A 144,179-nucleotide genomic window follows, 5' to 3' on the forward strand; every position below is an offset into this window, starting at 1 on the left:
CACTCCCTCCCTAAGGCAGAGGAGCATGTATGTAAGGGACTAGCTGAGAACAGAGCCCGGACCACTGACTGCTTTCTGCATGGTAAACAATATGCTGATATCAAAGGAAGGAGCCTGGTTTGTATTTTGTGTAATGCCCCAGAGAAACAGAGATCAAAGCAATGGATGGAATGGATTGATTTCAAGGTCAGAGGCCTGAAAGGAACACCTTGGTAAAACTATTCAAGCCCAGAGCCAGGATGCTTCTGTGTGCTTCCTCAGCACTGAAGCCATTGGCAGCATTTCCCTGTGGTACTGGGAGGACCAGAAGTGGAATTGAAATCAGCTTTCAAAATGCCCCTACAAGAACATGCACGCACTCTCAGAAGACCTTCCAATATGAATCACTTCTGTGCTCATAGGTCCATGTTTCTCCCTTATTATGTAAATTTTCATTGTGAAACATGTTCCAGCTTAAACAGCAGAATGATTTTTTAGGTGAAAACCCAAGGACATTATTTTTAACGTAAAATATAGTTACTTAAGGTGCTTTAGTAATGTATGTATGTATTGCTCTTTGTATGTAATGCTCTTTGTGATTTCTTTAATATGACCCATTTTTTCTTTCATTCTTATTAACATACATTTCCTATATATGAAATATTAATGATATTTAATAAATAATAGTGTTTTTCAATGGAAGGAGTTTAAAAGTTTGAGGAATGCGTGGCTGGGGAAGGTGGAATATATCTTCAGCATTTGGACAGCTGTGGTTCCAAAATTTGGAGCTAAGAGGCAAGCAAAGAATGTTTTATTGCGAGTATCTAAAACAAATTTTATTGGAAACTTTTATGTTTGTAGGTCTGAGTAGTTTTTATAGTGAAGAGTTCTGAAAACTGCCATAAAATTTTGCCTTGGGGGTTATGATTACATTTGTATCTTTCCCAAACTTAGATAAATAAAAAAGACAGTTTTTACTGTGAGAGCTTAAAAGGTTAGAGAGGTATTTGGTCTGTGATGAACCTTTTATAGGTTTGATGTTATAGGAATTTATTTTTAAAATATCAATAAAAATACAACTTTAGAGACCTTGATAAAGAAATTGCAGGAAACTTGACTTTGACGTTTCAATTCAAATAGACTCACCAAGATTATTTAATTAATTTATTATACTATGCAAACTATCTTTAATATTAGCTGATGTTACAATTTTATGTGGTTGTGATATGGAATTTATGTTTTCTGGTGGCTAGACAGAAACAGGAGGTAGAATTTTTCCTGCTAGAGCTATTTAAGCATAAGCTGGACAATCACATGGCTGTCCAAATCAGACATTTGATTTTTCAGCTAAGAGGGATAGTTTAATATGTGAAAATGTCCCCCTTCCTTCCTCTGTGTCACAGTCGAGGTTTTATCTTGCAAACAGGTTCCCTACCAAAGCGAAAAGAGGAGGAAGAAAGAAGAAAGGGTAAGAGGGAGGAAAGAAGGAAGGGAGGGTGTATTTACAGTATAAATCATATATCTAAATCATACACACGATCTGAAATAACTATGTAAAGAAGGAAATATTTCTTCATTTTCTAAATGAGGTAAATGAGTCAATGTGGAGCCAGAATTCAAACCTGATACCCAAGTCTCCCTGATACCCAAACCTGTGTTACATGCTGTGCTCTGTCGCTTCAGTCATGTCTGACTCTTTGAGACCCCATGGACTATAGCCCACCAGGCTCCTCTGTCCGTGGGATTCTCTAGGCAAAAATACTGGAGTGGGTTGCCCTACCTTCCTCCAGGGGATCTTCCTGACCCAGGGATCGAACCCAAGTCCCTTGAGTCTCTTGCATTGCAGACAGATTCTTTACTGCTGAGCCACTGGGGAAAGCCCCACCCAAACCTGTACGTTTCCTCACTATATTAGTTTTAAAATTTTACTACTTTGAGTGAAAGTTAAGATGAAAAGTAAGAAAGTGATTGTTAATCTAGTATATATAATGATATATAATAGAGAACATGGATTTGGGCTTCAGAGGCAATTGTCTCGAAACTTCTGGGTCAGTCAGTTAATCAATATATACCCACTGGGCACCTGTTATGTGTCAGACACTGTTGTAGGCATGACAGACTCTGCAGCCAGCAAAGTAAACAGCGTTCTGGACTTGAGAAAGCTCACCTTCTGAGGGAAACCAATAAACACGCACAGAAGACGATTCAGGCCATGATAAGTGCTTTGGAAAGAAAAAAATTTGAGCAAAAAAGTGTACATTTGGTTTGGCTAAGAGTGTTCAACCAGTCCATTCTAAAGGAGATCAAACCTGGGATTTCTTTGGAGGGAATGATGCTAAAGCTGAAACTCCAGTACTTTGGCCACCTCATGTGAAGAGTTGACTCATTGGAAAAGACTCTGATGCTGGGAGGGATTGGGGGCAGGAGGAGAAGGGGACGACAGAGGATGAGATGGCTGGATGGCATCACTGACTCGATGGACGTGATGTTGAGTGAACTCCGGGAGTTGGTGATGGACAGGGAGGCCTGGCGTGCTGCGATTCATGGGGTCGCAAAGAGTCGGACATGACTGAGTGACTGAACTGAACTCAACTGAAGAGTGTCAGGGGCTGAGGATGGTGAGAAAGGTTGAACGGAATTCACTGAGAGCACTGAAAGCCATGGAACGATTGTGGACTTGATCTTTCAGATAGTGTGGGATACTATACAAACATTTTTCTAGAAAACTACATGATTAAATTTAAATTTTAGACAGTTGCCTCTACTGACTGTGTACAGACTGGAATGGAAAGGGAAGATACAAAAGGGAAAAGCGGAGGCTCCTCTGGCACTTCAGGAAAGAATGATGAAATTACCAAGACCATGAGGATAGATTCATGAATTATTAATAAAGTACAAGGGCAGATCCTTCCCTGATGGCTCAGTAAAGAATCCTCCTGCAATGTAGGAGACCTGAGTTTGATCTCTGGTCCGAGAAGATCTCTTGGAGAAGGAAATGGCTACCCACTCCAGTATTCTTGCCTGGAATAATTCTATGGACAGAGAACCTGGCGGGCTACAGTTCATGAGGTTTCAAAGGGTTGTATGTGACTTAGTGACTGAGCAAGAACAAGGACAGGTACTAGTGATTGGATAGAGACGAGGGAGATGATGGGTTGCACAGGCTGAATTTGCCATTCTTGGGTAGAAAGAGAGCTCTCTTAGTCTTGGACAGATGAAGGATATAGGGAGAGGCAGGGAGAAAAACAGTAAGCTGTTTTTCCAGAGTTTATACATTTGGTTCTATACTTCAATATAAAATAAAAATTAAAAAAATAAATTATTGTAGTTCTGGACAGGTTGAATTTAAGGCACTTGCAGCATCCTCCAAGTTGATTTTTTTCTGTAAGCATCTGGAAATATGGTATTCTTTTGAGAACAGTTGGGTCTGGATATAAAACTTATGGAGTTAGCAACTTAGATGTGCTAACTGAAGCTTAGTTTTAGTTGCTCAGTCATGTCCAATTCTTTGCAGCTCTATGGACTGTAGCCAGGCTCCTCTGTCCATGAAATTCTCCAGGCAAGAATACTGGAGTGGGTTGCCATTCCCTTCTTCAGGGGATCCTCCTGACCCAAGGACTGAACCCTGGTCTCCTGCACTACGGGCAGATAACTGAAGCTCTGAGAATGGTTTGAAGAAGACATAAAATTTAGGGGAAATGGATATTGAGTATAAGTTAAGAAATGTCTGTAATCATCCTGCTTTTCTTTAGAAACTAATACAGTAAGAACAAAAGTTAGGTGAAAAACAACAACAACACAACAAAAGACGTTTCTCTGGAGTGTGCCTGCATCTCTTGCTGCCCTGTTACCACTTTCCTCTCTTCTCTTTCACTCTCTTACTATTACCCTGCAACTTCTTCATTCAAATTAGTTTTCCCTCTCCTCCTTTCTCTTCAGTCTCATGCACACCACTTCCCACTGGGTACTAGTGGCATCTTATAAGATACTCAGTCTTTTCATTTTCTGTGTGATAAAAAAAAGACCAATACAATATTGTAAAGTAATTAGCCTCCAATTAAAATAAATACATTTATATTAAAAAAGACTCTTAAAGAAAATTAAAATTACAGGAAGAAGAAGGCCCGTGTTTCAACCTTGTGCAGATGAATAGGAAGGTTAGCATGGTATACTGGAAAGATCAAGAAATAGATTGTCAAAAAACCCTGGGTTTCTACTCCAGCATTTCTACTATCACCTAGCTCATTTACAGTAACCCCTTTGAATTCTGTATTCCCCTTAAGAATACACACTTCATGGGACTGTAACAAATATTAGAGGAAATGATATATGTTGATGTGTTATACAGAGGGTGGTACATATATTAGGTTTTCATCTACTGTCTGGCTTACTCAATAAATGTTTGTTGAATGAATGATCACCTCTATTAAGGATTCTTGGATCTACCCCTATAGATCTGTCAGTCTCTATAAAATTGCTTCTTTAAGACTTTATAGCTGCCAGGATTTCTGGCTTTAAGTATGTTTTTACTACCCTCCTGTATTTTTGGTTGCATTGACTTTATCTTAAAGCGCAAGGGCATTAAAGTATCATATAAAATGAGTATCATATAATTATTATTCAATTATGCTAACCATAATACTAAATTTTTCTTTTTGATTATGCCTTTTCAATAATCTTGATTTCTCTTTTTTTCTAAATCTTGTTCATTCAGTTCTCAACTATACACAAAACACATAAAAATATTTAAAATACTCTATAAAACTAAACATAAAGGTATAGCAACCAGAGAAGGTATCATTAAGTTCTTGTTCAGCCATGATTTTTATATTGCCTACTAAATTGTATTTATCTAATAATATTTTGTACTGTAAAATATTCAAAGTTGACTTAGAGACTTGTCTTAAAAACTTGAGACCTGAAAACCTTGATTATTTCTTAGACCTCCACAGAACTCTCAGTATAATGATATGACCTCAGAGGGCACTGCACTTCAATCTGCACTGCGCTTACCTTTCTATCAGCTACCATAAAGCTCCATCCCACACTATGCTAATAGATTTTGTTAGATCTAAATTGCATACAAATAAACTGTATACGTTAATGATGCAGAAAACAGAAAACTAGACTATAGGCTTTATGAAGACAAAGCAATGCCAGATATTTTAAAAACATATTTCAAGATACAGTATAACAGTGAATTCATAAAAGCTTATGTTGAACTAATAAATGGTGTGTGCAGGCAAGTTTTAGATTATGATTTCACAAATATTATTTCATGAAATTTAGAGTTTCTTTCTCAATAATTCTAAATAGAAACTAAATTGTGTGAAACTCTAAATTGCATGAAGTCTTAATAATTAGAAAGCATGCACTTGCTCCCACAGATTTCTTGCTGTTCTGTTGGTATCCCCAGCTTATTCTTACTTTGGAAACCTTAAATTAAATATTGTTGCTGAATGGAATTCTCTTCTTTCACAGACCTTTATATAATTTGATCCCTCTCTTTGGATCTCTCATCAAATGTCCTTTAGAGACTCACATCTTGACCGCATTTAAATAGTCTTTCCCTTTCTTATCCGTAATACCAGTCTCTCTCACTTTTCTAAAATATTTTAGTTATAGCATTTATAATTACCAGAAAGGAAACATTTACTTGTACGCTTTTATACCGTCTGTCTCCCCCCGACCTCTACCCGATATCTACAAGGTTCAAGCAGGCAGGGATTCTGTCTGTAGATTATCACTGCAATATCCCCAAAGCTTAGGAGAGTGCCTGGCAAGTATTAGGTGCTCAATAAAAGTTTGTTGAATTGAAGAATGAATTCCTGATATTTATATTTGATATATCTCCCAGGAATCCTGGAAGATCTTTGTGAAGAGAAAATAAATTCTATATCCCACTAATTCATAGAACATCAAAGTTATTGAGTAAAAATTTAAATTTAACATTTATTGAAAACTTATTATAAACTAGGCACTTGCATTTTCCCATTTAGTCCTTGACACAAGTTTCTGAGGAGGTTATTATTTGTTGTTTAGTTGCTAAGTCTTGTTTGACTCTTTTGTGATCCCATGCACTGTAGCCCGCCAGGCTCATCTGTCCATGGGATCTCCCAGGCAAGAATGGGTTGCCATTTCCTTCTCCAAGGGAGCTTCCCAACCCAGGGACTGAACCCTCATCTCTTGCATTGGCAGGTGGATTCTTTACCACTGAGCCACCAGGGAAGCCCTAATTATTCTTATCCCATGTTAATGATAAGGAAACTAAGACACACACACAAAATTGCCTCAGAATCATTCTAAGTCACAAAGCTGGCATTCAAATTGCATTGAGTTTGACTTAAAACCCTATGCTATCTATTACTAAGTTGTGTTCCATTTCATATGGAAGCCTTTAGAACTCTCCTGAATGGAAACCCTGCATTTGTTTCTGTTCTAAAATCCCATGGCAAAATTGTCCAGGGACTACCTAAAACTAACCTTCAGTTCAATCCTGAAGTCAACAAGTCGGCCTGACACCAATGCTCTCAGATTGGTAACATATTTTCCATCCCCCAAAGCCATCAAAAAATAGCCTCTCTAGACATAAGGGCCCCCGCATTTCCTTCTATTATGATTCCATCATTCAGAACAGTTTACTACCACATTTTAGTACCTGGGTGGATCTTATTTGTTCAACATCTCCTCTTTGGGAATCATATAAATACAACTTAACTTTATTAGAATCTCATATGCTAGGTATAAAATGATTTGATGGACAGTAGAAGTTGTCAATTTATTACTGATAAAAATAAATATAAATATTTCAATACAGAATTGGACCCCAGAATATGAAACAAGGATAGAACTGTCAGAGGAAACGTATCAGGCAAGTTAAACAGGCAAAGAAGACTTTCCTTTTACTTATGTCTTTTAAAAAATATATTTATTTTTAAAATATGTATTTATTTTCAATTGATTGATGATTGGTTTATAATATTGGCTTGATTTCTGTCATACATCCACATGAATTAATCATGGGTATACCTATGTCCCCCTCCCTCTTGGATCTCCCTTCCACTTCCTGCCCATTCCCACCCCTTTAGGTTATTACAGAGCCCCAGTTTGAGTTCCTTGAGTTATACAGCAAACTCCCATTGGCTACCTATTTACATGTGTTAATGTATATGCATCCATACTACTCTTAAAAATAAATTTTAAAATTATTTATTTTTAATTGGAGGATAATTGCTTTGCAATGTTGTGTTGGTTTCTATCATATATCGACATGAATCAGCCATAGGAATATATATGTCCCCTCCCTAATGAGCCTCCATTCCACCTCCCACCCCATCCCATCACTCTAGGTTGTCACAGGACACTGGGCACAGTCCCTGTGTCATTCAGTAAATCCCAGCTGGCTATCTATTTTACATATGGTAATGCCTATGTATGTTTCAGTGCCATTCTCTCAATTTGTCCCCCCCTCCCCTTCCCCCACTGTGTCCACAAGTCTGTTCTTATGTCTGCATCTCTACTGGTTCATCAGTACCATCTTTCCAGATCCCAGATACATGCATTAATATGCAATATTTGGTTTTCTCTTTCAGACTTACTTCACTCTGTATAACAGGCTCTAGTTTCATCCACCTCACTAGAGCTGACTCAAATTTGTTCCTTTTTATAGCTGAGTGAAATTCCATTGTATATATGTATTAATACCACAACTTCTTTGTCTACTCATCTGTCGATGGACATCTAGGCTGCTTCCATGTCCTGGCTATTGCAAATAGGGCTGCAGTATACTTATGCCTTAAGCAATTTCAATAATATGCAATCTGTTGCATACAATTTCTAGATCTTTTCATTATGTATCCTCCTCTGAAGAGTTTGTTTCTCTAATTTATTCTGTATGCTTAGTTGCTTTGAATAAATAGGGAAAGGTATAACTCTTTTTTAATTTTAAGAGTGGCACCTTTTATAACACATGTAGTTCAGTCACTCAGTTGTGTCTGACTTGCTGCAACCCCATGGACTGTAGCACACCGGGCTTCCCTGGCCTTCAGCAGCTCCCGGAGCTTGCTCAAACTCATATCCACGGAGTCAGTGATGCCATCCAACCATCTGGGCCTCCGTTGTCCCCTTCTGCTACCACTTTCAATCTTTCCGAGCATCAGAGTCTTTTTCAATGAGTTGGCGCTTCGTATCAGGTGGCCAAAGTATTGGAGCTTCAGTTTCAGCATCAGTCCTCCCAATGAATATTCAGGATTGAATTCCTTTAGGATTGACTGGTTTGATCTCCTTGCTGTCCACAGGACTCTCAAGAATCTTCTCCAACACCATAATTCAAAAGCATCAATTCTTCAGCACTCAGCTTTCTTTATGGTCCAACTCTTACATCCATACATGACTACTGGAAAAACCGTAGCTTTGACTATATGGACCTTTGTTGGCAAAATAATGTTTCTGTTTTTTATAACAAATAATACTGTTAAAACTTGTATTTCCTAATCTATCACTCTCAGAAATGAGGTTGTGTCTTGTGAATACCCACTGTCAAATAGGAATAAGTTAACACTCTTAGAAACCCTTTTATCCCCTCCCTCTCTCTCCTGTTCTTCAAGTTTTGTGAATTTGCTCTGTTTACTTTTTTTCCCTCAAATCAATTGTAGAATACATATTATTATTATTCATTACATGGACACGAATGCCTCAATGATAGCTTTAGGTCTGTGTTTAAAGAGATTAAATGATTCCTTCCACTTCTTTCATACTTCACCCCATGGTTGGTTAATTTGCACCCCCTCCCGCAAGGTGCATTGAGAGCATAGTTTATTCTGGGCAACAAGTCAGAACCAGAGATTTAACAGTGGGTAGGGCATCCCTCATAGCTCAGTTGGTAAAGAATCTGCCTGCAGTGCAGGAGAGCTGGGTTCGACTCCCGGGTCGCGAAGATCCCCTGGAGAAGGAAATGGCAACCCACTCCAGTGTTTTTGCCTGGAGAATCTCATGGACAGAGGAGCCTGGCGGGCTACAGTTCATGCGGTCGCAAGAGTCGGACACAACTTAGTGACTAAAGAGAGAGAGAGGGGGCACTATTAATCAACTTCACAGTAGCTTCCTGTGTAGTAAACAGAGCTTCCAAATGGGGAAAGAAAAGTTGCCTCACTTTTCTTACACTTACTATAATGTTCATTAATTTTTTTTTTATTTCATTCTTCAACTTTTCATTGAGATCCCACTTCATAGTAGGATCCTCACAGACACTCTAGTCTCATCATTTCATTTGTGTTTCTAGGCATGCCTACTTGATATTTCAAATTTCTATTCTGTTGAATTCTCATGGCTTCATAAGCAGCTCTTCGATTTACCTCTGAGTAAGGAATGTTCCCTGTCTCATCTGCTTCATTCACTCTCACATATTTGTTTTCAGCATTTGGATTTGTGTTTGTTCAATGGTGTGTGAGTTTGAAATGTCAGGGGAAATAATTGGACAATGCAACCTACTCAAAGTTTAAAAGCTTAATTATGTTTCTAATGTTCTATTGCTTGTCAGAAGCCACTATGTTGAATCTCAGACGGTTATCAGAAAGTTCCTGTGTCTTGAAAAGTATCCTAAGAATGAATTTTTAAAGCATTGTCTCAACTCATTTCCTTATAAATCTCTTTCCATTCACAAATCATTACCACTGCCTGCGAAGTTTCTTGTGAGAAGGGAATTCCTGAGAGATTCCAAGAAAACGAAAAACCAAAGAGAGAATCTAGACTGTCAAATGCAAGGACATTTTAAAAGGTAGGAAACTTTGTTTTAATTCTACCTCAGAAGTTTCTTACCTGTCAGTGGTGGTCTATGAAACTATTTTGCTAATTTGTCTCTTTGTGAAATAAGAGAAGGAAAGCAGAAGCTCTTAAATCACTGTCTTGAAAAAGTAAGAGAGTATCATGGCCTGGATGAATCCACTTGAAAAGAGGTTTATGAAGAAGTATCACCTAACTTGCCTTCAACCGAAAATATTTTTCTTAAAAAACTCTGTGATATAAATTTCTTCATAAAAAATGTCATTTTTTTAATTTCTGAAAGCTTCACAATGCATATTAGTACATAAAATATTCCACTGTATCTTGTTTTTCTTATTGTTCAGTTGCTAAGTTGTGTCTGACTCTTTGCAACCCCATGGACTGCAGGATACCAGACTTCATTGTCCCCCACTGTCTCCTGGAGTTTGCTCAAATTCATTTCCATTGAGTCAGTGAAGCTATCTAACCATTTCATCCTCTGCTGTCCCCTTCTCCTTTTGCATTCAATCTTTCCCAGCATCAGGGTCTTTTCCAATGAGGCAGCTCTTTGCCTCAGGTGACCAAAGTATTGGAGCTTCAGCTTCAGCATCAGTCCTTCCAGTGAATATTAAGATTGACTGGTTTGATCTCCTTGAAGTCCATGGGACTCTCAAGGATCTTCTCCTGCACCACAATTTGAAAGCATCAGTTCTTTGGTGCTCAGCCTTCTTTATGGTCCAACTCTCACATCCATTACCTGATGAAGGAAAACCATAGCTTTGACTAAATAGACCTATGTTGGCAAAGTGATGTCTCTGCTTTTTAATATGCTGTCTAGGTTTGTCATAGCTTTCCTTCTAAGGAGCAAGAGTACTTGAATTTTATGGCTGCAGTCACTATCCACAGTGATTTTTGAAGACAACAAAATAAAATCCATCACTGTTTCCACTTTTTCCCATCTTATTTGTCCTGCAGTGATGGGACTGGATGCCATGATCTTAGCTTTTTTAATACTGAGTTTCAAGCCAGCTTTTTCACTCTCCTGTCTCACCTTCATTTTATGAAATATAATAAACATATTTCATTTTATTTGCTTATAATCAGCTCATTTCCCCCCTAAATTTAATTCAATTGTTTCCTCCATGAAACATTTAATATCAGTTTGTTGTTGTCCTAGGAAACACAATTTGGGGAATGTTGCCTTAGGGACATGCTTTTCACTAAGCTTATGGTTTTGAGATTTAAGTGAAATGGTTTACATTAACTTAAGGATTGTAGAGACTCATTTTGTTTTACACTTGACTCTTAACCAGCTGGAATGTGCAAATACACTTACATCCACACAGGAAGAATGCTGCATTGGAAAAATCTGTCTCTATATTTAGGTCCAACACTAGGAATAGGATGAATATGCAGCTCTTTATCCCCAAAATACTAATTTCTATCATTCAAATGCTAACACTTTCTATTTAATTTTAATGCATAAAAATGAAATCACATTTAAACTAATATTATTGAATGTATGTTTACTCTAAAGTATTAATTATTAAGAAACTTCTTATATCCAAAAGGATTCCTGAAATTGAGATCTAGAAGGGAAAACAAGACTAGTGAGATCACGAGGAAAGTGAAGTTTGTTAGTGCTTGAAAGAAGAAATTTCCTCAAGATAGAGGTAGAGACTCAACTACAAAGATAAATTTTCTTGAATTGAAAATTTGATCTAATATCTACTCTAGCTGTGCTACACAAAAGCACTCCCAAATGTACATTTCTAAAGTGATTTTCCAAAAAGAATGTACCAATAATCATCCAATTCCATCTGGTGATGTTCATGTGTAGAGTCTTCTCTTGTGTTGTTGGAAGAGGGTGTTTGCTATGACCAGTGCATCCTCTTGGCAAAAGTCTACTAGTCTTGGCTCTGGTTCATTCTGAGAAATAGATTTAAGGGACTAGATATGATAGACAGTACCTGATGAACTATGGACAGAGGTTCATGACATTGTACAGGAGACAGGGATCAAGACCATCCCAAGAAAAAGAAATGCAAAAAAGCAAAATGGCTGTCTGAAGAGGCCTTACAAATGGCTGTGAAAAGAAGAGAAGTGAAAAGCAAAGGAAAAAGGAAAGATATACCCATTTGAATGCAGAGTTCGAAAAAATAGAAAGGAGAGTTAAGAAAGCCTTCCTCAGTGATCAACGCAAAGAAATAGAGGAAAACAGTAGAATGGGAAAGACTAGAGATCTCTTCAAGAATAGAGATGTCATGGGAATATTTCATGCAAAGATGGGCTCAATAAAGGACAGAAATGGTTTGGACCTAACAGAAGCAGAAGATATTAAGAAGAGGTGGCAAGAATACACAGAAGAACTGTACAAAAAAGATCTTCACAACCCAGATAATCACGATGGTGTGATTGCTCACCTAGAGCCAGACATCCTGGAATGTGAGGTCAAGTGGGCCTTAGGAAGCATCAGTACGAAAAAAACTAGTGGAGGTGATGGAATTCCAGTTGAGCTATTTCAAATCCTGGAAGATGATGCTGTGAAAGTGCTGCACTAGGTATGCCAGCAAATTTGGAAAACCCAGCAGAGGCCACAGGACTGGAAAATGTCAGTTTTCAGTTGTTATTCCAATCCCAAAGAAATGCAATACCAAAGAATGCTCAAACTACCACACAAATGGACTCATCTCACACACTAGTAGAGTGATGCTCAAACTTCTCCAAGCCAGGCTTCAGCAGTATGTGAACCGTGAACTTCCAGATGTTTGAGCTGGTTTTAGAAAAGGCAGAGGAACCAGAGATCAAATTGCCAACATCCACTGGATCATCAAAAAAGCAAGAGAGTTCCAGAAAAACATCTATTTCTGCTTTATTGATTATGCCAAAGCCATCAACTGTGTGGATCACAATAAACTCTGGAAAATTCTGAAAGAGATGGGAATACCAGACCACCTGACCTGCCTCTTGAGGAATCTGTATGCAGGTGAAGAAGCAATAGTTAGAACTGGACATGGAACAACAGACTGGTTCCAAATAGAAAAAGGAATACGTCCAAGCTGTATATTGTCACCCTGCTTATTTAATGTATATGCAGAGTACATCATGAGAAATGCTGGGCTGGAAGAAACACAAGCTGGAATCAAGATTGCTAGGAGAAATATCAATAAACTCAGATATGCAGATGACACCACCCTTATGGGAGAAAATGAAGAAGAACTAAAGAGCCTCTTGATGAACGTGAAAGAGGAGAGTAAAAAGTTGGCTTAAAATTCAACATTCAGAAAACTAAGATCATGGCATCTGGTCCCATCACTTCATGGCAAATAGATGGGGAAACAGTGGAAACAGTAGCTGACTTTATTTTTCTGGGCTCCAAAATCACTGCAGATGGTGATTGCAGCCATGAAATTAAAAGATGCTTACTCCTTGGAAGGAAAGTTATGATCAACCTAGACAGCATATTAAAAAGCAGAGACATTACTTTGTCAACAAAGGTCTGTCTAGTCAAGGCTATGGTTTTCCCAGTAGTCATGCATGGATGTGAGTGTTGGACTATAAAGAAGGCTGAGCACGAAAATCGATGCTTTTGAACTGTGGTGTTGGAGAAGACTCTTGAGAGTCCCTTGGACTGCAAGGAGATCCAACCAGTCCATTCTGAAGGAGATCAGTCCTGGGTGTTCTTTGGAAGGACTGATGTTGAATCTGAAACTTCAATACTTCGACCACCTAATGTGAAGAGCTGACTCATTTGAAAAGACCCTGATACTGGGAAAGATTGAGGGCAAGAGGAGAAGAAGATGACAGAGGATGAGATGGTTGGATGGTATCACCGACTCAGTTGACATGAATTTGGGTAGACTCTGGGAGTTGGTGATGTACAGGGAAAGCCTGGCGTGTTGCAGTTCATGGTGTTGCAAAGAATCAGACATGACTGAGCAACTGAACTGAACTGAGCTGATTGTTTGATAGCTATATCTCAATGTACTCTTGCTAGAATTAAATGTTATTATTTCTTTTCTTTGCCAGTTTTATGTATAATTTTGAGAGATTTCTCATTTATTCTCCATTAGTATTTATTGGTGAGGATAAATATTTTTAATTTTTCTATGAATTATATTTCTATCATCTCATGCAAGGTATATTGGCTATGTAGGGACTAATGATTTAATCTGAATAATTCTGTCCCCTTAATTTACTTTCATTCCCTCATTTTTTTCTGCTTTATGAACATACTCAGTGAGTATGAGGTATAACCAAAACCAGTTTATTATTGACTGCACTTTTGGTATCCTATTTAGGAAATTGTTGCCAAATCCAATGTCATGAGATTTTGCTCTATGTTTCTTCTAGGATTTTATAGTTTCAGGTATTATTACATTTGGAGATTTAAACCATTTTAAGTTAATTTTTGTATACAACATGAGGTAAGGGTCCCACTTCATTCATTTGCAGGTGGTTATCCAGTTTTCCTAGCATCATCTATTAAACAAACTATCCTTTATGCATTGTGTAGCCTTGGAACCCTTGCCAAACATCTTTTGGCCAAATACATGAGGGTTCATTTCAGGGCCCTTATTCTGCTTCATTGGTCTATATTTGAGGCTTTATGTCAGTGCCATACTGTTTAAATTACTGTAGCTTCATAATATGTTTTGAAAGCAAGATGTATGAGGCCTCCAGATATACTTTTCTTTCTCAAGATTGTTTTGGTAATTTGGTATTCTTTGAGACATTGGAGTAGGAGTAGAGGAGTCTTACTTATACATAGACTTTCACATAAGTCTATATGTTCACAGTTGAAACCTCCACCCTCAGCTGAGCAGAGTGTTATTAAGTCCAGGGTCCCTTTGCTTCAGCAGAGAATAAATGCTCAGTCTTCTGCTGTGATGGGTATAAGAATGGGAATGGGTAATAGTCATTCTGTTTTTGGTGGAAGGATGGGGTCTAGGGTCATCAAGGATATTCTTTATTGCCTGAAGTAAACACTAATTAAATGCTCACTGGAGCAGATAATTCAGGCAAAACAAGTACAAGAAAAGTTCAAGGAAGAAAAATTGATACAGTTGAAAATAAAAGTTATTAAGATTGTTAGGTCCCTGAATTTCTAATAGCAACCCATTAGTGATTTCCTCACAAAGTAGTCTTTTTAAGGAACATTATAGAACTTACATCTATAATATTAAAACTCTGCTAACACAAGCAGACATTTTAGAACTTAAATGGATAATCACTGAAGTGAACCTGTCTAGATTTTGCATATAGAATTCTAAGCATCCCTGCCAATAAGATTAGAAATTTAAGAAGTTCTTTAGGAGAACAATTTTATTTCCCCAAATAACTCATCATTTTTCTTCTGGGGTTTTTCGTATAGGCTATTAAAGTGAATATTACAAATGTGAATGGAAATATTTTGTACCCATGATGTTACAGATTGGCATCTTCAAAAGCACAAGAGATATTGCCAAGTCTATCACTAATCAAGTTTTATAATTTACAACCTGTGCACACTGTGGGCTGAGAACCACAGCAGTTGTGCTGAGCATTTCTGGGAAGTTACCACCATCCCAGCACCAATTATTAAAACCTCTTACACACATTAAAGCTATAAAGATTAAAAATATAGCACATTTGTCATTAAATATGGATGACTTCATGTAATATGCATTATATACAAAAACAATGTCCTGCCACTTGAGCTTTATCTCTACCCTACGGAAAATCCACAAACCCAGAGTCCCACATCAAAGCTCATTTTGGCAAAGCCAAGGAACAACTTTGTCATGCAAAATAAACACAGATGTTCCACACTCAGGCAACTGGCTAAGAGGAGATAGTGCATAGGCGGATGCACAGCTCTGTAAAAGATAATGCCTTCTTACACGCCCTACAGCAGTCTTCTGTGGAGGCTGCAAATGCTGTTTCAAAGAGCTGATTCTTCCATTCGAAAAGAATATTTTCCCGACTGTTGCTGTGAACACACTACACTAGTTCTCTCTGCAGGCGTACAGAAGTGTATACAGACTGTCTGAGGTTGTAGGTTTAGATGTTTTGGAGCTAAAGAGAACTAAATTTCCCACGCATCTTAAACTGTACCCTTCTTTTTCAGTGTCCACAAAATTAATTATTATAATTAATATGATTATTAATATTATATCTGTAAACTATAATATTAATTTCTATCTGTAAAGTATAATATTAATAATCATATTAATTATAAAAAGGTCTGAGGAAAGAAAAGTTTCTAAACTCTTCCATTAACAGTTAATGCCAGATGATTTCAAATGACCAGACAGCTACAACTGACTTCCCTTTGTTTCTTCCATTCTCAGCTAATTGCAATATAATATCTCTGCTAAACAAACAGTTCTGGGACTCAAATATATTTCTCCCAGGAACAAAAATAGATTTGCAAAAGATGGAGAACACATGTTTGGGAATTTTGATATGTGGTTTAGAATTGCATTGATGTTCAGTTATGGCCTATTTATTTATTTATTATTATTTTTCCTTTTTTAAATTTAAATTTATTTATTTTAATTGGAGGCTAATTACTTTACAATATTGTATTCGTTTTGCCATACATCAACATGAATTCGCCACGGGTGTACACGTGTTCCCCATCCTGAACCCCCGCTCCCACCTCCCTGGCCTATTTAAAATATCTACTAAAAGAATTTTTCCACTTTCTCCATACTATCATGTGATTGGGGTGAAAGGTAAGACAGGAAAAAGAAAGATAAGGTTTGGGGTTATTGTGATTTTGAAAGTATACAATTTTGTGGACACCTCTGTCTTGAAATGCTCAAACTACCGCACAACTGCACTCATCTCACACGCTAGTAAAGTAATGATCAAAATTCTCCAAGCCAGGCTTTAGCAATATGTGAACCGTGAACTTCCTGATGTTCAAGCTGGTTTTAGAAAAGGCAGAGGAACCAGATATCAAATTGCCAACATCCGTTTGATCATGGAAAAAGCAAGAGAGTTCCAGAAAAACATCTATTTCTGCTTTATTGATTATGCCAAAGCCTTTGACTGTGTGGATCACAATAAACTGTGGAAAATTCTGAAAGAGATGGGAATACCAGACCACCTGACCTGTCTCTTGAGAAATCTGTATGCAGGTCAGGAAGCAACAGTTAGAACTTGACATGGAACAACAGACTGGTTCCAAATAGGAAAAGGAATACATCAAGGTTGAATATTGTCACCCTGCTTATTTAACTTATATGCAGAGTACATCATGAGAAATGCTGGACTGGAAGAAACACAAGCTGGAATCAAGATTGCCAGGAGAAATATCAATAACCTCAGATATGCAGATGACACCACCCTTATGGCAGAAAGTGAAGAGGAACTACAAAGCCTCCTGATGAAAGTGAAAGTGGAGAGTGAAAAAGTTGGCTTAAAGCTCAACATTCAGAAAACTAAGATCATGGCATCTGGTCCCATCAGTTCATGGGAAATAGATGGGGAAACAGTGGAAACAGTGTCAGACTTTATGTTTTTGGACTCCAAAATCACTGCAGATGGTGACTGCAGCCATGAAATTAAAAGACGCTTACTCTTTGGAAGGAAAGTTATGACCAACCTAGATAGCTTATTCAAAAGCAGAGACATTACTTTGCCAACAAAGGTCCGTCTAGTCAAGGCTATGGTTTTTCCAGTGGTCATGTATGGATGTGAGAGTTGGACTGTGAAGAAGGCTGAGCGTCGAAGAATTGATGCTTTTGAACTGTGGTGTTGGAGAAGACTCTTGAGAGAACCTTGGACTGCAAGGAGATCCAACCAGTCCATTCTGAAGGACATCAGCCCTGGGATTTCTTTGGAGGGAATGATACTAAAGCTGAAACTCCAGTACTTTGGTCACCTCATGCGAAGAGTTGACTTATTGGAAAAGACTCTGAGGCTGGGAGGGATTGGAGGCAGGATGAGAAGGGGATGACAGAGGATGAGATGGCTGGATGGCATCATTGACTCAATGGACGTGAATCTGGGTGAACTCCAGGAGTTGGTGCTGGACAGAGAGGCCTGGCATGCTGCGATTCATGGGGTCGCAAAGAGTCGGACATGACTGAGCGACTGAACTGAACTGAACTGAACTGTCTTGAAATAGTTTTAATCTGAGATAGACCTAAAGCCAAGGAGGAGGGAAATGTTAGATGGTCAACAAAATCTCCCTCTGTTCTGCCAGCAATATTGTCTTGGTTATAATGGGAAATCGATCCTTGTAGTCATATTCTAATTAATAGGAATTATAAATATAAAGCATTTTAGGAAACAAGTAACCTCTTGTGAAGACCCAGAGTCTTGCCCATCATCTTCCACCGTCCTGTATTTTAAGTATCAAGTAGGTGTGACAGGCAGAACATTTCAGACTCTGCTCCATTTGCTCTCCTGTTGCAAGTATTTCTATTCTCTTCTGCTCTATTATTTTTTGCAATGTCTTTTCCACTTTTCTAACCATGTACCCTTATTAATAGGGCTTCCCAGGTGGCGCTAGTGGTAAAGAATCTGCAATGCAGGAGATTCAAGAGACAGGATTTCAATCCCTCCAAACATCCCCTGGAGGAGGAAATGGCAACCCACTTCAGTATTCTTGCCTAAAAGTCCCATGGACAGAGGAGCCTGGCAGGCTACAGTTCATGGGGTTGCACAGAGTCAGACACAACTGAGCACACAATTTACTTTAATACAGGGTTATAATATCTGCCATAGTGAAAAGATACTTTGTGCAAATATTATGAGACAAATGAGACATTTTTGGCTGTGATTAATAAATCATAATATTCAGTTAAAAATCCCAATCCCCCCAATTAAGGAAAACTATTTTTCTTAAAATTTGACTCATACTTTTCCATCTTCCCTGATGTCAATCAGTTTTCTTTGCAAATTAATAAGTGGTGTTCCTCTAATTTTAGCAAATTGCTTCACTCCAGTGAAAATTTTATTTTTGAGTATTTGTGTGTGTGTTTACGTGTGCTCAGTCTCTCAGGCGTGTATGACTCTTTGTGACCTCGTGAACTGTAGCCCTCCAGGCTCCTCTGTCTATGGATTTCCCAGACAAGAATACTGGAGTGGGTTACCATTTCCTACTCCAGGGAATCTTGCTGACCCAGGGATTAAACCTGAATCTCCTGTGTCCTGTGCATTGGCAAGCGGATCCTTTACCACTAGTGCCATTTGGGAAGCCGTTTGGACTATTTAGCATGCTCCAATTTGAAAATCTTATATAAGTTTATTTATTTGGGGCTAAAAATATTCCTTAATAATGGGAATATTTCTAAATATCAGTTTTCTAGATGCCTTCTCCATAGCCAAGAATTCCTTTACCACAAGGTAATCAGCGAATCTCTGTGAGCTAAAAAAGTTCATGATGTCTCCCTGTTTTATTACAAGAGGATATGTATTCTATTATTTTTTTAAACACCTTATACTTATACAATAACTGTATTAGAAATACTCTAGTAGATTTTGTATTTCTCATTTCAACTTATTTCTTGCAACAGTTTTCTAAAAATGATACAATGAATAGAGTTCATAAATGATGATTGTTATGTTGATTAACATAATCCCAGAATTCCTTTTTAAATTATATTTGGGACAACTGCTCAGAGCTTAGACTTCCAAAGTTGGGCTTTTATCAAATGTTGTGGTTAGAAATATATTATTTTTATTTATAAAGTCATTACTGTTAAAATATGTCTCCTCTGACATAGCTGTTCTTAAATGACCCATAACAATAGTTATTTCAGATTGCACCCCCAGCTACCTTAAACATTTTATTCTATTGTGAATGCTTTCTTTCTCATTACATTTTCTCTTTGTTAGTGGTGTATTTGTCAGTCACATTAATAACTCCTCTTCTTTCCAAAAATTTGTGTTTAGATTCTTTGGATATTTCTATATAACAATATCCTCTGAAAATAAAACATAAATGTCTTTACATCTAATCCTATGTCTTAATTTTATTTTTTCACCTTACTTTGTTAAATAAAGCCTCAAGAGAATATTGAATACAAGTAGTAATAGCGGTCCTTATCATTTCCTTATTTTGAAGGTAATGCAGCTAATGTTTTTGCAATATCAAGTAACATTCACTCTAGATTTATTGTATATGTAGATAGTGGGATATAGGACATAACTTTGGAGATTAAATTGTGGCAATATTATTACTTAAAATAAGAAATACAGGGAAATGAGCAAATGTGAGGAGCAGAGGGCAGAAGTTCAACCAGTAAATGTTAAGTTCAACAAATTTAGTTCTCTTCATCTCTACCCAGCACATAACTGTGTTCATCCTTCAAGTCCCTTGTATAATAACATTCTTGACTCTTTCAGGAATCCTTAGGTACATCTTTCCCTATACAGTCATTAAACTATGTATACATCAACTTAGGAGCAATTATGGCACTGCATTGAAATAGTGTGTTTACATATTTAGTGACCAAAATCATATCAGCTATCCTTTTCCATTTTTTCAACCCACAACCAATCTCTCAGCTGAAAATGTCTGTCAATTTGTCAGCTTACTAATGAATGAACTACACTTTGAATCCATATGATTTCATCCTTACCCTTACTTTAGTCTAAGCCACGAAAAATTCTTCAAGAGATGGGAATACCAGACCACTTTACCTGCCTCCTGAGAAATCTGTATGCAGGTCAAGAAGAAACAGGCAGAACCAGACATGGAACAACGGACTGGTTCCAAATTGGGAAAGGAGTACATCAAGGCTATATATTGTCACCCTGCTTATTTAACTTATATGCAGAGTACATCATGCGAAATGCCAGACTGAATGAAGCACAAGCTGGAATCAAGATTGTCAGGAGAAACATCAATAAACTCAGATATGCAGAGGACACCATGCTTATGTCACAAAGCCAAGAGGAACTAGAGTCTCTTGATAAAGATTAAAGAGAGTAAAAAGGCTGACTTAAAACTCAACATTCAAAAAACTAAGATCATGGCATCTGGTCCCATCGCTTCATGGCAAATAGATGGGGAAACAGTGGAAACAGTGGCTGACTTTCTTTTTTGGGCACCAAAATCACTGCAGATGCTGACTGCAGCCATAAAATTAAAAGACACTTGCTCCTTGGAAGAAAAGCTATGACCAACCTAGATGGCATATTAGAAAGAAGAGACATTACTTTGCCAACAAAGGTCCGTCTAGGCAAGGCTATGGTTTTTCCAGTAGTTATGTATAGATGTGAGAGTTGGACCATAAAGAAAGTTGAGTGCTGAAGAACTGATGCTTTTGAACTGTGGTGTTGGACAAGACTCTTGAGAGTCCCTTGGACTACAAGGAGATCAGTCCATCCTAAAGGAAATCAGTCCTGAATATTCACTGGAAGGACTGGTGTTGAAGCTGAAACTCCAATCCTTTGGCCACCTGATGGGAAGAACTGACTTACTGGAAAAGACCCTGATGCTGGGAAAGATTGAAGGCAGGAGGAGAAGGGGACAACAGAGTATGAGATGGTTGGATGGCATCACTGACTCGATGGACATGAGTTTGAGCAAGCTCCAGGAGCTGGTGATGGACAGGAAGTCTGGCCTGCTGCAGTCCATGGGGTCACAAAGAGTCAGACATGACTGTGTGACTGAACTCAATTGAACCATCACCACTTACCTAGATTTGTCTCATAGCCTCCTCACAGTTGTCCCTGCACTACTTTTGTTCTGTCCCAGTCTGCACTGCATAGAGAAGCTATATTAATAAATTAGAATTGCAAATGAAATCATGCCACTCTTTTGCCAGTGGCTCCCCATAGGGCTTCCCTGATAGCTCAGTTGGTAAAGAATCGCCCTGCAATGCAGGAGACCCCAGTTCGAATCCTGGGTTGGGAAGTTCTGATGGAGAAAAGATAGGCTACCCACTCCAGTATTCTTGGGTTTTCCTTGTGGCTCGGCTGGTGAAAAATCTGCCTGCAGTGTGGGATACCTGGGTTCAATCCCTGGGTTGGGAAGATCCTCTGGAGAAGGGAAAGGCTACCCATTCCACTCTTCTGGCCTGGAGAATTCCATGGACTATGTAGTCCATTGTGTTGCAAAGAGTCAGACACGACTGAGCAACTTTCACTTAGCCACGTTAGCCCCATATGTTAGGAATAAAATTCAGACTTCTTTCAGTTCAGTTCAGTTGCTCAGTCGTATCCAACTATTTGTGACCCCAGGGACTGCAGCACGCCAGGCCTCACTGTCCATCACCAACTCCCAGAGTTTACTCAAACTCATGTCCGATGAGTCAGTGATGCCATCCAACCATCTCATCCTCTGCTGTCCCCTTCTCCTCCTTCCCTCAGTCTTTCCTAGCATCAGGGTCTTTTCAAATGAGTCAGTTCTTCCTGTCAGGTGGCCAAAATATTAGAGTTTCAGCTTCAACATCAGTCTTTCCAATGAATATTCAGGACTGATTTCCTTTAGGATTGACAGGTTGGATCTCCTTGGAGTCCAAGGGTCTCTCAGTACTCTTCTCCAACACCACAGTTCAAAAGCATCAATTCTTCAGTGCTCAGCTTTCTTTATAGTCCAACTCTCACATCCATACATGACTACTGAAAAAACCATAGCCTTGACTAGACAGACCTTTGTTGGCAAAGCAATGTCTCTGCTTTTAAAAATGCTGTCTAGGTTGGTCATAACTTTCCTTCCAAGTTAGTTTCATGGCTGCAGTCACCATCTGCAGTGATTTTGAAGCCCCAAAATATAGTCTGTCACTGTTTACACTGTTTCCCCATCTATTTCCCATGAACTGATGGGACCAGATGCCATGATCTTAGTTTTCTGAATGTTGAGCTTTAAGCCAACTTTTTCACTCTCCACTTTCACTTTCATCAAGAGGCTCTTAAGTTCCTCCTCTTTCTGCCATAAGGGTGGTGTCATCTGCATATCTGAGGTTATTGATATTTCTCCTGGCAATCTTGATTCCATCTTGTGCTTCTTCCAGCCCAGCATTTCTCATGATGTACTCTGCATATAAGTTAAATAAGCAGGGTGACAATATACAGCCTTGACATACTCCTTTTTCTATTTGGAACCGGTCTGCTGTTCCATGTCCAGTTCTAACTGTTGCTTCCTGACCTGCATACAGATTTCTCAAAGGCAGGTTAGGTGGTTTGGTATTCCCATCTCTTTCAGAATTTTCCACAGTTTGTGGTGATCCACACAGTCAAAGGCTTTGGCATAGTCAATAAAGCAGAAATAGATGTTTTTCTGGAACTCTCTTGCTTTTTCTATGATCCAGCAGATGTTGGCAATTTGATCTCTGGTTCCTCTTCCTTTTCTAAATCCACCTTGAACATCTGGAAGTTCATAATTCACGTCCTGTTGAAGCCTGGCGTGTAGAAGTTTGAGCATTACTTTACTAGCGTGTGAGATGAGTGCAATTGTGCAGTAGTTTGAGCATTCTTTGGCCTTGCCTTTCTTTGGGACTGGAATGAAAACTGACCTTTTCCAGTCCTGTGGCCACTGCTGAATTTTCCAAATTTCTGGGCATACTGAGTGCAGCACTTTCACAGCATCATCTTTTAAGATTTGAAATAGCTCAACTGGAGTTCTATCACCTCCACTAGCTTTGTTCGTGGTGATGCTTCCTAAAGCCCACTTGACTTCACATTCCAGGATGTCTGGCTCTATGTGAGTGATCATACCATCATGATTATCTGGGTAGTAAAGATCTTTTTTGTGTAGTTCTTCTGTGTATTCTTGCCACCTCTTCTTAATATATTCTGCTTCTGTTAGGTCCATAACATATCTGTCCTTTATTGTGCCCATATTTGCATGAAATTTTTCCTTGGTATTTCTAATTTTCTTTTTTTTTTAATTTTATTTTATTTTTAAACTTTACATAATTGTATTAGTTTTGCCAAATATCAAAATGAATCTGCCACAGGTATACATGTGTTCATAGATCTCTAGTCTTTCCCATTCTATTGCTTTCCTCTATTTCTTTGCATTGATCACTGAGGAAGTCTTTCTTATCTCTCCTTGCCTCTCAGAGATACCTGGACACTAATGGGCAAGTCTAATTCAGTCTCTTGTGGGTCACTGCTCCTTTCTCCTGGGTCCTGGTGCACACAAGGTTCTGTTTGAGCCCTCCAAGGGTCTATTTCCCAGCACTGTGTAAGTTCTGGCAGCTCTCTGGTGGGGTTAACGGTGACCTCGTCCAAGAGGGCTTATGCCATACCCAAATCTGCTGCACCCAGAGCCCCTGCCCCTGTGGCAGTCCATTGCTGACCCGTACCTCCACAGAAGACACTCAAACACAGTTTTGTCTCAGTCTCTGTGGGGTCTCTGGGGCCTGGTGTGCACAAGGTTTGTTTGAGCCCTCTGAGTGTCTGTGGCAGGTATGGGGTTTGATTCTAAATGTGATTTTGCCCCTCCTACCATCTTGCTGGGCCTTATCCTTTGCCCTTGGACATGGGGTATCTCCCCAAAGTCGCTCCAGAGCTGCGCAGCTGCTGCTTCAGTGCCTACCATCTTGCTGGGCCTTATCCTTTGCACTTGGACATGGGGTATCTCCTCAAAGTCGCTCCAGAGCTGCGCAGCTGCTGCTTCAGTGCCTAATATCTTGCTGGGGCTTCTCTGCCCTCGGACATGGGGTATCTCCTCATAGTCGCTCCAGCACCACGAAGTGGGCTTAAAAAGCCCTATGTGATTTGTCCTCTCTTTACTGCATTCCAGAATGATTGGCCTTCTTTTAGTTGCCTGAGCAAACTCATCCAGACCCATCACTACTTCAGAGAGGCCTTCACTAGTAGAATAATAAGATAAATAATAGATAAATATATATGTGTATATAAACAGATAAATCATGACACAACTCAAATAAATAATAATCTTGTAGAAGAAATAACACAAAAAATACATGCTGGGAATAGAGGAATCGCATAAAAAATGCAAGAAATAACAATATAAGAAAATTATTCAGAAAGAATTAATTAAATATGGTTAGTATTTAATTGAATCAATTAATTATATAATTAATAATTATAATAGATATATATAATTGAAGCATATAATTAAAGCATAGGCCAAATAAATAAAGTACATTCAATGGTTATTGAATTTTGACTCAGTGGTTCTGGAGGATGGTCTGGGTTTTAAAATTTTAATGAGTCAATTTAAACTTGCTTTAATTTTAATACTGGTGATTCTGATGCAGACCATCCATGGACAGTGCTTTCACAAATATCACTTTAGGAGTTCAAAGGATGAAAACGACCTGGAACTAAGAGAATAGGAAATGTTTCATGATAGAGAATGGTTATAATGTGGGCTTCATAGGGGTGTTTGAGCTGACTTAGTAAGTATGAAGAAAAAAGGAATATCATTCAAAATAGAAAGCATAGGAGTAAAGATTTTCATAGTATAATGGTTTCTAGATCAATAAGAAAAATTATTAAGGCTATAAATAAAAGATTGAATTCAGTATTAACCATAAAACTATTTAACTAAAAAATTCTTCACTTGTGATTAGGAAGAAGAAAAACTATTCAAATATTTTTTTTTTTGATTGAAGGTTTAAGATTTCAGGAATACTCACATATTGTCAATTATCCTCAAGCTATTGCATCAAATGTTCACCTGCATTCCAGAATATATTACAATTATGTTACTAGCTATGAGATAAGTATATCAGCCCAGCGCCATGAATTCATTTCCATCAGGTCAGAGAACAACTAAGGTTTTAAAAATTATGTTACTTTCTCTGTATTGAGGTCATAAAACTGCCCTGAGTCCCAGCACAGGTGGCCACTCTCTGTGTGAAATGCCCAGGCCTGTAAAACAAGAAGGTATGTCACGGATCCTCGGTGATCACCGGCAAACTGAGTGCCTCTCTCAGGGCATTTGCCTGAGAATTGGCATAAGTCAGACTTCATTCCAGGCAGAAAACACAAAGCAGCCTAATTAATAAAATCCTTTCCTTTGAACTTGCACATTTGTTTGGGAGCTGGAGCACCAATAAGTAGAAATGTATAATCTACTCTCTTTAAAATATGGTTTTGAATGATTTGTTTGTTTTCTACAGATTGTATCACCTACTAATAACTCACTAGTTTAACAGAAAGAGGCTTCTTCTCTAACTTCCCCAGATGATCATTTTATTTCATTGGATTTTGTGGCTACTGATGTCCTTTCTTACTAATTGCAAATGAAGAATTCTGTAATTAAATAATTTTATGATTAATACAAACACTGTCTTTACATTGTCATATTTCTGAGATTTATGGCAATTTATTTAGGGAATTGGGAGGGGGAACAAGTAGTAAACCTGTTCAAATAAGACCACAGTGCCGTTGTTATATCATATTATAATTACCATATATGGAAATACAGTGACTTCTAACTTGGAATAACAAAAAATAAAACAGGATGTTTATATTGATGAATGGATATTTGCATTCATCATCACCTCTGGTCATAATTCATCTAATGACACTAGATACTGACTTTCTCATGGTATATATTCTATTTCCTTTCAAATATTCCCTATCCAGGTTTATATAAATTCTGGGAGGTATTAACCTACATACCTCATTCACATAAGTAGAGAACAGAAATATAATTGAGTTATTTATTTTGTCCTGGGGAATATGATGAATGGAACAATTAGGAGCTTAAAGACTGCAACATTAATAGACTAGTTCATAGGACTGAAGATGAGTATATGCTACAGCTACCAGTGAAAATGGAAAAGCATTTTTTTAAAGAGAGAAATAAAAGTAATGGCTTTTGAATATTGTCACTTGACTTTCCAGAACAGCTGAATCTGGAAACTAAAGTGTTAACACCTATAAGCTGTTCAACAAGGGAATATATACTGTTAAATATTGGGAGTTATTTAAAATGCCAGTGAGTATAATAGCAGTGCTCTGAAATAACCATTTCATCTGCCTACATTACTCTAAAATTAATGAATAATGAAGCGATGCCCTTCACATTCTCTTCCCTTTCCATTCCAAGATATATTGATCAGATGACATTTATTTAAGTTTGGGATAATGTATTAATTTCAAGATAATTATTCAATATACTTTTGTCACTGTTGATATGCTTCAATGTCATCCAGGGGCCGGGGGATGAATAAACTGTTATCTGACATTGCTGGACAGGGTGCTAGAAATAAATGAAATTTTTCTCCTTGAGATTCACTGACGGGTTTTTACTTGGGGAGGGGCATGGAAAAGAAAGCTGAAGGTGGAGAGAGTATAATGATATAACCTGCAGGTTAAGAGGATACGGGTATTTTAAAAGATGGTACTTCAGGATGAAGTGCTTTTCCATTGTTGCTGGGGTCAGGCTGATCTTCAGCAAAGCCGACAGAGCCCATCCTTAGTGGATGCCACTGCAATATTAACACTCATTTAGAGCAGATGTGGCTAAAAGCATGAAACATTGAACAAACAGCTGCCACAGATCCAGTGCCATTGCATAAGCACTTATGTTCTATTAATGCAGTGGATTGCTGAGGCCAGTAGGGCAGACTTATTCCCCACAGTTCTTTAGCAGATGTGCCAAATGATGACTCCTCTGAGAAGTGCTGCCCCGTTGAACCAACCCCTCCATCTTATGCAAAGATTCTAATACAAAGTCATCTACCCATAAAAAGATGTAGCTAAGGTCAGACCAGATGCAGTCCATGGGGTCGCAAAGAGTCAGACACGCCTGAGCGACTGAACTGAACTGAAGAAGTCAGATTATGCTCTCTCAAGATATTTTGCACAGTTGTACTTTGGAATGGGTTTATTTTATTTTTATTCTAATTCTACTTTTATTTTGACCATGTGCCAATGCTGCAATGTTATTTCTTTCTGTTTCCTCTCATTTTGATTACATGTATGTTCATGTGTAATATCTAAAAGACTGTTTATGCCCATTAGTTGTTGCTTTTTAGCTGCTAAGTCATGTCCAACTCTTTTGCAACACCAGGGACTGTAACATGCCAGGCTCTTCTGTCCATGGGATTTTCCAGGCAAGAATAATGGAGTAGGTTGCCCTTTCCTTCTCCAGGGAAATCTTCCTGACCAAGGGATCCAACCCACATCTCCTGCATTGCAGGTGGATTCTTTACCACTGAGCCACCTTGGAAGCCCATAGGATAAGTTAAGATTCTGCACTTCAAACTTGCATCTTAGCTCACCTGATTCGGCAGGTTCAGGCATGATGTTTCCAAGTTGATAGCTGTCAGTTTGAAACCTGTTTGGGCTTCCAAGTTTTTCCTCTGTTCAGTGGAATGAATCAAAACTCAGAGCTCCAGAGAAAAATATCAAACATTATGGGTCAAAACTATAATTTGTTTGTAATAAAAATCAACAAGTCTCCCACTCATTGGCAGTGCAGAAACTAGCCAGTAGTATTTGCAAGTTTCAGGAGAAAAAGAGCAGGCAGTAATTCCAGCTTGTTCTCTCTCAGGCTGATTTGTAGTCTGCTGCCATCTCACTTCCCCATGCAGACGAGAGTCACTTGGGTAATTAATCCTTAACAAGCCAACATGCTGATCTCCAGCAAGTGAGCAATTCCTTCAAGTTGAGTGGAAATGGAAGAGGTGCTGGATGGGATTATTAAGATTTTTAAGGATTCTCAAAGAACAAAGTTGCCTAGCCCTAACTGTTCTTCAGTGTATTATGCCATCAAAATTCTCTACTCCAATGTCAGGAGGAAGAAAAAGACAGAGAAGGAGTGGATGAAAGAGATAGTAACTACAGCCGTAACTGGAAAATATGAAAGCAAAAAGCACTTCGTCTATTCATTCTTTGGGTGGAATTGGGGCGGGGGGCAGGGGGGGACTTACTATGTACCAAGCACTGTTGCAAGCAAGGGTATGGTTAGGGATACATTCATTACGTCAGTGATCACATGAAGCTTAGATTTTAATACAGAGCAATTGATGAAAGAAACAATAAAGCAATACATTAAACCAATAACTTAGATTTTGATAAGTGGTATAAAGAAAATAGGGGCTTCCCAGGCAGTACTAATGGTTAAAATATCTGTCTGCCAATGCAGGAGACACAGGAGATCCAGGTTCAGTCCCTGGGTTAGGCAGATCCCCTGGAGGAGGGCATGGCAACCCACTCCAATATTCTTACCTGGAGAATCCCATGGACAGAGGAGCCTGGTGGGCTACAGTCCATAAAGATAATAATATAGAAAATGTATTGAAAGTACCAAGGGTTAGCATACTGCCTTAGATGGATGGTTAGGGAAGACTCATCTGAGGAGGAGCTATTTGAGTCCTGAGTTCTAGAGGGTGAACTTGGGCAGCACGAGAGTCCCAGGTAGGGGCCCAGTTAGGGCAAGGGTCCTGTGGCAGAATCAAGCTTGGTTGGTTCAAGGACTGGAAAGAAGACACTGTAGTTGGCTGTGGTTAAAGCCTCCACATTATGATGTATGTTAATTCACCTTTCAAATCATCTCAAAATGAAAGGAAGAAAGGATACAGAAGGTACTCAGCCCTGTAATGCCGACCCTGTTTAGCCAGTGAGTCCCCTACAGATTCCTGAACAGCAGTGTCTCTGTTCTGTGATCAAGAGCACCCTCCAAACCCTAGGCTGCTTTCTCAGGGCCGTGACACCCAGAAGGTAAGGAGGCAGGGCACTGTGACTGTCTCCGTTTAGCCAGTCTGCTTTCCAGTTTTCTGACAGCAGTGTCCATATTCTCCAATATGAAGAACCGTGTGGAACTTTATCACAGGTGCTCCAAATGTCAGGAGAGAGCTGAGTAATGCCTTTGAATTTGCCCAGATGCTTCAGAACTGAACGGTATGAAATGAGCTGCGAATGAGACCAGATAGGAAGTCAGCTCAAAATGTTCTCTCTCTTTTTTTAAAAACTAACATGAAATACATCCAAAGTCAGGAAAAGGCAGTTCTAAACAAGTTGTGCTAAATGCTGCTTTGAAACAGCCAGGAGATGAGGAGACGTGTGAAATGACTTTGTCATGTTGAAATGTTCACTGCTTTGTGAGAGAGAAATGGCTGAAGCCTACCTTTCTTGCAACTCTGGAATAAAAACACGAGCAAGCCCTGTGTTTGTTTGCAAGTTGACACTGGTAACAGCAAAAGAAAGGGAGGATATGTTAGCATTGTAATAAAACCCCATTCTGACCTGGGAAAGATGCGGCAAGGGAGGGGCCCTGTACCCGGGTCCAGACCCTTGAGTATCAGCTCAGTGTTTCAGAGTCAATGCATCTTTAGACTTTCCTTGAACTTAAAATTGCCACCTGGTATTCTTGGCTTTCTTTTCTGGCTCATAGAATCAAGATGTTCTTGAAGAATTAGCCCATCCAGGGATTTTCCAAATGTATTTTCCTGAGTTCTAGAGCTTTCACTAAGGTACCTCAGTTGTTTATCCCCTGGGAGACTAAGGGAGTTAAGATGGTAACAAATCATTTTCAGCTCCCCACTCCATTTCTACCTGGTTCTGCTTTTCAAAGAGGCATAAAAATATTGGCTTTGTAAAGGTGGGAGGTGGAAGGAAGTTTTAACTCTGGCAATACGGTCTGCTTTTTCTTTTGGGTAAGTTTGATTTCTTGGATTTTTGTGATGGTTGCAAAGCATGGATAGCAATCTAAATGGAATTTGAGAGGACCTGGCAGCATTTCACGGCAAACAGAATGGTAGAAAGTAGAAGCAGTGACAGATTTTATTTTCTTGGGCTCCAAAATCACTGTGGATGTTGACATGTGTGTGTGCATCCGTACTAAGTCGCTTTAGTCATGTCTGACTTTGTGACCCTACAGACTGTAGCCCACCAGGTTTCTCTGTCCATAGGACCCTCCAGGCAGGAATACTGGAGTGGCCTGCGGTGTCCTCCTCCAAGGGATCTTCCTGATCCAGGGATCAAACCTGCATCTTTTATGTCTCCAGCATTCTTTACTAGAGCCACATGAGAAGCTGGTGACTGCAGTCATGAAACTCAAAGACACTTGCTTCTTGAAAGGAAAGCTATGAAAAATTTTAAAAGTAGAGACACCACTTTGCCAACAAAGGTCCATATAGTTAAAACTTTGGTTTTTCCAGTAGTCCTTTACAGATATGAGAGTTAGACCATAAAGAAGGCTGAGGGCCAAATAATTTATGCTTTCAAACTGTGGTGCTGGAGAAGACTCTTGAGAGTCCCTTGGACTGCAATGAGATCAAACTTGTCAATCCTAAAGGAAATCAGTCCTGACTATTCATTGGAAGGAATGATGCTGAAGCTGAAGCTCCAATATTTTGGCCACCTGATGCAAAAAGCAGACTCTTTGGAAAAGACCCTGATACTGGGAAAGATTGAAGGCAGGAGGAGAAGGGGGACAGAGAATGAAATGATTAGATAGCATCACAGATTCAAAGGATATGAGTTTGACTAAACTCTGGGAGACAGTGAAGGACAGGGAAGTCTGGTGTGCTGCAGTCCATGGGGTTGCAAAGTGTCGGACATAACTTAGGGACTGAACAACAGCAACAACAAATCAGTATGTATAGGCTTGTTACAATACTCCTTTCTCTGTTTCTGTATCACAGCTCATCTTGTTCATCAGTATCCAACATCGTTCCTGGCATATGACTGATTTTCAGTGATGGAAACTCATTAGAGTGATCATCATTATGTTGTGGCAGATGAAATTCTGACTCCTAGTTTAGGGCTCTGTATGATATGGTTTGGGGGGCCCAGTCTTATGCATGCTAAGGCCTGGCCAAGTGTATTCCTTCTGCTCCATGCAGCCTCCCTGGACCATGCCAGGCCTCGACAGTTCTCTCCTTTCCTTCTGGTCTAACTGCAGGTCTAGACACAGCCTCCTTTAATGCTGGCCACTAATGCTTTCACTAGTTTGGCTCTGTCAACAGCATTGTAATCCCCTTAAAAGCACAGACTTGGTCTTAGATTTTTTAAAATGTATTTCTTGAGTATGTAAGCCCTTAAACAGTGCTGAACTCATTACAGGCAAGCAATAAATACTTGTTGATTGTTAGGCCTTGCTCTTTTCAGAAACCTTACAGCTTATTGAAACTTCTTCCAGTTTGGAAGACATCTTTTCTAACATCTGTTTTCTATATTATCTCTGCTCTCGAAAGAATTTAGAACAAATTTTATAATAAACCTTTTCCATTTCTCTGTGTGTGTGTGCTCAGTTGCTCAGTCATGTCCCACTCTTGGCGACCCTATGGACTGTAGCCCGCCAGGCTCCTCTGTTCATGGGAATTTTCAGGCAAGAATACTGGACTGGGTTGCCATTTCCTCCTCCAGGGGATCTTCCCGACCCAGAGATCGAATCCAAGTCTCCTGCATCTCCTGCATGGACAGGGGGATTCTTTATCACTGAGCCACTGGGGAAGCCCTCTTTTGCTTCTCTAGTATATATGTAATCCCATTTCAGATCAAAATGAAAAGATGTCTGTATTCTACTGTCTTTCAGTCTTGTCATTCGAAGTGAATAGATCATGGACACAAATGTATTGGCATCATTCAGAGTTTTATATACTCCTTCAACTGACATGTTGCCTTGTGTATGAAAATGCCATTCAGAACTCGTAGATGTCCATCATGACTATAACTCAAATCGTGCATGACCTTAACTCCAAAATACCGTATCTACATTTTCAGCTTTCTAATTTGTAAAGTGATTGGATCGCGCTTCCTCCTCTACTCATGAGCAATGTTCTAAGTCTGATTTAGAGGCCGTCTGTCAGGTGCATTAACCGCTTTGGAGAACAGTACTGTATAAATACCAGAGATCATTGTTATTGTGTCTCCAAGACACTCTTCCAAGAAATGTAATTCCCTGGCCTCCCATGTAAGTTAAATGATATAGCATACGCTTTGCTTGGAGCACTGATGACTTTGGTAAAACTGCCACCTGGCTAACAAGCCCAATGAGAAATGTACAGGAGTGCTCCGATGTCATTTATAACAATGCCTATACGTTGGATAACAAGGGCAGCATTGGCTCCCACCTCTGTTGGCTGTCTTAACTGCTGGAAAGACTAATCTGCCTTCTGAGCTGCTGTTGGCCATTGCCACCTGCTGGTTCTGGCAAAAGGCTCCCCCTGGCTCCCCTCCTGGTGCTGTCCTGGCAGCCTCCCCAAACGGCCAAGTTTGAGCCAGAGTGCAGGGGCGGTTGGAGCTTCCACATTGCTGAGGTTGCATCATGCAAACTGGCTGACGGTGTGGCGCCTCGGTGCTCTCCAGGGTCAGTGTGCTGACTGCTGCGGTGACCAGCTGGCTGGCAGCAGCAGTGATTGGAAACTGCCCCTGAGAACACCACATGTTGGCAAGGAAAGGGTAGCAAGGGAGCAAGGCTTCATCAGAGAAAATAAACAATGCTTTATGAGGTAGCTGTGAGCATTTTCTATCCAGCCTGAATTTGTTTTAGGCATGCAAAACTTTTCTCAGCGTTACATTTAAACATTTATATCTTAATCTCGCAACTCTTCATTCCATTGATTTTAAGTTTCTACCTAGAACTGAGACCTTCCCATTTAGCATGTGGTGGGTCTCAGTCTGTCTGAGGTCACCATGGTTTCTGGTGGCAGCTCTGTAATGAAACATCAAGGGTGCTTACCTTGTCTAATGCTGAAACACAGACACAATTTGTTTATGTATTACATAATCTGCATGGCAAACAAAAGGGTTATATATGCAGTCAGTTCACTGAAGTACACATCTCCTTTTATACGGGTGGAGTCATTTATGAGCTATTGCTCAAACTGGGCTGTAAAAGCCCCATTCGGAGTCCGAGCTGACTCTGCACGGTTAAGGCCCAGCACAAACAGACTCCTAATAGTAAAGCTAGCATTCCAGGGAGTGTAAATCATGCTGTGAGTTTGAGGCTTTCTGGATGGTTCTAAAATACAGATTTCACTTTTCTTCAGATACGGTGAAGCTAAACATTTAGGAGACAATTGCTCCTAAAAAGATATACTAGTGTATTCGTAGATGCCAAGAGAAGGGGTTGTGCCATGCCATGGTGGGCCTCAAGGGGAGGCACCAGTGTCAGTCAGGAAGCAGACAGACCAGGAGGAAAGCATGGGCGAAAGTCTTGACTGTGGTTTCCATAGGGGAAGAACAGGCCAAGCAGGCTGAGCAGGCTTACGATTGGCAAGTTCGAATCTTTTCATCAGGCTCTGGGCCCTAGGGGCTGTCCCTGGTGATGTGGTGCCCAGCCCAGTGGTGATCAGGACAGAAGTACAGTTGCTCTGAGTGTCAGAGCCCAACAAAGGGAGTGGTTGGGCGATGGGCTATGGATAGGTTAGTCTAACTTGAAAAGCATGCTCCCAAGTAAGTTGTTTGCTATCTCTAGGAATGAGCTAGTCCTGGGCAGGGCAGCAAGGCCTTGGATGAGAAAGCATCAAGAATACACAGTAAGAAGACCTGTTTAACACACACGGAGCTGGCCAGCACACACTGTATCACGCTGGAGTGGATTTACTACAGCAGAGTTGTAGCTTATTTACCCTTTATATTGTCTTCACTGAAGGAATCTCAAATCAAATCATCCTTCAGATTTTCTAACTGCTTGTCATACAGAAAAGAAAGGTACAGTAACCTGTGACACTTAAAATTGCCAGCCGCAGTCATCACATGGGTGTGTGCAGAGGTGAAAAAAAGGAAGAGAAGGCAAGAAAAGAAGCCTCATCAGAAATACAACTGTTTTCATTGGTTCATGGTGACTGATCCGTTTGATATGCAACAGATCTGATGAGGGAAGAGACACATTAGAAAAACATTTTCTCATTCTGTTTTTGTCGTGTGTCAGGAAGCTTTTATTTTGACTTGAGATTATTTGGCTTGTAAGCAATAGGCAGTAGTGACAGTTTTGGAGGGATCATGACCTGAGTGGGGACCCTGCCTCTGGCACTTGGGATCTCTGTGGTATTAGGTTGATTTTGCTAGATCTAAGTGTCTCTATCACTAAACTTGGAGGTAATATATGGAGATAATAATAAAAATAACTTAAGTGGTCAAAAAACGTTAGCTTTAAGTAAGTCAGATCCCGTTAGAAAGAGCCAGAATACCAAGATTTGATCAATCTTGTAACCAGTATATGATTCTCCCTTTTATTTTACATCCTTATTAACAAATGAAGAGGACTTCCCTGGTGGCTCAGACGGTAAAGCGTCTGTCTACAATGTGGGAGACCTGGGTTCAGTCCCTGGGTTGGGAAGATATCCTGGAGAAGAAAATGGCAATCCACTCCAGGACTATTGCCTGGAAAATCCCATGGACAGAGGAGCCCAGTAGGCTACAGTCCATGGGGTGGCAAAGAGTCAGACACGACTGAGCAACTTCACTAACAAATAAAGAATTTTCATTTTCCATTTCCATTCCCTTCATCTTGATGTTACATTTCTAGTTTTTCTACCAGAATTGATTCTGAAAACAGGATAATTTGAGCATGTATTAGCATTTAAAGAATATAAGAAGATTGAAAAGTGCAGACATGCTACAAGGGAAGGTTAACATATCAAGAATTGCTCTAGTCTCAATGAAATCTTGCATTCTGATTTTCTTTTTATTTTACTTAAATATAATAGTTAAGATATATTTATAATCTTTTTCTAAAAAATGTATATATTTATAATCTTTTTCTTTCTTGAAGCTCATAGAATAGAATTTTTAAAAATTTTCTATATGAGAAAAAAGAAAAAAATTTAATTTGTCCATAGTATTTCATTCCATTTTCATGTTTTCTCATTGCCTTTGTTTTCCTAAATTGATATTTAAAAAATAGAGTTGTTGCTCATATGACACATGTAATTCTCATCTTTTTATTTAAGACTGTATCATAGATGTTGCATACCCTATTGTATCCTTCTTAGTGTCTTAGTATTCTTATCTTTAATACTTCTCACGTGATTTTAAAAATTATTGAGAAAACAGAAAGTATGGCTATGGAACAAAGGTCCCAAAATGATAGCTGTTGACTAGAACATCCTGAGAATATACTAGGGAGGACCAACTTAAAAAAAAATACCTTTAAAAAGACTCAAAGAAGTTTATCTAAAAATATGGATTTCTACTTTTCTTGAAAACTTAGACCTGTGATACTGTATTTGCATTTTTTTCTTTTTAAATTATTTATTTTAATTGGAGGCTAATTACTTTACAATATTGTAGTGGTTTTTGTCATACATTGACATGGATCAGCCATGGGTGAACATGTGTTGCATTTGCATTTTTCTGTGTAAGGATCTTTGGAAGTAAGAGTAAGATACCTTTCTAGTCGGAGTGAACTTTTCAGCTATGCAATCTCCCAAACCCTGTTGTGACTACTCACTTAATTTAACTACATTTGAGACTAAGGAGATCTAGGAAAGATTCAAGCTAGGTGCATGGTTGAGCTAGATGCTATTAAGTTCACAGCAAACTATAAGAATCGAAGGCATTAATTTAGCCATCAGGTCCAGGGACAAGAATGGTAATAGCAGTGAAACAACACAACTCATTGAATATTGCAAAGATGAAGGAGGTTAAAGGGTACTTAGGATGTGGGAGCCTGGCAGGCTGCAGTCCATGGGGTCACTAAGAGTCGGACATGACTGAGCTACTTCACTTTCCCTTTTCACTTTCATGCATTGGAGAAGGAAATGGCAACCCACTCCAGTGTTCTTGCCTGGAGAATCCCAGGGACGGGGGAGCCTGGTGGGCTGCCATCTATGGGGTCGCACAGAGTCAGACACGACTGAAGTGACTTAGCAGCAGCAGATAACATTTGAGCATTGCTAAGTGGAAGAGTACAAAGATTGGTACAGGAAGATGACATGTTTGGCTTTTTATCTGTCAATTTTTTCCCTGAAATTCTTTTTTTCTGGAGGTATTTAAATGTATAAATTATTACTATGTGTCTGCATTAACTGTGTTGCTTCCTAAGATGAAAATGATTCCTAAAAATGGCCACGAAAAATGGCCAGTCACATCTTTCCTTTCTCTTTCTGATGTTGAGCTGAGACCAGAGAACTGAACTATGGTTGCAAAGTCCAGCCATCGGGTCACCAAGGTAACAACTTCAATTGGCGATTCCATGAACTGATCACACTTTGGGTATTGAGCCAAGTCACTCAGTCCAAAGAAGAAAAGATTCGAGATCCCATCAGAAGAGGAATCATTAGAATAATTAGAATATCAGCCTAATGGACATGATGCCTACTTTCAAGAATTTAAGGATATATTTGTACAAAAAAAAAAAAAGAATTCATTTCCTATGAATTTGAAATACAAAATTAGGAATAATGAGTGAAACTCTACTTTAGCAGATTTAGGAACAAGTACAATCAAGAACCACCTAAAAATTGTTGCTGTTGTTTAGTCACTAAGTCGTGTCTGACACTTTGTGACCCTAGGAACTGTAGCCCATCAAACTCCTCTGTCCATGGGATTTTTCAGGCAAGAATACTGGAGTGGGTTGCCATTTCCTCCTCCAGGAAATCTTTCTGACCCAGGGATCAAACCCAATTCTCCTGTGTCTCCTGCATTGACAGGTGGGTTCTTTACCACTGAGCTATGAGGGCAACCCATCTAAAAATTCAGTTCAGTTCAGTTCAGTTCAGTCACTTAGTTGTGTCTGACTCTTTGCAACCCCATGAACCACAGCACACCAGGCCTTCCTGTCCATCATTAACTCCCGGAGTCCACCCAAACTCATGTCCATTGAGTTGGTGATGCCGTCCAAACATCTCATCCTCTGTCATCCCCTTCTCCTTCTGCCCTCAATCTTTCCCAGCATCAGGGTCTTCTCAAATGAGTCAGCTCTTTGCATCAGGTGGCCAAAGTATTGGAGTTTCAGCTTCAACATCTGTCCTACCAATGAACACCCATGACTGATCTCCTTTAGGATGGACTGGTTGGATTTCCTTGCAGCCCAAGGGACTCTCAAGAGTCTTCTCCAACACCACAGTTCAAAAGCATTAATTCTTTGGTGCTCAGCTTTCTTTATAGTCCAACTCTCACATCCATACATGATCACTGGAAAAACCATAGCCTTGACTAGACGGACCTTTGTTAACAAGTAATGTCTCTGCTTTTTAATATGCTGTCTAGGTTGGTCATAACTTTCCTTCCAAGGAGTATGTGTCTTTTAATTTCATGGCTGCAATCACCATCTGCAGTGATTTGGGAGCCCAGAAAAATAAAGTCTGACACTGTTTCCACTGTTTCCCCATCTATTTGCCATGAAGTGATGGGACCAGATGCCATGATCTTAGTTTTCTGAATGTTGAGCTTTAAGCCAACTTTTTCAGTCTCCTCTTTCACTTTCATCAAGAAGCTCTTTAGTTCTTCTTCACTTTCTGCCATAAGGGTGGTGTCATCTGCATATCTGAGGTTATTGATATTTCTCCTGGCAATCTTGATTCCAGCTTGTCACCGAAAACAGAAATGTGTCCCTGAAAAGTAGTGAGTTTCCTTGCACCAGAGGCATACATACACATGCTGGAAAATTACTTGTCAGGGAGCTGGGAAAGGGATGCAACTATTGACCAAATGGCCTCTATAATCTTACCCAGTCTTACCAGAGTCTGCAAGCCAGAGTATATCACAAACTACTCCAGAGACTCTTAAATTGATACATAATGGTTGCAACTCTGAAACACAACTTGCACTTCCAGTGGAGCCAAGAAGTTGAGAGTAATCTTCTATATCCTACTCAGATCCGTACTGGTTGCCAAACTGCAGGGGAGTAAAAGACTCTGCGTTATCTTGATAGACGAGCTGGCGAATCCCACACAGCTGTGTTGTGGAAATGTTCTCCATTTCCCTCATGATAACATTGAGTCATAAAAGAGAGAAATGAACATTTATTTGCCAACTCCACCTGTCTGTTGGGCCCACCAGATCTATATTAGCATCAAGGGAACTTGCCTATAGTGCTGAAATTTTTATCAGTTGGAGAGAAGCAACTGTTTTTTCCCTTAAATTGTGGTTAAAGCCAGTTCCTTTTTTTTTTCATCAGAAAACAGAATGATAAAAAACTGAGACCTGGATGACTCATTTGTCAATGTCTACATTTAGTTAAGTGTTTGGAACATAACATCTTGAAACTTCTGAGCTTCACATTCTAAAAGCTCAGAACTAGGGTGAAGAGTGTTTTAATTCTGAATCCAATCTGAATGGAAGAAACGACCCTTTACTTAGAAAAGGGGAAAAATAATATAATTCATTTGTGTCTTCTAGATAAAATCAAGATCAATGGAGAAAGCAAAGGAGGTGAATGAAAATTCAAGAGGAACAATAGTTTCTTTAAATCCAAAGTTCTTGGATTTATCCACATCTTAAATTTCTTGGTAAATTCATTATTTCTGAAATCATTGCAATAACATCTCCTCCATGATAATAGAGGATTAATTTTAGAGTTGAGTGGGAAGTAAGTTTTCAATCCATCCAGATTAACTGATGCACTAATTGAAGTGTCTGCTTTCTTTTTATTTATATTTGCAATTAAATCATCTGCTTCTGTTACACTTTTAGGACCAGATATTTGTTAGGCAGATTCCTTGGAAAATTAAACTTACTATGTGACCTCCAAGTCACACTTTCAAGTTGAAGTTTAAGTATGACCTAGTGCAACAACGTCAACATCGGAGAAGGCAATGGCACCCCACTCCAGTACTCTTGCCTGGAAAATCCCATGGACAGAGGAGACTGGTGGGCTGCAGTCCATGGGGTCGCTAAGAGTCGGACACGACTGAGTGACTTCACTTTCACTTTTCACTTTCATGCATTGGAGAAGGAAATGGCAACCCACTCCAGTGTTCTTGCCTGGAGAATCCCAGGGACGGGGAGCCTGGTGGGCTGCCGTCTATGGGGTCACACAGAGTCAGACACGACTGAAGCGATGCAGCAGCAGCAGCAGCAGTGCAACAATGTATGTTGTTCTCTTTTAAAGAATAATGTGAAAACACAAAACAGGAATTAATCAATAACAAAAACAAGGCAGGTTCTCTGGACCAGAAAAACAAATCAGACCTGGCATCTGTACCCACCTCCTTCACCATTTGATTGATAACTGTGATTTGCTGACTCTCTCAATTACTCTGGTTTCATTACTGTCTGAGAAATATGCCAAGGACTCATTCAACTTTTATTGTCTTTCTAGCTTTCTGCTTGCATGAAATGCCCAAAACTGGCATTTCAGGAAAAGGATAAGCAAATTAACTACAGCCAAAAGAAAAAAAATCAGTTTCTTCAATGTGACCCTACAATCAGTGTCATATTGCACTATTACCAAAACCGTATAGAAATGCACACTCATTAAGGGCACTGCAAGGCAGCACACAACTTGCTCTAAGTTCTGCCAGTGTGCAGCTCCTATGTATATTTATTTGACTTTTATTGTGCTAATAAAATCCCCTTTCTGGTCTCAGGTGAACAGAGCCATTTTCCAGTTCATTGTAACAATCTCCTTCCTTTGCATCTACTTGGTCACTGATCCACACAGGATATGGTTTTGTAATGACCTTGAATTAAAGGGGCCACACAGAACCTTATGACTCTAGTAGATTTTGAGTGTTTAAATTCTGTAAAATTTGAAAACAGTAAAAATCCCAAATTATGTACTTTTTGTCTGGATGGTAAATATGAGAACATGTGGACTGTTTCCCATAGCATCTTTTAAGACTGGAAACACCCAAGCTTTGAACTAGCATCTCAGGAAATGCCCAAGCCTTTATCAGTTTAAATTTGTTGTTGTTGTTGTTCAGTCTTGTCTGACTCTTTTGTGACCCAACAGAGTGTAGCCTCATGGGCTCCCCTGTCCATGGGATTTCCCAGGCAAGAATACTGGAGTGGGTTGCCATTTCCTTCTCCAAGGGGTCCTCCCGAACCAGGGATAGAATCTGCATCTTCTGCATTGGCAGGCAAATTCTTTACCACTGAGCCATCAGGGAAGCCCATACGTTTAACTACAACTTCCTAACTCTGGTCACTAACTGCTAGGGGCACTCTTAAGAAAGACATTAATACTAGGTGTTAACTAACTTTGTTCCTATTTTCTTTGGTAACTTTAGTCAGAAATCCAGCTTTTGCCTTTTTCTTTGATGTCTACATTCTACAGTCACCAGCAGGATGGTGCTAGATTTGTTTCCAAGTGTCATCCAAATGTATGCCAGCAAATCAACATTTTAAATGGGTGCCACCTGCAGATAATAACATTTTGCATTTGATTTTTATTATAATGCAGATTTTTAAAACACCAGGAAAATACATGTATATACATGGCTGAGTCCCATTGCTGTTCACTAGAGACTACCCCAACATTGTTAATCAGCTATATCGCAATACAAAATAAAATATTTAAAGGTTGAAGGAAAAAAAAAACAAACACCAGGAAGGAAAAGATGACCCCTCTTGAATTCTATTTCTAATCCGGGTATTGGTATTTTTGTTGATACTCTCCTTTTACAGTTTTTTTTTCCAGTCACCCTGCTCTTCTGGCCAGTGCCCCACTGGGGCTTTTTGCCATTGACCATGTGTTAAGACGGAATTTGAAATGGGATCTCTCTACAATAACAACGTCTCAACCTGAAACTTGGAGCTGGGCCTCTTTACACTTATCCCACCTGCAGCCCCTTTGAGCAGAGTTGCCTCTTTCTGACCTCATCTACTCTTACTAACATTCTTCCCTGGTTCTCTCATCTACGATCTATTTCCTGGACTACATGGGACTACTTGGTAAGTTATTTCAGGGCTACAGTCCCTTCAAATGCATCTCTGTGGTCTTCCCAGGTCCAAGCGCAGAACTCTGGGGACTTCCCTGGTGGCCCAGTGATTAAGACTTCGCCTCCCAGTGCATGAGGTACAGGTTCCATCCCTGGTCGGGAAGCTAAGATCCCGCATGACTCTCGGCCAAAAAACCAAAACATAAAACAGAAGCAATATTGTAAGAAACTCAATAAAGACTTAAAAAAATGGTCCACATTAACAAAAAATGCTAACATAGAACTTTGATGTAATAAAGCATGTACTAACTTTTGGATATGTAAGTAAGTACTAGATTTTATTGGGTCTTCCCTTGTGGCTCAGTGGTCAAGAATTTGCCCTCAATGCTAGAGACCCGGGAGTCTTTGCGACCCCATGGACTATACAGTCCATGGAATTCTCCAGACCAGAATACTGGAGTGGGTAGCTGTTCCCTTCTCCAGGGGATCTTCCCAACCAGGGATGGAACCCAGGTCTCCAGAATTGCAGGCAGATTCTTTACCAGCTGAGCCACGAGAGAAGACCCCTAGATTTTATTACATCTAGTCTAAGTAAATACAACTGAAAAACCACCTCTATAATACTGTTCTTGGGTGAGGCTAACATAGAATTTAAATTTTTATTTAATTTTTTGGTCATGTTGCTCGAATGTGGCACCTTAGTCCCTGACCAGGGATCGAACCTGCACCCCTTGCATTGGAAGGTGAACTTTTAAGCACTGGACTCCCAGAGAAGTCTCAGAACTTAAATTTTGCTTGCTTAACATTTATCTCAATTTTCACATAAAAATTTTATTGTTTTCTTAAAATGACAAACTTCTAAGTATGTATTTTCTAAACATTCTGAAATTAAAATATATTTGTGTAGATTTATATGTAATTTAAAAAATATTCTCTGAAAGGCAGAAAAATTGCACATTAGACTCTTCTTTTCCATGGTTTAAGACACATTCTTATGGACAACAGAGGATGAGGTGGTTGGATGGCATCACCAACTCAATGGACATGAGTTTGAGCAAACTCCAGGAGATGGTGAAGGAAAGGGAAGCCTGGTGTGCTGCAGTCCATGGGGTCACAAAGAGTGAGGCACAACTTAGAAAATGAACAACAACATTCTTGTAAAAACCTTTCACAGATAATAGTATAGGAGGCTTCATGCTTTTCCCTACAGATTAACAGACCCACAGAAGGCGGAATTGTCAGTGAATGATATCTCTATTTGGTGACAGCATTAGCCTTTGGATTCAGTCCAGTTTTCAGATATAATCTCTCCTGCATATGTTTAAAAACTTCAGAAATACCACACCTCCAGAATAAAGCATTTATGAGAAAGATTGCAAAAAATGAAAAGGCAGAAAACATTCAGGAAAAGAAGAAATGCTACACGATTTATGTCATCTGTCCATTATAATTTTATATTAAATAAGCAACATGCTTGCATGCAAATTTCACAAGTCCAAATGGTACCATTGCCTGTAATACTGCTCTGATGGGACCAGCTACCACAGAGCTGCTTCATAATCCCTTTGTTTCTAATACATCACAATTGATGCAGGAGATAGTAGGCCCCTGGGGCAGACAGTTGGAGTTTGTTCTCTATGGATGGATGCTCCAAGAGGAAAACAGCAGGACAAGAGAGGGAGAAGGCTGGGCCCTGCCCAGATGAGACCACATATTCCTCATTCTTGAAATTACGGAGACCTCTCTGACTACACATGTGCAGAAAGCTTCCTTGGAGATCAAAAGACAGGGGGTATCACCTCATAGTAAGTGATGCAACTACCTGTAAGCCTCTTTACCAGAATCTGTCTTGGTTAAGAGATATGTGGCACAGATGCAAGGACCTTAAGATACATCGAATATGATCTCAGCACTAGGCAAAGTAAGATAATTGGTCAAAGGAAACCAGGAAGAAAGGCCCCACAAAAGTGATTCAAGTCACACCACAAGGGTGCGACTCTGTCTCTGAGCCCACTCGTGTCTATCCACACGTACTGTACTCTTTTTTTCCCTCCTAATAAATACTTTACTTGTTTAACTATTTTTCATCTTTGTGGGAATTCTTTTCTGAAAAGCCAAAGAGCCAGGGCCTTGTCACTGACCACCGGCCTAGAAGTGAGGATTTGGTGCTCTCACAGCCTTGGCTTGTCCTCAATCTCTGGTGAGAAACCCAAGCCCTACTTCAAACTGCTGCAGGCCAAGGCCTCTCAAGATCACAGTGATATGTGATGTTTATTTCCAGGGTCCTTAATGCTTTTTCATGAGTTTGGGTCGATATAACATAATATCCAGATTATGTGCATTTCCTTTTTAATCATTGTAGCATTACCTCTCTTTCTGTCAAGAGAAAAAGAGGTAAGACTCCAAACCAGTTGTCAAGAGAAAAATAGGTAAGAGAAAAAACAGGTAAGACTCCAAACTAGCTGTCAGTTGTGTAAAAACAAGCGTGGAAAGAACAGGTATGGAGTATGAAGTCTTACAGTTTATGTCTTATAGAATTTTTAGAATGAAATGATACCTACCTATCTCATTTTTCATTCAGTTATTAAGTTCCAGGTACTGCTCTGTGAGTTTTGAAGCTAATATTCCCTGAAAAAGACTTTGGTTAAACTCTTGGAGAGTCAGTCAATGCTAAATATAAACAGAAGAAGCTCTTGTTCTCATGGAGTTTAGAGTCTAGTGAGCTTTACCATGAAAGATCTTCTAAGTGCTTAAACCCATACTATGTTTCACTAGGTCAGGAACTGGCATAACTATGGCCTAAGGGCCAAATCTGGCCTGCCACCTGTTTTTGTAAAATTTTACTGGAACCCAGCCATGCCCATTCATTTACATATTGTCTGTGGCAGCTTCTGCACTGTAGCAGCAGAACTGAGTAGTTGTGATAGAGGCCATATGGCTTGCAAAACCTAAAATATTTACTATCTGGTCCTTTACAGAAAAAACTCACCGACCCCTGCACTAGGTGAGACGACAACTTACAGACAACAGCTTTATCTGTTTAAAGCTGAATTTAACTCCTACGTCTTACTGTGTTTTATCAGTGAGGAGACAGACCCACAGAGGGTAAGTATCTCAATGAAAATCATGTGATGACCAAGAGACAAAGTCAATATTAAATGCTAGCCTTCTAACCATGGGTGACAGTCCAATGTGTTTATTTATTCCACAACATTCCTTGGGCTTCCCTAGTGGCCCCTGAAATGCAGGAGACCAGGGTTTGATCCCTGGGTGGAGAAGATCCCTTGGAGAAGGAAATGGCAACACACACCAGTATTCTTGCCTGGAAAATCCCATGGACAGAGGAGCCTGGCGGGTTACCGTCCATGGGGTCACATAAGAGTTGGACATGGCTGAAGCTACTAACACCTTCACTTTCACTTTCATTCCTTGTGCTAAACCTGGCTCTTGAATACAGCAGAAGGGAAGATCTGTCTCTAAGGAGTTTATGAGTTTGAGCAAACTCCAGGATATAGTGAAGGACAGGATAACTGGCGTACTGCAGTCCAGGGGGTTGCAAAGAGTTGGACATGACTTAGTGACTGAACAATAAAAGGGGTTTATTGTCAAAAAAGAAAACATAGCTCAAAGCACTTTCTAGACTTTAAGACCTTGAGAGAGTCTTTGTCATGTGAAAGAGAGTTGGTGAATTGTTCCCATCTTAGAAAGTAGGAAAAAGACTAAGGTGGACACTTGTTTGCTAACCACATTGCTAGAGAAGCTGATAGAAAAGAAAACTACTTTTAAACTTTATCCTCTAGAGTTCTGTTTATGAAACAATAACACTGGACTCAAAGTATATTTTTAAAAATTAAGAAAAAGTACTTTCTCTGCATCACTATATCCTTAGCACTTGGTTGTACAGGATGTTAAGAATTGGCCTTGCCAAAAATACTTTGTTCTAAACTTCTGAGCCTAAAAATATTTTTTCACTTTGGATTTGTAATAGCCTTTGGCTTTCAACTGTTTCTAAATGACTAACCAAGTAGATATTTTTGTGAGCAATCTTGGACCTTAAGAATTTTTACCCCCTCAGTTTTTTTTTGTCTTCTCAGATTTTAACTCTAGAATTCGAGTCCCTTACATAAAAAAGAGTTTGAAAAATACTTTTTAAAAACATATTAATTTTAGTCAACAAATCAGTGACATGCCAAGCCATATTGAAGCCTGAGGCAAAAGGAAAAAGCAGTGATACAGCTTCTGTATTTCCTTAACATTTTGATATTTTATTCCTCATGGATTTTTTTTGCACTAATTGTGATTTTTGAAAATACTGCATAAGAATATTATTTACGTTGATGACTAGAGTTTTTCTTTTGGCAGTCTCTTAAATTTCACTTCAAAAGCAAATGCCTTACTCACTTTATTCTAGTCCCAACCCTGCACAAATCCAAATATTTTAAAGATATCTTTCTTTCACTGAAAATATTGTATAAAATAAAGCTTCAGAGAAAAATCTATTTTGGCATTCTTTTCCTTCATGAGTCCATTCCTAGCTTAACAATAAAAATAAAACTTTGTGGAATACTTGTGTTCATCTGATGGTCCCCAGTGACTGAAGTGTACCAGGAGGAAAGAGTGACCTGTGTTTGGGTAATAACTGATGGTCACTGCTTCACAGTGGATGGGGAAGACCCAGGAAACAGGCTTCAAGTCCTGGGAATTTCTTCTTTTTGCCCTTCAGTGTCCATTTTCAAATAGATGTAAACTATAGTCCTGGTAAGAGCATCTGCTGACTCTCCCTTCAGTCATCTAGCTCAGCATTTCTATACCAATGAATCTACAGTGCTTGGAAGAAGAGGCAGCAAGCCTTTCTAACTAAAATCTAAAGCTACACCCTCCAGTCAATTTCTCAGTAACTAAACCGATAATTTTATCTGCATTCTATCAATGTCTTTATTCTCAACTGGTTCTAAACATGAGATGAAAAGAAAGGGTGCTTTTTGTTGACCTTAATCCCAAAATTTCCTCCTTAACATTTGTTATTTAAGTCTAGTCCTTTTAAAAGATCTTTTGGTTCTAAGGACTTCTAACTCTAATAATAAATTTTGAAGTCCTGTCTGCTTTCCCATACCTTACTCAGAATTTTGATGACTTTCCAAATGGAGAATTTTAACATGAAGGAAACATTTTATTTTAAATTAAAATGAAGTATGAACAAAAATGAATATTTTAAACCCAAACTGACTCGATTATCTTTTCATTTTGCATATTAACTGACAAAATGCATGTCTGTTTCATAGTTGCTCTTTTTGCAAAACATATACATTCTGCTTTGCTGTTTCACATTACTCAAATCCATTTTTCTGCTTTTATAAAATCATTATAATTACACAGGCATCATTCTGTTATGTGCATGATTTACCAAATCATATCCCATCTTAAACATTTAGATATTTTTCTAACTTCTTCTTCTAGGGAAGACAATCAAAGGAAGCTCATAATAAATAGAAAATATATTTCTATTTACTTTTTTTCTTCATCTATATTACTTGAAGTAGAGTTGTTGACATGACTGAAGCGACTTAGCATGCACACAACACACCGGGTTGTTAGGTTAAAGATATAAATATATTTATGGTTGTAGTTAACTATTCAAGCATCTTTTTTCATATTTTTCTTTTTAAAAATAAAAATCACATTTCCAAAGATGATAATAGAGTGGCATGGTAATTTATATTTGACCTTTCTTCCTGAAATTTCAAAATAGTCTAAATATTTTAACTGGAGCCCCTTTGATTGAATTAGGGTCCTATAAGAAGAAGAAACCAGAACTCTCTCTTTCCATCATGTAACGATAGAGCAAGAAGGCAGCTATCTGAAAGCCAGGAAGAAAGTTTTCACCAAGTCAACCATGAGCCACCTAATCTATGATATGTTGTTATAGCAGCCTGAGCTAGCTATCAAAACGTGATTTGAGCTTTTCCTTTCTTCCAGTTGCAGACACCTACGACAGCTAGTGTTTTATAACAGTCACCTGGAAATGTTTTATTTGCTTAAAATAACTCAATTACTTGTATGTGGTCAGGGCTTTATGCTTTTTATTTTAAATTTATCCTCAAAGATGTCCAGTAAAAAATCCCATGGAAATATTCAGATTTCACTGGCACCATTTTAGACTCATCTGCAAAAAGAATGGAAAACATAAAAGCTAAATAATTACCTGTATAATTAAAGTCCCATATCATTTTTCCATTAGTATATCATTGTTTGAATAATTGAATTTTAGCCTTTTTATTTTAAGGTCTACTTAGCTCTTATGGTAGAGATTGGAACTTTAACATTTTAAGAAGATAAAATAAGCCTATACCCATTGTCACTAAGCCTGATTATGATAGTTATTAACTTTGACAACAGTATGTTTACATTACCAACTTTGATCTAAAATTAGAAAAATGATTTGCAAATTATATGAGAGCAGAATAAATTGGGAATAAAATTCAAGCACAGTCAGCTTTTGTTTTGTTTTCTGAAACCAATTCCATTCTATGTTTGGGATGGGGGAGCTCCCCCATACCAGCAAACAAATCTCAGACAGAATGTCCAAGAATTCAACTCAGTTCTGGCACTATTTACCCAGAAATAGCATCAGATTCTACAGGTTAAGGGCTCAGTCCTATAAGACTATCCCCTGTCCCCTTACATACTTCAAAGGCCAGTTTCAAGCCCAGACTGCTGTCTTTCTGATCAGCCAGCTACAGACTGGTGGTTCCAACTACCCCACCTTGGATTTCAGATGCCAATGGAAAGTCCAGGTTGATACCTGTATTTTAACTGTGTGCATGGGTGTGAAGTTGCTTCAGTCATGTCTGACTCTTTGAGACTCTGTGGACTGTAGCCCCCTAGGCTCCTCTGTCCATGGGATTCTCCAGGCAAGACTACAGGAGTGAGTTGTCATGCCCTCCTCCAGACAATCTTCCTGACGCAGAGATCGAACCCAGGTCTGCTACGTTGCAGGCAAATTCTTTTACCATTTAAGCTGCCAACTGACTGTCTCTAAAACAGAGGTTCGCTTGATCCCTTTTCCTGATTTGATTAACTTGCTAGAGCAGCTCACAGAACTCAGAGAAACAATTTACTTTCTAGATTACCAGTTTATTATAAAAAGATAATACTTAGGAGCAGCCAGGGATTCTCAAGTGACGCAGTGGTACAGAATCCATCTGCCAAAGCAGGAGACACAATAGACGAGGGTGCTATTCCTGGGTTGGGAAGATTCCCTGGAGTAGAAAATGGCAACCCACTCTCCAGTATTCTTGCTTGGAAAATTCCATGGTCAGAGAAGCCTGGTGGGCTACAGTCCATGGGGTTGCAAAGAGTCAGAATTGACTGAGCACACACACACAGCCAGGTGGAAGAGATGCATATGGAAGGTAAGTGGGGAGGAGCGATGCAGAACGTCTATGCCCTCAAGAGGCAGATCACTCCCCAAATCTCCCTCGTGTTCACCTACCCAGAAGTTCTCTGAATCCAGTCCTTTTGGGTTTCATGGAGGTTTTGTTATATAGGCATAACTGATTAAATGGTTTTTGGCAACTGATTCAACCTCCAGTTCCTTTTCTCTTTTCAGGAGTGTGGCTGCTGCTACTGCTAAGTCGCTTCAGTTGTGTCCGACTCTTTGCGACCCCGTAGATGGTAGCTCACCAGGCTCCCCCGTCCCTGGGATTCTCCAGGCAAGAACACTGGAGTGGGTTGCCATTTCCTTCTCCAACACATGAAAGTGAAAAGTGAAAAGTGAAAGTGAAGTCACTCAGTTGTGTCCGACTCTTAGCGACCCCATGGACTGCAGCCTACCAGGCTCCTCCGTCCATGGGATTTTCCAGGCAAGAGTACTGGAGTGGGGTGCCACTGCCTTCTCCGTAGAAGTGTGGGGTGAGACTGAAAATTTCAATCCTCTAATCTGTGGCAACCAGCTCCCATCCCTAGGTAGAGTCTGAAGTTGCCTTATTAACATAACAAAAGACATCTTGATCACTCTCAACCCTTAGGAAATTCCAAAGATTTTGGGAGCTTAGGGTCAGGAATCATGATGAAGTCCAAATATATAGGAGAAATATATTTTGGTTATCCGAATTAAAAATATATATTTCTTCTACATCACAGTATCACGAGCTTTTAAAAGAAAAAAAAAAAGCAGTACATAAAATATTATATGAAAGTGAAAGTTGGAATTCTCCAGGCAAGAATACTGGAGTGGGTTTTCATTCCCTTCTCCAGGGAATCAAACCCTGGTCTCCTGCAGTGCAGGCAGATTCTTTACTGTCTGAGCCACCAGGGAAGCCCAAAATATTACATAGCAGATAAAGTACTTAATGGGTACTTGGATCAGAAATAGATATATCAATTTCAGAAGAGTTCACTTTTTTTATTGCTATAATGAAGGTTTTTTATTTACATAAAATATTTTTTGATGTATAAAAATTCCACTTGACAATTTTTTTCAGGAATATATTACTTACCCTCTGTATTAGTCTGTGTCTTTTAAAGAAAATAGTGATATTTCAAACAAGCAATCAGACACAAAAGAAATACAAGCAATTAGACACAAAAATGACAGAATGGCTGAAGCAGCAAAAGGAAGTACGTGAAGTAACCCAGATATTAGTAACTGTATAAAGCTGCTATCACTTTTAGAATGGAGGAAGGAAAATCACCCCGATTCATGATCACTGTGTAGTTGGGGGCTGTAACTAAAGCCACTGGAACCAGCTGAAGGAAACCAGGTGCTTAGACTGCAATTGACATTGCAAGATCCCAAAGCTTGCAGCTATAGCTGCTGGATCCAGGGTCGAATGGCACTGTGCTCTAGGGGCATCTTAAACGCTTCCTGCCTTGATTACCTCCACAACAGAAACCTAGAGTCCATACTCCGGGGAGTGCCCAAGGCATAGCCTACAAGAGAAAAGCAAAAGAAATATATCTTGTGTCCTTTGACTTTATAACTTTCCAAGACCTCCCATTGCAGGAACAGGAAGCCAGCTAGAAAGATGGTGGGGGTGGCTGGGAAATGTAGTTTCCAGGCTTCAAGCCCCCATGACATGGAACAGAGCACAGAACAATGGAAATGGACAAGGGAAAAACAGATAAATGATGTCACGCCCTACATAGTGTACAACTGGTAAAGATATTTTCTTCTCCAAGATATAAGAGTTAAAATAATAATTATACCTGTAATAGGGCTTCCTAGGTAGCGCTAATGGTAAAGAACTTGCTTGCCAGTACAGGCGACATCATGAGAAGTGGGTTCAATCCCTGGGTTGGGAAGATCCCCTGGAGTGGGAAATGGCAACCCACTCCAGTATTCCTGCCTGGGGAATCCCATGGACAGAGGGTCCTGGTGGGCTACGGTCCATGGGGTTGCAAAAGAGTCGGATATGAATAAAGTGATATAGCATATACCTGCAATATTATTTATTTATTATCAGCATAACTTTTTAATTCTTGTGCTTTGAACATGATTTAATAGAAGGTCTAGACTACATACATACAAATAATATGTGATTAGAACTAGGGTAAAAGTCCTGTTACCTCAGGAAGCTGTTGATTATTGGCCTTCAAGGAACACAGATCCCAGTACGTGTTGGCTGCCTTATCCCATTCTCATTACAGGGGCAGCTACTACAGTTTCAGGGTCTGCTTTGACCACTGCTCATCCACCATCTGCAATACGAATCCTATTTTCTGGAGTAAGACCACTTATCTGTGGTTTCAAGGGCTACCCTCACTTCTGATCAAGTAATCACAAATTTGGGGTTCCCAGTACACCTCTGTTTTGACAACTGTCCAGAAAAACTCATAGAACTCAGGAAAATATTATACTTATGAGAAGAATTTTATTAGAGCAAAAAAAAAAAAAAAAAAGGATGTAAATGAGAACCAGACAAAAGAAGAGGTACACAGGGGTGAGGTCTGAGGGAGTTCCAAACAAGAAGCTTCCAGTGTCATCTCCAAGTGCAGTCAGAAAGCATCACTGTCCCAGAACATCAGTGTATAGCAACATGCACAAAATATTGCTAACAAGATAGTTCCTAAAGCTTTGATGTCCACAGTTCTCCTGGGATGTCATCACATGAGCAAGACTGATTGAGTCAGAGGCTATGTGATTGAACTACACACTCTCTCTTCCCTCTGGAAGTCCAATTGATATTACATGGCTCAAAACCCCAACTCTGTAATGACATGGTTGATATTTCTGGTATGGTCTGTCTCATTACTACAAACTATTTAGGCACTGTAAATAGCAAAATACTCTTATCACTCTGGAAATTCCAGGATACCTCTCAGGAACCGGGGGGAAAGGCCAGCCAATTGTTTATTATACAGGACTCAGTTCAGTTCAGTTGCTTAGTCGTGTTAGACTCTGTGACCCCATGGATGCAGCACGCCAGGCTTCCCTGTCCATCACCAACTCCCAGAACATGCTCAGACTATGTCCATTGAGTTGGTAATGCCATCCAACCATCTCATCCTCTGTTGTCCCCTTCTCCTCCCACTTTCAGTCTTTCCCAGCATCAGGGTCTTTTCCAATGAGTCAGTTTTTTGCATCAGGTGGCCAAAGTATTAGAGTTTCAGCTTCAGCATCAGCCCTTCCAATTAATATTCAAGACTGATTTCCCTTAGAATGGACTGGTTGGATCTCTTTGCAGTTCAAGGGACTCTCAAGAGTCTTCTCCAACACCACAGTGCAAAAGCATCATTCTTTGGTGCTCATCCTTCTTTATGGTCCAACTCTCACATCCATACATGACTACTGGAAAAGCCATACCTTTGATTAGATGGACCTTTGTTGGCAAAGTAGTGTCTCTGTTTTTGGATATGCTGTCTAGGTTGGTCATAACTTTTTTTCCAAGGAGCAAGCATCTTTTAATTTCATGGCTGCAGTCACCATCTGCAGTGATTTTGGAACCCAAGAAAATAAAGTCTGACACTATTTCCACATCTATTTGCCATGAAGTGATGGGACCAGATGCCATGGTTTTCAGTTTTGGAATGTTGAGTTTTTTTTTTTTTTAATTTTATTTTATTTTTAAACTTTACATAATTGTATTAGTTTTGCCAAATATCAAAATGAATCCACCACAGGTATACATGTGTTAGTTTTAAGCCATCTTTTTCACTCTCCTCTTTCACCTTCATCAGAGGCTCTTCAGTTCCTCTTCACTTTCTGCCATGAGGGTGGTGTCATCTTCATACCTGAGATTATTGATATCAGCTTGTGCTTCATCCCGCCCAGCATTTGGCATGTTGTATTCTGAATATAGACTTCCCTGGTGGCTCAGACGTTAAAGTGTCTGTCTACAATGCGGGAGACCTGGGTTCGATTCCTGGGTTGGGAAGATCCCCTGGAGAAGGAAATGGCAATCCACTCCAGGACTATTGCCTGGAAAATCCCATGGACAGAGGAGCCTGGTAGGCTACAGCCTATGGGGTCGCAAAGAGTCAGACACGACTGAGCGACTTCACTTCCTTTTCTTTATTCTGCGTATAAGTTAAATATGCAGGGTGGCAATATATAGCCTTGACGTACTCCTTACCCAGTTTGGAACCAGTACATTGTTCCATGTCTGGTTCTAACTGTTGCTTCTTGAACTGCATACAGACTTCTCAGAAGGCAGGTACGGTGGTCTGGCATTCGCATTTCTTTAAGAATTTTCCAGTTTGTTGTGATCCACAAAGTCAAAGGCTTTAGTGTAGTCAATGTGTTTCTGGATGTGTTTCTGGAATTCTCTTGCTTTTTCTGTGATCCAATAGATGTTGGCAATTTGATCTCTGGTTCCTCTGCCTTTTCTAAATCCAGCTTGAATATCTGGAAGTTCTTGGTTCACATACTGTTGAAACCTAGCTTGGAGAATTTTCAGCATTATTTGCTAGTGTATTATACAGGACTAGTTTTATATAGCATTATACGTATATATATTATCTATATAAATATGTATATAATATTTATATAGGTAATATATATACCATTATATAGCTATACAATACCAATATAGCATTATAAAGTATAACATTACTTTGCTAGCATATTATACAGGACTAGATTAAGCCAATCCTTAACAAAATGGCAGACTCTTAGAATCTTCTTTTATGTCAGCAGATGAGATCTGAAATATTCCTGCCACAGAGCCAAACGGGCTTCCTGTCTCAGGATTATTGGAGAAAGACTCTGCACCTCTGTGACTGGCAGTTTCAATCTGGACACACTCCATCTGCCCCTAGGAACAAAACTGCCTTTAACCCCGATAATTAAACTCTACTCAAAGCATCTTATTGTCTTGCCTTTGCCCCTCCAGTTAGATCTCGTGGAAAATGGTTGCAGCATATTTAGACGGAGTATCTTAACCTCTTTTAAACAATATGATTTGGAGCTGTGGTTACTTTCTGCTCTGTCAGTTCACCATTTAAGACCCAACAGAATGTATGTGGGAATAAAGAATTAGATTTCACACAAAAATTTACCATTAATATAGGCTTGCCAGGTGTTTTTGAGAGAAGGAATTAACCACAAAAATATTCCCTAGTGGTACTGAATAGAAAAGAATCTTTCAAAATAAATTACAAAGTAAAGTCAGATCTGAAGATTTTCTTTGGTTGTTACTTTTTTAATTCCTAAGAAAATTGTTAAGCTGTATAAAATGTAAAAATGATTGCTTCATTTCTTTTCAACTTTATGATTAGGTGGATTATAAAATTGTTAACCTGGCTTAATATTACCTACTATTGGCATAACATTTTAGAAATATAATAATGCCAAATGTAGAACTGAAAAATAGATGATCACTTCCTATCACCTTTGATAGAATAATGATAACTTGAATTATTTCAGTGAAATTTCAACAGGGGGGCCTATAACCAAATTATTGATCAAAATTGTTTAGTTCCCTCTAGTAATAACATGCATCTGTACTTTGCCACAGCCTTGGGGTAGACAGTATGTACTTTCCTAACCCTCAGCTTTGTGGCTTGCTTTGGTCAAAGATGCGAGCTGATGGAAAATAAGTAGGAGGACTGAAATGTGCTTGTACCTGGACATGCCTTGTCTGCACGGCCTGTTACCATGAGAAGAACTGACTCTGGAGAGTTAGAGCAGTAGCAGCTTGGACCCCAGAATCATCACATATGGAGCAGATCTGAGTCTAACCTGCAGCAAAGACTGAAAAACACCTGGACTCAATCCCCAGCATGGAAACAAGACCAGCTGAGCCCAGTCTAGTTAGCCAAGCCCTAGTAGACCTACAAACACACAAAAGAGAAGACATCATATTTTAAGCCACTGAATTTTGTGGAGTGACTTACTAAGTGGTATTATTATGGCAGTACTGGCTAATGCAGAAATTTGTATCTGGAAGTGGGATGCTGCCATAATAGATAATTGAAATATATATATATATATATATATATATATATATATATATTTCAGTTCAGTCGCTCAGCCGTGTCCGACTCTTTGGAACCCCATGAATCACAGCATGCCAGGCCTCCCTGTCCGTCACAACTCCCGGAGTTCACTCAAACTCACGTCCATCGAGTCAGTGATGCCATCCAGCCATCTCATCCTCTGTCGTCCCCTTCTCCTTCTGCCCCCAGTCCCTCCCAGCATCAGAGTCTTTTCCAATGAGTCAACTCTTCACATGAGGTGGCCAAAGTACTGGAATTTCAGCTTTAGCATCAGTCCTTCCAAAGAACACCCAGGACTGACCTCCTTCAGAATGGACTGGTTGGATCTTCTTGCAGTCCAAGGGACTCTCAAGAGTCTTCTCCAACACCACAGTTCAAAAGCATCAATTCTTCGGCGCTCAGCCTTCTTCACAGTCCAACTCTCACATCCATACATGACCATTGGAAAAACCATAGCCTTGACTAGATGGGCCTTTGTTGGCAAAGTAATGTCTCTGCTTTTGAATATGCTATCCAGGTTGGTCATAACTTTTCTTCCAAGGAGTAAGCGTCTTTTAATTTCATGGCTGCAGTCACCATCTGCAGTGATTTTAGAGCCCCCCAAAATAAAATCTGACACTGTTTCCACTGTTTCCCCATCTATTTCCCATGAACTGATGGGACCAGATGCCATGATCTTAGTTTTCTGAATGTTGAGCTTTAAGCCAACTTTTTCACTCTCCTCTTTCACCTTCATCAAGAGGCTTTTTAGTTCCTCTTCACTTTCTGCCATAAGGGTGGTGTCATCTGCATATCTGAGGTTATTAATATTTCTCCTGGCAATCTTGATTTCAGCTTGTGTTTCTTCCAGCCCAGCCTTTCTCATGATGTACTCTGCATATAAGTTAAATAAGCAGGGTGACAGTATACAACCTTGATGTACTCCTTTTCCTATTTGGAACCAGTCTGTTGTTCCATGTCCAGTTCTAACTGTTGCCTCCTGACCTGCATATAGGTTTCTCAAAAGGCAGGTCATATATATAAATATATATTTGTTATATTATTAAAATATTTTATTTTTATTTATTAATAAATTTAAAATATTTTATTAATATATTTTAATAATATCAATATGTTTTACTACTATAATCTTATCTATATTATTAATATATTTGTTTATATTATATTAATGTATTTATAAATATATAAAATATATATATTTATGACATTTACTTGGGGAATAAAGTGGCAGAGAGCAAAGAAACTTTGACAAGAGTCTGGAAAACATCCAAACATTTGATGTCAAACATTTGATAGAACTGTCACCCATAAGAACTCCAAATAAAGAAAAGAGATATCTATTGAGCTCATAGCATTGGAAAAGATTTTCAGTCAGAAAGTTGAAAATGTGCTGATTGTAACCAGATGTATTCGATAAGGTCCTATAATACTGAGGAGATCTCAGAACAGAACTCACTGATGAGAAGGCATAAGTGATAGTTGCTTTAAGCCACTGAGTTTGGGGTGCTTTGTTACACAGTATTATTGTGGCAATAGTTACAGATAGAGAATCTAAAACCTACATTAGTTTTAATCCAACATCCCTATGGTCTTCTTTCCATATATAAATACTGGCCAATCTCTGTGCTGAATGTTACAAGGAATATAAAAAAGAATTATTTATCTACAGAAATATTGACATTTGTGGAAAAGCTTTATTTTTAGATGAAGTAATTTAAAATATTATATTTAATGAAAAGCTGGTTAATAATTTTAAAATATCAGCCATCTCATTTACAAATGTATATTTCATATATATTTTTAACACGCTCTAGCATCCTTACTACAAGACATTTTAAATATTGAAAAGTTGATGAAAACTGAATAATTCAGTGATTAAATTATGTTATACTTACTAGTTTTGCCTGTCAGTGAGAGACTAATAAATATTCTTCTGTTTATTTTAATTGCTGGAGAATGTATCTCTGACCAAATTAAGACATCCCAGAGCTGAACTGAACCAATATGGCCAGTGTGATTAATTTGGTTTAAATCACTCCTGGAGTCTTAATTCTAGGAAGAGACCTCATAAATTCTAGCATGGTACCAGCCAGCAAGGTTGCAGTGCCAGGGTTAATGTTTATGCCTGTGTCCTGGCTCGGTCTACTTATCCCCAAATGAAGACCAACTAAAACCAGTCCAAACATGAGAGGGGCTGCCAGAGTAGATTTCCAGCATTATAGTAACTTGTACATATTTATTCACCTCCGTTGTCTGATTAAGAAAGAGTATCTATATCCATAAAGGGCAAATCCCTGGCACACAATGATACCACAGAGCTGTAATATAATGAGAATATGAACATGAACATTGTGTGGCCAAGAAGTGCATCATCTCGCAGAAACAAATGTTTACTTAGGGAAAATGTGTGCACCATCTTGGTCTGTTTTTCTACCCTCCCTTCCTTTGGTATCCTATCCATCTAGAAAGAAAGATGAAGGTGCAACACAGACATAAACCAGAACAGGAGGGAAAAACCCTCACCGATGAGTTGCCAGTGCAGGTTCGGCGACCGACACTGGTTGCTTGGGGCTGGTGCACTGGGACAACTCAGAGGGATGGTACGGGGAGGGAGGAGGGAGGAGGGTTCAGGATGGGGAACACGTGTATACCTGTGGTGGATTCATGTTGATGTATGGCAAAACCAATACAATATTGTAGAGTTAAAAAATAAAATAAACAAAACAAAATAAACAAACAATAAAAAAAAACCCTAAAATTCAAATCTCCATTGGGTCAAACATTCCAAGTGTAGTATAAACATTTCAAAATATTTGCTCAGTGTATACATTCAACCCTGGAGAAGGGCATGGCAACCCACTCCAGTATTCTTGCCTGGAGAACTCCTTAGGCAGAGGAGCCTGTGGGGCTACAGTCTATGGAGTCACAAAGAGTTGGACACAACTGAGCAACTTACACACACATACATTTAAACATATCCAAAAAATTCATCCAATAAAAATAGTTCCTTTCCATGATGCAGGGCACACAAAGCTGGTGCTCTGTGTCAACCTGGGGGGTGGGGTGGGGAGGGAGGTGGGAGGGGGATTCAGGGGGGAGAGAACACATGTATGCCTATGGCTGATTCATACTGATGTATGGCAAAAGCCATCACAACATTGTAAAGTAATTATCCTCCAATTAAAATAAATAAATTAATTAAAAAATGATTTCTTACTCTTCAGTGAGCTTTCCAGCCTGAGTCATGAACCTAAAAGGGACATCTTAGCACATGCCAGAGATTTCTTTCTTTCTTTTGTAACTGGGGGGAAAAAGTCAGTTTCCACTGCTTAACTGGCCGATTGTTCCTTATGCCAAACCAGACATTGGTCTGTCCTTTCCTTGAAAATGCAAGCTTTCTTAGTAATAAGGACTTTAAAAAATTCTCCACTAAAAAAGCCTTATTATTTTTCTTAGCTTTTGTTTTGTTTGCTAAAAAATGAACTATAAAGAAACATACTATTTTTGTAATTTATTTATTTTTGGCTGTGCTGGGTCTTCGGTTGCTGAGTGGACTTTTCTCTAGCTGTGGCGAGTGGGGACTACTTTCTAGTTTCAGTGTCTATTTTGGGCGCCTCATTGTGGTGGCTTCTCTTGTTGCGAAACACAGGCTCTAGGCGCTCAGGCTTCAGTAGTTGTGGCTCACAGGCTTAGTTTTTCCGTGGCGTGTGGGATCCTGGGAGACCAGGGATAAAACCTATGTCTCCTGCACTGGCAGGCAAATTCTCTACCACTGAGCCACTAGGGAAGTCCAAGAAACATACTATGTTTAAAGCTTCAGTTTAATTTGTTGGATGATGGGAGCTAAAATATGTGCTGTCAATATGAAGTCAGGAGGCATTTCCATATCAAAGAGACTAGGTGCTTGTAAGATAGTAAACTGAATGGAATTTTGGAGTAAGATTTGATTCTGTAGGATTCTCTTTGTGATTAAAAAAAAAAAAGAAAACCCTTGTTATTACCCTCCAGATCAATGGAAATATTAAAACCAATGTTATTGGCATTTATCAAATACAATGAGACCCACTGGCATCAGGGCTGAGGAATTATGGGCTTCACTTGCCCCGGGAGTTCAAAGGGTATAGCAATAAGCTTTTAGCATATTTCCCACAAACAGGGCAGTGAAATGGTTGAATATTTAACCAGCACCAAAGCATCACATTGCACCTCCTGTACTTGAGAACTGAACCTGTCAGCTCCTAACCTGTGTGCATTTTCAAACAGTTAGCGCAGTTTACCATCTGAAAACCATCACATCACCCCCACTGTTAAAGCAAATTCCTTCATAAATGTTAAAGGATAATGTTATACTTCCAACCATATTTGGCACACAGGAATCGTGCATTTCGTGTATATTTTATCTTTGACCCAAGAGGGAAGAGTGGAAACCACTGCTCGCTTTTGTAGACATACAAGAGTGGCTTTTTTTTTTTGATCCAGAGAGTTTGTACTGCATTATTAGGAGAATCCAATGTCATCCCAAGAGAAACTGGTCAAGGTTTCTATGGTATTTCATATCTGCAAGACACAGAAGTATCTCCATCTCCAGCTATTGATACTACCTCTAAAATTAGGACCAGGAACTCCACAGCTTAAGCAACTTAAGTGGGTTTGGAAATAACATTTGTTCACGTTCTTTATGTAACATAATAGTTTTGGTAAGTATAATATGTGGAAGGAGCTCATTGTGGGATATGTTTCTACATAGCAGTAGCCAAGGTCAAGGGTTTGATGCCTGTTTGAGATTTCTCAAATTCCACTTCATTGGGTTGGAGTGCTCTGCCCCAGTTTGGCTTAGAGATGATATTTTCTCTGGACTGGAATTATAAAGAAAGCTATTTAAAATGCATAAACAGCGCCTGAGCCATGTCGTGGATTTACCATCCAGCAGGACATTCACACAAGGCACGACCTCACTTCCTAACTGCTTGACTGAAGGCCTCATTCCCTTCCCAGCTATTAATATTCATGGGAATTTGTACCAAAGGGTTCAGGCAGAATGAAAAATAACATACTGGAATATCACAGAATAACTTGAAATTTTTAAGCCCCAACTTTCCCTGGAATGTCCTTTAGAAAATGAAGAATCAGTTGTGTTCGGTTCAGTTCATTCACTCAGTTGTGTCCAACTCTTTGCAACCCCATGAACCGCATCACGCCAGGCTTCCCTGTCCATCACCAACTCCCGGAGTTCACCCAAACCCATGTTCATTGAGTTGGTGGTGCCGTCCAACCACCTCATCCTCCGTCATCCCCTTCTCCCCCTGCCCTCAATCTTTCCCAGCATCAAGGTCTTTTCAAATGAGTCAGCTCTTCGCATGAGGTGGCCAAAGTATTGGAGTTTCAGCTTCAAAATCAGTCTTACCAGTGAATACCCAGGACTGATCTCCTTTAGGATGGACCAGTTGGATCTCCTTGCAGTCCAAGGGACTCTCAAGAGTCTTCTCCAACACCACAGTTGGAATCGATTCTTATGCGCTCAGCTTTCTTTATAGTCCAACTCTAACATCCATACATGACCACTGGAAAAACCACTGACTAGACGTTTATCAGTTGTGTTAATTTTATCTTAATTTTTGGTACAGTAAAAAATAAATAAATAGAATTGTATGTCAGGAAGTCTGATACCAAAGGGCTTCCCAGGTGGCTCAGTGGTAAAGAATCTGCCTGCCAATGCAGGAGACATGGGTTCGATTCCTGGGTCAGGAAGATCCCCTGGAGAATGGCAACCCACTCTAGAATTCTTGCCTGGGAAATCCCATGGACAGAGGAGCCTAGCAGACTGCACTCCATAGGGTTGCAAAAGAGTCAGACATGACTGAGTGACTAAACAACAACAGATACCAGATCATTTGATAATTCAACCAATTTTTATATTTATGAATGTTCACTATATGCTTGTCATAGTGGTAATCACCAGAATATAGAAGAAATTAAGCTTTTGTTCTTACAAAGTCTACAGTCTAGTAGTAGAACTAAATGGATACTTCATTTGGCAAGTAAGAACTTTCCCAGTCTACAAATGCTATCAGTAAAGTGGGAGGATTAAGGTAACTGATTTTTGTGGCTGTGCATTTATGATTTGGTGTTAAAAATATATCTCAGAAGTCAAATATTTTCAAGATATACAATGTACAGAGCACTGCACTTTGCTCTTTGCATGTATGTGGCCCTTTAATTCCCACAAGAACACAGTGAAGGACACTGTTACATGCTACTGCAGAGAGCAGTAGGCACCAGAACAAGGTCACACAGCTGGTTAGAGGCAGACCCAGAACTGGGACTCCAGTCTGTCTACAACTGATATACAAACCACCTCAGAGTAAGAGTAAACTAAAATGGTCCATCAGAGATGTGGTTAAAGTGGAATCATAGCCTACTTTGATAACCTACTTCAACTCTTTGTGACCCTGTAGACTCTGACCTGCTGGGCTCTTCGGTCCATGGCATTCTCCTGGTAGGAATGCTGGAATGTATTGCCATGGCCTCCTCTAGGGGATCTTCCCGACCCAGGGATCAAACCCACATCTCTTACATCTGTTGCATCGGCAGGCGGGTACTTTACCACTTGGAGAAGGAAACGGCAACCCACTCCAGTATTCTTGCCTGGATAATTCCATGGATAGAGGAGCCTGGCAAGCTACAGTCCATGGGGTCGCAAAGAGTCAGACATGACTGAGTGACTGTCACTCACATAGCCTACAAGATGAAAAGTCATGACACCTTTTCATGGTGAAACTGATATGCTGAAGGGAAGATCGAGCAGAGTCATTTCTAGATCACATCTGCTTAGAGATTAAGTACAGATATGCACTATCATATTTCATAATTTATATTTTTCTTATTAAATAGTAATCAAGAGAAGAACGTGAGCTGGAATGTGGTGGCTGGAATGGGACTCGTAAAACATGCTATTTGTCTGTATGCACTTGCTGTTGGCTGGCTGGAGTAGAAACCATTTAACAATCCACAGAGATCGCAGCATGGTGTCCTGGAAAGAGCTTGGCCCTGGGAACCCGACTCTTGCCAATGACTCTGCATGGCACTGGGAACTCATTTCCTTTAACTAGGATTCAGTGCTTCTATCTGTAAGATGAGTCCAATGGATCTGGTTCAGTTTTTAGCTTTTGTGACAGTTTCCAAAGGAATTAAGCTCCATGATGTTGATAGCCTGACTTTAGAAATAGAAAGCCCAATGTCTGCTAAATACATATACTGACTGATCTCTGGCCTTTGTTGGAAACTCTTCTCCTTTATCTAGCCCTCACCTAAACACATGCATATATACACCTTCTCCTTCTTCTCATCTTACTTCTCCTCCTCCTTCTTCCTCTTCTTTATCTCGATCCTTCCACCCCTTTCTCTGACTGTTGTCTACCTGACTAATCCCTAGTAATTTTTTTCAGACCTTAACTTGGAAATTACTGTTTGGGGAAGCTTTTACTGTCTCTGAAAGTCTTAGTTATGTGTCCACCTTTTGTTGCTGTTCAGTCGCTTAGTTGTGTCCTACTTTTTGTGACCCCATGGACTGCAGCATGCCAGGCTTCCCTGTTCTTCACCATCTCTTGGAGTTTGCTCAAACTCATGTCCATTGAGTCAGTGAAACCAGCCAACCATCTCATCCTCTGTCATCCCCTCCCCCTCCTTCCTTCAATCTATCCCAGCATCAGGGTCTTTTCCAATGAACTGGCTCTTTTCATTAGTTAGCCAAAATATTGGAGCTTCATCTTCAACATCTGTCCTTCCAAGGAATATCATGGTTGATTTCCTTTAGGATGGACTGGTTTGATCTCCTTGCTGTCCAAGGAACTCTCAAGAGTCTTCTCTAGCACCATAGTTCAAAAGCATCAGTTCTTGGCACTTAACCTTCTTTATGGTCCAACTCTCACATCTGTACATAACTACTGGAAAAAAACAGCTTTGACTATACAGACCTTTGTCAGCAAAGTTATGTGTCCAACTACCAATATCTATAAAATTACTGTGTACTTCCTTTGTCACTGAGTTGTTTTCAGGGTTACAGTATATAATATGTACAGTGCTTGGATCTATGCTTAGCACATTAAAGTACTCAATAGCTAACATCATCATCACCACCATCATAATCCTTACTGAACTTATGGTACTCTTTTTTATTAGTCTCTTTGATCCTCTGTGTCATCTACTAAGTGTTAGCTTTGAGAGGGCTGGGACCATAAAGTTTGGCTTACTGTATCACCAGCAGCTTAGCACTGTGAGTGACAAGAGTAGGTAAATGTATCATAATTACTTGATGTTAAATAACACATAGCAATTTACATAAGGATCATTCATGCAACAAAGCAAGTTGAGCCCTTAAGCATATTCTAGTGGAACAGACAATGCTATTTAAAATAACGTGATCTTACGAGGGCAGTAAAAAAGCTTTGAATTAAATTTTATGGAGGACATAGAAAAAGAAGTAACTAATCTTGCCTGGGGGATGAAGTACACTTGAGCTGAGCTTTGAAGAACCAGAGTGATCTAATACAGCAGAGATACGAGGGAGGAATTATGTCATATATGAAAAAAAATGGTATAAATAAAAAGATAAGGTGGGAAACTGCATAGTGGATTTGTACCATTGACTTATTAGATCCTTGGGACAGTGCAGCTCAGGTAGGGAAGAAGTCTATTAGAAAGTAAAGAGAGATGAGAATGGGAAGAAGGTTAAGACTTTAAATGTCTTAAATTTTATGCTGTTATATGGTGATATGATGCTTTCAAAAAGCTTTTCCTCAACTCTTAGTCACTGCTGAACCCCCTGCAATCTGTAATCTTGCATCTTATTGAAAATCTAGGTACTGCTGCTGCTGCTAAGTTGCTTCAGTCGTGTCCGACTCTGTGCGACCCCATAGACGGTAGCCCACCAGGCTCCCCTGTCCCTGGGATTCTCAAGGCAAGAACACTGGAGTGGGTTGCCATGTCCTTCTCCAATGCGTTAAAGTGAAGAGTGAAAGTTAAGTCGCTCAGTCGTGTCCGACTCTTAGCGACCCCATGGACTGCAGCCTACCAGGCTCCTGCATCCATGGGATTTTCCAGGCAAGAGTACTGGAGTGGGGTGCCATTGCCTTCTCCGAGGTACACATTCACCTAAATATTAAATTGGATCCTGTTTTGACTTTCCCTCTAACATTTCCTCTTTTCCATCTTCCACCCTTGTCCAATCGATGAGAGATCCTGTTAATTTTACTTCCAGAATTGCTCTCAAATTCAAAGCATCATATCCATTCTTTCTGCCACTAACTAAATTCAGAGTATTAAAATATTTTCTACCTGCTTTCCTACTCACATTGTGGCCAGTCACTTCTGAAACACTGAACCTTGATCTACTCCATTAAGCTTCTATTTTAAATTTATTTAATCTGCCAGAACCACTATTAATTCTAACTTTAATATTTCGCATGTTCATTTTGGCAGCACATATACTAAAGTTGGAATGATACATAGGAGATTATCATGGCCCCTGTGCAAGGATGATGCAAACTTGTGAAGCACTAAAATAATAATAATAACATTCCATGAGAAGAAACGACTTTAGCAATGTTCTACATGTTAAAAGACTCTGTATTTTCCTTTTATATGATTCTAATTATTAAGAGGTTAATTAGTGAGGTCATAAGCAGTGGCTAAATTTTCTTAGATCTGGTGAATAAAATTAACCTTCTATGAAAAACATTTTAAAGGTTTGCATGAACAGTATAGAACAACTATCCTCACAAATATAGTTTTCTGTAAAAAAAGTTAAAAGTCTCCAGGTTACAAACCAGTATTCCTTTAATCTATACAATCTATTTATTATTACAGAAAGCTCTTTTCTTAAGAGACACAACTTGGAAATTGACTTTCTGATAAGATCCAAAATAAGTATCAATTATTTTATTAGAGGTTGCAAAATCATGCTTTTCTCATTTATCATTTCATTAACATCTTTCAGTGAGAATTCTTCATAGAGAACTTTTATTCATTAGCTAGGACTATTTGGTCATCTTCAATTTAGCTCATAAAGGGGAAGCAAGACAAGTTTTTTATTCTTAGCCTTTTGCTTTTAAATAAAATGGTTAATGAATTAAATTTTGTTTTGTTGGTTCTCATACATTATGAACTTTTGGATTTTTACATAATGAAAGTTTCAGTAGCATTCATTATTCTTATTGATGCTCCAATGTCACGGTCTTTAGCTGTTCATATCGTCTTCATTTTAGTGTCTATTTATGGCCTTTCAACATAACTCACATTCTTTGATGGCCTGTATTTTGGCTACTTGTGCAGACACAGAACAACAAAAAACAGATTCTGGACCCAGACTGACCGAGTTCAGTATACCTGATCTCCACCTATCAAACTGTGTTCCTGAGTATCAGTTTACCCTTCTGTGCCTTGGTTACCTTGTCATTCAATGGCATTATTAATAATATAATATGAATAACATAACAATATAATATAAAATACATTACTATAATTATATAGCTACAATTATAACAACCCTAATCTTATGCAGTAGGACTTAAAAGAATATGAATATATATAAATAATATATACATATATATTGTATACATTTATATATATATAAAACAGTGTCTGGCTTATGAATTGGAAATTCTGGTTAAATGTTTTCATTATATTGTTTTTATAATATTAATAACATTCCATGGTAGCAAGAAAACAGGTAGTACTACTTCAAATATATGATTGAAATATTTTTAAAAGATATGTATATAGACACATATATGTTAATGTGAATATTTGCTAATAATAATGTAATATAATAATGGGGCTTTGAGCAAAATCAAACAATCAAAAATACTTTGTAAATAGAGACAATGAAATGCAAAGTTAAAGAGATATTCTTTGATCTGTGATAGTTTAAATGCAGATGTACTTAAAAGTAGGAAGTTAAGCTCTAGAGGGCCTTTGCAAGGCTATAATTCCATAATACAAAAAAAAAGTTTTCTCAGGTTTGAGATCTACGCATGCACATTTTCTATTAAGATATATATATAAAAAGAAAGTTAGGTAGACATATACTGAAATTCAGATTTGCCTACTTACAGATGGTAACATTCTGTGCAATAATAATGCTCTCAAAACCATTTGCAAATTTGTCCAGCAACAACTCTGCCTTTAATGATGAAGTTTCCACAGTGGCAGATGGCAGAGTGAGCAGTGAAGGATGCTGCCGACCCACCAGGGTTATGTCTGTCACTAAAGCGATCTGGCTCCAAAAGCCAGAGTCTGTTAAGGTCACACTGGTTATTGCTCCATTGGAATGACTTGATTGATCACATTTGTGGTTATTCCATAAATGTTGACCTTTTTGAAGGGGTCCTGGCAGTCTCATCCTGCCTTTGAAAAGTGATATAGAGAAACATAGTGTCTGTAGTCTATTGACATATTAGAGAAACAAAGGGGCAATCTATGAAACTTAAAAAAAAAGATACATTCACTAACATTGCTGTTCCCTCTTTGTGTCTGAATGGTTAGATAGTTCACAGAAACAGCATAATACTATTTTTAATATCCATATTACATTTAGGAAGATAAGAGTAAAATGGAACAAGACAAGAAAATACATTATTTAATGAATTTTAAAAGCCCAGCAAGGATTACTGTTATAGTAAAAGCTTATAAACATAAATTGAGATCCAGTTATTCTTTAACACCTAAAGTTGGCAGGTAGTACAGATAAAAGAAAATACATAAACAAACTTGGGTATCCATGTGCACCCTTAGAACACGTTGAAGAAAATTATATACTATTCTATGGGAAATATATCATAGTATGATAAATACTGCTTTTGAAGTATAATGTATTGAAATTGCCAAGTTCCATTTATACTGACATATTGCTGGATTAACTTATCAGTAGTAAGTGTACCTTTCAAAATTGAATTTACTATCCGATTATGCCTTAGGCACTGGAAGGAACAAAGGTCATCCCTCTTCCCTTATTTATTGAACAGTAACAGAAAAATTACATAAAAATATTAATTCTCTTAGGACACTGATGAAAAGGAGAAGCATAAAATTGCTCATTAAATTAATAAAAATAACCATTTATAATTACTTGTTCTATTCCAAGCATTCTTAGTACTTTACATGTATCACCACTTTTCTTTTTTTTTTTTACAACCATGAGACTTATTTACAGATTCCATGAGGCAAGCTACTGACATGCTGAACCAGTGAGAGCTGTTTGCTAAATTTTCAGGGAATTTCACAGAACTAGATAAAATACTCCTGAAGTTTATACAGAATCACAAAAGAGCCAGAATTTTCAAAGTTGTACTAAGGAAAAAAGAACAAAGCTGGCAGCATAACACTCCTAGGCTTCAGACAATACCACAAAGCTACCATGATCAAAACAGCAATGTATTAGCACAACAGACATATGGGTCAATGCAACACAATAGTGAGCTCAGAAATAAACACACACCTACACTCAGTTAATCTTTGACAAAGGAAGCAAGAATAGAAAATGGAGAAAAAGTCTCTTCAGCAAGTGGTGTTGGAAAGCTGGACAACTACATGTAAATCAATGAAGTTAGAACACTCTTTCACACCATGCACAAAAATAAACTCAAAAAGGCTTAAAGACAGGACACCTATCTAATAAAAACTCCTAGAAGAGAATATATGCAAAACGTTCTCTGACATAAATTGTAGAAATGTTTTCTTAAATAAGTTTCCCAAGGCAATAGAAATAAAAGCAAAAACAAACAAATGGAACTTAATCCAATTTATAAGCTTTTGGACGACAAAGGAGATCATAAACAAAACAAAAAGACAACCTATGGACTGGGAGAAAATATTTGTAAATGATGTGACTGACAGGGTTTAATTTTCAAAATATGCAAACAGCTCATACAACTCAATGACAAAATTAAAAAAGAAAAACAACTCAATCATAAACTGGGAAGAAAGCCTAAACAGACATACAATAGGCACGTGAAAGGATGCTCAACATTGCTAACGATCAGAGAAATACAAACCAAATCTACAATGAGGTATTACCCGACATCAGTCAGAATGGCCATCATTAAAAAGTCCACAAACAATAAATGCTGGTGAGGGTGTGGAGAGAAAGGAAGCCTCCTACACTGTTGGTAGAATGTAAATTAATACAGCCACTATGAAGAACAGTATGGAAGTTCCTTTAAAAAAATTTAAAAAGTTGTCATACGATCCAGCAATTCTGCTGCTAAGTCGCTACAGTCGTGTCCAACTCTGTGTGACCCCATAGACGGCAGCCCACCAGGCTCCCCCATCCCTGGGATTCTCCAGGCAAGAACACTGGAGTGGGTTGCCATTTCCTCCCCCAATGCATGAAAGTGAAAATCAAAGTGAAGTTGCTCAGTTGTGTCCGACTCTTATCGACCTCATGGACTGCAGCCTACTGGGCTCCTCTGTCCATGGGATTTTCCAGGCAAGAGTACTGGAGTGGGGTGCCATTGCCTTCTACTCTTGGGCATATAGCCAGAGAAAACTCTAATTAGAAAAGCTACATGTACCTCTATTCTGACTATTTACAACTGTCAAGACATGGACAAATTTCCACGGACAGATAAATGGATAAAGAAAATGGAATATGTACATATTACATATAGAATATTGCTCAGCCATAAAAAGATGAAATAATGCCAGTTGCAGCAACATGGACGGACCTACAGGTTATCACACCAAGTGAAGTAAGTCAGAAAGAGGAAAACAAATATCACGTGATATCACTTATACGTCAAATCTAAAATATGACACAAATGAACTTATTTATGGAACGGAAACAGACTCATACACATTAGAAAACAAACTTATGATACCAAAGGAGAAAGAGGAGGAGGCATAAAATAGGAGTTTGGGATTAGCACATACAAACTACTCTATACAAAACAGAAAAACAACAAGGTCCTAATGTAAATAGCCCAGAGAACAACAACAAAAAAAATGTAGTAAAATTAATTTTCAGGAAATTTGCAAGCTACTTTTAAACATGGCCATTATTAAAAATTAAACTTTATAAACTTACAAAGACATAAATCACATTAATACAAAGGTAATAAGTCCTCAAAACTCATCCTATTTTCATTATTTTGTTAATTTCATTATTATCTTGGTTCTTGAGGTTTTTTTGCATGTGTTGTTCGTGCATTCATATGTATGGATTTCTATACAATGGTGTGCTAGTGTGCATTTTTTTCCTCACTCTGTGTTCAGCGATGCTATGCTGTACAAGTAAGCTTGAAATCAGCCACAGTGGGAGTAATCATACCAGGGAAATTGCAAATGCTATAAATCATGGCTCTCCCACTCCAAGAGCCTACTCTTAAACAATTACTAGCCCACTACCATGGTGCATACATGCAAAGTCACTTCAGTCGTGTCTGACTCTTTGTGAACCACTGGACTACAGCCCATCAGGCTCCTCTGTCCATGGGATTCTCCAGGCAAGAATACTGGAGTGGGTTGCCATTTACACTTCCAGGGGATCTTCCCGACTCAGGGATTGAGCCCATGGCTCTTACATCTCCTGCACTGGCAGGCAGGGTCTTTACCACTAGTGCCACCTGGGAAGCCCACTACTACGTGAGATGTGTCTTTCTGACTTCAAGATACACAGTTCAGTAAGCCATGCTATCCAGTTTTGAATGGTTGGAAGTATTATAGCATTATATTTTAACATATGTATATATCACTAAATGATCACCATCCTACACCGTACAGTTGACTCCCTTTACCACTTCCACTCATTCCCCTAGTTCCCCTCCTCTTTGATAACCACTGATCTGTTCTCTGTATCTATGAGTTTGTTTTTGTTTCCTTTACTGTTCACTTAAAAAAAAATAGATTTCACGTATGAGTGAAATGATACAGCATTTGTCTCTCTGTTTGCTTATTTCACTTAGCATAATGCCCTCAAGTTTCATCCACATTGTTGCTTCCACATCTTGGCCATTGTAACAGTGCTACAATGAACATAGCGGTCATATATTTTTTCAAATAGCATTGTTGTTTTTGTCAGATAAATTCCCGGAAGAAAAATCGTTGGCTCATGTCATAGTTTCATTTTTAGTTTTTGAGGAATCTCTATACTATTGACTGCACCAATTTCAGTTCAGTCACTCAGTCATGTCCGACTCTTTGCGACCCCATGAATCGCAGCACTCCAGGCCTCCCTGTCCATCACCAACCCCTGGAGTTCACTCAAACTCACGTCCATCGAGTCAGTGATGCCATCCAGCCATCTCATCCTCTGTCGTCCTCTTCTCCTCCTGCCCCCAATCCCTCCCAGCATCAGAGTCTTTTCCAATGAGTCAACTCTTCGCATGAGATGGCCAAAGTACTGGAATTTCAGCTTTAGCATCATTCCTTCCAAAGAAATCCCAGGACCGATCTCCTTCAGAATGGACTGGTTGGATCTCCTTGCAGTCCAAGGGACTCTCAAGAGTCTTCTCCAGCACCACAGTTCAAAAGCATCAATTCTTCAGCACTCAGCCTTCTTCACAGTCCAACTCTCACATCCATACATGACCAACGGAAAAACCATAGCGCTGACTAGATGGACCTTTGTTGGCAAAGTAATATCTCTGCTTTTCAATATGCTATCTAGGTTGGTCATAACTTTCCTTCCAAGGAGTAAGCGTCTTTTAATTTCATGGCTGCAGTCACCATCTGCAGTGACCCTGGATCCCAGAAAAATAAAGTCTGACACTGTTTCCACTGTTTCCCCATCTATTTCCCATGAAGTGATGGGACTAGATGCAATTTAGAGTCCCTCTAACAATGTAAGAGGGTTCCTTTTTTTCACATCCCCTCCAACATTTGTTATTTCTTGTCTTTTGATAATAACCATTCTAACAGGTGTGAAGTCATAATTTGTGAGTTTGATTTGCATTTCTCTGATAATTAGTAATGTCAAACATCTTTTCATGTGGATTTTAGCATCTATATGTCTTCTTTGGAAAATGTCTATGCAGATCCTCTGCCCATTTTAAAATCAGATTGTTTGTTATTTTGTTTTTGAGTCATATGGGTTCTTTATATACTTTAAATACTAACCGCTTGTTGGATATCTGATTTGCAAATATCATCACCATCCAGTAAGTTGCCTTTTCATTTTGCTGATGGTTTCTTTTGATACGCAGAACCATTTTGTTTCAAGTCGTCCCATTTATTTTTGCTTTTGTTTCCCTTGTGTTTGAGTCAGAACCACAAAAACATTGCTAATATCTGTGTCAGTGAGATTACTGACTATGTTTTCTCTAGGAATTTTATTGCTTCAGGTCTTATATTCAAGTCTTTAATCCATTTTCAGTTTATGTTTGTGTATGGTGTAAGATAGTGGTCTAGTTTCGTTATTTTTCATGTGACTGTCCAGTTTTCCCAATACTATTTGTTGAAGAGACTATCCTTTCTCCATTGTAAGTTCTTTGTTTCTTTGTTGTAGATGAATTGCCTCATACGTGTGGGTTTATTTCTGGACTCTCAATTCTAACTCACTGATGTATGTGTCTATCATGCCAGCACCACTCGGTTTAGATTAGAATTACTTGATACATAATAACAGAAGCAGAAGGTATTAAGAAGAGGTGGCAAGAATACACAGAAGAACTGTACGAAAAAGATCTTCATGACCCAGATAATCACCACGGTGTGATCACTCACCTAGAGCCAGACATCCTGGAATGTGAAGTCAAATGGGCCTTTAGAAAGCATCACTACAAACAAAGCTAGTGGAGGTGATGGAATTCCAGTTGAGCTCTTTCAAATCCTGAAAGATGATGCTGTGAAAGTGCTGCACTCAATATGCCAGCACATTTGGAAGACTCAGCAGTGGCCACAGGACTGGAAAAGGTCAGTTTTCATCCCAATCCCAAAGAAAGGCAATGCCAAAGAATGCTCAAACTACCACACAATTGCACTCATCTCACAGGCTAGTAATGCTTAAAATTCTCCAAGCCAAGCTTCAGCAATACGTGAACTATGAACTTCCAGATGTTCAAGCTGGTTTTAGAAAATGCAGAGGAACCAGAGATCAAATTGCCAACATCTGCTGGATCATGGAAAAAGCAAGAGAGTTCCAGAAAACATCTGTTTCCGCTTTATTGACTATGCCAAAGCCTTTGACTCTGTGGATCACAATAAACTGTGGAAAATTCTGAAAGAGATGGGAATACCAGACCACCTGACCTGCCTTTTAAGAAACCTGTATGCAGGTCAGGAAGCAACAGTTAGAACTGGACATGGAACAACAGACTGGTTCCAAATAGGAAAAGGAGTACGTCAAGGCTGTATATTGTCACCCTGCTTATTTAACTTATATGCAGAGTACATCATGAGAAACGTTGGGCTGGATGAAGCACAAGCTGGAATCAAGATTTCCAGGAGAAATATCAATAACCTCAGATATGCAGATGACACCACCCTTATGGCAGAAAGTGAAGAGGAACTAAAAAGCCTCTTGATGAAAGTGAAAGAAGAGAGTGAAAAAGTTGGATTAAAGCTCAACATTCAGAAAACTAAGATCATGGCATCCGGTCCCATCACCTCATGGCAGATAGATGGGGAAACAGTGGAAACAGTGGCTGACTTTATTTTTCTGGGCTCCAAAATCACTGCAGATGGTAATTGCAGCCATGAAATTAAAAGACGCTTACTCCTTGGAAGGAAAGCTATGATCGACCTAGACAGCATATTGAAAAGCAGAGACATTACTTTGCCAACAAAGGTCCATCTAGTCAAGGCTATGGTTTTTCCAGTGGTCATGTATGGGTGTGAGAGTTGGATTATAAAGAAAGCTGAGTACCGAAGAATTGATGCTTTTGAACTGTGGTGTTGGAGAAGACTCTTGAGAGTCCCTTGGACTGCAAGGAAATCCAGCCAGTCCAACCTAAAGGAGATCAGTCCTGGGTGTTCATTGGAAGGACTGATGTTGAAGCTGAAACTCCAATTCTTTGGCCACCTGATGCGAAGAGCTGACTCATTGGAAAAGACCCTGATGCTGGGAAAGATTGAGGGCAGAAGAAAAAGGGGATGACAGAGGATGAGATGGTTGTATGGCATCATCGACTCAATGGACATGGGTTTGGGTGGATTCCGAGAGTTGGTGATGGACAGGGTGGCTGGCATGCTGCAATTCACGGGGTTGCAAACAGTCAGACATGACTGAGTAACTGAACTGAACTGAACTGGATTGCATATTTGTTGCCTTCATGGACGGAGGTTAGTTCAGGATTTTCCCACATGGCCATCTTGAACCCCTGAAGCATGGATTTTAAATATGGTCAGCACTTGTTTTTTAGGAGAGTAGTACAGGCTTATGTATAAGCCTTTTCTGGAGAAATAGTCCATAACTTCTACTAGATTTTCAAACTTTTCACAGTCTAAAACAAATTTCAAAAAATTGATTAAAAACCTATTTCTATAGAAAAATTCTGTATCTTCTATAAATATTATTTGCTGTGTAATAAAAAAAACCAAGTGGTCTGTATAAGACATGATTAAGAATTTTGCCAATATTAATGTTCCTTAAGTAAATGTTTTACCAAGTAAGTACTTTCTTTACTCTTTTTTTGCTGTTTCCCCTTAAAAAGTGTTCCCACATTAGTTAAAAAAAAAAGTCTCCTATGGCATTAAAAAGAGTAAAATACTTACTAGTTAATTTAACGAAGGAAATGAAAGCTCTATGCACCAAATACTGTAAGATATTGATGAAAGAAAATGAGAAGATACAAATAAATGTAAAGATATTCAGTGTTCATAAATCAGAAGAATTAATACTATTAAAGAGACACTGATGTATAGAACAGTCTTTTGGACTCTGTGGGAGAGGGAGAGGGTGGGATGATTTGGGAGAATGGCATTGAAATATGTATAATATCATATATGAAATGAGTTGCCAGTCCAGGTTCGATGCACGATACTGGATGCTTGGGGCTGGTGCACTGGGACGACCCAGAGGGATGGTATGGGGAGGGAGGAGGGAGGAGGGTTCAGGATGGGGAACACATGTATACCTGTGGTGGATTCATTTCAATATTTGGCAAAACCAATACAATATTGTAAAGTTTAAAAATAAAATAAAATTAAAAAATAATAATAAAATAAAAGTTAAAAAAAAGATTGCCTATCCAAAGCCAAATATAGATTCAATTCTATCCTTATCAAAATTCCAATATTATTGTACACAGAAACAGAAAAAAGATATTCCCATCTTAATGCAGAGTTCCAAAGAATAGCAAGGAGAGATAAGAAAGACTTCCTCAGTGATCAATGCAAAGAAATAGAGGAAAACAACAGAATGGGAAAGACTAGAGATCTCTTCAAAAAAATTAGAGATACCAAGGGAACATTTCATGCAAAGATGGGCTCGATAAAGGACAGAAGTGGTATGGACCGAACAGAAGCAGAAGATATTAAGAAGAGGTGGCAAGAATACACAGAACTGTACAAAAAAGATCTTCACGACCCAGATAATCATGATGGTGTGATCACTCTCCTAGAGCCAGACATCCTGCAATGTGAAGTCAAATGGGCCTTGGAAAGCATCACTACGAACAAAGCTAGTGGAGGTGATGGAATTCCAGTTGAGCTCTTTCAAATCCTGAAAGATGATGCCATGAAAGTGCTGCACTCAATATGCCAGCAAATTTGGAAAACTCAGCAGTGGCCAGAGCACTGGAAAAGGTCAGTTTTCATTCCAATCCCAAAGAAAGGCAATGCCAAAGAATGCTCAAACTACCACACAATTGTACTCATCTCACAGGCTAGTAAAGTAATGCTTAAAATTCTCCACGCCAGGCTTCAGCAATACATGAACCATGAAACTCCAGATGTTCAAGCTGGTATTAGAAAAGGCAGAGGAACCAGAGACTAAACTGCCAACATCCACTGGATCACTGAAAAAGCAACAGAGTTTCAGAAAAACATCTATTTCTGCTTTATTGACTATGCCAAAGCCTTTGACCGTGTGGATCACAATAAACTGTGGAAAATTCTGAAAGAGATGGGAATACCAGACCACCTGACCTGCCTCTTGAGAAACCTGTATGCAGGTCAGGAAGCAACAGTTAGAACTGGACATGGAACAACAGACTGATTCGAAATAGGAAAAGGAGTACATCTAGGCTGTATATTGTCACCCTGATTATTTAACTTAGATGCAGAGTACATCATGAAAAACACTGGGTTGGAAGAAGCACAAGCTGGAATCAAGATTGCCAGGAGAAATATCAATAACCTCAGATATGCAGATGACACCACCCTTATGGCAGAAAGTGAAGAGGAACTAAAAAGCCTCTTGATGAAAGTGAAAGTGGAGAGTGAAAAAGCTGGCTTAAAGCTCAACATTCAGAAAACAAAGATCATGGCATCTGGTCCCATCACCTCATGGCAGATAGATGGGGAAACAGTGGAAACAGTGGCTGACTTTATTTTTCTGGGCTCCAAAATCACTGCAGATGGTAATTGCAGCCATGAAATTAAAAGACGCTTACTCCTTGGAAGGAAAGCTATGATCGACCTAGACAGCATATTAAAAAGCAGAGACATTACTTTGCCAACAAAGGTCCATCTAGTCAAGGCTATGGTTTTTCCATTGGTCGTGTATGGATGTGAGAATTGGACTGTGAAGAAAGCTGAGCACTTAAGAATTGATGGTTTTGAACTGTGATGTTGGAGAAGACTCTTGAGAGTCCCTTGGACTGCAAGGAGATCCAACCAGTCCATCCTAAAGGAGATAAGTCCTGGGTGTTCATTGTAAGGACTGATGTTAAAACTGAAACTCCAGTACTTTGGCCACCTCATGCAAAGATTTGACTCATTGGAAAAGACCCTGATGCTGGGAGGTATTTGGGGCAGGAGGAGAAGGGGTCAACAGAGGATGAGATGGCTAGATGGCATCACTGACTCGATGGACATGAGGTTGAGTAAACTCCGGGAGTTGGTGATGGACAGGGAGGTCTGGCATGTTTCGATTCATGGGGTTGTGAAAACTCAGACACATGAGCGACTGAACTGAGCTGAACTGATGGAATCAAAAATGACTCCAAGCAACCAGAGAAATCTTGAGAAAGAATCAAGTTGGAAGCATCACACTTCCTGACTTCAAACTATGCAACAAAGCTACAGTAATCAAAACAGTATGATATTCGGATAAAATGAATATATAGAGCAGTGGAGCAGATTCAGCAGGTCAGAAATAAACTCATGCAAGTAGAGTCAACTAATATTTGAAAAAGGAACCAAAAATATAAAATGTGATGGGGAAACTGAATACCCACTCACTAATGATTGAAATTGGACCCCTATCTTACACCACTCATGAAAAAATAACTCAATTGGATTAAGGACTTAAACATAAGATATGCAACCATAAAACTTGTAGGAGAAATCATAGGGGCAAAACACCTTAACATTAGTCTTAGCAATGATTTTTTGTACATGATGCTAAAAGGATAAGCACCGTAAGCAAAAATCAACAATTGGGACTATATCAAACAAAAACCTTCTGCACAGCAAGGAAAACAATCAAAAAAATGAAAAGGTAACATTTGGAGTGGGAGGAAATATTCACAAATCAGATATCTGAAAAGGAGTTGATATCCACAATATATAAGGAACTCACACAACTCAATAAGAACAAAAACAAAAATCTGATTAAAAAATGGGCATGGGGACTTAGACACTTTTCTAAAGAAGACTTCCACATGATCAACAAGTATGTTAAAAGATGCTAATCAACATCACTAATTATCAGGGAAATGCAAATCAAAACTACAATGAGATATGACCTCACGCCTGTTAGAATGGTGTTATCCAAAAGACAAGAAATAACAAACTGGTGAGGATGTTGGAGAAGGCAATGGCACCCCACTCCAGTACTATTGCCTGGAAAATCCCATGGATGGAGGAGCCTGGTAGGCTGCAGTCCAGGGGTCGCACAGAGTCGGATACGACTGAAGCGACGCAGCAGCAGCAGCAGCAGGTGAGGATGTGGAGAAAAGAGATCCTGGTGCACTGCCAATAGAAATATAAGTTGGTGCAACAACTATAGAAAACAGTATAGAGGTTTCTCAACAAATTAAAAACAGTATTATCATATAATCCAGCAACCCCACTTCTGGGTATATATCTGAATGAGATAAAAATCACTGTCTCAGAGGGATATCTTCAACTCCTATATTTGCTGTTGCATTATTTACAGTAGTCAACACATAGAAACAACCTAAGTGTCTGGGGATGGATGAATGGATAATGAAAATGTGATGATACACACACACACACACACACACACACACACACACACACAATGAACTATTATTCAGTCACAAAGAAGGAAATCCTATCTTTTGCAACAGTATGGATGGACCCCCTTGGGGTCCATTATGGTACAGGTAATAAGTCAGATAGGGAAAGACAAATACTGCATGCTCTTAACTGTCATTGTTGTTCAATCACTCAGTCATGTCTGAATCTTTGTGACCCCATGGACTACAGCATGCCAGGCTTCCCTGTCCTTCACAATCTCCCAGAGTTTGTGTGCTTAGTCACTCAGTCATGTCCGACTCTGAGACCCCATGGACTGTAGCCCATCAGGCTCTTCTGTCCCTGCGGGATTCTCCAGGCAAGAATACCGGAGTGGGTTGCCATGCCCTGCTCCGAGGGATCTTCCCAACCCACGAACTGAACCAGGGTGTCCTGCATTGCAGGCAGATTCTTCACCAGCTGAGCTACCAGGGAAGCCCAAATTTGCTCAGTCTCAGTTAAAATATAGAATATAAAAACATCAAACCCATAGCAACAGAAGGTAGTTTTCAGAGGGTCAGGAGTGGAGGAAATGGGAAGGTATTGGTCAAAGGATATAAATGTTCAGGTATAAGATGAATAAGTTCCAAGGATCTAATACACGATGGTGATTATAGCTAACAGTAATGCAACATATTCTTGAAAGTTGCTATGAGAGAGCTTTACTGTTGTCACCTCACTGCCAACAACAAAATGACAATTATGTGAAGTAAAGGATATGTTAACTAACATTATTATTTCAAGCATTTCACGATATATACATGTATCAAAGTTAAAAAGATGATACTTGAAAAAAAAAGATGATATTTGGCACACATTTATACTATAATATTATCTATTTTAGCTGAATTTCAAACCTAAATGAGCATTCTATATTTTATGTTGCAACTCTACTCCAAAAGGTCTTCTGGCCTCATTCTTCCACTTTGTTTTTCTCTCACTAAGAAATTTACTGGATTATTGAACCTCAGCTTGGTTTTTATATTAATTATGTGACTAAGAATTAGTTATGTCTGATTTCAATTTCAGTTCTATCCTTTCCAAGTCTTGGCTTTGGGAAAACTATTTAACTTTCCCAGGTCTCAATTTTTATGTCTGTAATTGATTGCTAACAGGCTAAGTAAGATAATATATGTAATAATTGCATGAATTTTATATTATGTATTACATATATAGTGTCTGCCGGTTAGTAAGCCTACAGTATATACTAGCTCTGGTGATGATGATGTCATCAACATGGAACTGGAGCCCTTTGGATTACCACTGACCTCCTCTCACCTGCATTTCTCAGCACACACACATCCCATTTCTCATCTCATTTGCTTTTTCTGGAGTGAATCATCAAACTAATATAATAAGTCCCATCCATCACCATCAGAACATCACCAGATTTTATTTTCTGGTTTGTTACTACCCCCCCCATAGTATATAATAAAGCTATATACTATAGCTTTATTAGTATACATTGACATAAAACATTGCATAATTTTAAGGTATAGAGTATGATAATTTGATAAACCTATATAGCATGAAATGACTACCACAGAAGGATTAGTTAACACCTCCACCACTTCACATATTTACCATTTCTTTTTTGTGGTGAGAACATTTAAGATCTACTCTCTTAGCAACTGTATATATAATAATATACTATATAATACAGTATTGTACTAAAAGGGCTTCCCTGGTGGCTCAGTGATAAAGAATACACCTGCCAATGCAAGAGACGTAGATTTGATCCCTGGGTCAGGTGGAACCCCTGGAGAAAGAAATGGCAACCCACTCCAGTATTCTTGCCTGGGAAATCCATGGGCAGAGAAGCCTGGCAGGCTACAGCCCATGGGGTTGCAAAAGAGTCAGACACAACTTAGTGACTAAACAACAACAGTGTATTAATAGAATATTGTTAACAAGTGTATAATACAGTAAGTATATAAGACAGTATATACAATTGTATAGTACAGTACAAATATATAATACAGGATATACAAGTATATAGTACAGTATTGTTAACTATAGTCAGGGGCTTCCCTGGTGGCTCAGTGGTAAAGAATCTGCCTGCAGTGCAGGAGATATGGGTTTGATCCCAGATCAGGAAGATTCCCTAGAGAAGAGCATGGCAATTCACTCCAGTATTCTTGCCTGGAGAATCCTATGGACAGAGGAGCCTTGTGGGCTACAGTCCATGGGGTCTCAAAGAGTCATACAAGACTGAAGGGACTGAGCAACCATAGTTATAATGCATTAGATCCTTCTGGTTTCTCTATTGATATGACCTAAACAGGCTTATTTATGCTAAGGGCTCAGGGCCAACTCAGCTATAACTTTGCTAGCACTGGCCAGAGAGCTAGTGAGTGAGGAGGATAATAATGACATTAGTGAGTTTGAATTCTGCCAAAAGCTATACTAGGGCTTTTTGCATACATTTATGTTTAATCCTCATAATCAGTTCAGTTCAGTTGCTCAGTCATGTCCGACTCTTTGCGACCCCATGAACTGCAGAACGCCAGGCCTCCCTGTCCATCACCAACTCCCGGAGATCACTCAGACCCACGGCCATAGAGTCAGTAATGCCATCCAGCCATCTCATCCTCTGACGTCACTTTCTCCTCCTGCCCCCCAACCCCTCCCAGCATCAGAGTCTTTTCCAATGAGTCAACTCTTCGCAGGAGGTGGCCAAAGTACTGGAGTTTCAGCTTTAGCATCATTCCTTCCAAAGAAATCCCAGGGCTGATCTCCTTCAGAATGGACTGGTTGGATCTCCTTGCAGTCCAAGGGACTCTCAAGAGTCTTCTCCAACATCACAGTTCAAAAGCATCAATTCTTCAGCACTCAGCCATCTTCACAGTCCAACTCTCACATCCATACAAGACCACTGGAAAAACCATAGCCTTGACTAGATGAACCTTTGTTGGCAAACTTATGTCTCTGCTTCTCAATATGCTCTCTAGGTTGGTCATAACTTTCCTTCCAAGGAGGTAGCGTCTTTTAATTTCATGGCTGCAGTCACCATCTGCAGTGACCCTGGATCCCAGAAAAATAAAGTCTGACACTGTTTCGACTGTTTCCCCATCTATTTCCCATGAAGTGCTGGGACCGGATGCCATGATCTTAGTTTTCTGAATGTTGAGTTTTAAGCCAACTTTTTCACTCTCCTCTTTCACCTTCATCAAGAGACTTTTTAGTTCCTCTTCACTTTCTGCCATAAGGGTAGTGTCATCTGCATATCTAAGGTTATTGATATTTCTCCTGGAAATCTTGATTCCAGCTTGTGCTTCTTCCAACCCAGCGTTTTTCATGATGTACTCTGCATAGAAGTTAAATAATCAGGGTGACAATATACAGCCTTGACATATTCCTTTTCCCATTTGGAACCAGTCTGTTGTTCCATGTCCAGTTCTAACTGTTGCTTCCTGACCTGCATACAGGTTTCTCAAGAGGCAGGTCAGGTGGTCTGATATTCCCATCTCTTTCAGAATTTCCCACAGTTTATTGTGATCCACACAGTCAAAGTCTTTGGCATAGTCAATAAAGCAGAAATAGATGTTTTTCTGGAACTCTCTTGCTTTTTCCATGATCCAGCAGATGTTGACAATTTGGTCTCTGGTTCCTCTGCCTTTTTAAAACCAGCTTGAACAACTGGAAGTTCACGGTTCACATACTGCTGAAGCCTGGCTTGGAGAATTTTGAACATTACTTTACTAGCGTGTGAGATGAGTGCCATTGTGTGGTAGTTTGAGCATTCTTTGGCATTGCCTTTCTTTGAGATTGGAATGAAAACTGACCTTTTCCAGCCCTGTGGCCACTGCTGAGTTTTCCAAATGTGCTGGCATATTGAGTGCAGCACTTTCACAGCATCATCTTTCAGGATTTGAAAGAGCTCCACTGGAATTCCATCACCTCCACTAGCTTTGTTCATAGTGATGCTTTCTAAGGCCCACTTGACTTCACATTCCAGGATGTCTGGCTCTAGGAGAGTGATCACACCATCGCGATTATCTTGGTCATGAAGATCTTTTTTGTATAGTTCTTCTGTGTATTCTTGCCACCTCTTCTTAATATCTTCTGCTTCTGTTAGGTCCACACCATTTTTGTCCTTTATCAAGCCCATCTTTGCATGAAATATTCCCTTGGTATCTCTAATTTTCTTGAAGAGATCTCTAGCCTTTCCCATTCTGTTGTTTTCCTCTATTTCTTTGCATTGATCGCTGAGGAAGGCTTTCTTATCTCTTCTTGCTATTCTTTGGAACTCTGCATTCAGATACTTATATCTTTCCTTTTCTCCTTTGCTTTTTGCTTCTCTTCTTTTCACAGCTATTTGTAAGGCCTCCCCAGACAGCCATTTTGCTTTTTTGCATTTCTTTTCTATGGGGATGGTCTTGATCCCTGTCTCCTGTACAATGTCACGAACCTCATTCCATAGTTCATCAGGCACTCTATCTATCAGATCTAGGCCCTTAAATCTATTTCTCACTTCCATTGTATAATCATAAGGGATTTGATTTAGGTCATACCTGAATGGTCTAGTGGTTTTTCCTACTTTCTTCAATTTCAGCCTGAATTTGGCAATAAGGAGTTCATGGTCTGAGCCACAGTCAGCTCCTGGTCTTGTTTTTGCTGACTGTATAGAGCTTCTCCATCTTTGGTTGCAAAGAATATAATCAATCTGATTTCGGTGTTGACCATCTGGTGATGTCCATGTGTAGAGTCTTCTCGTGTTGTTGGAAGAAGGTGTTTGCTATGACCAGTACATTTTCTTGGCAAAACTCTATTAGTCTTTGCCCTGCTGCATTCCGTATTCCAAGGCCAAATTTGCCTGTTACTCCAGGTGTTTCTTGACTTCCTACTTTTGCATTCCAGTCCCCTATAATGAAAAGGACATCTTTTTTGGGTGTTAGTTCTAAAAGGTCTTGTAGGTTTTCATAGAACCGTTCAACTTCAGCTTCTTCAGCGTTACTGGTTGGGGCATAGACTTGGATTACTGTGATACTGAATGGTTTGCCTTGGAAACGAACAGAGATCACTCTGTGGTTTTTGAGATTGCATCCAAGTACTGCATTTCAGACTCTTGTTGACCATGATGGCTACTCCATTTCTTCTGAGGGATTCCTGCCTGCAGTAGTAGATATAATGGTCATCTGAGTTATGGCTGAGTGATGGCTACTCCATTTCTTCCAAGGGATTTCTGCCCGCAGTAGTAGATATAATGGTCATCTGAGTTAAATTCACCCATTCCAGTCCTTTTTAATTTGCTGATTTCTAGAATGTCGACGTTCACTCTTCCCATCTCTCGTTTGACCACTTCCAATTTGCCTTGATTCATGGACCTGACATTCCAGGTTCCTATGCAATATTGCTCTTTACTGCATCAGACCTTGCTTCTATCACCAGTCACATCCACAACTGGGTATTGTTTTTGCTTTGGCTCCATCCCTTCATTCTTTCTGGAGTTATTTCTCCACTGATCTCCAGTAGCATATTGGGCACCTACTGACCTGGGGAGTTCCTCTTTCAGTATCCTATCATTTTGCCTTTTCATACTGTTCATGGGGTTCTCAAGGCAAGAATACTGAAGTGGTTTGCCATTCCCTTCTCCAGTGGACCACATTCTGTCAGACCTCTCCACCATGACCTGCCTGTCTTGGGTGGCCCCATGGGCATGGCTTAGTTTCATTGAGTTAGACAAAGCTGTGGTCCTAGTGTGATTAGATTGACTAGTTTTCTGTGAGTATGGTTTCAGTGTGTCTGCCCTCTGATGTCCTCTTGCAACACCTACCATCTTACTGTGGGGTATCTCTTCATGGCTGCTCCAGCAGCGTGCAGCCACTGCTCCTTACCTTGGACGAGGGGTATCTCCTCACCACCACCCCTTCTGACCTTGAACATGGAATAGCTCCTCTAGGCCCTCCTGCAATCCTCATAATATCTCTACATATAATACTACTGACAGATTATAGGTAAGAAAAAGAAGGCCATAGAAGTAAAAGAAGCAAAAATGGGGAAAAGTTTGCTTTTGAATATTATTAGGGACTTCTTCATACTTGTTGTTGCTAAGTTGCTAAGTCACTTCAGTCGTGTCCGACTCTGTGTGACCCCATAGACGGCAGCCCACCAGGCTCCCCCGTCCCTGGGATTCTCCAGGCAAGGACACTGGAGTGGGTTGCCCTTTCCTTTTCCAATGCGTGAAAGTGAAGTCGCTCAGTTGTGTCTGACTCTTAGCAACCCCATGGACTGCAGCCCACCAGGCTCCTCTGTCCATGGGATTTTCCAGGCAAGAGTACTGGAGTGGGGTGCCATCGCCTTCTCCGATACTTAGGTATCTTCTTCATACTTAGGTAATTACAATAACTTACCTTGCTGTAGGTATTCTTGAGGTTTATTTCTATCCAAGGATGTTCACATATATAATATCCTTATAACCATCCTATAACTTTGAAAAAGTAATTATTATACAAGTAATTATTGTCTCCATATATAAGCATGAAACAGACATTGGGAGGTTAAATGTCATGTCCATAAATATGCAGTAATTACTGGGGTTGTACCCTCTAGTACAATACCCTCAGTTTTTCCCTTGTTCCTGCAAGGGCAAATAGCTTTCATCACACGTAAAAAGACTAATCAACTGGTATTGGTTACTTAGAATATCGTATTAATAAGAATTCTGAGACCGTTTTTAGGTTCAACAGCAAAGAAGGCCATAGTAAATTAGTGATATCTGTTTGCCATGAACATGAGAAGTGGGGCCACTTCTTGAATAGGCCAGTTGAGGAATGAGTGTGATCTGCAACATAAACAATAAATGACTACTAAAACTCAGAGTAACCAATCCCAGGTAGTCCTAAGTGTTCTTTATTAAAAACCCCAAAGTTATGATTCTGTGTCATTTAATTGCCCATAGGAACAAAGACTCTGATGCTGGGAAAGATTTGAGGGCAGGAGGAGAAGGGAGTGACAGAGGATGAGATGGTTGGATGGCAACACTGACTCAGTGGACATGAATTTGAGCAAACTCTGAGAGATAGTGAAGGACAGGGAGGCCAGGCATGCTGCAGTCCATGGAGTTACAAAGTAGGACAAGACTGAGCAAGTGAACAAAAACAAGAACAAAGAGGTGGGGAGTTTCCTAGTATCTCATGGTTAGGACTCTGCTTTCACTGACACGGTGGCCCTAGTTCCATCCCTGGCGGGGGAACTGAGATTCCACAAAGCAGCATGGCATAGCCAAAAAAAAAAAATTAAATAAATAACAAAAGGATGGAGAAATTCATTGCAGGTCACTAATTTCTTTCTCTACTGCAATCTGTTTCTCTTACAAAAACAAACTTAAATTGATGAGATTGAGTTTAAATGTTCTTTTCCCTCATGGCCTATTCTAGTGAAATGGTGGTTTTGTGAATGGTAATTCTTGTACATGGACTTAGAAGAAATGGGGCTCACAAGTCCCCCTTTCTCAGGTGAGTCACTTTAAGCTCGTGGAAGGTAGACTGAATTATATACACACATGTTTTAGTGCTTGCCATCTACCAATAAATGTTTATGTATGTCACCATCACAAATGCTAGTGAGCTAAGGTTTAACTTAATATGTGAAATGTGCCCTTGTTCCTTCATGACTTCAGTGCTCTTTTTATCTGTTAATTGATTTGTTTATAAAAGACCCACCACATCAAGTGCAAGAAACCAGCATAGGTCGTGAACTTTCATTTTAGCTCTAACATTCTAGGACTCTGTGCCTATATATGGAGATAATTATCATTAAAAATATTATTTTGTCCCTAATATTCCTTCAACATTTATTCCCCCATAGTGTATTTGATGTGCTTATTACATATTGTCTTCTGCTTTATAAAGAATAGCATTTTTGGTGGCATTGCTAGTTTGACTTCTAGGAATAATTTTCCATTAAAAATTTTGCATATTAAAACATTTTTAAACCTCAGTTCAGTGATTCATTCTGACATTTATAGGCACATAAAGAATATATTCAGGGACTTCCCTGGCAGTCCAGTGGTTAAGAATTTGCCTTCCAGTGCAGGGGTCATGGGTTCAATGCCTGGTTAGGGAGATAAGATCCCACATACCTGGCAGCCAAAAAGTACAAAACACAAAACAGAAGCAATACTGCAACAAATTCAATAAAAACTTAAAAAATGATTCATATTAAAAATATCTAAAGAAAAGAGAATATATTCACACACACAGAGCTCCTTGAAGTCAAGGGTTATACTATATTCATAGTAACATATATGACAGACTCTAACAAAGTCACACATTAAGTAACCAATGAATTTTCTTTTTAATTAAATGAAATGAAATACATATAGTATACATATAATGCAATATATGTTGTATATCCATATACAATATTTATATATTGGGCTAATCAACAAGTTCGATTGGGTTTTTCCATATGCTGTTATGGAAAAACTGAAACCAGTTTTTGGCCAATCCAATATCTTTATGCCTTCAAACACTATACTGTCAAAGATAGTAAAATAGGTAGCTTAGCAGCAGTTAAAAGGATGTGATTTAATATCAGATAGAGCTAAACTCAGATCACTGCTTTGTTATTTTGGACCTCTGTGACCTTGAGTAAGTTCTTTGACCTTTACAAATTTTAGTGTTCTCAACCTGAAATGAGGAATATAAAATAATACTTATATCATGATGTAGCTATGAAGTTTAAAGGAGATAAATTATATATTTTACTTAGCATAGCACTTTGCATACAATAAGTAGCCAGTAAATATCTGCCAATAATATAACATAATAAAAATATTAATATTGATATTGGCATTATTATCAAAAAAGAGTGGATTTTTGAAGGTTCTCCAAATAATTTTCATTCAAAGGAAAGTAAAACAAATTAAATATGTTCAAAGACTGCTCATGTGAAATTTGCTTATCATGATGAATTAAAAAATATTCTTGCTAAATTCTCACAGTAAACTTGTAACTGCTATATCCATTTTACAGAAAAAATAATGGAATTTACTTAAATTCACACAGCTGATAACTGACAATTGCAATATTCAAACACAAATCCATACTGAACTATGATACATTCAGTTCTGTAGTAAATATATAATGTGGTATTTATTACATGACCAAGGAATCTAGCATTGCTGATGAATGTACTGCTTGAAGTATAAAAAGTACATGCAATGTTCTTAACTATTTTCCCATTAACTTTCATGAATGTGAAGCGAAAAAGAGGAAGTAAGGGGAAGTCACGCTAAGATATGCCCTGATCACACCATCAGCAGAATACTAATGCAGATTCTTCAAACATTTTAATTGTAAAAACAGCCTTCTTCCAAACTCCTACACATTAAAGTCTTTAGAAACTGCCTAATTCCCTCAAATTGAATAGGGACATATCTAACATATATAAGAGAACTCTGAAAATTTTGACAATCCTGTCATGGTTTTTCTTTATAGCTCTTGTAGGTTTAGGACTTGTATCTAGAAATTTAAAAAAAATGAGAAAATATCAAATCTTTTGATTTTTTTAAATAATGGGGTCCAATTAACCAAAGATAACAGATGGGGCACTGATAATGGGATTATCATCCCAATCACCCAGGGTCATATGAACAGTCTCACGGGAATTATGAGGTCATAGTTTGAAGAACAAATCTCTCTATTTAGTGCGAAGAGCAGCTCACCTTACAAGTAAAACAGAAGTCCTCAAAGTCAACCACTAGAATTAAAAATTAAAATATTCAAACACATACATCCTTTAAAAATATATCATTGAAAAAAATTTAAAGATATATGCTTCTGTCACAAGATTCATATAGAAGAGTCATAATAGCTTCTCTGAGGCTGATTTTATTCATTCATTAAACAAATGCTTATTGAGCATCAATATATGCCAAGTGTAATAACAGCTGCTGGTTACACTAATGAACAAAATTAAGCCAAGTTCCTGCTCTTGTGGAACTTCAGTTTCAGTGGGAGAAACAGTGAACCAATAAGACAATAAAGGTATAATATACAACATGGTATTAAAGGCCCAGAGGAAAAATTAAGCTGTATAAAGGGTGAGAAAGTGATGAATTTTGGAAGAGGAGTATTTTGTATATTAAAATGTGTGGGCAAGGAAGGCTTCTCTCATGAAGAGACATTTGAATGGGAACACGAAAGAAGTGAGGAAGGTCTGTCCATATCTTTACAAATGACCCAATTTTGTTCCTTTTTATGACTGAGTAATATTCCATTGCATATATGTACCATGTATTCTTTATCCATTCATCTGCCACTGGACATTTAGGTGGTTTATTTTTCCTGGCTATTGTAAATAGTGCTGTAATGAACATTGGGTACATTTGTTCTTTTGAATTATGATTTTCTTAGGGTGTATGCCCAGTAGAGGATTTACAAGGGGGAGGGGAGGGTGGGACAAACCAGGAGATTAGGATTGACATATGTGCACTGCCATGTGTAAAACAGATAGCTGGTGGGAACTTGCTATAAAGCACAGAAAGCTCAGCTCCATATTACGTGATGACCTAAATGGGTGGGATGTGGATGGGGGTGGAGGTGGGAGGGACGTCCAAGAAGAAGGGAATATATGTAGATATATATATAGTTAATTCACTGCATTGTACAGTAGAAACTAGCACAACATTGTAAAGCAACAATGTTTTAATTAAAAAAAAATAAAGCATGTTATGAGCAAAAAACAAAATAACCCAAAAATGGAATTAAAGAAATAGAAGTGAGGGAGGAAAGGAAGCATCCTGAAAGTGTGGGAAGGGCATGGGAAGTGGAGGGGAGAGCAAGTGCAAAGACCCTGAGACAGCAGTGTGCTCGGTGTTCCAAACCACAGCAAGAAGCCCAAAGTGACCGACAGAGTATATGTTGAAAGGATTAGAAAACATCCTTCTTCTTCTTTTTTTTAAAGAAACCCAGCTTTAAAGTCTGTAAGTATCTATTGGTCTCCTTATGAAATGAAAGAGCAAATCCACAAGGTGAATACTCTTCAGGCAATCTTTGCTCCTAGGAAGTCTAGCCTCCATCACTGCTGTGTCTGTCATGAGGGAGTCTGAGCTAGTGATGAAAGGCTGGCCAGCCCAAGTCGTTATCTGGCACTTAATTGGCAAGCAATTATAGCTGCATTTTAGTTACATGGCTGCAATTTAAATATTTTTACAATTTTAGACAATAATCCTGAATGATTATACATTTTGTGAATGAGACCTTATGCTTCAATTGTATGTGGCAGAAAAATGATGTCATCAGGAAAAAAATGTATCTTGAGAAGCTTTAAAACAGTACACTCAAACTGATCTTTCAGGTGGTTGGTAGTCTGTTCAGAGTCTTAGATATGTATTCCAACTCTCCACTGACTATTTCAGCCAATGGCCAACTCCTCCTGTGACTTGAAAAATACTGAGTAAAACATTTCAAATGACCCCCATTGGGGATGTATCTTCTACTTAATTCATGGGAGAGGTTTTTGTTTTCTTAAATTACAAACTCACTGATGTGATAATGTTTCTGGCTTTCATAGTTTCAATTCTTGATAATTCAAGTATCAGAGTCCTTTGAAAAACATTACGTACTGAGCCTTTTCTTACTGAGAAAAAAATGAAGATTCTGGAAAGAATGGAACTTTGCAATATCCTCTGTTGAATGTATATTTTTTAGATGGTTTCTTTATTATCAGAATCAATATGCATACCTTTTATTAATAAATACCTTATTGTTTTAATTGCGAAATTAGTGTACATGTAAAAAAAATGTTCATTGTGCTCCAGAAGCAGTGAAAAACATTTAACATTCATGGGGTCAATTTATCATAATATAAACGTCTTTTTGACCATGAGGTGACTACTTGTCTGCTCAATTCTGACCACCTGCCTTATGAGAGAATGAAAGGCACCAGCAGAAAACAGATCAGATGGTAGAATTTGGGAAAAAGCCAGTTTTCATGATGTGAGATTCTACTGAATATATTATCAAAAGGTCCCATATTGAACTTTTTTGAGCACATAGATGAGATGGCTATGGTAATTAACTGCTGCAGTTTGGTTCAGGTTTAACAGTGTCATTATTCCAGTGGGATTGTGTAAACCTCTTTCTTAGTTCAGTGAGATTTTCATTTGAGTTTATTCAGAAATTCCAAAGAATCTCCGACATCAGAAATTCAGTTTGATTAGGAAGCATTTCCCACAGGTTTTAGTTTAATATCACCAAGTATTTTAAATCCACAATGGAAGTCAACCCCAATGCAACCCTTCAGGTTCCCTCGATGCCAATTTTTATATGATCTCATAAAATAAGAACCTTCAGTTCAGTTCAGTCTCTCAGTCATGTCCAACTCTTTGCGACCCCATGAACTGCAGCACGCCAGGCCTCCCTGTCCATCACCAACTCCCAGAGTTCACCCAAACTCATGTCCATCGAGTCAGTGATGCCATCCAGCCATCTCATCCTGTCTTCCCCTTCTCCTCCTGCCCCCAATCCCTCCCAACATCAGAGTCTTTTCCAATGAGTCAACTCTTCAAATGAGTTGGCCAAAGTATTGGAGTTTCAGCTTTAGCATCAGTCCTTCCAAAGAACACCCAGGACTGATCTCCTTTAGAATGGACTCACTGGATCTCCTTGCAGTCCAAGGGACTCTCAAGAATCTTCTCCAACACCACAGTTCAAAAGCATCAATTCTTCGGTGCTCAGCTTTCTTCACAGTCCAACTTTCACATCCATACATGACCACAGGAAAAACCATAGCCTTGACTAGACGAATCTTTGTTGGCAAAGTAATTTACAGGGCCAAATTATAAGAGCTATAGGGAACTTGACTGGATATGAGTTTTTATTAAAAGTTTTTCTTAGATATAACTATTCGATTATTCCTGGAAAAGGTAAAGAACTTAGTTTCTGATTTGTTTAAATGGGGTTGAAAGAAAGGGAAATTTTTTTGACATTCATTAGGAATCTAAATGTACCAAGGAGGGTTGTAAAATATATTTTATTGAAGTTCATTTAGATTGGAAGCAGAGGAACATCTGTAACTACTCTGAAGGGGACTCTGGAAGAACTTTTTACGAGTAAACTGGGATTGTTGCTTTTAATTATTTGAGTGTATAGATTATTCAGTAATGTGTGTAAAGAGCCATTTAGCTACCACCCCCAGGCCACATCACTGAAATACAAGAGGATCTTTTTTCTCAGTTCATTTTGCTTGTACTCTGTAATTCAAAATATAATCTTGAAAGTAACTGGAGCAGGTGAAAATGTGATTTGTTTGCAGCAAAGACTTACTGTGAAATTCCTTTGTGGATTTATTTTTCTGTATATCATTTCACAAGGTAGAGAAATAGCTAAACTGTTTTGTTTTATATTGGAGTCCAAAGGCATAGGACTCTTTTTTTCCTTAAGAACTACTTATGTGCAATCTTGTTTGGGAATTCTTTTCCATGGGTTCCCAAAGTTCAAGTTTGGCTTTAATTTTTAAAATATTGAAACTGAAATTCTCATTAGGTATTCTGTTTTTGAAGGAGCCAACATCATATGATTCCAACATTAAAAAATAGTGATGTTTTCGGCCCCTAAGCTGCTATACTGCAGAGGGTGGAGGATCACTGTGTATTTATTAACACAGCCCTCTATGTTTGGTCAGGAAAGGTAGCCAGACCACAGCTTACTGTTGCATCAGCCCTTATTTGATAGAGAAGACATTTGATGAATGAAAGGTCATCATATTTTACCCTTTTTCGTAATCAAACATGTAAAGGGAGCATAGATAATGACACACATAGCTTTTAACTGCATTTGAAATGCAGTTTATTTTACAGAATACATCTTAATGAGGGAGAATCATTCTAGAATTTCTGATAGACAAGCATCAGCCTTTGCAAAAAGGATTACTAGGATAAAAGGAGTCTCATTTCAAAATATAAGAATTTTTCATAACTTAGATATAAACCATGATCAGGAACTAATCATGTCTCAAGTCACAAAACCACATAAGGCACTGCATTAGATATGAACAATGAACAGGAACTAATAAGCATGTATCAAGTCACAAGACCACATAAGGCTTTGCTAAAATAGCATTGATGATTTGTGCAAACAAAGCCAATATCTCTGGATAGCTTTTTTTAAACCTATTTAACTTGAGGATAGCTTGACTTTCATGGAAACTCACTAAACTGTGTTTTTCTGACCACTCTGGTTAGTGCTACAATTAGAGAAGATGAATTTTCAGAAAAGCAAGTTTTAAATTGGTCACTCTGGCATGGCAGATTTTATGACGGATGCCTACGTGCTCCTCAGAAAGACACTTCTCGACTCCCTGGGAAGAAAGCATATGACTGAATTTCACTGGTTCGGTTTTTACATTAAAATATGGCCAGTGAGGGGTTCCAATCTGTCAGGGAAACGTGGCCATGCGGCCAGAGTTATCATTTTACTTTGGGGGTCTTGTGTTTGCCAAGTGGTCAGCCAGCTGTCCAGGCTTTTAAAATGAGGAAACTAAAAAAAAAAAAAAAATCTGAGAGGTAAATTGCACTGAAACATTTAATACTTATTAAACCTGAAGGATTTTTAGTAAAATTAAAAGAGAGAGAATTGCTGTTTTGAAATCTGGAATTTTAATACATATCGCCTTATATTCATGTAAACAGTTAAGTAGGAAGTCAAATCCCACACGGTTGGGAGCATTATTTCATGGTGCAAAGAAAGTGGCCATAAAGGTTGAAAGGTCTGATTCAGTTTGCTGCTGCTATTTAGTAGCTGCACAAACTTCTCTCTAAGCCTCAGTTCTACTGCCTGTAAAATGGGAAGAAAACAATAATACTTAACTGAAAAAAAAAACCTTCAACCATCTGTGGTAATGGACACTAATTACATTTATTTTGGTAACCATTTTGCAATATACATATGTATCAAATCATTGTTATAAACCTGAAACTAATACAATATGATGTCAACTGTATCTCAATAAAAAGACTATGAAAGAAAACAAAAAATGTTTTGATAAACAGTAATATATTTAAAGTACTTGGCAGACATGAGACAATAAATAAAGCTATTTAAATGTACCTTGAAAGAAAAGCAGTTAGAGGTTATAATTTGAAAATAGATTGCTAATTACTTATTAGCATATACCAAAAAGGTAATAATTTCTGAATATGTGTAAAGTATCAATACAGAACACTGATAGGGAAAATTATCAAAAGCACATCTTTTCCTCTGAGTCAGGTTCTAAGTTAAGCTTTAGGAGTAATAGCTGAAAACCAAAGAGATTTTCTTGATAATAAGGTTAGATTTGTCTTGCCTACTTTCTGGTGGGGGCGTGGGGGCGGTGCATGGGCACAGGGAAGGCTTCATCAGCAAGTGCCAGCCAGTCACGTTTGCATGAGATAAATAATCAGTTGTGAGCTCAGTGTGTGATTCTCGTTAAATTCCAGACGCTGGAACAGCTCCCGAAACGCATTGCCACCACCACCACCACCAATCTCTTTTGCATCTCATTGGCATTTGAGGACGTTAATTGACTCATTATTGCAACTCATATTCAGGAAAGGAAGTTGATTAAGGAAGGCAGATTCAGAATCTCCAGACACATTCCTAGCTGGGTTGTTTGTCCCGGCAGTTTACTTGACTTATTAGAATATTTAGGAAGCTGTAGCCAGAGGGACAAGGAACGTGTGCCCCTCAGTGTCACCCTTACTGAATAGATCTTTACTAAAAACAATATTATTTTGAAATAAACTTATCCTAATCTTCATGTCTAAGTAGCAAAATTATTTTCTTAGCTCTTTTCTGCTAATCACACCACTCCATTTCCTTTTAATTGCTCTTCTGGAAATTTGGTTTCTGATACTTGTGTTGTATCAAGAAATTTTTTTTGAAAGTTGATAAAAAGTATCTCTAGACTGTCTCGGGTTAAAGAACACTTAAATATTAAAGTTAGTGAAATTTTATCAACATTTGCAATTCTCAATTTTGATTAGGATGTGATAAACTTATAAATTGAAGGTATTTCACTATTCAGTAGAATGGCTGTTACCTTTTGTTACTTTGCCGATCTTTAAATAATTTGACTAGTTTCTATATTTATGTCTAATATTGCATTCAGATAATATATATATATATATATATATATGCATACATGCCTGCTGGATGAAAGCTCTCTGTTTTTAGACTTGGAATCACCCATATTTTGAGCTGAGTCTGAGAAGTATTCTCAACCACTGATTCTCAGTTATTTGGCAAATATTTCATATGTGCATAATGTTGCATAATTCTGAGGTCAGTTTAAGACAAATCATACAGTTCACTTGGTGCTCTTTATGTTGAATTTCCTTAATAGTACTTAATTCTGAGAAAGTTATTTTTTCTCTTCTCCTTAAATTTAAAAGTATTGCTCAGACTCTACAATGAATAGTTTTATTACATAATAAAACAGAAATTTATCTATAAGAAATTTATCCAAAACCACTAATCCTATAAAAATCCTTTTTGGTATTAAACATAGTCATCATTGTCATTTGACAATATCTTTCCTTTCTCAACTATGATAGTTATTGCTCAGAATTAGCTAATTGTATCTTCTTTACTTGACCTGTATCAATTAGACTGAAAGCATAAAGACATGTACTGTTGCACTCAGACGCTCAGTCATGTAGGACTCTCTGCAACCACAGGCTCCTCTGTCCATGGGATTCTCCAGCAAGAATTCTGGAGTGGGTTGCCATTTTCTTCCTCCAGGGGATCTTCCTGACTCAGGGATTGAACCTGCATTTCTTACATCTCCTGCATTGGCAGGCAGATTCTTTACCACTAGCGCTAAATTTTCTTACACATATATAACAGATATATATGAAACAGAAATGTAAGGCAAAGTTAAGCACATCTTTATACACTGCCCCATAGTTTTTATCCACAAATTAATTTATTTTGACTCAATAGCAAATAAATCAAGGCTGCTAATGCTGCTAAGTTGCTTCAGTCGTGTCCGGCTCTGAGCGACCCCATAGATGGCAGCCCACCAGGCTCCCCCGTCCCTGGGATTCTCCAGGCAAGAACACTGGAGTGGGTTGCCATTTCCTTCTCCAATGCATGAAAGTGAAAAGTGAAAGTGAAGTCGCTCAGTCGTGTCCGACTCTAGCGACCCCATGGACTGCAGCCCACCAGACTCCTCCATCCATGGGATTTTCCAGGCAAGAGTACTGGAGTGGGGTGCCATTGCCATCTCCAAATCAAGGCTAATTTTCTTCATATATTATTAATTTTTAAGTGTTAACATTTCAGAGTATTTTTTTCCACAAAACTTCAATTCAATAAAAATTTGGCCTTCCCTGGAAGTCCAGTGGTTAAGACACCTCACTTGCACTGCAAGGGGCACTGCTTCAACCCCTGGTCAGGGAGCTAAGATTCCACATGCCTCTCGGTATGGCCAAAAAGTAAATTAATTAATTCATTTTAAAATGATAAAATAAAAAACTTTAAATTAATGAGCAATTGTTATATATGTGTCTGACATTTAGAGGTGGGACAGTGATCATAGATTAATAATACATTAATCACCGCTATCCAAGAGCTTATATTCCAGAGGGAAGAACATACAACTTTTCATATATTAATGCAAAGCATGATATAGATACTTCAAGAAAATAATAACTCCAAGGAATGAACAATTGACTGACAGTCATTTTCAGAATCTAAAAGGAAGATCAAGGAAAGATTTGTGCTTGGACCTTCAAGCATATATATGAATTTGATTACACTGAAAAAGAGAGTCATTTCAGGAGGATAAAAAACCTTGAAACAGGCACAGAGACAGACGTGCTGTAGGAAGAATAAGTAGTTCTGAAATTACTGAAGCCTAGAATGACTGAGGGCTTCCCAGTGGTGCTAGTGGTAAAGAACCCTTCTGCCAATGCAGGAGATGTAAGAGACACGGGTTCGATCTCTTGATCAGGAGGGTCCCCTGGAGGAGGAAATGGAAACCCACTCCAGTATTCTTGCCTGGAGAATTCCACGGATAGAGGAGCCTGGTGGGCTACAGTCCATAGGATCACAAAGAGCCAAACACGACTGAAGCGACTTAGCACTCAGAGTGACTGAAAGTGAACCAAAAGATGAAGCTAAAAGGAAGGTAGAGTCAGACTAGGGAGGGCTTTGAAAGACACATTCAGGAGTCTGCACTTTATCCTACAGATGATTCACAGCTCTGAAGATTCCAGTAGGACATAGAGCGTGGTGACAAGAGGTTACTAGAGCAGATTTTATTTCAGAGAGCTAACCCTGTTACAAGCAGGTTTTTAAACTGTAGTAGAAAAGGCTTGGAGATGCAGTATTGGAGAAAGTGATGAAAAAGCTATGACCAAAGTCCAATGTTCAAAGAGGTCATTACCAGCCCCAAAGAAGCAGCACTGAACGTAGAAGGCAGACTGTATAGGTTTGCGGGAATGGAGATATAGGACTCTCTGTGGTATGAAAAAAAAATGAAAGTGTTAGTTGCTCAGTCGTGTCCGACTCTTTACGACCCCATGGACTGTAGCCTGCTAGGCTCTTCTGTCCGTGGGATTCTCCAGGCAAGAATACTGGATGGGTTGCCATACCCTTCTCCAGGGAATATTCATGACCCAGGGATTGAATCCGGGTTTCCCGAATTGCAGGCAGATTGTTTACTGTCTGAGTCACCAGGTAAGTCCCTGTGGTACAGAACTAGGTATTAAGTGTGAGCAGAGGATGGTTGGAGAAAAGAGAAGAACAAAATGATGATCACTGCAAGATTCTTACCTGAACTATTAGCTTTATGATTGATATGAAGGGGTAAGAGGAGCCAGAGAAGAGAGGATCTAGATGAGGAAATAGCCAGCAGATCATTGTAAAGGTGGGTCAGGGCTAGAAATTTAGATTAAATGTCTCTCAAATAGAAATGAGAATTGAAGCTTTGGTGGCAGATGAAGGCATTTGTGAAGATGGTCATGCCATGGATAGAAGATGGAAGATGAGATTTTTGCAAATGCCTATGGGAACATAAGGAGAAGGCAATGGCACCCCACTCCAGTACTCTTGCCTGGAAAATACAATGGATGGAGGAGCCTGGTAGGCTGCAGTCCATGGGGTCACTAAGAGTCAGACAGGACTGAGCGACTTCACTTTCACTTTTCACTTTCATGCATTGGAGAAGGAAATGGCAACCCACTCCAGTGTTCTTGCCTGGAGAATCCCAGGGACAGGGGAGCCTGGTGGGCTGCCGTCTATGGGGTCACACAGAGTCGGACACGGCCGACGTGACTTAGCATTAGCGTAGCATGGGAACGTAATGGCTTGATGGAAGGAAAGGGGTCTTTCCTTGATGGAAGGAAAGCAAAGTCTTCTTGCTCTCACAAAACTTTAGTTTATAAAGACCCAGAAAACATAGCAATCTTAAAGTCCAGGTAACATGAAAAAAGAGACTAGACAGACACAATTACAGGCAAGGCAAAGGCAAAAGTCTCATTTTTTATTCAAACGTTTGTTCATTTACTCAGTATTTATTTTGCAATCTCTATGAGCCAACTATTGTGCTAGGTATTGAAATATGTATGATACTCCTAAAATTCCACATTGTTCTAAGTAATCTCATGCAATCCCTTATTGAATTTTGCTTTCCTCACATTTCCACATTAAGGAGTATTAATTATTAAAGTTTTTCCCTCCTTGTGTAAATATAATTATGGATAAAATATGACTACAGTAAAAATAGGGGCTTCCTAGGTGGTGCTAGTGGTAAAGAATCTGCTTGTCAATGCAGGAGAAGTAGAGAGGCAGATTTGATCCCTGGGTGGGGAAGATCCCCTGGACAGAGTGCATGGCAACCCGCTCCAGTATTCTTGCCTAGAGAAACCTGTGGACAGAGGATCCTGGCGGGCTATGGTCCATAAGGTCACAAAGAGTTGGACACAACACAATGGCAACCCACTCCAGTGTTCTTGCCTGGAGAATCCCAGGGACGGCGGAGCCTGGTGGGCTGCCGTCTATGGGGTCGCACAGAGTCAAACACGATGGATTCGACTTAGCAGCAGCAGCAGCAGCAGTGACTTAGCACGTAGCACACACAGTAAAAACAGCACCTGATATTCCAAGAATACTTTCAGAAACATGTATTAATCCTCCCAGCAATCTTGCGAAGTCATCAAGACAAGTATTATTATCGTATTTTATATGTGAAGAGTGAAACTACCAAACACAGTGTCTTGAATGCAGTAATTGATCAATAAATATTTATTTGAATCAATTCTACAGATAAGTTGTTGCTAAAAACTTCCAAAGCAACAGGTTACAATTTTAAACTTAGGCATCACTCCTCATACCAAAAAAAAAAAAGTTTCCTTAAACTTAGAAAGCAAAAATTAGGTGAGATCACATCTACTTTTTTTCAAAGGAAAACATCTCTCTCTTCTCCTCACTATCACTAAATACCCACTAACTGTACATATCCCAGCTCCAATTTAGATATGCACAAATAATGTCCCTTCCAGGTCTTAGAAACCTATCTCTATGAAATAAAAGATATCTTTTTGGTTGTTCTCTTATTGCCTTTAGCTTTCATTTTTTTCTTGTTCCTAGAGAAAAGTTACACACTGGAGTTTGGAATACTATTTACTCTCAACAAATTTCACAGTATTCTCTTCCATTGAATTTTTTTTTTAATCCAGAGATGATATTTTCTGAAATACATTAACTTGCTAAAATTGTCCAAGAGTTTCATATTAAGATAAATACTTGATGTCAACCCTGTGTTAAAGGGCTCATATTATATTTCCAAAGCAGGTTTAAAGAATAATTGCTTGTCTAGCCCAGGAAACTGTTCAATGTTATGTGGCAGCCTGGATGGGAGGGGAATCTGGGGGAGAATGGATATATCTATGTGGACGGCTGAGTCCCTTCCCTGTGTACTTGAAATTATCGCAACATTGCTCATAAGCTACATTTCAATATAAAATTAAAAAGTTTTTTTTAAAAAGAATAATTATATCATTATGATAGCTTCAACCAATTGGTGAAGGCTTTCTGAAACAATGAGTTAAGAAGAATTAATGAGAAAAAATGTCACGAGTGATTGTCAGTGGCTGTCAAAGACACAGAAGAGGAAAGGGTAAAACATGTGCTGCATATTTCACCATCTTGTTTTAATGGCAACTTGAATCAGACTACACGGGGATCACGTTATGAGATTTCCAGAGTGAATACTGTGATTTTCTGCTTTCTTAAAAACAAGGTCAGGCCTAGGGATAAAATGGCCCTTTAAGTGAGGAATGGTAACCTTTTGCTGGGAAATCTGGCATGTGGTACTGAAGATGGCAGGGGATGCTCTAATTCAACACAGAAATAGAACACTGTTTTAGTCAATTCCTAATTGCATGCTTGCAAATACTTTTAACCAACCCAAGTCTCAATGTTTTCTGCACTAACCAGCTGACATTTATTGCCGAGGGAAATGATGGAGAATTTAATTCAAATGAAAATTAAGCAATTGTTTTGAATTTGTAAGGTGAATTCCTCTCTAGGGGGCCTACGGAGCTAATGGGAACGGGTGTTAGATATATAAATTCCCACGCATCGATGTAAACACAGATAACTAAACAGGACTGCTTATGATAATAGAGGGAACTCTCTAGAGAGCTTCTTCATGCCCATGGACACATCCCAATGCTATTTGTTTGTTAAGTTTTCCTAGCACTGAACATCTCTGAAACCTGTTTTATTGAAAAATGAATTGCTGTCCCAGATACTCCATCATTCCCTCCAGAAACAGAGTTGCTTCCAATACAGTGACTTCCTCAAGGTCACTGAACATGAGGGGCAGAATAGAGGATATTTCAAAGGCTTCTGAGTTCCAGACTGCTGCTCAACCACTGAACCTCACAGTGGAAAGTGTAGAAAGCCTACAGATCTATTTATCTACATATTTTCCTTGGCTGAAATTGTGCATTTATAAAGTGAAACCTGCACTCATGTCACGGTTCCTTCACTTCAAAGCAGTTAAAAAGAACTTAATTCAACCCCGGACGATTTATGTTTTTAAATTATTCTGAGATTATATAAGCTGACATGGAAAGACTTCACAGTGCAAAATGCAGCAAGAACATCATTTGAAAGTGAGAATGACAATGAGAGATATCAGGTATCCTAACACATCTTGATGTAAGTGAGTCTCCAGTCATAGAAACTGTCCATATTGTCCTTGTACAAGTGTGCGTGCTAAGTCGCTTCAGTCATGTCCAGCTCTTTTCGACCCTATAGACAATAACCTGGCAGGCTCCTCTGTCTGTGGGATCCTCCAGGCAAGAATACTGGAGTGGGTTGCCTTGCCCTCCTCCAGGAGATCTTCCCAAACCAGGGATCAAACCCAGGTCTCTTATGTCTGCATTGACAGGCGGGTTCCTTACCACTAGCGAGTATTTCAGGTCTATTTGCTTTTCAGGATACTTGTTTTTATTCCCTTTGTCTCCTGCACCAGAAGCAGCATGTCTGCAACCAGCTGCAAAAATCAGAGCCAATCAGGAAAATAGAAGCCACTGTAGATCTCTCAAATGAAGACATTGAATTCAGAGTTACACGGGTTATGGAAGATCTGAAAGTAAGGGCATGGTAAGACAAATCAAAGGTCAGCAGCAACAGAAAGGACCACCCCTAAAGCTGGAGGGACAAAAGAGGTGGTGTTTCCAGAGCCGAGAAGCCAGGGCCATTTAGCAGGAGCTGGAACCCTGTGAAGAGTCACTCACAGAGAGCACTGCCCAGGAGAGACTGGCACATGCCGGAGGCCAGACACCTGTGGAAATGCCCTAGGAGAGGGTGGAGGATGCTCTGACTTCCTGTCCTCACCCTCTAGTCTTCTACTAAGGCCTTGATTTGCAAGAGAACAAAAGAGTCTAGAAGACAGAGATTCCTAAAAGGCAGAGCTGGGGAAACAAAAAGATGGATCTGAGAGCAAACAAGCAGTTGATCAGCTCATCACCTCACTATTAAAAGATTCTGCCAAACACAAAATTCTGTCTTTCAAAAAAAATATCTGTTTAATTTTCTTTCTGTAAGGGAAAATTGGTTTTAATTTTTCTGTTTTGATCTCTTCCCATTCAAACTGCATGGCTTCCCTGATGGCTCAATCAGTATAGAATCTGCCTGCAATGCAGGATACCAGGGTTCAGTCCCTGGGTCAGGAAGATCCCTTGGAGAAGGAAATGGCAACCTACTCCAGTATTCTTGCCTGGAAATCCCATGGACAGAGGAGCCTGGCAGGGTATAGTCCATGGGGTCACAAGAGTCAGACATGACTTAGTGACTAAACCACAGTTATGAGTAGAAGTTAGATCAGAACCTTTGCAAGGAAGTGGATCCAGTGACATTGGAAGTAAGGGTAAGGGGTAATAGTAGAACAAATATTTTTATCGTTAATAAGAAGTTTCACTCCCTGAATCCTAGCCTCTCAGCAATCACCTGATTATTTTCATTATTAACAGACACTTTGTTTAGTGTGTAGAGACCCCTTTGAGACAATGATGGCTCTTTCTATACACAAATGCAAAAAAAAATCTTGAATATTATTTCAAGGGATTTCCTCACCTTGCCCAAAGCCTGATGATGTATTTCTAAGGGGGAAAAAAAATACCTTTGCTCTATTCATACTAAACTTTCTTTTGCTCTTTGCTAAACTCCTTTATACCTTTTCTGAGGATCACAAAGATAAGTAAATTTAACATGACTGGACTTCAAACACAGGGTCATGGAACATAGAGAAATTGTTTACTAAATGCTGTGTTCATGTCTATTTTCCTTAAAGGAATGTTTGAAACTCCCAAAATATTTACATTGTCCTAAATTCTCCCCAGAATGTTAAGTGTATGTGTGTGTTGTTGTTTAGTTGTTAAGGCATGTCCGACTCTTTGCAACCCCATGGACTGTGAAGCCTTCACAGTCTTTCCAGGCAAGAATACTGCAGTGGGTTGCCATTTCTTTCTCCAGGGGAATCTTTGTGACCCAGGGATCAAGCCTGAATCTCCTGCTTGGCAGGCAGATTCTTTACAACTGAGCCACCGGGGATGCTCATATATGTGTGGTAGGAAAGACCATTTTAGGTTGATACGTATGGTAGGAAAGACCATTTTAGGCTGATACAGTATACAAAGAGTAAGTTACAGTAAAAGTAGAAAGGAAACTCGTACAAGAAGCAATCTCCAATTTCTCTTTTACAAAAGCCTTTTTTGAGTGTGACATACTGGTTCTTCCAGAGTGGAAACTATATACCCTTCTTGGACGGAGGAGCCTGGTGGACTACAGTCCACAGGGTTGCAAAGATTCGGACAACACTGAGAGACTTCACTTTCACTTGGCTTTATAATGAATTCTGTAGTGGTCTTTATATGCTAGAAGTGAAGCTTTCAGATATGGGTGCTTTATTTATTTTACAAAGAAACACAATTAGCAGTGTGTGCCCTTCTTGTTCTGAGTTATGATTGTATATATCTAATTTTATAAATAAAAACAACACCCTAAACTACAATTATAATCACTATCACTAAAGATTTATCATAACGTCTTAGAATGTCAGTCCCAGAAGGGATCTTAGAACTTATGGATTCTAACTTTTTATTTTATAGTGGGAGAAACTGAGGCCTCATATGAAAATATGACTTGCCTATGACTAGTCATTTCCATCAATCACATTCCCAGTTCCTGGTGTCTATAATTTCAAGGATGTGTGTGTGTGTGTGTGTGTGTGTAAACGATTTCTGCAATTTTGAAGGAGGTATAGAATATGGATGACACAGAACAAGAAAATCATTCCTTTGGGGTAATACAAAGGTCCATCTAGTCAAAGCTATGGTTTTTCCAGTAGTCATGTATGGATGTAAGAGTTGTGCTATAAAGAAAGCAGAGTGCTGAAAAATTGATGCTTTTGAAATGTGGTGTTGGAGAAGACCCTTGAGAGTCCCTTGGACAGCAAGGAGATAAAACCAGTCAATCCTAAAGGAAATCAGTCCTGAATATTCATTGAAAGGTCTGATGTTGAAGCTGAAACTCCAATACTTTGGCCAGCTAATGTGAAGAACTGACTCATTGGAAAAGATTCTGCTGTTAGGAAAGATTGAAGGTAGGAGGAAAAGGGAGTGACAGAGGATGAGATGGTTGAATGGCATCACCAACTTGATGGACATGAGTTTGAGTAAACACCAGGAGTTGGTGTTGGACAGGGAAGTCTGGTGTGCTGCAGTCCACGGGGTCACAAAGAGCCGGACACAACTGAACAACTGAACTGAAGGAGGCAAAAGACCTGTACTCTGAAAACTATGACTCTGATGAAAGCAACTGAAGATGACACAAACATATGGAAAGATATGCCATGTTCTTTGACTGGAAGAATCAATATTGTTAAAATGATTATACTACCCAGGACAATCTATAGATTAAATGCAATCTCTATCAACTTATCAATGGAATTTTTTACAGAACTAGAACAAAACATTTAAAAACTTTGTATGGAAGCACAAAAGACCCAGAATAGCCAAAGAATCTTGAAAAATAAAAATGGAGCTGGAAGAATCAGGCTTCCTGACTTCAAAATATACTACAAAGCTACAGTAATCAAAACAGTATGGGCTGTTATTATTATTTTTACCTAATCGGGTGACTTCATAACTTTTGAAGATTTTCAATTTTCTATTGAACTTTTTGGTTGAAGATAGCACTTGAGCAAGTCCATAAACAATGAGAATAAATATTTATCAGTGCATTATCCACTTTCTTTCTATATAAGCAAATAATAAGGACTGCCAGCTCTTGGGAATGATTGTTTGGATTCAGACTCTGATTCATGATGCCAAATGTGACAAAAGATAAATAGTTGGCAGCTGTATAACTTTTCTAGGCTTCATTTTCTATATCTGCAAAATTAGGATAATCAGAGCACCTACTTCATGGGGTTGCTATGAGAAATAAATGAACATAAATGCATAGAAAAGATTTATATCTATATGCTGCACGTAATATATTTCATTAATAATGTTAGATGTTACTTTCAGGTGCTTTGGATTCTGAGTACATTGGATATTTATAACTTTCAGAAGCAAATGGAAAACATTCCCTTAATATAAGCAGTTGGAGATACTAAACTTTGCATCTACTAAAAATTATAGGAGAGAAAGAAATTTCCATTTGGAAATGGTTAAATTGACTTATGAGATAATATTTGAAGTTGAAGCTCCAATACTCTGGCCACCTGATGCAAAAAGCTGACTCATTGGAAAAGACCCTGACACTGGGAGAGATTGAGGGCAGGAGGAGAATGGGGAGACAGAGGATGAAATGGTTGGATGGCATCACTGACTCAATGGACATGAGTCTGAGCAAACTCCAGGAGATAGTGAAGAACAGGGAAGCCTGGCATGCTGCAGTCCATGGGGTTGCAAAGAGTTGGACCTGACTTAGCAACTGAACCACAAAGCCAGACGGCATAAGAAGATATGCTGTTTATCAATAAAGAATTCATAATAAATTTAAACTGAGTTGCTAGAAGCACAACCTTAAAGAAGGAGGAGTACACAAAATAGCAAACAAGTAAGTTCCTTAAGGCTATAGCCAAAAGTCCAAAGTCTGTATAGACCAAAAGCTTGTAAGTCACTCTTTTGTAGAAGATTTTGGAGTAATTGTGGTGGTTAGACTTGCCTGAATGGGAAGATTTTGCCCCTTTAGAAGCCGAGATACTGCTGAGATTTAATTTTTTTTCACCTTTTACAATAAAGTTTTGCTTGCTATCTTCAGCTTGGCAGAGTGTGGTCACAAAGATGCTTGTATATCTTCTTCTAGCCTGCCTCCCCTGAAGGTTTCACAAAGAGGGAAACTGTTGAAATTGCTTCTCTCAATCTTGAGGGGTTTTTTTTTACATTACTTTTGCTTTGGCAAAATGCATTTATTCAAGCACAGTCTCGTCTGCACTCTAGAAAATGTGATACCATTTTGCACTGAATTTTTTAAATGCAAAAAAAATTTGGCAGATTAACAGATATAACTTCTTGTGATTCTGTTCCAATAATCTTGGAGAATTGTTATACTGTAAACCCAGAAAATTAACATTGCCAGATAAACAGTCTGATTATATCTGGCATGATCAAGGTTTTGCAGTGAGAAAATGTAGTTTCCTAAGGCCTCTGACAGAAAGCCACTCTGAGACCTTTTCAAAGGTTTTCAGGAGTTATTACTGGAGATTAACTATGGCATGCACAAAAAGGTTTCAAGTCTTGTTTAGTTAGCCTGTGGCTCTGAGTTAGCAAGTTCTCTCTTAAATGATCAGTATTCGAGTTCTGGGTGATAATGAGTGAAGGTTAGCCAGAGGGAATGTGGATGAGGGGAGGAAAAGACTCAGTCATTCTCCACTGGGGGGTAAAATAAGCATTAAAATAACATCTCAATAATTTTTAGAAGTCAAATTATGTTTTAATCAGTGCCTCCAGAATAAGCTGAAGAAGTCCCACTAACGGTCCCAGCTGTAAGAGTAGAAGTCTGGTTTCATATTTGCATGATTTTGAAGGTCAAATGCCTGCTATCCAAGTCTTACTGATCCATATGGACTAGAAATGCCACAATATGCAATCATCATGAAGGCAGATTGTCTCCTGTAAATCTGTCCTTTCTGTAACACATTCAAAATGTACCGTATTGGCTGGATTATAAATCCTTTCAAGAAATTCATGCACATTTGTAGAAGCAGCTTCACACTGATGGATGATGGCATTGGTGTTCAGAGAACCCTTAAAATAATTTATCATATGTATAAATCTGATTTTTCCATGTGTCTGGATTTCCTCTGATTCCTGTGACTTGTAACTCAAAATCCTATTCCAGAAGTAAGTAAAACCATCTCTGGTTTTTTCCCATGTTTTCTATAGATATGGCACCTGTGGATTTTGTAGTATGCTGAATTGCAACTTGAACTGCTAAGGAGAAATTCTTTTAAATGAATTTTTAAAGCTTGAGAATGTATTTATCAAAGGATTCCTCTCTATATTTGTTTACTTCCATTAAATAATCGATGTCTCTAATATGTTTAAAATATTACTCATTTGGGGCTTCCCTGGTGGTCCAGTGGTTAAGAATCCACCTGTCAATGTAGGAGACACAGGTTTGATCCCTGGCCTGGGGAGATCCCACATGCCACAGTGCAACTAAGCCCGTGTGCCACAATTATTGAAGTTTGTGTGCTTTAGGGCCCAGGCTCCACAAGAGAAGCCACTGCAATGAGAAGCCCTCATACCCAAGGAAGAGCAGTCCTCATTTGCTGCAACTAGAGAAAGCCTGTGTGCAGCAATGGAGAAACAGTGCAGCCAAAAAAAAAACAATAATAAATACTCATTTTATAATTATTTAAATATGCACAGCATTTTTAGAAATACAATCATTGTATAAAAAATGACAAGAATTTGATGGTGATTCCAAAAGAGTCCATGTGTTGTAGAAACTTAATAATTTTTACATACCCCTATTTTATGGATTTTCTAGTATATACTAAACATTACTGAACTCAACAACCTCCAGTATACAGTAAACAACTTTCCTCACTTTATTTACTTCCTTCCTTCTCTCTTACAGATTATGCACCTCTAATGGCATTTGTGAAAGTTTCCATGCTTGCAAACAGATACATTAGAGCCATTCCATGGATACTAAGGAAGCATTTTCCTAAAAAAAAAAAAAAAAAAAATTAAGTTCTAATTTTAATTGTCTAAAAATATTATATAACATCAGAATTAGAAGAGGCTGCTCTATTTTAATTGAATAACCAACAAGGAACTATTGTATAGCACAGGAAATTCTGCTCAATGTGATGTGGCAGCCTGGATGGGAGGGGAGTCTGGTAGAGAATAGATACATGTAATATGTATGGCTGAGCCCCTTTGCTGTCCACTTGAAATTATCACAACATTGTTAATCAGCTATACTCCTATACAGAATTAAAAGTGAAAAAAGAAAGGGTTGCTTGTAAGCAAATACTCTTATTTACCAAACAGAAACTGAAGTCCAAATTGAAGCAACCAAATACAATCATATGGTGAGTTGCGACTGCCTTGTAGCTAAGACTAGGACTTGAGCTGGCTCTGAAATTAGTGTGTATGTATTTTCTACCATGTTGCAATGCTGTGAAATCTAAAAAAGTAGTATTATATAACAAAAATCAGCTGCTTTTTTTTATATGCTAACAATGAACTATCTGAAAAAAAAAGTAGAGAAAGAAATCTCATTTATAATACATCAAAAGCAATAAAATACTTAAGAATAAATTTAACCAAGGAAGTCAAAGATCTGTTCACCAAGAACTATAAGACATTGAAAAAAGAAATTGAAAAAGACACAAATATAAGGGAAAATAGCCCATATTCATGAATCAGAAAATTTAATACTATAAAAAAATGCTTACCCAAATTCCTATCAAAATTCCAGGGGCATTTTTCACAGCTATAGAAAAAAACAATCCTACAATTCATACAGAAACAAAAAAGACCCCAAGCAGCTGAAGCAATCATAAAGAACAAAGTTGGAGTCATCACACTTCTTTGCTTCAAACTATATTACAAAACTATAGTAATTAAAACAGTATGGTACTGGCATAAAAAACAGACACATCGAGTAATGGAACAGAACTGAGAGCCCAGAAACAAGCCCACACATACATGATCAATTAACATTTGACAAGGAAGCCAAGAATACTCAAGGGAAAATAAGTAGTATCTTCAATAAATGGTGTTGGAAAAACTGGGTATCTACATGAATGAAAATGTATCCCTATCTTATACTGCTCACACAAAATAACTTTAAAGTGATTAAAGACTTAAATGTAAGATCTAAAATCACAATATTTCTAGGGGAACATATAGGTAAAAAGCTCCTTAACGTCAGTCTTGGCAATAATTTTGAAAAATATGACATCTAAAATACGAGCAATAGAAGCAAAAATCAACAAGTGGGACTACATCAATCTAAAACTTCTGAACAGCAAAAGAAACTATTGACAAAATGAAAATGCAACCTACAGTGTGGGTGAAAATATTTCCAAATCAGATATAGAATAAAGGGTTAATATTAAAAGTACATATGGAACTTATACAATTTAATAGCCAAAAAAAAAAGATTTAAAAATGGGCAGGAAACCTGAATAGATACATTTCCAAAAATGACATACAAATGGCCAGTGCCCAGTAAGTATATGAAAAGGTGCTCAATATCACTAATCATCAGTGAAGTGCAGATTAAAACCACAGTGAGATACTACCTCATACTTGCTAAAATGACTATTATTCAAAAAGACAAGTGAGGATGTGGAGAAAAGGGAACGCTTGTGTGCCATTGGTGGGAATGTAAACTGATGCAGCTAATATGGAAAACAGTATGAAGTTTCCTCAAGAAAATATAAATAGAACTACCACATGATCCAGCAATCCCACTTCTAGATCTTTATAGGAAGGAGATGAAATCACTATTTCAAAGAGATATCTGCACTCTCATATTCACTGCAACACTATTCATAATAGTCAAGACTTGAAGAAAAAAAGTATATGTAAACAGAGGAAGGGGCAAAGAAAATGACGTATATATACAGATAGATATTTAACTATATAAAGTGAAATATTATTTATCCAGGAGAAAGAAGGAAATCCTGACATTTACAACAACATGGATAGAAGTTGAGGACATATTCTAAGTGAAGTGAGTCAGACAAAGACAACTACTGTGAGATCTTACTTGTATGTGGAATCTAAAGACATTAAACTCATAGAAACAGAGAGTACAATGGTGATTGCCAGGGGCTGAGGGGTGGGAAAATGGGGAGATGTTGGTCAAAGGGTACAGACTTTCAGTTATAAAATGAATAAGTTCTAGGGATCTAAGGTACAGCATGGTGACTATTGTTAACTATACTATATTGTACACTTGAAAGTTGCTATTAGAGTAGAACTTAAAGATTCTTACAGCAGCAGCATCAAATGGCAGTCGTGTAAGGTGAGGGATATGTTAACTAAACTTATTGTGGAAAAGCATTCCTAAATATATGTGTGCATCAGATCATCACATCATATACTCTAAGCTCACACAACATACTATGTCAATTGTATCTCAATAAAGCTGGAGAAAGAAAAGAGTTAATGAGGAGCTGAATAGCTATTTCACAAGTTGGTTTTTGTTTGTTTGTTTTGTCCAACTGATGTCTTGTTTTGGACTGTAATTGGCTTACTTATGGCACTTTCCAGAAAGTAAGATATCATTCATTCATTTATTCAATCATTCTACAAACATTTCCTGAGAACTGGTTATATGACAGGCACTCTAGTGGGTGATAATTGAGAACTCACAATCTAGTAACACAACCCAGAGCACAAGAACATAAGAACAGATGCAGAAAGGTCTTCCTGACGCAATCCTTGCATTTGGTTCTCCAAGTAACCTTAAAATAAGAAGTAAATTCTGGAGCCACAGTACCTGGACTTGATCTCAGCTGCTTGCCCTGAGGAAAAACTAATTCTCTGCCTCAGTTTCCTAACATGTAAGATTATAATACAGATTTATAGATTTTTTGATGATTAATTAACCGGGTTAACAAATTGACAACGTTAAGATCTTAGAATCATGCCTAACGTAATAAGTGCTCAATAAACATTAGATAGAACTATTAGTATTCTTATTATTACTTCATTACCATCAGTAATAAAAATTCTCTCCACAGACAACCTCCAGGACAACTATGGTCTGAATTCTAACTCATATTCTTTTAATCCCTTCCAATTCCCCTATTTCCACTTTAATTCCCACAGAGTATTTCAATTTAAGGTTCATTTTAATGGCGATTTCTGCAGACAGAACATTTAGCAGTTTGGTGATGAAATCGGGGCAGTTAAGAGATGTGGCACTCTAGTTACACCGCACAAAGCCTAACAGTTTGCTTTCTGTTTTTAAAGAAGCGTTTCGTTTAGCCATCCTTGTGGCGGCACATGTAATTGAAAAGAGGCATATGGAGACCAGCATGGAAGCCTAACAAACACTTGAGAGTGCCTTAAAAACTATGCTAATCAGCTTGGGAAATCAGGCTTTAATCTAAAAAAAAAAAAAACCTCTCAAAACTCCTCAAACCTAAGGTGACTTTTAAAGAAATGCAATCATTGTTGATATTATCTAACACTGGTTTATTTCCCTCTGCCCTGACAAATATTGGAAACCCAATTGAATCATAAAAAAAAAGGAAGAAGGGGGAATACTGGTGACCTGTAGTCTGGTGGAGCAGAAACCAACTCCCTAGGGAGGTAAACCAGGACAGCAGCCCCATGGTCAGAGTCAGGGTGTGGGCTGCCTCTCCTGCAAGAAGGGGAGAAGCCACACAGGCTCACAACACTGCCCCCCAACCCGCACTGCCCACCCCCTGCAGGAAGGCACTGAGCATTACCTGAAAGCAAGAAAGGCATCAGATGAACAGACCTTTATAACAGAATGTACATCTGCCAAGACAAAAATACACGCAAGCTTCTGGTGCTGGCACGCTGACAGTATGAGCAAGCTGTCTTAGTAGTGATTTTGCAAATCATTTGAGTTTAAATTCTATATAGGCCGTAGGGCCCCTGGAGCACCACTTTCTATATTTGGTCTCCTCATTTAGCTATGTTTGGAATAAATAGGCTATGGGTAAAAATCATGCCCTTTAAGGGTTTTACATACACAGACTAGTTCTGCATATATATTAATACCTAAACTGAGTGATTGATGTTAGCCTTTGCACGTGTGCATGCACATATACACACGAACACACATACACACAGAAGCTTTCTAAATGTATTTTAAAGTTGTTTTCCTGTGTGACTTTTTCTCTCTCTTTTTTTAAGTTCAGCTCTCTGGCATTTAGTAACCCACAAGCTGCTGTTTCTTTTTCCAAATAAGTTCAGCTTGATGGAGGGGCCAAGAAATATGAGCCCAACTGATGATTGTAATCTCGAAAGAAAATATGCTTTTCATCAGAGACCACATGTTGCCAACGCCAATTAAAGTAAAACTGGGAGAATTTTTCTCAGATACCAACCTGGAGAGGCCTGATGAGCCAAGTATCAAAAAAAAAGGGAAAAAGAAAAGTAAGCTTCAGGTGGAATTGCCAGGACGTCCACTGAGATGAAATGCAACAATTTAAGAGGATAGTGTAAGATGCATTGCAGGTTGAGCAATTTGTTAACCATCTAGATGAGAAACTACACAGAGGCAATGTCACATACTTTAATTTAAGCTGATTTAGAGGAAATTCTGACTCCACCACTGAATGCCAGAACCACTTTCATGTCTCTGAGCCTTAGTCTTCTCATGTATAAATCAGGAATCACAAAATTCTGTTTGGATTTTTTAAAAGTGATAATGTGGGTTAAAACACCAGTTTTATAATATTTGGTTGATAAATGTTTAAAGAGAGACAGAAATTAATTGATTCATTTGTGGGCAAATGCTTCAATAAGGCGATCATGTTCCTTTTCTAAAGTGTTATGGCTAACCATTTAGACACATTCATTGTGCAAATATATTAAATATTATGTACATTACTCCAGTGCCTTTTAAAAGGTTAACAAAGAGTATTATAATGATGTGACTATGGAAAATTTTATTTCTGACGTCAATTTATAACATACCCATGAAGTCATATGATCATACTTCATCAAAAAAGAATCACTTTTCTACTAGCTTGAGAGGTTATAAGATGTCAAGTTTAAAAGATTGACCTTGGAATTTGCCTGACTTACCTTTTTTCATCTCTAAAGTGTTTATGCCAATTTTAAAAGATTTTAGTAAGGCTCAAATGAGAGGAACCATGCAAAATTGCTTATACCCAGACTATAGTGAAGGTGAATTCTTTTCACCTTTTTCTTCTGGTGAGTTGAGTATCTCTTATATTCTTATGAACTAGTTGGTATTTGTTGAATAAATGGGCTGGGTCTTCAATCCTGAAAAAATGGGTAGAAGACTGAAATTCTCAGATTTAAATCTTGAAATATTTTTGTGCTTTCCAAAAGGTTGAACTTTAGAGATTTCTGCTAAGTTGGTGAAAACAATTATTTAAAAACTTACACCATATAGGATGTAGTACTTACCATCCAAAAACCAGGTACTGAGATTATATATTTTCATAATAGACATGTTCTTTACGTAGAACTACCACTTCTCAAAACTTTACGTCTTTTCAAAGTTTATAATGAATAGAAGCTACTTGCAATGTACTTTATTGGTTTTCAGTTGCTAAGTCATGTCTGATTCTTTGTGATCCCATGCGCTGCAGCATTCCCGACTCCTCTGTCCTTCACTATTTCCTAGAGTTTGCTAAAATTAATGTTCATTGATTCAGTATTGCTATCCAACCATCTCATCCTCTGCCGCCTCCTTTCTCCTTTTGCCTTCAATCTTTCCTAGCACCAGAGTCTTTTCCAATGAGTCGGCTCTTTGTGTCAGGTAGCCAAAGTATTAGAGCTTCAGCTTCAGCATCAGTCCTTCCAATGAATATTCAAGTTTGATTTCCTTTAGGATTGATTGGTTTGATCTCCTTGCAGTCCAAGAGACTCTCAAGAGTCTTCTCCAGCACCACAGTTCAAATGCATGAATTCTTCTGTGCTCAGCCTTCTTTATGTTCCAACTCTCACATCCGTATATGACTACTGGAAAAACTATAGCTTTGACTATATAGACCTTTATCGACAAAGTGATATCTCTGCTTTTGAATATGCTATATAGGTTTGTCATGGTTTTCCTTCCAAGGAACAAGTGTAGTGGACTTTTCTTACTCAACATTTATTTGAATACTTAATTCCACTAATCCTAAAGTTCTGAAAGTTGTTTCTTTTTAGATTCACTGGGCATATATGTGGGAAGAGACCAACAATCTCTTGTTTAAATAAAATTTTCCTTATTCTCCATAGTTATATTCTTCTTTAAAGCCAATTAAGGAGTCTCAGAAAGCAGATAATCATGTCATAAATGTACTACCTTGATGCCTGAAGGAGTGCTAAAGTCAATGAAGGAATTGGTTTTGTATTACAGTGTCGTTTCAACTCCTCATATTTGGACCCGATCACAATAACCAGGTGCATTTTGTCTACCTTTCTGGGTATGCTGCTCTCCCACCTCTGAAAGTGAATATAGACTCACAAGCTTGAAAAACTAAACACAGTAGAGCTGGGATACAACTTTTGTTGAAAAAACATCAGTTGCCTGGCTAAGAAGTTCGTCTTTCTTTTTTTATTATATAGATCCTTCACAGTGTTTTATTCCTCTTTACAGCTCTGCTGGTGCTGCTGCTGCTAAGTCTCTTCAGTTGTGTCCAACTCTGTTCGACCCCACTGACAGCAGCCCACCAGGCTCTTCTGTCCCGGGAATTCTCTAGGCAAGAGTACTGGAGTGAGTTTCCATTTCCCTCTTCAATGCATGCATGCATGCATGCTAAGTCACTTCAGTCATATCCGACTCTGTGTGACCCCATGGACTGTAGCCCACCAGGTTCCTCTGTCCACGGGATTCTCCAGGCAAGAATACTGGAGTGGGTTGCCATTTCCTTCTCCCTTTATAGCTCTAGATTTCTGAAATTACATTAAGAAGTTCTCAAGAAGTCAGTATAAATTTCATTCATATTATTCATCTGAATTAGTCATGAGAAGCGGTTATTTTATTTCTATAAATGTGGGCTCAAGTTGAGTACACATAAAGACAAGATAATAATACCCACTTTTCAAGCAATGTGGACATAGATGTTAGCAGCTACCAGAGGGTTTATTTGAAGAGGATGTAATTTGTTTTCACATATATATGTGCATATATATGTGGATCTATCAGCCCATTATTGTTTACCTCTACTGTTATCCCGGGATTTTCAGGTGGCTCAGTGGTAAAGCATTTGCCTGCCAAAGCTTGGGTTCAATTCCAGGGACAGGAGATCCCCTGGAGGAGGAAATGGAAACCCACTCCTGTATTCTTGCTTGGAGAATCCCATGGATAGAAGAGACTGGTGGGCTACAGTCCATGTGGTCACCAAAGAGTTAGACAGGACTTAGCAACTAATTAACTGTTATCTGGGCTCCAAAATCACTACAGATGGTGACTGCAGCCATGAAATTAAAAGACGCTTACTCCTTGGAAGGAAAGTTATAACCAACCTAGATGGCATATTCAAAAGCAGAGACATTACTTTGCCAACAAAGGTTCATCTAGTCAAGGCTATGGTTTTTCCTGTGGTCATGTATGGATGTGAGAGTTGGACTGTGAAGAAGGCTGAGTGCTGAAGAATTGATGCTTTTGTTTTTTTTTTTTTGCCTTTTTTTTTTTTTTATTCTTCCAATTTTATTTTATTTTTAAACTTTACATAATTGTATTAGTTTTGCCAAATATCAAAATGAATCCGCCACAGGTATACATGTGTTCCCCATCCTGAACCCTCCTCCCTCCTCCCTCCCCATACCATCCCTCTGGGCCGTCCCAGTGCACCAGCCCCAAGCATCCAGCATCATGCATCGAACCTGGACTGGCAACTCGTTTCCTACATGATATTTTACATGTTTCATTGCCATTCTCCCAAATCTTCCCACCCTCTCCCTCTCCCACAGAGTCCATAAGACTGTTCTATACATCAGTGTCTCTTTTGCTGTCTCGTACACCGGGTCATTGTTACCATCTTTCTAAATTCCATATATATGCGTTAGTATACTGTATTTATGTTTTTCCTTCTGGCTTACTTCACTCTGTATAATAGGCTCCAGTTTCATCCACCTCATTAGAACTGATTCAAATGTATTCTTTTTAATGGCTGAGTAATACTCCATTGTGTATATGTACCACAGCTTTCTTATCCATTCATCTGCTGATGGGCATCTAGGTTGCTTCCATGTCCTGGCTATTACAAACAGTGCTGGGATGAACATTGGGGTACACGTGTCTCTTTCCCTTCTGGTTTCCTCAGTGTGTATGCCTAGCAGTGGGGTTGCTGGATCATAAGGCAGTTCTATTTCCAGTTTTTTAAGGAATCTCCACACTGTTCTCCATAGTGGCTGTACTAGTTTGCATTCCCACCAACAGTGTAGGAGGGTTCCCTTTTCTCCACACCCTCTCCAGCATTTATTATTTGTAGACTTTTGGATCGCAGCCATTCTGACTGGTGTGAAATGGTACCTCATAGTGGTTTTGATTTGCATTTCTCTGATAATGAGTGATGTTGAGCATCTTTTCATGTGTTTGTTAGCCATCTGTATGTCTTTTTTGGAGAAATGTCTATTTAGTTCTTTGGCCCATTTTTTGATTGGGTCGTTTATTTTTCTGGAGTTGAGCTGTAGGAGTTGCTTGTATATTTTTGAGATTAGTTGTTTGTCAGTTGCTTCATTTGCTATTATTTTCTCCCATTCTGAAGGCTGTCTTTTCACCTTGCTAATAGTTTCCTTTGATGTGCAGAAGCTTTTAAGGTTAATTAGGTCCCATTTGTTTATTTTTGCTTTTATTTCCAATATTCTGGGAGGTGGGTCATAGAGGATCCTGCTGTGATGTATGTCGGAGAGTGTTTTGCCTATGTTCTCCTCTAGGAGTTTTATAGTTTCTGGTCTTACGTTTAGATCTTTAATCCATTTTGAGTTTATTTTTGTGTATGGTGTTAGAAAGTGGTCCAGTTTCATTCTTTTACAAGTGGTTGACCAGATTTCCCAGCACCACTTGTTAAAGAGATTGTCTTTAATCCATTGTATATTCTTGCCTCCTTTGTCGAAGATAAGGTGTCTATATGTGCGTGGATTTATCTCTGGGCTTTCTATTTTATTCCATTGATCAATATTTCTGTCTTTGTGCCAGTACCATACTGTCTTGATAACCGTGGCTTTGTAGTAGAGCCTGAAGTCAGGTAGGTTGATTCCTCCAGGTCCATTCTTCTTTCTCAAGATCGCTTTGGCTATTCGAGGTTTTTTGTATTTCCATACAAATTGTGAAATTATTTGTTCTAGCTCTGTGAAGAATACTGTTGGTAGCTTGATAGGGATTGCGTTGAATCTATAAATTGCTTTGGGTAGTATACTCATTTTCACTATATTGATTCTTCCAATCCATGAACATGGTATATTTCTCCATCTATTAGTGTCCTCTTTGATTTCTTTCACCAGTGTTTTATAGTTTTCTATATATAGGTCTTTAGTTTCTTTAGGTAGATATATTCCTAAGTATTTTATTCTTTCCGTTGCAGTGGTGAATGGAATTGTTTCCTTAATTTCTCTTTCTGTTTTCTCATTATTAGTGTATAGGAATGCAAGGGATTTCTGTGTGTTGATTTTATATCCTGCAACTTTACTGTAGTCATTGATTATTTCTAGTAATTTTCTGGTGGACTCTTTAGGGTTTTCTATGTAGAGGATCATGTCATCTGCAAATAGTGAGAGTTTTACTTCTTCTTTTCCAATTTGGATTCCTTTTATTTCTTTTTCTGCTCTGATTGCTGTGGCCAAAACTTCCAAAACTATGTTGAATAGTAATGGTGAAAGTGGGCACCCTTGTCTTGTTCCTGACTTTAGAGGAAATCCTTTCAATTTTTCACCATTGAGGATAATGTTTGCAGTGGGTTTGTCATATATAGCTTTTATTATGTTGAGGTATGTTCCTTCTATTCCTGCTTTCTGGAGAGTTTTTATCATAAATGGATGTTGAATTTTGTCAAAGGCTTTCTCTGCATCTATTGAGATAATCATATGGCGTTTATTTTTCAATTTGTTAATGTGGTGTATTACATTGATTGATTTGCGGATATTGAAGAATCCTTGCATCCCTGGGATAAAGCCCACTTGATCATGGTATATGATCTTTTTAATGTGTTGTTGGATTCTGATTGCTAGAATTTTGTTAAGGATTTTTGCATCTATGTTCATCAGTGATATTGGCCTGTAGTTTTCTTTTTTTGTGGGATCTTTGTCAGGTTTTGGTATTAGGGTGATGGTGGCCTCATAGAATGAGTTTGGAAGTTTACCTTCCTCTGCAATTTTCTGGAAGAGTTTGAGCAGGATAGGTGTTAGCTCTTCTCTAAATTTTTGGTAGAATTCAGCTGTGAAGCCGTCTGGACCGGGGCTTTTGTTTGCTGGAAGATTTTTGATTACAGTTTCAATTTCCATGCTTGTGATGGGTCTGTTAAGATTTTCTATTTCTTCCTGGTCCAGTTTTGGAAAGTTGTACTTTTCTAAGAATTTGTCCATTTCTTCCACGTTGTCCATTTTATTGGCATATAATTGTTGATAGTAGTCTCTTATGATCCTTTGTATTTCTGTGTTGTCTGTTGTGATCTCTCCATTTTCGTTTCTAATTTTGTTGATTTGATTTTTCTCCCTTTGTTTCTTGATGAGTCTGGCTAATGGTTTGTCAATTTTATTTATCCTTTCAAAGAACCAGCTTTTGGTTTTGTTGATTTTTGCTATGGTCTCTTTTGTTTCTTTTGCATTTATTTCTGCTCTAATTTTTAAGATTTCTTTCCTTCTGCTAACCCTGGGGTTCTTCATTTCTTCCTTTTCTAGTTGCTTTAGGTGTAGAGTTAGGTTATTTATTTGACTTTTTTCTTGTTTCTTGAGGTGTGCCTGTATTGCTACGAACTTTCCCCTTAGGACTGCTTTTACAGTGTCCCACAGGTTTTGGGTTGTTGTGTTTTCATTTTCATTCGTTTCTATGCAAATTTTGATTTCTTTTTTGATTTCTTCTGTGATTTGTTGGTTATTCAGCAGTGTGTTGTTCAGCCTCCATATGTTGGAATTTTTAATAGTTTTTCTCCTGTAATTGAGATCTAATCTTACTGCATTGTGGTCAGAAAAAATGCTTGGAATGATTTCTATTTTTTTGAATTTACCAAGGCTAGCTTTATGGCCCAGGATGTGATCTATCCTGGAGAAGGTTCCATGTGCGCTTGAGAAAAAGGTGAAATTCATTGTTTTGGGATGAAATGACCTATAGATATCAATTAGGTCTAACTGGTCTATTGTATCGTTTAAAGTTTGTGTTTCCTTGTTAATTTTCTGTTTAGTTGATCTATCCATAGGTGTAAGTGGGGTATTAAAGTCTCCCACTATTATTGTGTTATTGTTAATTTCTCCTTTCATACTTGTTAGCATTTGTCTTACGTACTGTGGTGCTCCCGTGTTGGGTGCATATATATTTATAATTGTTATATCTTCTTCTTGGATTGATCCTTTGATCATTATGTAGTGACCTTCTTTGTCTCTTTTCACAGCCTTTGTTTTAAAGTCTATTTTATCTGATATGAGTATTGCTACTCCTGCTTTCTTTTGGTCCCTATTTGCATGGAAAATCTTTTTCCAGCCCTTCACTTTCAGTCTGTATGTGTCCCCTGTTTTGAGGTGGGTCTCTTGTAGACAACATATGTAGGGGTCTTGTTTTTGTATCCATTCAGCCAGTCTTTGTCTTTTGGTTGGGGCATTCAACCCATTTACATTTAAGGTAATTACTGATAAGTATGTTCCCGTTGCCATTTACTTTATTGTTTTGGGTTCGAGTTTATACACCGTTTTTGTGTTTCCTGTCTAGAGAATATCCTTTAGTATTTGTTGGAGAGCTGGTTTGGTGGTGCAGAATTCTCTCAGCTTTTGCTTGTCTGAAAAGCTTTTGATTTCTCCTTCATACTTGAATGAGATCCTTGCTGGGTACAATAATCTGGGCTGTAGGTTATTTTCTTTCATCATTTTAAGTATGTCTTGCCATTCCCTCCTGGCTTGAAGAGTTTCTATTGAAAGATCAGCTGTTATCCTTATGGGAATTCCCTTGTGTGTTATTTGTTGTTTTTCCCTTGCTGCTTTTAATATTTGTTCTTTGTGTTTGATCTTTGTTAATTTGATTAATATGTGTCTTGGGGTGTTTCTCCTTGGGTGTATCCTGTTTGGGACTCTCTGGGTTTCTTGGACTTGGGTGATTATTTCCTTCCCCATTTTAGGGAAGTTTTCCACTATTATCTCCTCAAGTATTTTCTCATGGTCTTTCTTTTTGTCTTCTTCTTCTGGAACCCCTATGATTCGAATGTTGTAGCGTTTAATATTGTCCTGGAGGTCTCTGAGATTGTCCTCATTTCTTTTAATTCGTTTTTCTTTTATCCTCTCTGATTCATTTATTTCTACCATTCTATCTTCTAATTCACTAATCCTGTCTTCTGCCTCTGTTATTCTACTATTTGTTGCCTCCAGAGTGTTTTTAATTTCACTTATTGCATTATTCATTATATATTGACTCTTTTTTATTTCTTCTAGGTCCTTGTTAAATCTTTCTTGCATCTTCTCAATCCTTGTCTCCAGGCTATTTATCTGTGATTCCATTTTAGTTTCAAGATTTTGGATCAATTTCACTATCATTATTCGGAATTCTTTATCAGGTAGATTCCCTATCTCTTCCTCTTTTGTTTGGTTTGGTGGGCATTTATCCTGTTCCTTTATCTGCTGAGTATTCCTCTGTCTCTTCATCTTGTTTAAATTGCTGAGTTTGGGGTGTCCTTTCTGTATTCTGGCAGTTTGTGGAGTTCTCTTTATTATGGCGTTTCCTCACTGTGTGTGGGTTTGTACAGGTGGCTTGTCAAGGTTTCCTGGTTAGGGAAGCTTGTGTCGGTGTTCTAGTGGGTGGAGCTGTATTTCTTCTCTCTGGAGTGCAATGAAATGTCCAGTAATGAGTTATGAGATGTCTATAGTTTTGGGGTGACTTTGGGCAGCCTGTATCTTGAAGCTCAGGGCTGTGTTCCTTTGTTGCTGGAGAATTTGCTTGGTATGTCTTGCCCTGGAACTTATTGGCCCTTGTGTGGTGCTTGGTTTCAGTGTCGGTATGGAGGCATTTGATGAGCTCCTGTCAATGAATGTTCCTTGGAGTCAGGAGTTCCCTGGAGTCAGGGTTTGGACTTAAGTCTCCTGCTTCCGATTATCGGTCTTATTTTTACAGTAGTTTCAAAACTTCTCCTTCTATACAGCACCATTGATAAAACATCTACATTAAAGATGATAAGTTTCTCTACAGTGAGGGTCACTCAGAGAGGTTCACAGGGTTACATGGAGAAGAGAAGAGGGAGGAGGGAGTTAGAGGTGACCCAAATGAGATGAGGTGAATCAATAGTGGAGAGAGTGGGCTAGCCAGTAGTCACTTCCTTATGTGCACTCCACAACTGGACCACTCAGAGATGTTCACGGGGTTATACAGAGAAGAGAAGAAGGAGGAAGGTAACAGAGGTGGCCAGAAGGATAAAAGGGGGGAATGAAAAGGAGGGAGACAGATCCAGCCAGTAATCAGTTCCCTAAGTGTTCTCCACTGTCTGGAACACACAGAAATTCACAGAGTTGGGTAGAGTAGAGAGGGGTTAGGGAGGAGACACAGGCGACCTGGTGGAGAAAAAGGAGGGTCCAAAGGGAGAGAGAGCAGTCAAGCCAGTAATCTCACTCCCTAGTGAAAAATGGGTCCTGAAGATTGGGTCCTTAAAGGTACAAAATTGGTAACAAATACATAAAAGCAAAAATTAAAAATCTAGAGTAGAGTTTGGAATTTCAAAAATACGATGTTAAAGAAAAGAAGAAGGAAAAGAAAGAGAGAAAGAACGAACAAACAAAAACAAACAAGGTCGCGAAAATTATAAAGAAAGTACAGGTGCAAAATTGATAACTAATACCAGAAAGCGAAAATTAAAAATCTAGAGTAGAGTTTGGAATTTCAAAAATACGATGTTAAAGAAAAGAAGAAGGAAAAGAAAGAGAGAAAAAACGAACAAACAAAAACAAACAAGGTCGCGAAAATTATAAAGAAAGTACAGGTGCAAAATTGATAACTAATACCAGAAAGCAAAAATTAAAAATCTAGAGTAGAGTTTGGAATTTCAAAAATACAATGTTAAAAAAAAAAAAAGAAGAAGAAGAAGAAGAAAAATAAAGAGAGAAAACAAACAAACAAATACGAACAATGTCACAAAAATTATAAAGAAAATACAGGTACAAAATTGATATCAAATACCAAAAAGCATAAATTAAAAATCTAGAGTAAAGTTTGGAATTTCAGATATACAATGTTATATAAAAGAAGAAGAGAAAGAAACAGAGAAGAAGAAAAGAAAAGAAAAAAAAAAAGTCACAGAAATTATATAAAAAAAAACTATAGGTACAAAATTGATAACATATACCAAAAAGCGAAAATTAAAAATCTAGAGTAGAGTTTGGAATTTCAAAAATACAATGTTAAAGAAAAGAAGAAAGAAACAAAAACAAAACAAAACAAAAAAAAAAACAAGGTCAAAAAATTATAAAATATATATATATGAAGTTTGCTGAAGAAGAAAAAAATAGGGTCTTTTTTTTTTTTTGTGCAAAGTAATAGGTTATAAAAGTGAAAATTAAAGGAACAATAGAGGACTTAAAATTTTTTTTTTAATTAAAAAAAAAAAAAAGAAAGAATGATCGTAAAAATAATAAAAATATATCTAGGACTTTTCTGGTTTTTTTTTGTGGGTGTTGTGGGTTCAGTTCATTTTGGGCTAGTTCCTTGGTCAGATTTATATTTCTCAAGATCTATAGGCCCCTTCCTATGTAGTCCGTAGTAACCACAGGGTTTTGATCTATTGCCTGTAGCTTCCAAGGCGTTTCCCTCTGTTATATCTTCTTCTGTTTGCTAGTCTCTTCAGTATCTGGTTTCTGCCCTGACTCAAAGGGCACGGTGGAGGACACTTTTTTTTTTTTTTTTTAGGCTTACTTGTTCAGTCGCGCTGTGGGGATGGAGGGAGGGATGCTGCAAACAAATAACACTGGCGTGGGCTCGCAGTGCCTCAGCCACCCTGGGTCTGCCCCCGCTCACGGCGCGTGTAGCCTCCCTGTCCACACTGCTCGGACTCTAGGTTGTTCCGCCGGGAACAATCCGAGGCTGGCCCTGGGCTGCATGCACCTCCCAGGTCCAAGCCGCTCAGGTTCAGGCACTCGGGTAGTCCTCAGAGGCGCAGACTCAGTTGGGCCTGCGTTTTGTGCTCTTCCCAGGTCCGAGCGCCAATTTGCTCTTCCCAGGCGAGCGCCAATGCTGCGACTTATCGCCTCCCCGCCACTCGGTTATCTGGATGTAAAACCGGCGCACCTTCTCAGGCAGATGTTGACCGTCCAGACCCCCAAAAAGTTTTAGTTAGCAAAGAAGCCTGCTTCCAATTTTATAGATAATGTCTCTCTGGGGCTGCGATTGCCCCCTTCCGGCTCTGGCTGCCTGTCACCGGAGGGGGAAGGTCTGCAGCCGGCTATCTCTGTTCAGTCCTTTGTTCCGTGCGCGGGTCTGGCGGTCTTAGGTTAGGGCTGGCTTTTCGCGTGGTAGGTATCCCACAGTCTGGTTTGCTAGCCCAAATTATTTCGCTCAGATAGCGCTCAGGGTATTCAGGCCAGATTCTTACTCTCAGCGATGCAGCCCACGCCACGCCTCCCTGCCCAGCCCCGATTTGCTAATGGCGGATGCAGGCGTCTGCGCTGCTTCTCTGCTGGGGGAGTTACCGTAGGGCTCGCAATCTGCGAGTTTTAAATTGTTTATTTATTTTTTCTCCCTGTTATGTTGCCCTCTGTGCTTCCAAAGCTCGGCACAGATTCGGCAGTGAGAAGGTTTCCTGATGTTTGGAAACTTCTCTCTTTTTAAGATTCCCTTCCCGGGACGGACCTCCGTCCCTCCCTCTTTTGTCTCTTTTTTTTTGTTTGTTTTTAATATTTTTTCCTACCTCCTTTCGAAGAGTTGGGTTGCTTTTCTGGGTGCCTGATGTCCTCTGCCGGCATTCAGAAGTTGTTTTGTGGAATTTACTCGACGTTTAAATGCTCTTTTGATGAATTTGTGGGGAAGAAAGTGTTCTCCCCGTCCTACTCCTCCGCCATCTTGGCTCCTCCCTCCAGAATTGATGCTTTTGAACTGTGGTGTTGGAGAAGACTCTTGAGAGTCCCTTGGACTGCAAGGAGATCCAACCAGTCCATTCTGAAGGAGATCAGCCCTGGGATTTCTTTGGAAGGAATGATGCTAAAGCTGAAACTCCAGTACTTTGGCCACCTCATGTGAAGAGTTGACTCATTGGAAAAGACTGTGATGCTGGGAGGGATTGGGGGCAGGAGGAGAAGGGGACGACAGAGGATGAGATGGCTGGATGGCATCACTGACTCGATGGACATGAGTCTGAGTGAACTCCGGGAGTTGGTGATGGACAGGGAGGCCTGACATGCTGGGATTCATGGGGTCGCAAAGAGTCGGACATGAATGAGCGACTGATCTGATCTGATCTGATCTGTGTTGGTGGACTTTGCTAAAAATAGTGAAATTATCATAACACTGTTATGGTAATTATCCATTATAAAAAATAAAAAGCAATGTAAATATTCAATAAGGTTAAAATAATTATGTAACAGTATACAATTATATTGTATAATATAATATATATAACATATAGTGTTAATATTCATGTGATTAAATTTTTAAAATTTAACTTATAGGTACTCATAAAAAATTTGGGGCCTGCATCTCATACCTATTAAATCAGAATTTTCAGGGAAAGAACTAGATAATCTGTGTTTTAAAGAAATCAAGTAACTTTGGAAAATGTTGAACTAGAATGTAAGTTTAACATGAAAGCAGTACTTTTATTGTTTTGCTTGCTACTAATGCTCTGTATATCATAGACATTCAATAAATTTATACCAAATGAGTGAACTTATTATGGAAAAATATGCTATTTTAAAATAATGGCTGTAGAAAGTATATAATAGCACCAAAGGTGCTCTTGACATTTAATGAAAATGAAAAGCAAAAACTGCACTTACTTCAAGTAAAAGTAAAGTAAAAAGGCATTTTAAATGGAAAAAATCCTTGGGCATCATCTATATAAGAAAAAATAACAATACACAGAATTTTACAAGAATTAAAATTTTTGCTTTGCAAAAGATATTATCAAGGGAATGAAAAAATGAGAGATAATATTTGAAAAACAAATATTCAACAAAGAACTTTACCATGAATATGAAATGAACGCTCAAAACTCAACTGTATGCAAACAAATGCAATTTTAAAATAGGCAATATCCTTCTGACCAAGAAGATGTCTGGGTGGCAATAAGCATAGGAAAAAAGCATTTAGCATCATTAGTCATTAGGAAGTGTAAATTAAAACCAGTATGAAATTCTACTACACAGAGAATAGCTTAAAAAAAAAAATTGACAATACCAAGTGCTGATGAGGAGTCAAGTAATCAGCACTCTCATGCATTTCTAATGGAGATACAACATGTTAAAGTCTCTTTAAAAACAGTCTTGCTATTTCTTATAAAGTTAAACATACACCTACCATATGGCCCAACAATTTCATGTCTAGGAATAAAAATTTATATTCACACACAAAAAAATCTGTACATGCATATTTATAGCAACTTTATTTATAATCTCCAATACTTTGGTGAAGAAAGTATACGTCTCCAATACCTGAGGTAAAGAACTGACTCATTTGAAAAGACCCTGATGCTGGGAAAGATTGAAGGCAGGAGAGAAGGGTACAACAGAGGATGAGATGGTTGGATGGCATCACTGACTTAATGGACATGAGTCTGAGTAAACTCCAGGAGTTGGTGATGGATAGGGAGGCCTGGCATGCTGCGGTCCATGGGGTCGCCAAGAGTCGGACATGACTGAGCGACTGAACTGAACTGAAAAATTGGAAACAATGCATAAGTATTTATACTGGTGAATGAGAAACTGTGGTATAGCCATGCATATGAATACTCAGCAATACAAAAAAAATGAATTATTGACCCATGCAACCACATGAGTAAATCTCAAATGCATTATGCTAAATGAAGGAAGCTAGGTACAAATTGCTACAACCTGTATGACTCTATTTGGATTTCCCAGGTGGCGCTAGTGGTAAAGAATCCACCTGCCAACGAAGGAGATGTTGGTTTGATCCCTGGGTCTGGAAGATCCCCGGAAGAAGGAAATGGCAACCCATTCCAATATACTTGCTTGGAAAATTCCATGGACAGAGGAGTCTGGCAGGCTACAGCCTATGGGGTCCCAAAGAGTCAGACACAAATTAGCAAATGAGCACAGTATGATTCTACTTATATGACATTCTGGAAAAGGAAAAACTGTAGGGACAGGGAATAGATAAGTAATTTCTAGGCATAAGAACTGAGGGGACAATTTGAATCCAAAGGGTAGCATAAGGGTATTTTTTAGGGTAATGGAACTCCTCTGTATCTTCATAGTGGTAATGATTATGTAGACTTAGTGTAGTGTTAGATGCTCAGTTTTGTCTGACTCTTTGCAACCCCATGGACTGTAGCCAGCCAAGCTCCTCTGTCTGTGGAATTCTCTAGGCAAGAATACTGGAGTGGGTGGCCATTTCCTTCTCCAGGTACGTAGACTTATACACTCATCAAAATTCAGAACTATACAAAAATAAAAAAGTAAATGTTACTTTATATACACTAAAAAAAACATGAAGAAACATAAAGAGCCCCAAAATGAAAGACAGTAGTCATTGTGATAGGGTGGTGAATGTCTTTATTTTTCCTTCACTTTCCAAATTCTTTTGTGATGTGGTTGAAATACTTATTTAAACAATAATGCATTATTTATATATAAAGTCAAAGATTATGTAATAACACTGTTTGATTAGCAGAGTCATGTGTCAATTGGTCTTCTTCATAAGTCAGCAATTAATATGCTTTTGCAGAATTAAGAATTATTCTTTACGGGTTGTAAACCAACTGATTGGAAAAAATATGTCAAGCAATAACAGATTTTCTGTATATGACACCAATCTGTTTAATTGTCATATTTAATAAAAATATAACCTTTCTCTATATGCTCCTTCAAGTCAAGTTTTTTGACTCTTCCTTTTGCTTGCTCATCTCATATCCACACCCATACCCATACATATATGAAAACATTACCTTCTAACCTGAAAAATCCCTACACATTGTTCAAAATAGGCATTGAAAGTTATCTTTCTTGGAATCCCTCTTTGGTTCTTCTGCCCAACTTTCCCTCATGGATTTCTGCCAAAGGCCCCTTCTCTCCTGAATGGTAAATGCATATTGCATTTCCACATTACATCAAAATGCTCTTTTCAGGTGACTTTACTTTTGCCAAGAAAATGCACTGGTCATAACAAACACCCTCTTCCAACAACACAAGAGAAGACTCTATACGTGGACATCACAAGATGGTCAACACTGAAATCAGATTGATTATATTCTTTGCAGCCAAAGATGGAGAAGCTCTATACAGTCAGCAAAAACAAGACCAGGAGCTGACTGTGGCTCAGACCATGAACTCCTTATTGCCAAATTCAGACTTCAATTGAAGAAAGTAGGAAAAACCACTAGACCATTCAGGTATGACCTAAATCAAATCCCTTATGATTATACAGTGGAAGTGAGAAATAGATTTAAGGGACTAGATCTGATAGATAGAGTGCCTGATGAACTATGGACTGAGGTTCGTGACATTGTACAGGAGACAGGGATTAAGACCATCCCCATAGAAAAGAAATGCAAAAAAGCAAAATGGCATCTGGGGAGGCCTTACAAATAGCTGTGAAAAGAAGAGAGGCGAAAAGCAAAGGAGAAAAGGAAAGATATAAACATCTGAATGCAGAGTTCCAAAGAATAGCAAGAAGAGATAAGAAAGCCTTCTTCAGTGATCAATACAAAGAAATAGAGGAAAACACCAGAATGGGAAAGACTAGAGATCTCTTCAAGAAAATCAGAGATACCAAAGGAACATTTCATGCAAAGATGGGCTCGATAAAGGACAGAAATGGTATGGACCTAAGAGAAGCAGAAGATATTAAGAAGAGATGGCAAGAATACAAAGAAGAACTGTACAAAAAAGATTTTCACAACCCAGATAATCATGATGGTGTGATCACTCACATAGAGCCAGACATCCTGGAATGTGAAGTCAAGTGGGCCTTAGAAAGCATCACTACGAACAAAGCTAGTGGAGGTGATAGAATTCTAGTTGAGCTATTCCAAATCCTGAAAGATGATGCTGTGAAAGTGCTGCACTCAATATGCCAGAAAATTTGGAAGACTCAGCAGTGGCCACAGGACTGGAAAAGGTCAGTTTTCATTCCAATCCCAAAGAAAGGCAATGCCAAAGAATGCTCAAACTACCGAACAAATGCACTCATGTCACACGCTAGTAAAGTAATACTCAAAATTCTCCAAGCCAGGCTTCAGCAATATGTGAACCGTGAACTTCCTGATGTTCAAGCTGGTTTTAGAAAAGGCAGAGGAACCAAAGATCAAATTGCCAACATCCTCTGGATCATGGAAAAAGAAAGAGAGTTCCAGAAAAACATCTATTTCTGCTTTATTGACTATGCCAAAGCCTTTGACTGTGTGGATCACAATAAACTGTGGGAAATTCTGAAAGAGATGGGAATACCAGACCACCTGATCTGCCTCTTGAGAAATCTGTATGCAGATCAGGAAGCAACAGTTAGAACTGGACATGAAACAACAGACCGGTTCCAAATAGGAAAAGGAGTAGGTCAAGGCTGTATGTTGTCACCCTGTTTAACTTATATGCAGAGTACATCATGAGAAACGCTATACTGGAAGAAACACAAGCTGGAATCAAGATTGCTGGGAGAAATATCAATAACCTCAGATATGCAGATGACACCACCCTTATGGCAGAAAGCTCAGAGGAACTAAATAGCCTCTTGATGAAAGTGAAAGTGGAGAGTGAAAAAGTTGGCTTAAAGCTCAACATTCAGAAAACGAAGATCATGGCATCTGGTCCCATCACTTCATGGGAAATAGATGGGGAAACAGTGGAAACAGTGTCAGAATTTATTTTTCTGGGCTCCAAAATCACTGCAGATGGTGACTGCCGCCATGAAATTAAAAGACGCTTACTCCTTGGAAGGAAAGTTATGACCAACCTAGATAGCATATTCAAAAGCAGAGACATTACTTTGCCAACAAAGGTTCGTCTAGTAAAGGCTATGGTTTTTCCTGTGGTCATGTATGGATGTGAGAGTTGGACTGTGAAGAAGGCTGAGTGCTGAAGAATTGATGCTTTTGAACTGTGGTGTTGGAGAAGACTCTTGAGAGTCCCTTGGACTGCAAGGAGATCCAACCAGTCCATTCTGAAGGAGATCAGCCCTGGGATTTCTTTGGAAGGAATGATGCTAAAGCTGAAACTCCAGTACTTTGGCCGCCTCATGCGACGAGTTGACTCATTGGAAAAGACTCTGATGCTGGGTGGATTGGGGGCAAGAGGAGAAGGGGACGACAGAGGATGAGATGGCTGGATGGCATCACTGACTCAATGGACGTGAGTCTGAGTGAACTCCAGGAGTTGGTGATGGACAGGGAGGCTGACGTGCTGTGATTCATGGGTCGCAAAGAGTCGGACATGACTGAGTGACTGATCTGATCTGATTACTCACCAACTGGATTATAAGATTCTTTCAGAAGCTTGTCTAATTTATACTGGCGGTAATTAGACAAAAGTCTGGAACATGGTGGCTTTCCTGATACATTTTAATGTCCCAGGTTAAACTGAATAAACCTACTGTTATGTATTTATCCATTAATTTTAGTTGCATTTTTATATTTTAGTTGTATAGGCAAACTTTTTTTTTTAAGAAAATCTTTTAAAGGGAAGAAAAATTCCCTCATTGTTACATACTGGGAGTACTGATATATGCCTTGCTTGAGTTGGACAGACTGTTGGAACTATACAGCTTGCTAAATTCATTCACTGAGTACCTTGTATGGGCAACATCCTGACAGTTCAAGGAAGGTACATTGTCATAAGCCCCTTGATAATGCTAAGAACAAGCCTGCTCTCTAAGATCTTGTCAGTTATCTTATTTTACTTTTTTTTGGGGGGGGGGAATTGTTAGGAAACCAAATAAAGCAGGTCAAAATTTCATTCACATTAAAAAGCGAAATACTACATAGAGTCTCTGTAGGACTCACCTATGTTCTAAGTAACATAACGGATCTTCTGGTCTCCCAAAGAACACAAGATCATAAGCTGTGGTACATATACACAATGGAGTATTACTCAGCCATTAAAAAGAATACATTTGAATCAGTTCTAATGAGATGGATGAAACTGGAACCTATTATACAGAGTGAAGCAAGCCAGAAAGAAAAACACCAATACAGTATAATAACGCATATATATGGAATTTAGAAAGATGGTAACAATAACCCTGTGTACAAGACAGCAAAAGAGACACCGATGTATAGATCAGTCTTATGGACTCTGTGGGAGAGGGAGAGGGTGGGGAGATTTGGGAGAATAGCATTGAAACATGTATAATATCATGTATGAAATGAGTCGCCAGTGCAGGTTCGATGCATGGTACTAGATGCTTGGGGCTGGTGCACTGGGACGACCCAGAGGGAGGGTAGGGGAGGGAGGAGGGAGGAGGGTTCAGGATGGGGAACGCGGGTATACCTGTGGTGGATTCATTTCGATATTTGGCAAAACTAATACAATGTTGTAAAGTTTAAAAATGAAATAAAATAAAATTAAAAAAAAAGAATTTTGTTTGGAAAAAAAAAATAGATGTGAGAAAGCTACCACCCCACTCCATTATTTTATTTGTAAATTAAGTTTTATATATTCTTTAGTCAGCTATTTAATAGTAGAATCATAACTGACACCTAAGAGTCACTGAAACATATAATACATAGATTAGTAATTCTTATGAATATAAAAAATAGAACAAAGAGGGAAAATAAGAATGTATCAGTGTGAAATATGACCTAGTTGCTTTTTTATAAACTAAAGAATAAGATATTAATATGCTTTTGATTTCTAATGCTTGTGTCCAACATGAAGGGCAGAATAACAATGTTGGCTTTCTGGATTTAATTTACAATGTGCTCAGTCACTCATTCATGTTCAACTCTTTGTGACCCCATAGACTGTAGCCTGCCAAGCTCCTTTTGGCAAGAGGAGATTCTCCAGGCCAGAATACTGGAGCGGGTTGCCGTGCCCTCCTTCAGGGATTCTTCCCAACTCAGGGATTGAACTCAGGTCTCCAGCATCACAGGCGGATTCTTTACTGTCTAAGCCACCAGGGAAGCCCTTAATTTACAATAATATGTTTGAAAGTACTGAAGGTGAGAAGTTTGAAGAAGGTAAATGTGATTCCTAAGATATAAATTCCACAATACAAAGATTCTTTATCATAGTAACAAGGTCAAGCCTAGTGAGAAAGGCAAGGAAAAATCTAATACTTTTCCCAAGTCTGCTCCACGGTAGACAAAGAGAAGCTCAAATTGCTAGAGTTATCAGTGTCTGAAATATCAAAAAGACAAAATCTTTATATATACATTGGGGGAAAAAATGGCCAGGTTCTGCCTTTGAGTCTTGCTATTCTATGCCACCAGTTGTCAACGGGGATGACTTACAAGCCTGTCAGCAGTGCATACTTTCAAAGACAGGTGGCTAAGGAACCGTAGCATGAACAAGCTCTACTCCCGGCCTATCTTATCGAAACATTCACTCAGTGTGACACTTGCATTTGACCCACAAGCAAAGAGTTTCACCTGATACAGGGTGACCCTATTAAAAATAAATACCTGTCTCTTCCATGCCAAGCTTTCTTGGTTCAGCAACACAGCATCCATTAAAGGTATTACTGGGGGACTCAATCACTTGTCTAAAGGGGATAATGAATTGAAAAGTGCTGTGGGCGTAGAGGTAGCATCTCCAAGGATAACAAGAGACCCATCAGGCTCAGTTTAGAAGAGCAGAAGTGACAAAGCCAGTCCCTATTGACCATCAATTACCTCCAACAAAAATAGCAACCATGCTTCTAAGAGAAACACTCTGCACCCTGCTGGGTTTTCAGCCTCAGCCCCATGCATGTCTCCCAAGCCCACCATCCTTGGGTCTCAAGCCCACCAGAACTTCTGCAGAGATAATGAATGTCCAAGCTTAAGTGCTTCATATCCTTTTGATTAAAAGATTCAAACGTTTTTCTGTCACTGCCTCTATGGAAGAAATACTCCTGTGTTTTCTTTTTTATTGAATATAAAAATTGGATTAAACAGCATGCTTTGCAAACAACAGATAGGAATGCTAATTAAAGGACAGACTTCACAGCCACATAAAAAAGCAGCTCGGCACAAAAGTCTTCACATTCTATCTGAAATATGGTGTTAGCGACTTGGTCAGACAGAGCTTGTGTGAACTCTGTTCACTAAAGATAGAACACCAGCAAACAAGCCTAGCAAAGAATGATAAAGTCATGAATATAAGCAGTGATCTCCTTATATTTCTATTATGATCGGTAATATTTGATTGGTATGGGTGAAAGCTAATGCCTTGATTACACATGCTAGCAAAGAAAGTGTTAGAGAAGCCTGGGTTTGTTCTGAGAAAGGCAAAAATAATAATGCTAAAATGTGATCTGACTGCTGAAATGTTAATATACTTTGTGTCATTATTCAGTGGAACAAAAGACTTAATCAAGAGAATATCTTAATTTTAAAGCCATAACACAATGGAAGCACAGATACAGCATAATCTTTACTTAAACTATTTTTTTCCCTCTAATTTGGGCATCATTTATTCCTTCACCAAGCTCATATTGAGTATACCAAGCCCTGTGCTGTAAATTAAGGATACAAAGGTGTGTAAATCATGGTCTCTAATCCCCAAACATGACACTCTAGGGAGGGTGAATGAAGCCTGAACAGATGGTTACAGGGTAAGGTAATAAAGACAACAACAGTTAAATGCACAGAATATTCTGAGTCTCTTACTTAGTCTAAGAAATGCATGTTGATGTGGCTTCAGGGAAGGGAAGGGGTCTGGTCAAAGAATTCCTGCTAAGGGCAAAAGTTTAAGTGAATGTGTTAATCAGTCAATCCTGTCGACTCTTTGAAACCCCTTAGACTGTAAACCGCAAGGATCCTCTGTCCATGGAATTCTCCAGGCAAGAATACTGGAGTGGGTAGTCATTCCCTTCTCCAGGGGATCGTCCCGATGCAGGGATCAAACCCAGATCTCCTGCATTGCAGGCAGATTCTTTACCATCTGAGCCACCAGGGAAGCCTGGTAAGGGCAAAGAGGAGGTAACATGTATTTCAGATGGATAGGGCATGATACTGAGGCAGTGCGTCAGTGCTACTGGTAGTCTGTCATTACTTGAATGTACAGAATTAAAAGGTGTGGCAGGAGCCGATCCTGAAATTGTAGACAGTAGACAGGTCAGGAAAGGCCTGGCACATCATGGGAAGAAACACAGCCTCTGTTCTCTGGGTCAGGAACTTATCAGAGACTCCAGTGGAAGGTTGGTGTGTGCAGTACGAGGAAGAGACCCAGGTAAATCTGTCGTGCTCTTCTGCTTCAGAAGCATCTACTCATTCCTTCAACAGATAAATGTTGAGTTCTCACCTCATGTCAGGCAATGTTCTGTGCGCTGGGGATGTAACACTGAATGAGATAGTTAAGGTCTTCCTTCTTACAGAAGTGATTTATGTCAGGCAATTTGAGAATTTAAAACATGATTTTAAAACTTCCTGTTATGTGGAGGATGGTTTGGTGGGGCCAAGATTAGATGCAAGTTAGGGGGCTTTTGCAGTAATCTGAGAAACTTCAGAGGGAGTCAAAAAGATAGACAGTGGTAGTAAGAATAGACAGGGACTAATTCTGAAAATTAGTCTGGTGGCTCAGACAGTAAAGAATCTACCTGCACTGCAGAAGACCTGGGTTCAATCTCTGGGTCGGGAAGATCCCCTGGAGAAGGGCATGGCAACCCACTCCAGTTTTCCTGCCTGGAGAATTCCACAGACAGAAGAGCCTGACAGACTACAGTCCATGGGGTTCCAAAGAGTCAGACATGACTAAGCAAATAAGACACACAATTTTGAAAATACTTAGAAAGTACAATCAATAGGAATGATTCTTGGAAATAGGGTAGAGTTGGGAGAGGTGAGGAAAGTAAAAGGCTAAGAATGAATCCTAAATTCCTATTTAGATTATTGGGTAGCTGGTGGTGCCATTAATCATGATAAATAATTCATTAGAAGTAGTCTGTCTTTATTTACGACCGTTATAAAAGACATGGGAATATACATATAGCACTGCCTGCAGGCTTTCATGCAGTACCCACATTATACAGAGGACCACAACAAGGATGGCATAGAGCTGTTGATCTACAGTTTGGTGGGAAAAGATAAAGCACTGAGAGCTCTACCAAGAAAATTCCAGAGACAGGACATTTCTCTCTCTCTCTCTCTTTTTTTTTTTTCTCATGAATAAAAGTGCCTTATCACAGAAGCAGAGGGTTTAACAAAGGATCTCAAAAATTAGGAAATTTTAAACTTACTTTAATCACCATGTCTCCATTTCTACTGTTGGTCACTGTTCATACGAACACTAGCATGAACTAACTATGGCTCAGGTAAGAAAACAATGGAAACGACACTATATTTTCCTCTGCCAATAACTCAGGAGGGAAGGAATCCACAGATTAGGTTGACACATGGTGTCTAGAAAGAATTAATTCTCACTCGATTCTGGGCAGACTTACAAGCTGGGCTCCATCCATAAAGACCGACGGGAATTTTGAGGTAGTGGCATTTTCTATTGCCATTGACAATTAGAAATAAGAATACCAGTCACTGAAGAACACCTTGTTATTTGTGCTGTTTTATTATCCAGAGACATTTGGGAATTGTCCCACATTTGGAAGTCATTCCTAACCTGCATTGGATAGTTTTGCTATATTTGTCATGTTGATATCTTCTGGCAGGAACACTTAGACATTTATTGTAAGAGCTTTATCAGGGGACAAAAATATTTTGGATATGCCAAATCAAATTATAGTGCACTTGAATAGTCATCATCTATCTCTTATTCATGATTAGTATTCATTATACAGCATCAAAAAGATTTACATTAGGATTAATAGGCATCAAGGAAAAGACATATATATTTAAATGCTTCCTGCTGAAACCAGTACTGCTTAAGGAGCAGTTATTCAGCATAATCAATTGCAACCATAGTACAAATTGCTCCCAAATGTTTCTGATACTTATTGGCTGGAACTCACATTACCTTTAGGCAAAATGGTAAAGTAGGACAAAGTTTTTCTTTGGAATCTCCTTGATTCCAATTTACTCATTCATTCATTCAAAGTTTATTTATTTAGTACCCAGGTAGCTCAGCTGGTAAAGAATCCACCTGCAATGCAGGAGACCCCAGTTTGATACCTCAGTCAGGAAGACCTGCTGGAGAAGGCATAGGCTACAGACTCCAGTATTCTTGGGCTTTTCTGGTGGCTCAGCTGGTAAAGAATCTGCCTGCAGTGCGGGAGACCTGGGTTCAATCCCTGGGTTGGGAAGATCTCCTGGAGAAGGGAATGACTACCCACTCCTGTATTCTGGCCTGGAGAATTCCATGGACTGTATAGCCCATGAGGTCATAAAGAGTCGGACATGACTGAGTAAATTTCACTCATTGTATATTCCACACAATTCTAACAAAGAGTTCCTATCCTCTTGGGGATTGCCCTTCTTTCAGTTCTTCTGATTTCCAGTCCTCAGTGTGTCTTCTTGCTCTAATTTTCCCAGACAGAAATTATTACTACTATCTTCCTTCCTCATTTCTCCATTGAAATTATCCCATTCATTAGTGATTACCTTACAGGGGCTTCTGGAAAAAATAAACACCTATCTCAAAGATAGGTGGCTTAAGCTGGCTTAAAGCTCAACATTCAGAAAACTAAGATCATGGCATCCAGTCCCATCACTTTATGGCAAATAGATGGGGAAACAGTGGAAACAGTGGCTGACTTTATTTTTTTTTTGGCTCCAAAATCACTGCAGATTGTGATTGCAGCCATGAAATTAAAAGATGCTTACTCCTTGGAAGGAAAGATATGACCAACCTAGATAGCGTATTAAAAACCAGAGACATTACTTTGCCAACAAAGGTCCATCTAGTCAAGGCTATGGTTTTTCCAGTAGTCACGTATGGATGTGAGAGTTGGCCTATAAAGAAAGCTGAGCACTAAAGAATTTATGCTTTTGAACTGTGGTGTTGGAGAAGACTCTTGAGAGTCCTTTGGATTGCAAGGAGATCCAACTAGTCCATCCTAAAGGAGATCAGTCCTGGGTGTTCACTGGAAGGACTGATGTTGAAGCTGAAACTCCAATACTTTGGCCACCTGATATGAAGAGCTGACTCATTTGAAAAGACCCTGATGCTGCGAAAGACTGAGGGCAGGAGTAGAAGGGGACGACAGAGGATGAGATGGTTGGATGGCATCACTGACTCAATGGACATGAGTTTAGGTAAACTCCGGGAGTTGGTGATAGACAGGGTGGCCTGGCGTGCTGCGGTTCATGGGGTTGCAAAGAGTCGGATATGACTGAGCTACTGAACTGAACTGAACTATCTCAAAGATATTACTAAACACTGAGGAATTCAGTTACATGTCTGGATAATGTGGGAAATATTTGAGGAAAATGAAAACCATATGGAATACACATATTAAACCATGGCACACAAAAGCTACAGCTCCTGACAGAAGTGGTGGCTACCTAACACAGGAGGAGATGAGCTGTGAAGCCAGATAGATGGAGGCTTAAATTCCAACTGCACTCCTTCCTAACAGTGCAACTTCACTTGCCTGGGACACTTTCCTAGACTTTACTAGTGAATACTAGTAAAAGATTAGAAAAAAATATATTCAGGGACATGCATGAAGTAAATGCTCAAGAAATTATTAATTTTAACCAAATTGAAACTGAGGAGTGTATCCACCATCAGTCCCATTTGTTTGGGTGACTATACTGTATGTAGATTTGCCTTTGGGTTCCTTGCTCTATTATAAGCCACTAAGAGGAAGAAAGGGCTTCCCAGGTGGCACTATTGGTAAAGAATCCATCTGCCAAGGCAGGAGATGCAAGAGATACAGGTTTGATCCCTGGGTTGGGAAGATCCTCTGAAGGAAATAGCAACCCACTCCAGCATTCTTGCCTGGAAAATCCCACGGACAAAGAAGCCTGGTGGGCTACAGTCCTTGGTGCTACAAAGAGTCAGACACGACTGAGCACACACATGTAAGAGGAAGGAAATAAAGAGAAAGAGAAAGGAGAAGCAGAACTCTGTGATGGTTAAGATATCACTTAAGAGCTTAGAGGAGAAACACAAATTCGTATTTTGAATGGAATGATAGCTGAGGCTTAATAAAGTGCATGTGTGTTTATTTCTGCCTGCATTCTTAACAGTCAGGCTTACTCCTCTCTCTCTGTCTCTTCAAGACTACGTGAAGAACTGAGGCTATTCCAGACCAGCTGTCAGTCAGTTTACCCCCAAATACATAAAAGAGTCTAGCCAAAATGAGTAAAGCTGCTTACCCAATCTATAGCTAATTTTTAGCACATGGGGATCCTAGCAGAGCATAGACATACCTCCCAGTTAACCTGTAGTCTTGTGAATGATACTAATTTAGTTATTATATTAAGCTGCTGAGATTTAGGGTCAAGCATTGTATAGCATTATTCTGGCCTGCTGAATTAAACTAGAAGTTGAAATCAGGAATACTCTTCTCCTATTAATGATACATTTTCTGTAGTATTTCATGGTCATTTTTTTTTTTTTTTACTCAAAGGTAGGTAAATGGACTATGATGAGGTTTTAGGGTATGGAAGATATGTATAAATACAATCACTGGGATAGGATCTCAGCTCTGTCTAATTCATTATATGCCTCAGACTACAATCCATAGCCTCATAGTGAGCTTTTCAAGAGCACAGTGTATTGTTATTCTTTGTACCTCTAGCACCTAGGAGAGCTCCTACCTGCGGGGAGCTGCCCGTGAGAACGGGGTCCTTTGTCCGAAGGACACAGCTCTGGGAGCTGCCTCAGTCCTTGAGGGTTTGCTTGCAAACATAGCTCTCTGTCCCGCCACCCCAGAGATTAGGCGCTTATTTACTGCAGGCACCTGGAGTTCTGTGCCAACTTCTCACGCACAGAGAAATGTTATCTGGTGTAAGAAATAATAACAGGGAGCCATTCCCATGCTCTCAAGATTTCTTGTGACTGTTTGTAAGATGTATAGGCTAACCAAGAAAAAATGTCAACTGTTTTGTCTCTCTCACGATTTTCTGTATAAATATGAGATGTTGAATAAAGTTGGTGTCAGACTGCGTCCCTTCGTGGTGACGTGTCTGAACCTCTCGACCCCATCTTTGTAGTCTCTTGCTTTAGTTTCTTTCTTAGCCCCGCCGTGCACGTTCTCGGGACCTGATCGACTTTGCCGGCTGGCTCCGGCACCTACCAAATTTTCAACATTATAAGCACCCACTCAAAATAAGTGAGGGATAAAAAGACAAGTGAATTCTGGTCAGTTATTTTTAAAGTTGAGTATAATAAACATTTACTTGATTGGTCAAGGAATGAGGATTCAACTTCACTAAACAGGAAGCTCTTTGTTTAGACCGTTACTCCGTGTAATAAAATGATGGAGTGGAAAAACAAGCCAATAGATCCAAGTCCACAAACTGAGAACTATTTAGGAATAAAGGAGAAATGAGCAATGTTGATGAATGGGAGAATTTGGTAATGCAGGGATCATAGCAGAGTTAGGAAGGAAGAAACATTTCATTTTGCTGAAAAATCAGTTTCCACAGAACTTTGTCGTATGGGAGCTTCATGTCACAAAATCCTAAAGAGAGCTAGATGCATGGGCAATATTTTCAAACTGAATGTACAGGAAGTATGTCGAAGGACTCCTGATTTCTTGTACATGTGATTAACATTACTCCCAGAAAGGGATACATGTAGTTTTGTTTCTTCTGATCTCAACAGAAATTAATTTCGTTGTTAGCATCTTTTAAAAATAAATGTAAAAAGTTGGTTTTCCTTTCCCATGTTCCAATTAAAATCAACATTTTAGTAATTATTCTCAGAAACCAAGTTGATGTTGATACATTACTACCCGGCTAGCTCTGCATTGCAGTGATGATGTTTTGTGCTTGGATGATAATAACTGTCAAAATGCAAGGGGTTAGTGAACAGGACCCATGGGGAATGGCAGGATGACACTCTATGCGAGACATTCTGCTAATAGGGCTGAGAGCAATTACTGTATGGTTTATGATCACAACGCTTAACCCTCTCACTCTCAGACTGCAGGAGGCTTAGCCAGCAAACTGCTTGAGGACATTTTCGGCTCCCCATGTTTTATCAGTGAAATCCATTTAAGGGGCCTGTTATGAAGACTGTCAAATATGTCTGTGCGTTAGAAACATCAACTTGGTGTATAATGTGACTGCTGTACAGAAAATGAGCAAACTCAGAGAAGAATTCACCAGCTCCTGAACCAGCCTAGTCTGATTACTTGCATTTTTAACTTTAAGTTCACTTGATCAGTTACTCTTTTCTTGTTTGCATGCACTGTTCCTTCACATCAGCATTAGGGTCTCTCTATTTTGTACTTGGGTGTTGTTATGGCATTGTGCTTGCTACTATTTTCTTTGAAGAATGTGTAATGAAATGAATCATGTTTACAGAAGGCAAAAGAAGCCTTTGATAATCATCTCATTTACCCATTAGTCAACATTCTTTCCAAAACATTTTGAATTTACTAGCATATGTTTTTCCGCCAGTTATTAAGAACCTTGTTTCTCAACTCCATTATCCTTTCCATACACTAACTCATGTCTGCTCCTTACCCCATTGTCTGCTATACAGACAAAGAAAACAGAGCAAGTTACCTTCATATTAAACTATAACAATGAGCATGGGGGTCATAAACAAATGTGACTATTGAAAGGAAGCTTCGTAATTTAGAGTTTTGAAGAAAGAAGGTGACAATATAGAAGAGGTTAGATGTGATATTTAGTCACTAAGTGATTTGGAGACAGTCTCTGACCCCACAAAATTCAGATATAATAGGTTTCTAATTCCAATCAGCATGCCTTCCAGTGACTGATAATTTGAATTAAAAATTAATAAAAAATTATCTTTTAATTTAATAATTGGGCTTTCCAGGTGGTGCAACTGGTAAAGAACCTGCCTGCCAATGCAAGAGACATAAGAGATGCAGGTTCGATTCCTAGGTTGGGAAGATCCCCTGGAGGAGTGCATAGCAACCCACTCCAGTATTCTTGCCTGGAGAATCTCATGGACAGAGGAGCCCGGTGGGCTATAGTCCATGGCATTGCAGAATAGTCAGACCACAACTGAAGCAACTTAGCACACACACAAGCAATTTAATAATTATGTATAACATAGGCATTTTTAAAATAACCTCCATGAACTCCTTTTAACAACATATATTTGGGGTAAACAAGACTTTTTTTTCTTTACAATCATATATAATAAATTTAACTTTATTTTGTGCAATATTTGACTATATCAATTTGCAAAATAGAAGTACTATTGTCAATAATAGCTTCAGTTTTTAATATTGACTACAGAAAGCTATTTAAAGTGTCTGCTTAGTTCATTATAACCCCAACCAGGGTTTCTAGATATATCTCTGCATTTGTGTTTGTAAATCTAGGGAGAATTTTTAACATTTGTAGTCATTATACACATACTTATTACAGATAAACCTTTTATGATAACTTTCTTAGCGTTTAACAGTACACCTTAGTGAGGGATAGAAAGATTTTTCTAATTCACAAAAAGGCAGTTTAGGTCAACAGTAAGGCTGACTTTTCTTAGATTTGCTGCTCAACCCCCAAATCTGAAATCCCCAACAGAAGTTCATACTATATGAATTTGCCTCCCTGGTTAGAGATCATTGATGGATAGCTATCCATGCTGAGCCAATCAAAATTTTCTCCTGGTCTCTTTTTCTGTGAAATTGAAACTGAAGACATGGAAAGTCAAGAGTTACAGCTTAGTGATGAAGTCAAAGTAGCTGATCTTTAGGAAGATAATAATACAGACACAAAGAAAAGAGCAGGGACACAGAGGGGACATGGAATCTAAGAGATGATGAGCTTAGTTTTCAATGGTTTTCCATCTTCAATGTCTAGTCACTTCTCGAGTCTGGCTTTCTTCTGTTGCCATGGACTTCAGGAGCTATGCGCACATTATTTTAGTAAAAGGACTCCTTCCAATCAAAAAATTAAATTAGATTCAAGAATAGTAGCCTTGTCAATAGAAAATTATGATATTTTATGATGAATGCTAAGATGAAAAAGGATAGAGTAATGGACTCCAGGTGGTCTGGTATTCCCATCTCTTTCAGAATTTTCCACAGTTTGTTGTGATCCACACAGTCAAAGACTTTGGCATAGTCAGTAAACCAGAAATAGATGTTTTTCTGGAACTCTCTTGTTTTTTCCATGATCCAGTGGATTTTGGCAATTTGATCTCTGGTTCCTCTGTTTCCTAAAACCAGCTTGAACATCTGAAAGTTTACAGTTCACGTATTGCTGAAGCCTGGCTTGGAGAATTTTGAGCATTACTTTACTAGCGTGTGAGATGAGTGCAATTGTGTGGTAGTTTGAGCATTCTTTGGCATTGCCTTTCTTTGGGATTGGAATGAAAGCTGACCTTTTCCAGTCCTGTGGCCACTGCTGAGTTTTCCAAATTTCTGGCATATTGAGTGCAGCTCCACAGCGTCATCTTTCAGGATTTGAAATACCTCAACTGGAATTCCATCACCTCCACTAGCTTTGTTCGTAGTGATGCTTTCTAAGGCCTACTTGACTTCACATTCCAGGATGTCTGGCTCTATGTGAGTGATCACACCATCATGATTATCTGGGTGGTGAAGATCTTTTTTGTACAGTTCTTCTGTGTATTCTTGCCACCTCTTCTTAATATCTTCTGCTTCTGTTAGGATACCATTTCTGTCCTTTATCGAGCCCATCTTTGCAGGAAATGTTCCCTTGGCATCTCTAATTTTCTTGAAGAGATCTCTAGTCTTTCCCATTCTGTTGTTTTCCTGTATTTCTTTGCATTGATCACTGAGGAAGAGATGGGAATACCAGACCACCTGACCTGCCTCTTGAGAAACCTGTATGCAGGTCAGGAAGCAACAGTTAGAACTGGACATGGAACAACAGACTGGTTCCAAATAAGAAAAGGAATACGTCAAGGCTGTAAAATGTCACCCTGCTTATTTAACTTATATGCAGAGTACATCATGAGAAATGCTGGGCTGGAAGAAGCACAAGCTGGAATCAAGATTGCCAGGAGAAATATCAATAACCTCAGATATGCAGATGACACCACCCTTATGGCAGAAAGTGAAGAGGAACTAAAAAGCCTCTTGATGAAGGTGAAAGAGGAGAGTGAAAAAGTTGGCTTAAAACTCAACATTCAGAAAAGGAAGATCATGGCATCCGGTCCCACCACTTCATGGGAAATAGATGGGGAAACAGTGGAAACAGTGTCAGACTTTATTTTTCTGGGCTCCAAAATCACTGCAGATGGTGACTGCAGCCATGAAATTAAAAGACGCTTACTCCTTGGAAGGAAAGTTATGACCAACCTAGATAGCATATTCAAAAGCAGAGACATTACTTTGCCAACAAAGGTCTGTCAGGGCTATGGTTTTCCCATTGGTCATGTATGGATGTGAGAGTTGGACTGTGAAGAAAGCCGAGCGCCGAAGAATTGATGCTTTTGAACTGTGGTGTTGGAGAAGACTCTTGAGAGTCCCTTGGACTGCAAGGAGATCCAACCAGTCCATTCTGAAGGAGATCAGCCCTGGGTGTTCTTTGGAAGGAATGATGCTAAAGTTTTAGCTTTAGAGCTAAAACTCCAGGACTTTGGCTACCTCATGTGAAGAGTTGACTCATTGGAAAAGAATCTGATGCTGGGAGGGATTGGGGGCAGGAGGAGAAGGGGACAACAGAGGATGAGATGGCTGGATGGCATCGCTGACTCAGTGGACGTGAGTCTGAGTGAACTCCGGGAGTTGGTGATGGACAGGGAGGCCTGGCATGCTGCGATTCATGGGGTCACAAAGAGTCGGACATGACTGAGTGACAACTGAACTGAACTGGTCCAAAAAAAATATCCAAGGACTGAGATGATTTCTGGTTAATACGCGCAGTGCTCACATCCCAAAATATTTTTAACAGAAACATGGCAGTATGAATCCATTTGTTTATTAAACATTTATTGAGTTCTTACCGGTGGCTCAGATAGTAAAGAATCTGCCTGCAATGTGGGAGACCCGGGTTCAAACCCTGGGTCAAGAAGATCCCCTGGAGAAGGGAATGGCTAGTCACTCCAGTATCCTCGCCTGGAGAATTCTATGGGCAGAGGAGTTTGGTTGATTACAGTCCATGGAGTTGCCAAGAGTCAGATATGACTGAGTGACTAACACTTACTATGTGCAAGATATTCTGTTGGGCATTGGTGACAAATTGGCAAAGAAGATACACAATGTATCTGTCCTCATGAAGCTTATATTCTTCTAGGGAGACTATGATTAACAAAATAACTTTAAAACTATTTCTAATTTTGAACATATATATGAGAGTTCTGATTAACCTGTGAATATTTGAGGAAGTATTTGGATGGTGTTACAGACTGAACTGTATCCCCTAAATTCATGTGTTGAAGTTATAACACTCAGAGTGACTGTACTTGGTTGGAGACAGAGTCTTTAAGGAGCCTTTAAGGTAAAATGATGTCATAAGGGTGGGGCCCTGCTCCAACAGGACTGGTGTCCTTATAAGAAGAGAAAGACCAGAAAGAACTATGCCTTCCCAGAGAAAAGGCCGTCTGAGGACACAGTGAGAAGGCAGCTGCTGCAAGTCAAGGACAGAGGTCTCATCAGAAAGGAATCCTTGATCTTCCAGCCTCCAGAGCTGTGGAAAAATAAACCCAGCTTGTAGTATTCTGACTGCATTTTGGATTCTTTTGTTGACTCTGAAGGCTACTCCATTTCTTCTAAGGGATTCTTGCCTGTAGTAGTAGATATAATGGTCATCTGAATTAAATTCACCCATTCCAGTACATTTTAGTTCACTGATTCCTAAAATGTCGATGTTCACTCTTGCCATCTCCTATTTGACCACTTCCAATTTACCTTGACTCATGGACCTAACACTCCAGGTTCCTATGCAGTATTGTTTTTTACAGCATCGGACTTTACTTTCCCTACCAGACACATCCACAACTGGGTGTTGTTTTCGCTTCAGCTCAACCTCTTCATCCCTTCTGGAGCTATTTCTCCACTCTTCTCCAGTAGCATATTGGGCACCTGCCAACCTGGGGAGTCCATCTTTCCATGTCAGATCTTTTTGCTTTTTCATACTGTTCATGGGGTTCTCAAGGCAATAATGCTGAAGTGGTTTGCCATTCCCTTCTCCAGTGGACCACATTTTGTCAGAGCTCTTACAACAAACAGCCAGAGCAGTCTAGGATAGATAGTATTCTGAAAGATGAATAAGTATGTTTTTGCCAGTTAGGAGGGGCAGAAGGGAATGTATCCTGCCAAGGAAGGAAAGCACATGCCTGAGGAGAGAAACTTGACGGAGGTTGGAGCAACTGAGAGAAGATCAGCATGAGGAGAGAGGGGCAGGGGCCAGAATGAGCAGTTTTGGAGGCCTGGTTTCATTAATTATTGTTTTTTTTTTTTTTAATCTGAAAAGTACTGGAAGACCACTGAAAGGTCAAATCAAGGGAGTGGCATAATTAGTTTTGCTATTACAAAATCTAATTCTGACTTTGGCCAGGAGAATGGATTGGAAAGATGCAGGGGCTGAGTTTGGAGAGATGGTGGGGGTGCAGTGTGGTGGAAAGGAGTGAATGGATGGAAGAGATGTTTAGAAGGGGGCACTGACTTGCTTGTGATTAATGGACTGTGGTGAGATAAGAAAATGGAGGTGTTGAAGGTAATTTTCAGGTTTGGGCTAAGGCATCTTGGAGAATGGTAGTGTGATTTACTCAGATGGGAAACCGTGGAAGAGAGATACTCTTTGGTAGGAAAGACGACCTTTTAGTGGCAGGTGGAACTAAGAGTCAAAGGGTCTTGGTATTATTCCAGGGGGCACTTATCCATGTTTAACCAGAAATTACAGGCTGCACATTCAATGAATAAGACCTAATTTCTCAGAGGAGGGTTTGGTGAGAGCTAGACATGAATATAGGGGAAAAAAAACCACACACACAAAAAAATATCCTTTGTCTCCACTCTTACCTGCCTGAACTTGCCTTAATTTGGCTACTCTTGAAGAACAGAAGGTTTCCTTCTCAATTTTCATTTGGCTTTTCACAAAGAAGGGCTCAAGTTTCCCATCCTGTCTGCTGCTGCTGCTGCTAAGTTGCTTCAGTCGTGTCCAACTCTGTGCGACCCCATAGATGGCAGCCCGCCACACTCCTCTGTCCCTGGGATTCTCCAGGCAAGAATACTGGAGTGGGTTGCCATTTCCTTCTCTAATGCATGAAAGTGAAAAGTGAAATTGAAGTCATGTCCAACTCTTCGAGACCCCACGGACTGTAGCCTACCAGGCTCTTCCGCCCATGGGGTTTTCCAGGCAAGAGTACTGGAGTGGGGTGCCATTGCCTTCTCCCCCATCCTGTCTAACAGTATATAGAAAAACTACTGCTGGTATTATTGATAATACAAGGTAGTTGATAGCATACATGTATGTGCCTGCATGTGTGTGTCTGTGTATTGTATTTTGAACATTCTCTTTGTTTTTTCTCCTGGGTAGATCACTTTAATGCCTTGAATTCTTCACCCTTCTCTCTATTCAACTCCTTTGTTATGTTTAAAAGTCCAATTCAAATATTAATGTTGAGACCTCCCTCATGGTCCAGTGGTTAAGAATCTGCCTAGCAATACAGCAGAAATGGGTTCAATCCCTGATTGGGGAACTAGGATCCCAAGTGCCTTGGGGCAACTGGGCCTTTATGCTGCAACTACTGACCTTGCACAGCACAACTAGAGAATCCACGCTCTGCAATGAAAAATCCTACATGATACAACAAAGATGCCACGTGCTGCAACTACGATCCAACACAGCTAAATGAATACA

The 144,179-nt window shown here is 39.0% G+C and overlaps 1 non-coding gene across 1 annotated transcript; it reads left to right on the plus strand.

Annotated features, from left to right (window-relative positions):
- The first annotated feature begins 64,285 nt into the window (after nt 1-64,285).
- On the plus strand, nt 64,286-64,390 carry LOC147370405 (U6 spliceosomal RNA). Its single transcript, XR_015166333.1, has one exon. It is a non-coding gene; the product is annotated as a U6 spliceosomal RNA (small nuclear RNA).
- Nucleotides 64,391-144,179: the final 79,789 nt, after the last annotated feature.

Source organism: Bos grunniens, chromosome 6 (assembly GCF_055505025.1).
Source record: "Bos grunniens cultivar Pamir isolate PY7600 chromosome 6, Bosgru_T2T1.0, whole genome shotgun sequence".
Classification (NCBI taxonomy): domain Eukaryota; kingdom Metazoa; phylum Chordata; class Mammalia; order Artiodactyla; family Bovidae; genus Bos; species Bos grunniens.